General features: G+C 38.6%; 11 protein-coding genes across 19 annotated transcripts; 3 read left to right on the top strand and 8 right to left on the bottom strand.

The window, feature by feature from the left end:
• Positions 1-4,325: 4,325 nt before the first annotated feature.
• On the top strand, positions 4,326-26,215 carry LOC118437573. Its single transcript, XM_035856717.1, has 5 exons — positions 4,326-5,329; positions 18,160-19,166; positions 19,854-19,931; positions 20,002-20,097; positions 24,119-26,215. Exons 2-5 carry the CDS (start codon positions 19,104-19,106, stop codon positions 24,758-24,760), a joined length of 879 nt encoding a protein of 292 aa, XP_035712610.1. The 5' UTR covers positions 4,326-5,329; positions 18,160-19,103; the 3' UTR covers positions 24,761-26,215.
• A 5,333-nt stretch (positions 26,216-31,548) lies between these two features.
• LOC110856068 (cubilin) lies at positions 31,549-67,666 on the bottom strand. Its single transcript, XM_035856639.1, has 58 exons — positions 67,439-67,666; positions 67,311-67,364; positions 66,856-66,931; positions 66,676-66,777; positions 66,014-66,310; positions 65,631-65,734; positions 65,420-65,567; positions 65,209-65,350; positions 63,488-63,715; positions 62,875-63,093; positions 62,061-62,410; positions 60,973-61,144; positions 60,741-60,914; positions 60,186-60,359; positions 59,888-60,081; positions 59,667-59,823; positions 59,373-59,560; positions 58,661-59,061; positions 58,135-58,265; positions 57,862-58,057; positions 57,296-57,459; positions 57,054-57,235; positions 56,336-56,492; positions 56,064-56,257; positions 55,825-56,005; positions 54,817-55,358; positions 53,630-54,296; positions 53,008-53,232; positions 51,903-52,102; positions 51,631-51,826; positions 51,020-51,217; positions 49,590-49,745; positions 49,341-49,522; positions 48,578-48,712; positions 48,381-48,505; positions 48,222-48,308; positions 47,645-47,820; positions 46,928-47,200; positions 46,316-46,468; positions 46,058-46,254; positions 45,263-45,650; positions 44,395-44,619; positions 43,073-43,484; positions 42,630-42,665; positions 42,438-42,553; positions 42,200-42,367; positions 41,377-41,737; positions 40,354-40,751; positions 38,799-39,034; positions 38,029-38,191; positions 37,025-37,248; positions 36,870-36,956; positions 36,332-36,473; positions 36,069-36,262; positions 35,388-35,593; positions 32,813-32,907; positions 32,631-32,737; positions 31,549-31,802 (listed from the first exon to the last, which is right to left on the bottom strand). The coding sequence occupies exons 1-58, from the start codon at positions 67,552-67,554 to the stop codon at positions 31,659-31,661; spliced, it is 11,715 nt and encodes a 3,904-aa protein (XP_035712532.1). The 5' UTR covers positions 67,555-67,666; the 3' UTR covers positions 31,549-31,658.
• Positions 32,891-35,353, top strand: LOC118437544. 2 transcript variants are annotated; one of them, XM_035856641.1, is made up of 7 exons: positions 32,891-33,045; positions 33,140-33,303; positions 33,377-33,694; positions 33,769-34,092; positions 34,167-34,573; positions 34,651-34,993; positions 35,210-35,353. In XM_035856641.1, exons 3-7 carry the CDS (start codon positions 33,568-33,570, stop codon positions 35,296-35,298), a joined length of 1,290 nt encoding a protein of 429 aa, XP_035712534.1. In that variant the 5' UTR covers positions 32,891-33,045; positions 33,140-33,303; positions 33,377-33,567; the 3' UTR covers positions 35,299-35,353. The 2 variants fall into 2 exon arrangements, with proteins under 2 accessions (XP_035712534.1, XP_035712533.1); XM_035856640.1 differs by having other exon boundaries at positions 32,892-33,045; positions 34,651-35,353.
• Positions 67,667-67,974: 308 nt separating the features above from the next.
• On the bottom strand, positions 67,975-70,785 carry LOC110855947. Of its 2 annotated transcripts, XM_022104380.2 has the most exons (6): positions 70,627-70,785; positions 70,482-70,535; positions 69,916-70,397; positions 69,277-69,492; positions 68,747-69,151; positions 67,975-68,394 (listed from the first exon to the last, which is right to left on the bottom strand). In XM_022104380.2, the coding sequence occupies exons 3-6, from the start codon at positions 70,339-70,341 to the stop codon at positions 68,269-68,271; spliced, it is 1,173 nt and encodes a 390-aa protein (XP_021960072.1). In that variant the 5' UTR covers positions 70,342-70,397; positions 70,482-70,535; positions 70,627-70,785; the 3' UTR covers positions 67,975-68,268. The 2 variants fall into 2 exon arrangements, with proteins under 2 accessions (XP_021960072.1, XP_021960073.1); XM_022104381.2 differs by lacking the exon at positions 70,482-70,535 and having other exon boundaries at positions 70,627-70,771.
• A 188-nt stretch (positions 70,786-70,973) lies between these two features.
• Positions 70,974-71,695, bottom strand: LOC110855967 (acyl-CoA-binding domain-containing protein 4). The gene is made up of 2 exons (XM_022104406.2): positions 71,468-71,695; positions 70,974-71,404 (listed from the first exon to the last, which is right to left on the bottom strand). Exons 1-2 carry the CDS (start codon positions 71,538-71,540, stop codon positions 71,172-71,174), a joined length of 306 nt encoding a protein of 101 aa, XP_021960098.1. The 5' UTR covers positions 71,541-71,695; the 3' UTR covers positions 70,974-71,171.
• Positions 71,696-71,829: 134 nt separating this feature from the next.
• LOC110855875 (SWI/SNF-related matrix-associated actin-dependent regulator of chromatin subfamily A-like protein 1) lies at positions 71,830-76,899 on the bottom strand. Its single transcript, XM_022104270.2, has 13 exons — positions 76,607-76,899; positions 76,275-76,533; positions 76,086-76,201; positions 75,437-75,678; positions 74,794-74,965; positions 74,559-74,722; positions 74,405-74,478; positions 73,899-73,989; positions 73,657-73,827; positions 73,471-73,578; positions 73,301-73,393; positions 72,570-72,651; positions 71,830-72,502 (listed from the first exon to the last, which is right to left on the bottom strand). Exons 1-13 carry the CDS (start codon positions 76,754-76,756, stop codon positions 72,020-72,022), a joined length of 2,205 nt encoding a protein of 734 aa, XP_021959962.1. The 5' UTR covers positions 76,757-76,899; the 3' UTR covers positions 71,830-72,019.
• Positions 76,900-77,119: 220 nt separating this feature from the next.
• LOC110856065 lies at positions 77,120-88,851 on the bottom strand. Of its 3 annotated transcripts, none has more exons than XM_035856704.1 (9): positions 88,075-88,851; positions 85,869-86,272; positions 85,002-85,638; positions 84,157-84,314; positions 83,323-83,619; positions 81,613-82,023; positions 80,592-80,950; positions 79,525-79,660; positions 77,120-78,293 (listed from the first exon to the last, which is right to left on the bottom strand). In XM_035856704.1, exons 2-9 carry the CDS (start codon positions 86,095-86,097, stop codon positions 77,464-77,466), a joined length of 3,057 nt encoding a protein of 1,018 aa, XP_035712597.1. In that variant the 5' UTR covers positions 86,098-86,272; positions 88,075-88,851; the 3' UTR covers positions 77,120-77,463. The 3 variants fall into 3 exon arrangements, with proteins under 3 accessions (XP_035712597.1, XP_035712596.1, XP_021960199.2); XM_035856703.1 differs by lacking the exon at positions 88,075-88,851 and adding an exon at positions 86,503-87,445; XM_022104507.2 differs by lacking the exon at positions 88,075-88,851 and adding an exon at positions 86,503-87,445 and having other exon boundaries at positions 77,120-78,278.
• A 2,860-nt stretch (positions 88,852-91,711) lies between these two features.
• Positions 91,712-94,194, top strand: LOC118437547. Its single transcript, XM_035856668.1, has 4 exons — positions 91,712-92,108; positions 92,215-92,274; positions 92,489-92,581; positions 93,651-94,194. Exons 1-4 carry the CDS (start codon positions 92,040-92,042, stop codon positions 94,017-94,019), a joined length of 591 nt encoding a protein of 196 aa, XP_035712561.1. The 5' UTR covers positions 91,712-92,039; the 3' UTR covers positions 94,020-94,194.
• Positions 94,195-95,645: 1,451 nt separating this feature from the next.
• LOC110856105 lies at positions 95,646-99,428 on the bottom strand. Of its 2 annotated transcripts, none has more exons than XM_035856837.1 (3): positions 99,087-99,428; positions 97,623-97,842; positions 95,646-97,160 (listed from the first exon to the last, which is right to left on the bottom strand). In XM_035856837.1, the coding sequence occupies exons 1-3, from the start codon at positions 99,211-99,213 to the stop codon at positions 96,962-96,964; spliced, it is 546 nt and encodes a 181-aa protein (XP_035712730.1). In that variant the 5' UTR covers positions 99,214-99,428; the 3' UTR covers positions 95,646-96,961. The 2 variants fall into 2 exon arrangements, with proteins under 2 accessions (XP_035712730.1, XP_021960237.2); XM_022104545.2 differs by having other exon boundaries at positions 97,623-97,863; positions 99,087-99,424.
• Positions 99,429-100,371: 943 nt separating this feature from the next.
• On the bottom strand, positions 100,372-105,246 carry LOC110855995. Of its 3 annotated transcripts, none has more exons than XM_022104435.2 (6): positions 105,114-105,246; positions 104,891-104,987; positions 104,715-104,820; positions 104,225-104,575; positions 103,009-103,686; positions 100,372-102,015 (listed from the first exon to the last, which is right to left on the bottom strand). In XM_022104435.2, exons 3-6 carry the CDS (start codon positions 104,729-104,731, stop codon positions 101,532-101,534), a joined length of 1,530 nt encoding a protein of 509 aa, XP_021960127.1. In that variant the 5' UTR covers positions 104,732-104,820; positions 104,891-104,987; positions 105,114-105,246; the 3' UTR covers positions 100,372-101,531. The 3 variants fall into 3 exon arrangements, with proteins under 3 accessions (XP_021960127.1, XP_021960128.1, XP_035712548.1); XM_022104436.2 differs by having other exon boundaries at positions 105,118-105,246; XM_035856655.1 differs by having other exon boundaries at positions 105,091-105,243.
• A 4,873-nt stretch (positions 105,247-110,119) lies between these two features.
• LOC110856064 (vacuolar protein sorting-associated protein 4B) lies at positions 110,120-114,329 on the bottom strand. 2 transcript variants are annotated; one of them, XM_035856814.1, is made up of 9 exons: positions 113,664-114,329; positions 113,333-113,425; positions 112,830-113,081; positions 111,279-111,920; positions 111,058-111,208; positions 110,936-110,979; positions 110,692-110,869; positions 110,452-110,590; positions 110,120-110,378 (listed from the first exon to the last, which is right to left on the bottom strand). In XM_035856814.1, the coding sequence occupies exons 1-9, from the start codon at positions 113,788-113,790 to the stop codon at positions 110,181-110,183; spliced, it is 1,824 nt and encodes a 607-aa protein (XP_035712707.1). In that variant the 5' UTR covers positions 113,791-114,329; the 3' UTR covers positions 110,120-110,180. The 2 variants fall into 2 exon arrangements, with proteins under 2 accessions (XP_035712707.1, XP_035712708.1); XM_035856815.1 differs by lacking the exon at positions 113,333-113,425.
• Between the last annotated feature and the right edge of the window lie 11,688 nt (positions 114,330-126,017).

Below are 126,017 nucleotides of genomic sequence, written 5' to 3'. Positions count from 1 at the left end.
GTGCATCCCTGCAAAAGTGGGGTGGTCACAAGCCTTTTCCCGATCCAAGAAAATCACTTTTTTGCACGAGTGGCAAACTAATTTTTCCACCTACTCTACATTTTGTGCTGTCATTTTCTAACGAAAAGAGATAATGAAATTCTGTTTTCGGTTTTCGAAAGCTTATCCAATTTGCCAATTTTTATTATTTTTTCATATGCAAAATTAACTGCTAACTGGTTGAACCAATAGGGGGAACCTTGACACTTAACTTCACCGACCAGCCCATAAATCATGTCATGATTTCAACACGTGCATGAATGCATGCAAATAATATTTAATTACACATACAGTTCTGTTACGTGTAACGTAATATTAAACTCCATATAAATTTCTGTCTCATAATAAAATCTGTGATTTCCGAACTCTATTTCTACTAAAAAATGTATAGCACTCAGTTTTTATACAACTTGTAGTTGGTGAGTTGTATTTATTAAACAACTGAAAGTTGGTAGAGTAGAGATGAAAAATGTATGTATCTTTTCCAAAATTTAACTCGTGCCCTATATAAAAAACATATTTATGCAAATCATATCGTGCCTTCAACACGTACATGAATAATGTTTAATCACACATAAATTATTTCTGTCTCGTAATAAAATTCCATTCTAAATTAAAATCTGCTGGTGCAGGAGTCTCGGAATTATTGCATAATTCCACATACATAATACAATAACCTTCTCATTATTCTCTTCCCGCGAGGCGAAACCCACCTCCTGCGGTTTTATTGCAACATTCATTTCCTACTTTCACCACACCACGGACAGAGAAATTATACATATTTCACACCATTCCAATCCCCTGTCTTTTTACCAGATTCCCCATTAACGTAGGTATGTATGTAGGGCTCGATGAAATGGTCAAAATTTGCACGATTGCACTTCTCGCCTCTGGGAATTTATTTTAAAATTCTGGACGACAAATTTGAAGAGCAGGGAGTTGTCAATTTTTTAGAAATATACACTCCAGATTTTGACACTTTTTGAAGGAGGAGATCTCAAGTTTAAGAAGGCTTCAGAAAAATTGGAACTCATCGAAACTGGCTTAAAAAACTCACCTCATTCCATTAATCAACTCACTGACGGCAAATTTGTTGTCCAGAATTTTAAAATAAATTCCCAGAGGTAAAAAATTATTTAAAATGTGCTGATTTTGATTAATTGGATTAATGCCCTGCGATTTTTTAAGCAGGTTTCGACGAATTAAAATTTTTCGGAAGGTTTCTTAAACTTAAAATCTTCTCCTTCAAACGTGTCAAAATCTGGAGTCTATCATTTTAAAAAATTGGCGACTTACTGAACTGACTACAAATTCACCGTCCAGAATTTCAAAATAAGTTCCCAGAGCCGAGAAATGATTAAAAATGTAGGAACAATGTAAAACAAGGCAACTACTTATGACTAATTAATAAATACTCAAAACTCTGCTTAATTTTGTTCTTTCTTGTAAATCTCTAAATTCCTAGAAGCGGATTAAATTGCGCTCATTATTATCTTTTCTTGTGAGAGCTGCACCGACCGACCAGCATTTCCTTGTGATTACACCCTCGGGAAGAAGAACAGTGAGGCAGGCAAGGAAGAAGGTGGGAATGAGTGTCATTACATAATCATACCTGTTGAAAAATTTGGTTTTCACTCAAAAGTCAGTCATCCCGATTTCTGATTTTCATTCACATTCAGTCATTTTCTTTCAAATTCATTTCATTTCATTTAACTTCATCCGACTTCATTTCTTACTTCGCCTCATGTATTAATCATAGGATGAAAAATGAAATGAGTGAGAAATCTTTCATTCACAGTCATTCATCTGAAATGACAGAATCTTTCACTCATTTTCACTCAAATCAGGAAATTCATTTTCATAATTTTCAATCACTCAAATGAATGAAAATGAACAGGTATCCTTGTGCATGATCACACCCTCGGGAAGAACGAGCAAAGGAGGGAATGAGTGTCATTACATAATGGCAGACTTTCTCCTGCATATTTGCACACCTACTTTCACCCACTTGTCCATAATCTCTCTCTCTCCCTGGGTGTATGTACATGCAATATTTCCATGATTAAATATTTACGTTCCTTTCCGGCTCGTGGAGCAGTCTGACCTCGCAGCAAGAAGGAGGCAGCTTCTCCACAAATCTGCCATGATCCCGGGATCAAACCGCAGGAAGGAAGGAGGCAACGCATCGCATCGCATGCCTTTCCCCAAGGGTTTCGTGCCTTCCTGCTGGTTGGCTACATACATTTCTTGCAGGGGAAGGAAGAAATGGGAGAAATGCGGGGTGCAAGAAACTGTGAGAAAGTGCAAGAAATAAGCGCCATCTAGCCATGCACCATATGAATTAATAGCAGTGGGAAGGTGTTTCTTGCGCCTTGCATTTGCAGGTCAAAATTGTTGCAAAAAGCCATTTTTTAGCCGTTATTTATTGAACGTGGTTACTTCCCAGTGTTTCGTTTATTGCAGGTTTGCCAATTTTTTTTGCACTGTAAAGCATTCCACGCAATAAATGCGAGGTGCAAGAAACTGCAAAAAAAGTGCAAGAAATATGCGCCATCCAGCCGTATGAACTATTCCCCACGTGGCGTAGTTTCTTGCACCTTGCATTTCTTGCAGGTCAAAATATTTAAAAAATTCACTTTTTTCGAGTCAAACCACCTGCAAAAAAACCCCACTTTCTTCCCATTATTACTTCCAACTCGTTACTTTCACCCGAAACACTGCTTTCTCTCCGTTTTATGAGATTTTCATTTTTTCCCCACTCTCCCTCTCTCTCCAAAATATTATATTGAATTCGTCTCCATCCCATCACATCCCATCCTCTTGTTCCCTTTACCATTCTAATTTCTCATCCCGATAACCAAACCAAACCACGCAGGCATCACATCACATATCCTCGCCTCATTATATTTTCCCCTGTTTCACCCAACTTTCTCTTTCCCCTTTCATATTGATGATATGATGATGATGTGAACTTTTCTGGAGAGTGGTGAAAGTTGAAAGTGAAACTACTTTCTTGGGGTGGACGAGAGAAAGCTAATATTTATTGATGAGGAGAAAGCACTACACTCTCTGCCTCGCTCTCCTCTGCTCCTGCGTATCCCGTGTCGTCTCTCTGCCTCCCGAAGGACACCACCAACTCGACGACGACACTATTCTCCTCACACCAGCAGAAAAACGGATCATTACATCGACTTGAAATTCTAACCAAAAAAGGATGGATTTCCAACAGGATTTCCTCCAATTTGTAGGACATTCAATCGACAGAAGAAAAAAACATGACAAGATTTTCAGCTTTCTCTGTGCTCAATTATTTAAATCCTTTTCCGCTAAGTAATCATATTTAGTTGGGTTCGGTAGATACACATTTAGCTTCCGGTTATGCAGCACAGCAGCTTCAAAGGGAATGTAAGGCAGGGTTTGAATCATGTGTGGTTTGGGTGGCGTATGTATGTATACGTATGTTCCCTGCTGGATTGGAGTACATCTCAGGTCGGCGGTTAAGCATAGTACTCAGGATGTTTTTTTTTGCTTCGAATTAAATTACTCGGTCACTAGAAATTACTTGAATTTTAACGAAAACAATTTACATAACGCAAGTAAATCAAGTACAAAATTTTGCTTAAGTTTCTTTTTCGATAAATTTTTTTTTGATAAATTTTTGCACGGGTAAAATCCTTCCAAAGTACTAGGTTTTAAATAGATATGCATGTAAGTTCCCTCCTGCATGGCATCTTGGCATCTTATCTCATCCCGTCGTTTATTAAGCCTAGTACTCAGGACGATTTTTCAACAGAAATGGTACATTCTTTGCTTCATATTACATTACTCCTTCACTGCAATTAGTTAAATTTTTCTGCAAAATGTCCAAAATACGAGTATTTCCTCAAATCAAGTACAAAATATTTTTCACGTTTTTGCGTAATTTTCAGAGACTTGGTTGAATTTCACTATAAAATGTACCAAATCCGAGTGTTTCTTCAAATCAAGTGTAAAATCTTGATTTTTATTTTGAAATCTTGAAGTTCATTTTTTACGTTTTTGCTAATTTTTTTCCCCTGACAAAAAAATCCGTCCATCATACCAACCTTTACCTACATACGTATGCATGTACTTTCTCCTTTCTACATGGAGAAAGTAGTCAAAGAAGAAATGAATGAAACCTGCTGGGCTTTGTTGGCTCGCTCGGTTTGAGGAGAGGTTGCCTAGCCGTTCCCTTGGTCCTGCTCCTCTCGTCCTGGTCGTCGACTGGACGTGGAGAAAGCGGAGAAAGTGCAATGTTAGCAGTGTGGCTGCCAAACTCGGCTCGTTCGCTCTCTCTTTTCCTCATCTCTGGCAAGTCGTGGAGGGATAAATAGGCAAAAGTTTGGAGAAAGGAGGGTGCATTAAAAAAGGTGCGTCTTGTAAAAAAAACGGGTTCACTTTCTCCCAATTAATTTAATTAAGGGTGTTTAATTCCCCCCAGGGGAATTAAATAATTTAGATTTACCCCGTTCACAAACTGGTTGCGTACCCTCGCGTGTGTGTGTGTTTGAGCCTTGCACAAATTCAAAAGTGGCATTTACAGCTCCGGCAGGCAGTCGCCCCACTTTCTCCCCACTTTCTCTCAGCTCAAGTTGCACTCCAGTTCTTCCAGTAACAAAATACTTACTTCAATTCCATTTATTTCCTTGCTTAAGATAAGTCTCTCTCTCTCTCTCTCTCTCTCTCTTTCCGCATTTATTTATTTATCCTTACAGACAGACACGTTTTCTTATTAAATTTCTGAACAATAATAATTCTTAAATATTTACATAAATTCTAAATTCTCCTGTCCATATTCCTTAAAAAAGAAAGTGGTAACAGACGATTTTCTTCAAGGTATTGTTAACTCACTAATAACTAACCAAGTTTCAACTCATATGCTTCCATACTCGGTGCTATTTAATTAATAAATAAAGAAATAATTGTATTAAATACAGCAGCTCAATTAATTAATTACGTTTAAATTTACCCGTGTTACGAAATAACTGGTGAGAGGAACAGAGTGAAATTGATCAATAAATAAACAGGTTGTGACGACGAATTTTGTACGTATTTAGCTTCGAATTCTAATAATGGAGGACTTCAGAACTCGCAAGTGAAAGGTGCTCAATAATAATGCCATCAAATAATAAGTAACTAATTAATTCTTGGTACAAATAATACAGTATTTAATAATACGGATTTGTGTAATGTTGAACATCGGTTTGGGACATGAAGAAACGTGTCATATTTAATAAGAAGAAGGTTTGACGAGCAGCATAATAAAATGGTAAGCGAGACAATTTTCCCACTTTCACTAAATTCGGGATAGTTATGAAATTATGAGGTAAATTGGCAAATTTCGGGTCTTTCATTGCCATAAAAGTATAAAATTAGGAGGTCGACTTTCTCCTTAGTTATGAAATTACGAGGTCCACTTTCTCCTAACACTTTCTCCATATTTATGAAATTACAAGGTAAAAATGATAATCCAGCAAATTCCGGGGCTTTCACTGCCATAAAATTATGAAATTACAAGGTTGACTTTCTCCTCACACTTATCAAATTACAAGGAATTACAAGGTAAATTAGTAAACCAGCTAATTTCCGGACTTTAACAAATCAAAATTATGAAATTACAAGTTCCGCTTTCTCCACGCTTATCAAATTACAAGGAATTACAAGGTAAATTAGTAAGCCAGCCAATTTCCTGGCTTTAACTGCCACAAACAAAATCAAAATTATGAAATTACAAGGTCCACTTTCCCCTCACACTTTCTCTTCCCTACTTGTAAAATTACAAGGTCTACAAAATTATCGAATTACAAGGTCCACTTTCTCCTCATTAATCAACATTTTGCATACTTAAGTATTTCCTTTAATTGAATCATTTCCCGACTCTGAGCTGAGCTGCTTACAAGCTTACAAAGTTTTGAAAATGTGGAAATATACGCCTCATATTCCAATCCGCCTAATAATTGAGCCTGCTTTCAACTAACTAATAGTAAATACTTCCTCACTTGCTCACCGTCGTCGTTTGAAAAGTTTGTGTTTGTGGAGAAAGTTGGTTGGTGGGTTGTCAGAGATTGAGAAAGTGCTGGATGGATGCAGGCTAAAGGTCCCAAGTGCCTGTTACTGTCAACTCCAGACGCATTTGGCCATCTCCCTTATCTCACTCAGCCCTGCTTTCACCACTCTCTTATTATTCACCAACTCCAACATTATCCACAGAGCGCACTTATCTTCTCCCACTTTCTCCCAGCAGCCTTATCTATGACGACGAGGAGGAGAATGCATCAAAAAGTGGCGAATGAATGTAACAACTTTCTCCAAATTCAATTATTATCGAGCCAAGAATAAATAAAATTGAGAGATCGGGAAAGAGAAAGTGTGGCATTTTATTACACATACATGTTTTTGTGTGGAGTATCAATTAGGATTTTTTTTCGGGGAGGTGTAAGCAAAAAAATAAGGTGGTACTTTCTCCACTTTGATTTCCTCTCGAAAATCGAGAAAATGTGTTTATTTACACACTTTCAGTAAAATATTGTCGGCCGGGGGTACATATTTACCAAGGAAATATTATATTTCCTGTGGCACAATGAGATCCTTTTACCTACTCGGTAAGAATGAAATACGACTGTAGCATATCTATCTAGGTATTTGTAATACTTTGCACGTCACTGTGTAAATTTTGCGAATTAGATACGTGCCAATTTATTTTTGCCAGCCAACAAATAGCAGGATGAGCATCTTTTAAAGCTTGATATTGCTTTATTTACTGCGTAATAATTAAGGTTTTCACGTCACGTTATAAGTTTTGCGATTTAAATACGTGCAAATTTATTGGCAACAAATTGCTAGATGCATCTTTCCACTGTTAAAAATCTGGTATAGGTATTGATTTCAAGGTATTAATTAAAGTAGTTACCGCCTGGTAAATAAATATTAAAGTTATACCGGTACGTTAAGATTTGCTACCGACATGTTAAACTTTAATACCGAGCTATTACTACACGGTATTACTGCTTAATACCGCTTTGGTTAAGGTATATATACATAAATACCGCTTAGAATTATTGTAATACTGAATTTCTAAGAGTGAAAGTAAGTAAAACCTCGATATCAATTTACTTCTCTGCTCAATAATTAACGTTGCGAATCGCGATACAAGTGTTGCGAATTACAGAAACACGTGCCAATTTATTGCCAACAAATGAGCATCTTTTTATCGGAATTAGTGCAATCAATGTATATAGATATTTCTTCTGGGAACTATTATCTCCTCAATAATCAATTATTATCGTCATCGGGAGGAATGGTTCGGGCGGGGCGAAGGTGCAGAGATGAAATTGTTTCCTTTCTGCGACGTGGTGGGAAGGAGGCGAGCGAGGTCAGGTTTAGCATTCTGCCCAAGAAATTCCAATCATTCCTTCATGTCCCCCTTTGGACCAGTTCCACGACGCTCACCTATCTAACCCACCACCACACACATCGAACCACTATTGATGGCCTCCCTCTCCGCCTCTCTCTCCCTTAGCCAGGAAAAAGTCGTCGCAAATACACATTCGTAATAAGCAGAGGGCGGATATATATTGACGATAGTTTGCAGAAATGTGGATTTAGTGTTTATTTAAAAGGATCAAAATGTTTACGAAATACGTACGGAAAATAAGAATTTTCACAAAATTTTTATTCTTTAATATATGAAATTTCTCTGGATTTTGTCTGATTCAATTTCCTTGAGCAAAAAAAAATCGTCAAAATATATTGACAAAATTCGCATTTTACAAAAAAAAACTCAAAAAACTTTACGAAATACATGCGAAAACTATAAAGATAAGAATTTTGAGAAAATTTTTATTTTTAAACATTTCTCTGAGAAAAAAAATTCGTCTCGTATTGTAAAAATATTTACGAAATATATGTAAAAGATGTACGCATTTTTCAATTATGTAATAGCGGAAATATTTATGTCTGAAAACCTAGAAATATGTGACAATATGAAAAAATTTCTTGAAATTTTTGTGGTCTATGCGAGTTATGAAACACACCCAAAATGTTTGACCGTTGGTCAGAATCAAATGAAAAAGTTGAAAATGAACACCTATCCGCTTCCTGATCATAAATAATCTAACAACTGAATAAACTTCACTGTATGATACATAATTATCCCAAAATTTCAGTAGTTTCTAGTACCATTTATTGCAACAAATTTGAATTCCCTGCCCGCTAAGATATTATTCCCACCGTAAAACAAATCTCCCCAATTTGTCCCCACATTATTTAGCGTGTGCTTACCCAACCGAAGCAGACCTCGCGAACGTATAGATCCTGACGGTTTCCTTGAAGAATCCTGATCTCCATCCATCGCACATCTCATCTCATCTCATCTGAGTCACGAAGCAGAACATCCTCATTTTCATGACCTTGTCGCTCCATCAAAAAAACATACGTTACGCCACGCTCCACCCGAATTAGTATGCATTCAGGTTATCTACTAAACCGTACACGAATTTAGACGTGGCCTAAAAACGGACAAAAATAAAATATATACTACGAGCTACACAACCGACCGACTTATTTGAATAAAACGCCACAGACCACTTTACTTTCTCCAACCCTCTGAAGACTGGAATACGATCAGTCTTTCGTTTCTTGCTACATACATTTCTTGTAGTGTAAAGCAAGAAAGGCAAGAAATGCTGGGTGCACGAAACTGGGAGAAAGTGCAAGAAATATGCGTCATCTAGCCACGCGCCGTATGAAGTATTTACAGCGGCGGGACGTAGTTTCTTGTACCGTGCATTTCATTTGCAAGTCAAAATATTTACCTGCAAGAAACCACTTTCTTGCCCTTATTTTTTACACTGCACTCAAAGAAACGCGAGAAATGCAAGGTGCAAGAAACTCCGAGAAAGTGTCAGAAATATCTGTCCGCCATTTAGCGAAACACTGTATTAAGTATAGCGGCGGGACGTAGTTTCTTGCGCCTTGTACGTCAAAACAGCTGCAAGAAACCACTTTCTTGCCGTTATTTCTTATTTGTGATTTATTTCTTGCAGGTTTGGTGCATACATTTCTTCCACTGTAAAAAATAAACGCAAGAAATTCATGTGCAAGAAACTGGGAGAAAGTGCCAGAAATTTGCGCCGCCTAGCCACGTGTCTTACTAACTAATTGTGGCGTGGCGTAGTTTTTTGCACCTTGCATTTCTTGAAAGTCAAAATATTTTGCTGCAAGAAAACACTTTCTCCTCGTTATTTCTTGCAAGTGGTTACTTTCACCGGTAGCATTGAGTCCCCCACAAATTGGGACATGCCCTAAAGCCGGATAAAAATAAAATACAACTGACGCGTTACACAACCGACGGACTTATATATTTAAATAAAACGCCACATACTACTTTACTTTCTCCACTCTGGAATATGATCACACACGAATACGACGACTTCTTCGACTGACACGACACGACAGTCAAACCCACATCGTAGTAAATTACTCCCCAGACCCACAAACCATCAGACATTCACATTTTTCCCGTCTCTTCTCGCCAAAAGAGGAGATAAGGAATTATTATGCACCACTTTCTCAAGAAGATGGGAAGCTTAATAAATTATTTTATTCTGACTCCTGCCCCTTATCTCAATTCGAAATAGTTTCATAAGTCATCAAGTAGGAGGTTGGGGCACTCTTAGAAAATTTGGTGTTAAATCGTTACTGATTATGGTATTATTAAGGTATGTGACTCTACCGGCACTGGTAGTCTAGCGTTATAATCTAAATTATGATAAGATTGTTACCACGCGATTTTACCGCTTTGGTAATATTTTATGTATATGCAGAGGCTAAATACTCCTCAGTCCCTAATGTCAATGTTCTGGGAACGAAAATATTACCGACACTGGAAGCAATTACTTACCCTTAGTGTCATTATTACCATAGTGCTACCAACCACACGGTAGAATTTCATAGTACCTCCGCCGGTAGCAATCCTATCACAAAATTATTTAGTGTGTACCATTAGGTAAGGTTTTTGAAATGGAAAATTTACCACGGAGAAATCAATTACTACCAATCGGGTAGAAAGTTATTACCAAATCAGTACCAGTATGCTACTCTACCAATAACGGTCTAACACCCGTAGAAAAATCGTTAGAGATCGGATCAGAGTATAGCTGTGCTGGCAATAATGGGCATTACCGTTTAGTAAGGCAGTGGCAATCTAAAATTTACCACTACCATTCCGGTAGAAAACTTATTACCAAATCCATACCAGTACATCTGACTCTACCACATTTTTAACAGTGTACTCCTGGAGCGATTGTATAACGGCGGTTAGGTTGGTTGGTTCCTTTGGTGGTGTGGTTAGTGGAGTGAAAGGCGAAGTGACATTGGAGAAAGTTGTGCACTTACTTTCCCAGCGGAGGGATTAGTCCACTATTGATTCAGGAAATACTTACGGGCTCCACTCTCACCTCGCCGCCCTCCCTCCGCCAAAGGATCATCACTCCGCTGAGGACGACGATGCCGACGGGGTGGGCTGGCTGGTGGGAGAGATGCGGGTCCAGAATTGTCCTCTTAATGCCTCCACCACTTTCTTCTTCTCCAAAAGTGCTCAGTCCGCGAGAACAAAGAGAGAAAGTTGAATGGATGACCATTCCGTTGACCTAAACTGGGCCAACTCACCTCCAACTTCGCTTTGCCATCCAGGGTTTCGGTGCTGGCGGGTTTGCCACATTTCTTGCACTGGGAAGAAAGTAAAGCATAAAATGCCAGGTGCATGGGAGAAACTGGGAGAAAGTGCAAGAAATATGCGCCAGGCGTCGTATGAAATATTTATAGAGGCGCCGTGTCGTTTCTTGCAGGTCAAAATATTTACCTGCAAGAAACCACTTTCTCCTCTTTATTTCTTGCAAGCGGTTACTTTCACCCGAAACACGGGGTCAGCAGGGACTACTTTCACCCACTATTTCGTTTCTTGCGGGTTTGCTACATTATTTTGCACCGCAAAGCGAGTAGTACAAGGTGCAGAAAACTAGGAGAAAGTGCGAAAAACATGCACCGTACGAGGTACAGGGACGCTAAGTAGTTTCTTGCACCTTTCATTTCTTGCAGATCTAAATATTCACCTGCAAGAAACCACTTTCTCTCCGCTATTTCTTGCAAGTATTTACTTTCACCCGAAACACGTCCCCATCTTCTTCTCCATCTCATCTAATTTTTATCCCGATTGGGCCCAGTCACGCATACCGTGCATGAAACGATCCCAATTTTTTTTTCAGACTAGACACACTTCCACTTTATAATTCGCAAATAATCCAACAGTTCTTTTTTCCTGAATTTCCAGTTCCTTTTCCTTGTTGCCATTCCACTTTATCTCAAATCCCAAATCGTGTCCTTATTTTCCTTCTTGTCAACAATCTCCGATATTGATTTCATTCAGCAACAATCCAATTTGTTCTAGGGAGAAAGTACGACGAGCCAAAATAAATCGTCTAGCTGCCATCCATGTTTGTATTTAGATACGTATCTCTGTCCAGGGGCCGCGGAAGGTGTGTGGGGACATGTGGGGACGTTAACTTTGCAGGATGGGGGATGGACGGATGATCATACCTATTCAAAAAATTTAGTTTTCATTCAAAAGTCAGTCATTCCGATTTCTGACTGAAGATTTTCATTCACATTCAGTCATTTTCATTCAAATTCATTTCACTTCATCGGACTATTCATTTCATTTCACTCCATCGGATTATTCATTTCATTTCACTCCATCGGATTATTCATTTAATTTCACTTCATCTACCTTCATTTCTTACTTCGCCCCATGTACTAAACATATGGTGAAAAATGAAGGAGTTAAAAATCCTGTCATTCACAGTCATTCATCTGAAATGAAGGAATCCTTCAGTCATTTTCATTCAATACTATCATAATCAGTCGAATGAATGAAAGTGAACAGGTATGCGATATCAAATAACTCTAGGGGTTCCGTTGCCCCTCTGTCCCCACACCTTTCCGCGGCCACTGTCCCCGTCATATTTGGCCATGTCACGCCGACGTGACATCACCCATCACTTGACGTAAATCAAGTCGACTCTTTGACACAGGAGGAGCGGCGAGGAGACGTGACATTGATTTGGTATTTGTTCAGTGGCATGAGAAATTGGGAGAACGAGGAGGAAGGGATTAGAACTGTTTCCTTCTAATGCTTTCACTCTCTCCAAAGGAGGAGATCAATGTCATAAATCCCCGTCACACACGACGACGACCAGGGACTGCGGAAGGGTGTGGGAACATCGGGGGACAATGTTCCCCAGAGTTATTCGATGTCCGCATCATCTCGCCATGTTATGTACACTCAAAATACGGTAGTAATGAATCATTACCATGCGGAATGACTATGTGGCTCTACCACATTGTCGTAGAAATGGTAATAATAAGTTCAGGGAAATTCAAATTTAATACATAATGGTATTCACTTCCTTAATATGTGGTAATGAATTTGAATTTCCCTGAACTTATTGTTACCATTTCTACGACAAATCGTAACCGACGTGGTAGAGCCACATAGTCATTCCGCATGGTAATGATTCATTACTACCGTATTTTGAGTGTAAACCCTTCACTCCCCAAATCCTACAATGTTAATGTCCCCAGATGTCCCCTCACGGCTTCCGCGGCCACTGACGAAGACGCCGACGACGAAGGTGTCATTACATTTCCGCCAGGGCTACATACTCACACGAGAAAGAGAAAGGTGACATTTTTTCCGGAGACAGAAAGAAGGTGTGTGTGTGCTCGTTCTACCCGTTTTTTTTGGAAGGAGTGAAGAGAAAAATACCTCTAATTTTTGCATGCTTTCACTCCCATCATTATTTCCTGGTCCACTTTTCTTTCTTTGGTGAGGAAAGGAACCATAAAAAAGTTGGTATTCATGTAAAACCACTCGTTTTCACTTAACTTTCACCCGGTCCAATTAAATGGGGGAAAAGTTTTGGCCACTTTCACCCGCAAAATGTAAAGTGTTTCGTTTCTTGCGGGTTTGTTACATGTCTTGGGTTGGAAAGCAAGAAATGCAGGGTGCAAGAAACTGGGAGAAAATGGGAGAAATGCATATTGACTATCTCGCCAATCGGCGAATGGAGTTTAGCGACGGGGCATAATTTTTTGCATTTCAAGCAGGTCAAAATATCTGCAAAAATCCGCTTTCTTGCAGGTTTGCAACATTTCTTACATTGCAAAGCAAAAAAGGCAAGAAATATGAAATGCAAGAAATTGCAAAAAATTGTAGGAAACTGCAAGAACGTGCAAAAAATAAGCGCCATCTAGGCACGCGCCGTAACATTTATCCGTGGGGCGTCATTTCTGGCGCCTTGAATTTCCTGCAGGTCAAAATATCCGCAAAAAACCATTTTCTCCCCGTTATTTATGGCAAATGGTCACTTTCACCTGAATCATTTCAACCCCTCCTACCACTCATTTCTACTACTTTAATTCTATCCATAATAAATTTTAATACGACCAACAATCATTTTTTTACCGGTACTTACATACAAATCGTTACCGGAGCGCCATTTTGTGACCACACACTCATATCACTTGCGGGGCACGTAATAATAATAAAATAAATAATTTAGCGGCACCATTGAGCCAATAAATATCGATCGCGCAGATCCGATGATGACTTGACGCGCAATTTTATTCCTCCTGACAGTCCGTTATCATCGCGGGGAGAAGGCTCAGAGACGTTCCACCTGAATTATTTACTACAACGCGAGAAATTCCGGCGGTGCTGTACGTATTTTTCCCGGCTTTCTCCTTCTTCTTCTTCTGTCAGTGATGAGTTATTGACCACTTTCTGAGATCCACGGCTTTACAGTGGCACGTAAATATTACGTAATACTTACACCAGGCGCCGCGGAAGATAGTTTGGACGGTGGGGACAAGTCGAGAGTCGCTTTGAGAAGCTTTCCTTGAGGATTTTTACGCCGATAAATTTTTTCGATAAAAATCCAGTGCTGGGCAGGATAAAAGAGTAATCTCAAAGGTAACAATCTTGGATTAAGGACGTTTGAATTAAGGACTTTTAATTTTTAAGGATTAAGGATTTAGGATTTAGGATTAACAATTTTTGGACTCCCAGATAAATTTGAGGTGCGATCGTATAAACTCAAAATAAATATACACATTTTAACCTTTCTATTCTAAAACGAAACTGTTAGTTAGCCTGGAGCGGTTAACGAGTCAGAAGTCAGCGTAAATGAGTTTTAGATAAGCTAGCCCATAAATGATCAATTTATAATTTTGTATTTCTTTGAAACTAGTACGATGTTAACATCCTAAACTTATCTGAAAGTCCAAAAATGCTAAAAATTTCAAGTTTGCAAAAGTTAGTGACCACTTATACCGCATTTTAGGCAAACTTCTCATTTGCAACTCATCGGCATTAACAAATGCATTACATGTCCTAAAAGCAAAATTACCGGGGGAAAATTGCCCCTCTGTCCCCACTTTTCCGCGGCATTTAAGGCCAACTCATAGTTATGTCATTTTCGAGTACAGAAAATTCATTGCATATCCACACGCCAAAATTTCCGTGAGAACATTGCCCCTCTGTCCCCACATTTCCGCGGCCACTGACTTGTACACAGAGATAGCCAGAGATAGAAGAAGAAGACAGGCTCCTCTGCTTTCTTTTTCTCTGCCTTTGCAGTGGTGCAGGCGGAGGGAGAGAAGAGGAAGAAAAACATTTTATTTTTTTGTGGCTTTCTCTGATTTTTATTTTATTGCGAGTCTCCTCCCAATCCCAGCCCCACCAAGTCAGCGAGAACACAATGCAGACCAATTCCTCTTGTCCGTTGGGAAACTGCCAGAAAGAAAGCCAACAAGACTGACTGCGAATTGTTGCAGTCTCAAGCTCTCTGTGTCTGTATGAACATCATTAACGTTGCGATATTTCACTCATTCCGAGAAAAAATAGGGCATACATGGCTCTATTTAACGATACAAGGACAAGACATTTTTGGGCAAAAATATCAACAGAATGCAAAATCAATCATGTTTTTTATTATCTTGGGAACATAAAAATTTGTGGAAAAATGTTCCCAACCAGAAAACTTATCAACATTACAATATTTCACTCACTTTAATCCTCATAAAAATATTGTATGTAATATTGTATTCACGTGGGACTTGATGACTCATCATCAAAATCAGCACATTTTTAATCATTTCTCTCTTCTGGGAATTTATTTTAAAATTCTGGACGACAAATTTGTAGTCAGTGAGTTGATTAATGGAATGGCGGTGAGTTTTTCATGCCAGTTTTGACAAGTTCCAATTTTTCTGAAGGCTTCTTAAACTTGAGATCTCCTCTTTCAAAAAGGGTCAAAATCTGGAGTGTACATTTTCAAAACATTCGAAACTCCCTGCTCTACTAATTTGTCAGTCAGAAATTTAAAATAAATTTCCAGAACCGAGAAATGATTAAGAATACGCTGATTTTTACGACGATAGAGTCATCAAGTTCTACGTTAAAACAAAACAAGCCCAAAATTTTTCTACCCTAAAAATATGCACAGCATCCCAAAAATCAATCATTTCTCTTCTCTCTTTTCTCTTGAGAAAATAAATATCCGTGGAAAAATATTCCGTAAAAAAGCTGCGTAGCTTTATTATTATTTTTACTAGTTGGAGAAAGTTGAGATGAGTAAACCTCCGACACGAATGGATTAAACGGTCCGTTGGAGAAAGTCAAAAGAAAACTTTGTCTACGAAATAAGCAACCCAATTGCCAAATAACACTACCCAACAAGAACCAGTGGCCGCGGAAGGGTGTGGGGACACGGAGGGGCAATGTCCCCACGATGTCCCCATTATTTCCCCATGTTATATAAATAAACCCCTCCATCCCCTATGCGGCAATGTTAATGTCCCCCGATGTTCCCCACGGCTTCCGCGTCCACTGTTTGTCTCCTTGTGAAGTTGATATTAACGAACAGTAGCCGCGGAAGCGAGGGGACGGACGGAAGGACAATGTCCCCACGGTTGTTCGATGTCTCCATCATCTGTCCATATTATTCAATCTCCTATCTATAAAGTTATTGTCCCCCAATGTCCCCCGCGGCTTCCGCGGCCACTGACTACCCAACTACATAGGCGCCGGGGAAGAAGATGACGATAACTGAAATGGTCCAAGTCTTCCCGACTTTCTTTTCTCTTTTATTTAAAAAAGATGGGAAAAACAGGGTAAAAATTATAAACTTTTTTTCTCCCCTAGCGGACGACGACATTGCTCCGCATGTTATTACACTAATGGAAAGTTATGTGAGTGAATATAGTCGTGAAAAAAGTTGGTTGCATGCGTTAGAATGCAGAGGTGGGTAAATTACTTTGTGAAAATGAAGTATTTTGAGTTACGTTCTTCCCAGGGTTTAGCTTTCTGGGGGTGTTACACCCACAAAAAGATGAAAATCTGCATGACAAAGGTAACATTCAGTCGAAAATACAGGTTTTGTAAAGAAATTACAATTAAAATACATTTAGTTCACAATTTTTTTTTTAATGCAGAATTTTGACACCGAAAAAAATGTTATTTTTTTTTATGAATAGTGTTTTTTTTGTAAGATTTACTTTCTTCTTGTATCTGATTTTCGTATTTCGTGTAACAGCCCCCGAAATCCAAACCCGGGTTTGGTTGGATTTCCAAGTATTTTGCCCACTTCTGGAAATTTTCACTTCCCAAATTTACGATACGTTTTCTCATATTCGGATGCAAATAAATGTCCGATATGGAGAAAGCAATAATTACACAAAAAAAGACGTGTTTTGCTCAGAAATTCACTTTTTTTCGTGGTCAAAGTAAACTTTTTGACAATTTTTTTTAAGTACAGCATTTCCACACCCACAAAAATTTAATTTCTCCATAAACCCGCATTTTAGCAAAACTACTGCGTTACGAAAACACGTGTTGTGCGAAGAAATCCACATTTTACCAGTGTAAAAATGCATTATTTTAAAATATAGCATTTTTCCAGCGATAAAATATGTCAATTTCCTATAAACCAGTATTTAAACACGTATTTTCGTAAGAATTTTGTTAGATTTTCGTCTTTTTTTGTTGATGATCCAGCCCTAGAAATCCAAACCCTGGGAAAAACGGAGCTCAAAACGCTCTATTTTTCCAAAGTATGCATGCATTTTGCCCACCTCTGCGGCTTCCATGTGCATATTGCTCCTGGGGCGAGGTACAAAGGGAAAGTTGTGGAGAAAGTGGACGACCTCTCTCTCTTAAAAGTGAGAAAGTGGTTAAGCTCTGTCAGTGTAAATAACCCAACAACTTTGACACGGATAAATAAATATCGATTGATCGATTGATACCAAAATTCACTCCGACATGCTAAATCCTTATCTAACCCTGTCAAAATTAGCAAAGATTTATACAACCCTGGATAAATTTATTGGTCTTTGTGTCTTTTTTAAATGTATCGATTTAATGCCAAATTTTAATTAAAAAAAAATCATTCTAATAAAATATTTGTTAGATAAAAGTAAAGCTTGGCAAATTGGTTGGAATTATAATTATTTTTTAGTAAATTTATTGGCTGGTCCAATGTATCAATTTAGTACAAATTTCGATTTTTGTTTCCTAAATTCATTTCAACAAAATATTTTCTCAATAAAAAATAGCAAAATTTGACTTGGATTGTCAAATTGTCTTGGATTTGATAAATTTATTGTCCTGTCAATATGTCGATTTGCTGCCAAATTTTGATACACAAAATTCATTATTCTAACAAAATGCTTATCTAACCCTGTCAAAATTAGGAAAGATTTATACAACCCTGGATAAATTTATTGATCTTTGACTTGTTCAAAATGTATGTATCGATTTAATGCCAAATTTTAATTTTCGAAGAGAAATTAATGCTAACGACGTATGTCGAAGATTAACCGTTAGTACCACATAATTTTTGCAAAATTGTCTTGGATTATGATAAATTTATTGTCCTGCTAATATATCAATTTGTACAAAATTTTTGGTTCAAAAATTCATCATAAAAAAATATTTGCAAAATCAAAATTACTAAAAGATTTAATCATTTTCTTTTATTCTAGGCTTGTCCTCTGCAAAATTAACAATGGAACTATTATAATCCAGAATAGACAAGAAGACTGACCGTGCAGATGAAAAAAACTTTAAAAGATTAACTAGTTAATTATTAATTAATTAATTCACACAGTCAATGCAATGCAACAATGTGCTTCCGTTAAACTGCTACATAATTAAGTAATAATTACCAATTAGTTAAAAAACAAAAACAAGCATTCACACTCCTTATCCTACAACACATCGAAATTTTTACCAAATTCTCAATTCTTTCAAAAACAAAATTCTTTTTCCTAAACACGACTTTCTCCTCAGCAATAATATTTCTCGATACTTTCACCTGCATCACTTTTACTTTTCGACAACAACGGAATCCATCCATCCATCAAAAATGTGTGTAGGCGTCGTCAAACAAATGTGGTGACAAATAAAGAAAAAAGCAAAAAAAGTTGACAATTTTTTAAAGTGCTCGCACAAAAAAAAACTTATCGTCTAAATTCTGCCTCAAAAACTTGGAAACTTTCTCCCTCAAAAAATGGCAAATAATACGAAGATAACCGACGACAATGATAACTTACTACCGGAATAAAGCACACCTGCCGACGCCACGTTAACGTAACCCACGCAAAAAAAATTGTCAAACTTGCCCCGGTCGCGAATCCCTAAGTAACTTTTTTAACACGCAAACTTTCCCCCGGTAATAAATCCGTAATGAAATCATAACTCATCTGAGCAGCCACCTGGGAATGGAATGCGGTTGGTTCGAAGAAAAGTCGCTCCTCGGTGAAAGAAATGAAAAGAAATGATGTGCATTTTTAATGAAAACGATACGTATAACTCGGAGAGGAGCAGGCAGTGAGTGAGTGAGTGAGAGATGAACTTTATTGCCATAGGAGGACGTCGAGGTCAGTGTAAAGTGTGACAGAGAAAGAAGGACGTCACGTGAAGAAAAATGGGGTGTTGTTGCTTTAACACGTTGAGGGGGGCGGCTTTCTTCGTCGCGAGTGTGCAAATCGTGAGTACTTTTTTTGGGGGGAATTTGGTTACATTTTTGGGGAATGTTTGGGTAAATTTCTGCCGCATTTGTTGTTTTGCAAAGCGAAAAATGTGAGGTGCAAGAAATATGACAAATTTAGCGTGTGAATTATTTCTAGCGGCAGAAAGTAGCTTCTTGCGCCGTTTTTTCTGTCCGTATTTCTTGCACGTGGTTGTTTGTTCATATTTCGTTTCTTGCGGGTTTGTTGTATTGTACTTGCGATACAGAAAATAAATACAAGGTCCAAGAAATGTAAGAAAGTGCAAGAAATATGCGTCCAAATGTACCTTATGTAAATAATCCATCTGGAGATTGACTTGTAAACCTTCTTTAGAATTTCTTATTTGTACAACCATAATGCCTGTAAGCGATATTTCTCGTACGTTATGCTTGTTTAAAACAAAAGATAAAACATCAATCTCGTGACGTGCAAATTTGCTACATTTCTTGCACTGCAAAGTAAGAAACTGGAAGAAAGTGTAGCCACGCGCCGTATGAAATACATCGGCGGGCCGTCGTTTGCATTTCTTGCAGGTCAAAATATTTACCTACAAAAAAACACTTTCTTTTCCTGCTATTTTAAGCTACTGATTACTTTCACCCTGAAAACTTTAAAAAATTTCACCCTGAAAACTTTAAAAAATTTTGTGCTCCTTCTCTTTGCAGTACAACGGTTTGGAGTGCATGCTAAAGTTTATCGCGTTTCCGATGCTCTTTTCATCCATGCACGCCTCCAAAGATCCCGTAAGTTCGAACAGAATTTAATTTCCAGAATTATCAGGATTTCTTCTTGACCTAATTTTCTTCTGTGCAGGCGGAGGCAACGTCGTTCATCTCTTTCATGCCGGGAATGGTCTACTCCATCCTCTACTTTCTCCTGGGGTGCGCCATTTTCAGGGGAATTGAACAGGTGGGTGGTCAACATTTCGAGTGAAAAATCCCACCCAATAATCTCCCCTTGTAGATAAAAACAAAACAAATAATCTGTGTCAACGAACATAAAAAAGTGGCGTCATAGAACAAAATGTAAAACATACGCCATGAAAATTTTATGATTTGTGACCTTTGACCTCGTCCTCACGGTCAGGGATTGGTCGGAGGTCAAAAGGTTATTAACGGCGTTGATTTTGCAGTAATATTTCCTTTAAAATGACATGGACGGACGGACGGACAGACACATAGACAGACGGACAATTTGACACATGGACACAGACAGACAAAACGATCACAATAAGCGGCTATCCCTCCCTTAAAGCTGATTTTTCGGTAACGTTTCCATTAAAATGACACGAACACACGGACAGACGGATAAACTGATACACAGACCGACGGACAGACAAAACGATCCCCATAAGCGGCTGTCCCCCCTTTACAAAGTGAGCATCATCAATCCCCTGTAAAAAATTAGAGCTTGGGATTTGCACAGCTCAATCCAGTAGAACTTTGAGCTTAATAATATACAAGTAGTCCATCCTCAAATTGCGCCTCTTTTATTACGCCGAGGACTAGGATTGTGGTGTAATTGGGCCTCCGTCCATCCATGTTTTAGTGGAGAGGCGTCTTCTTATCCTTAGACGAGGCGTTAATATTTATGAGCTGGTTGCCCCCAAAGTGGAGGAGACCCAGCCAGCCAGGCAGCCGCAATTTCGTGTTCATGAATAACTAATCACTCTCTTGGCACCTTTCCCTCAACTTTCCAGGCAACCAACGACTCAATCCAAGCCACGCACGCTGATCTCTTCTTCCTCCGCTGATTAGGTCAGTCAGCCACGTACATGACTGAGTGAGTATTAGCGAACTCTTATGCAAGAACACGGGAGAAAGTGGGTTGTTCACTAAAAAATATGCAAGCAGTGTTTCGTATCTTACTGGTGGTTTGCTGTATTTCTTGCACTGCAAAGCGTGAAACTAAAGATTACGAGGTGCATAAAACTGCAAGAAAGCGCAAGAAATACGCTCCATCTAGCCGCGCGGGGTACAAATTATAGCGGCGGCGCGCAGTTTCTTGCGCCTTGCATTTCTTACAGATCATCGTAGCAGAAAGAACGGTTCAAACTAAGAAAGGCAAGAAATTTGAGGTGCAAGAAATATGCGGGTTGCAGATTTCTTGCACTGTAAAGAAACAAACGTGAGTAATGCGGAAACTGCAAGAAACACGCGCGGTACAAAATTATGGCGGCGTCGTGTAGATTCTTGCGCCTTGCATTTCTTTCCCGCGGGTCAAAATGGCTTGTCAAAAACACCTTATTATGATTATTTCTTGAAAGAAATGCTAAGTGTCGGAAAGGGCAAGAAACTGTAATCAGTCTGAAAATTGACCTATTTATAATTTGTTTTCCGCATTTGTACTTCAATAACGTCCATAAACAATATGTTTCGCAGGTTAAGATTCTTTTAAAAAGTTAAGATTAGTCATCTATTTCTTGGCTTGTATGCAGGTTTCTTTTCATTTCTTTCATTGTAAAGCAAGCCACACAAGGTCATTAAATTGCACTGATTAAGGAATAACATGTGAATAAATGACTACCACAACCAACCAAGAAATGCGAGGTGCAAGAAAGCGCAAGAAATATCTAGCCACGCGCCGTGTGTGAAGTATTCGCAGCAGGAAGTAGTTTCTAGAGCCTTGCATTTCTTGCAGGTCAAAATCCTCGTAAAAAACCCACTTTCTCCCCGCTATTTCGTGCAAGCCGTTAAAATACTTTCACTCGAAACACATACTCATTTTTGAGGATTCTTACTTGCCAAAAAGCAAGTATGTACTTGATCGTAACAAGTTATCTTATGTTATGTTATGAGAATGGGGATCTCATTTTCACCCATTTTACCCAGAATAACATGAAGTGGATACTTATCCTTGGGGAGAAAGAGAGATAAGCTGGCAGCTCGAAACATAACAAGCGTGCCCAATTCTCAAATATTATTCTGCGTGCTGATCCCACAAAGAGGTTTCTTTTCTTCTTCCACCTAATCCCCACTCGCGTTGGTTTAGCAGGATGTCCGTGTGTTCCTCATAAAGGAGGAAAAATGGGACAAAATAAGGTTCATTTGAGGAGAAAATGGTCTCTCTTTCGTGTGTATGCAATATATGCAAATTGGAACATTATGCTGATCACGACCCCGTTTTTGATGTGTGACAAAGTGACGTTCGCTTCGCTACATACGAGTGAGATGACTTTCACTTCGGGGAGAGAAAACAGTGGCCGCGGAAGCTGTGGGGGCATCTGGGGGACGTTAGCATTGTAAATACTAAATCTTGCACTAAATATTTGTTGGAAGTTTGGAAAAGATTCCATTTTGTGTCGTTTTTTTGGTCAATTTTTGTCCTCTCAAATTTTCAGTGGCCGCGGAAGCTGTGGGGACATGTGGGACATTAACATTGTAGGATAGGAGAGGGCGGGGCTTATATAACATGGGCAGATGATGTGAAAAGACGCCATTTTTGACGTGACAAAGTGACGTTGGCTACATTATAACATGACTTTCACTTCGGAGAAAGTAGTGGCCGCGGAAGCCGTGGGGACATTAACATTGTAGGATGGAGGGAAGGAGGGGTTTATATAAGATGGGGAGATGATGGGGACATGGAAAAACCTTGGGGGCATTGTCCCCAGATGTCCCCACACGGTTGCGCGGCCACTGGGAGAAAGTGTACTCGGGGTTAGGTTAGGTGAGCATGTTCTGCGTACTTGTAAGTCGGCAGGTGATTGCTTCCATTCCGGGCAATTAGGCCAAAATTAGGTTCCCGTGGTTCTATCCACGTACGTAGATCTACATCCGTGGATTGGACATGTTAACAAGCTCATCGTGCTCCCCGGCTCCTCGCGTGATTATGCATGTTGAGCACTAATTACTCTCCCTCCACGAGTTTGCCGCAAGTTTAGTTTTGTTAATTATGCTACTTTGGGCTGGGCGGATGATTAACAAATGTTTCGGGTGGTTCATCTCTCAGACTGACAATTTTGGAGGTCTCGCAGCGGGTGAGCATCCGATTTTGAGCAAATTAATGTCAATCGACTAAAAATTTAACCCTTTCCTTCGTAACGAATTAAGATTAAATTTGATTAATATTAAATTTTTAATTAAAAGATTAAATTTGCGAAAGTATGATCTTCGTTTGGCAGAGATATTTGCATCCAAAGAGGAGAAAACGTGCAGTAAAGTTGGAAAAGTGTGTAAAATTTGTCATCTTTAAGACGCTTTTCTCCTCGTTTATTTTGTGAAAGATTGAATTTGTATTGTGCAGCGCCGTTTAAATTTTTACATAAAGTTAGATAATTTTGATTTATTCTAAAGTTAGATCAAAAACAATCACCTTCGCACGCTTGCCTACTAACAAATTTTTTGGGCACAAATTCATATAATTTTTATAAAAATAATGCCTTGCTTATTCAATTTTTAATCAGTCTGTGTCCGGATTCATAAACAAGGTCAATTTTCCCTCGAATAGGAGAAAACGCGCAGTAAATTTGGAAAGTGTAAAATCTGTCGACTTTAAGTCGCGTTTTTTCCTCTTCGGATGCAAATACCTCTACCAAACGTGCCAATCGTGCATTTTGCAAATTTCATACTACTTAAATTTGTGATCGATTGACACTAATTAATTTGGCCAAAATAGGTTGACATATGCAAGTTTGGCAGACATATTTGCATGCATCTGAAGAGGAGAAGGGACAGAGTAAATTTGGAAAGTGCAAAATTTCTCGACTTTAGTGTGCGTTTTCTCCTCTTAGGATGCAAATACCTCTGCAAAATGTGCCAATTTGGAGATGGTATTGTTCGCAAATTTCATATAACTAAAATTTATGACCGATTCCACTAATTTGCTCAAAATCGTATCGCACCCGCTGGGAGACCTCCATTCCCAGGGCGTGTACTACCAACTGTATTTTGTAATATGCAAATTCTCATGCCTCCCTATTTTTTTACAGGAATGTGCCCGCACCATAAAATGGGGCGGGATCTGTTTCGCCATCACGGAAATCAGTTTCTTCATCCTGCGCCAAGGCTTCAAAGTGACCCCGACCCCGAAAGTGCCGCACCTCTCCACGGACGAGCAACCCTTCGAGATGAACATTTACAAAACGCTGTACTACTTCCTCTTCACCATCGTCGGCGGCCTGATCTACATCTGCATCCTCTTCCTCTACCTCCAACAGCTGTCCAAAGGGCAGGACGAGTTCTCCCAGTTCTTCAACATTACGGCCCGCGCCCCCTGGTCCACCCCGACCCCTACCACGACCACGCAGGCGCCACAACCGCCCCCCTCCGCGCAGCAGGACCCCCACCACTTGCCCCCCGTTACGACCTCCTCGGCGACAAATAACAACTCCTCCCTCCAGTCCAACCTGAACCCGGGGGGCAGCAGCAGCAGCAGGGCCCCCAAGGGCAGGGGCAGCGCTCATCAAAACATTCTCATTCCTCGTCCAAACATCATCATTCCAAAGGGGGTCCTGGGGATGACCCTTCCCTGCAGCAGCAGCAACACCTCCCCCACTCCCAGCACAATCACGCTTCTAATGTCACTCAGCAACATCGAAAACAGTCCCGGGGTCCGCCGTCCCATCAATTAAACTTGGTCGATCCTGGCCCCGGTTCGGGTGGGGGTCCCATCCTGTCCCCTCCGCCCCCTATGGATCCTGGGGTGGGTCCGATGGGGAAGGACCCTTGCGGTCCGGGGTCCCCTTCCTCCCCGATGTTCCCCTATTTCCTGATGCGTAGGGGAAGTAAACAGCCCCCACCGCCGCCTCCCCCGCATAACATGAACCATCTCCCGGTCGGGCGGTGTTTGATGGACGAGCCGCCTCCTCCCCTATCATCGTCAGGGTGGCACGGGCCCCCGCACGGGGGAGGTCGGGGCCCTCCCCCCATGCCCCCACTGCGCGGCGACTTTTCCTCCCTGGACCCCGGCGGTCCGAGGGGCTCTGAATCCTTGGGAGTCGGCCGGAACTTGTTGTCCCCGTCGAGACTCGTGGTGAATCATGGGGGTGGGGGGCACGGGGGTGGGGGCATGTGTCCCCCCCAATTCGCCCCCATAATCCCGCCCTTTTACCCCGACTCGGGGGAGGATGTGGGGCGCCGGGACAGCTTTCAGGGTTCAGGGTTCGGCAGTCCGCACTACCAGAGTCAGCCGCAGAGCGGGTACTCGTCTCGGGCGGGTGGGGGGCCGGAGAGCTTGTACCAGAAGATCCCCATGAGTCCGGGTTTCGACTACTGCCTCAGATAGGGAAAGGCCCCAAGCCACCCCCAACCGCAGTACCAACTGTGTTTAGATCTGGGGCGGCTTTATTACTGAGAAATATTGATCTCGTAATGAAAAATTTGATTAATTTGAGGAGTCCAGAAATGTCCCCAGGGAGGGGTAAAAATTTTCCTACCCCTACCCCTACCCCTCCCCCCCATCGATGACCCATCACAACTACCACAACACATTGATTAACTTTCAGACTTGTTTCCAGATCTTCCATTAGTTTTTAAGGCATATTTGTAACCATATTTGACAACAAAAACCCAATAACTATTTAATAATGGTAAAAATGACCCTTTTTGTTAAGGGAATCGTCATTGGTAGTTCCTTAAAAAAACGTGTTTTTATCATGATAAATGAATCGATGATGAGCAATAACAACAAAAGAATAAATACATAAACTGCAATAAAGTTAATATATGTACATCCTTTTTAAGCAGAATACTTTGCGTAAATTATTGTTGTAACGTCCCAATTAATTAATTAATTACTGTTAAAACCTGTTAGTTTATTGATTCTGTTTGTAAGAAAAATGGTAAATCAAGTACCTAAATAAGAAGAGAGTGATGAGGAGATAATGATGACGACGCGAGCAGGAAAAATACAAAAATGCGGTAACAAAGTTGTCACCGAGGTTAATAGTTTGGTTAGGATTATTAAGTTGCAAAAAATTGGCCATAGACTCAAAATTTGCAATCAATCTGCAATAGATAATTTTTGCATTAAATTGCAAATTATTAACATAACTTACGTAAATCCCCATTCTTTTGGCAAGATAAAATTAGCCATGAAATAAAAATTTGCAATCAATCTGTAATAAATTCTTGCATTAAATTGCTAATTATCTATTTAATCAAGCTCCCCATTCTTTTGCGAATTAATTGCCATACTCATTTTCTCAATAAATGGTTCCCAAATCCGCAAAATATGTTTCCACTCGGTCTCAACTTTGGTACCACATTATTTGCAAATTTGAGCAGCGACTTGTTGTGGCGTCATCTTTGTCATCATCATCATCGAAAAATCGTAACGTTCTCCGTTCCGATGAAAAAGTAGCCTTTTAGAGAAAAAAACTACATAAATATTTACTATAAAAAACGTTCAGGATAATACAAAAAATCGCTTTTTATTACTAAATACAAGTCCGAGTGATGCTTAATACGACGATGGAGTTAAAAAATATTTAGCAAAAACACGACGATGAAATGAAAATGGTGCAAAAAACTACTGTTGAAATAATAAAATTAGGTAAACTGTAGCCGTATTTGTAGCAGTATTATCTACTAAAAAATAACAAATATTTAGACTTTCACCACTTGTAAAATTTATAAAACAGCGCAAAAATTACATCTCGTTAATAGCAAGTTTATAATAAAAATTAATGTTAAATTATTTACCATTGCCGTGTAAAGTCTGAACAAAAACGTACTTGGTGAAGGATAAAAGTAGAGGAATAGTTTACTAAATATTTATAAAATTACGATTAAAGTTACGAATAAAGCTTTCTCCATAAGTTAAATGCATACATAATTAATTCTTACAATTAATTGTGTATTATCTATATTTAGCACAGAACAATTATGAGTTAGTAATTAATTTAGTTTAAATGTATGTAATTAATTATCATCAAAGTATTTAAATAAGTTGGTAATTTGATTATTCATACATATGTAAAGTTCAAATATATTTGTGAAAAACAAATATTGAACTTAGGACTCGATGACGCATCATGGTCAAAATCAGCACATTTTTTTTACTGATTTCTTGGGTTTGGGAATTTATTTTAAAATTCCGAAATTCGAAAAATTTGTAGTCAGTGAGTTAATTAAGGGAAGGTTTTAAGTCAGTTTCGATGAGTTCCAATTTTTCTGAAGGTTTCTTAAGGTTCCCATGGATGACGAGTTGGCGCGTAATCTCACTCTGCCTATATCCAATGTATTCAAATGCAATTTCTAAAATCGAATCAACTCCATGAGTTTTGAGATAAATGCAACTTTTGATATTTCAATCTAAAGCTAATTTTTGGTACTACAAACAAGTCGATTTGAAAAAAAAATTAAAAAATTAATTTTCGAGGAAATTTATTGTGAAAAATTGGCAAACGCATTTTTTATTTTAGATTTTAATTTTAGAAATTTTACACAACACAATTTTAGAAATTGCATTTGAATACATTGGATAGGGGCAGAGTGAGATTACGCGCCAACGCGTCATCCATGGGAACCTTAAACTTGAGATCTCCTTCTTCAAAGTGTCAAAATCTGGAGTGTATATATTTCTTAAAAAAATTGGGAACTTTCTTCTCTACAAATTTGTCGTCCAAAATTTTAAACTAAATTCCCAGAGGCGAGAAAGGATTAAAAATGTACTGCTTTTGACAAAATTTGACAATGAACCATCGCGTTCTAAGTCAAATTGAAGTTCTTTAATTAAGTTCCGAGTTAAGCAGCGTGGTTAAAGTTATACATAAAAAAATCTCCTTTAATTAATTATCTTACTTTACAACTGGACTATTTTAACGAAAAGTTCAAACTGCTCAAAAGTCAAAAAATTTATGCGATCCCATCTCAAAAAAACTTAAAACAAAAACGCGTTTCAATCAATAATCAATCAGTACTAAAGAAAAAAAATTCGATTGAATTCTTCTCTGCACTTCACTTCAAAAAATAATAAATGCACCATTTGACAAACTTTCACAAATCTTCACTAGTAAAAAAAATGAAAAAAGTGGTTTGACATTTTTGACAAATTCAGAAAAATTCGGTCAAAATCAATGAAAAATGAAGATGTCATCGTATCAGTGTCTGTAATATCATTAATTACTCGATAACCAGATGAAATGAATCGGTAGACGAATGTTGATAAGCAAGCGATAAGTTCAATACAACCATCTCCGAATGGACAGTATTCTAAATATTGTTATCATTATCATTATTATGTATTATTATTATGAGATACAATAAAGAAAGAGTTACAAAGAGAAAACATTCGAGAGCTATTATGGTTTTTGTATATTAATAACGCCGTTAAATAATTTTTTTGAATTGTGTTTTTTTAAAAATATTAATAACGCCGTTAAATAATTTTTTTGAATTGTGTTTTTTTAAAAATATTAATAACGCCGTTAAATAATTTTTTTGAATTGTGTTTTTTTTTAAAATATTAATAACGCCGTTAAATAATTTTTTTGAATTGTGTTTTTTTAAAAATATTAATAACGCCGTTAAATAATTTTTTTGAATTGTGTTTTTTTTAAAATATTAATAACGCCGTTAAATAATTTTTTTGAATTGTGTTTTTTTTAAAATATTAATAACGCCGTTAAATAATTTTTTTGAATTGTGTTTTTTTAAAATATTAATAACGCCGTTAAATAATTTTTTTGAATTGTGTTTTTTTTAAAATATTAATAACGCCGTTAAATAATTTTTTTGAATTGTGTTTTTTTTAAAATATTAATAACGCCGTTAAATAATTTTTTTGAATTGTGTTTTTTTTAAAATATTAATAACGCCGTTAAATAATTTTTTTGAATTGTGTTTTTTTTAAAATATTAATAACGCCGTTAAATAATTTTTTTGAATTGTGTTTTTTTTAAAAATATTAATAACGCCGTTAAATAATTTTTTTGAATTGTGTTTTTTTTAAAAATATTAATAACGCCGTTAAATAATTTTTTTTGAATTGTGTTTTTTTTTAAAAAAGATCAAACCTTATTTCGTGTCGTGCGGATTCATACCTGTTCAAAAATTTCGTATTCAATCAAAAGTTAGTCATTCCGATTTCTGATTGAAGTTTTTCATTCACATTCAGTCATTTCCGTTAAAACTCAGTTCATTTCACTTCATCCACAGTTATTAAGCATAGGGTGAAAAATGACATGAGTGAGAAATTTTCGATTCATAATTATTCATCTGAAATGACCGAATCTTTCGGTCATTTTCATTCAAATGACAGGAATTTCATTTTCATTCATTGTCATTTACCAACCATCATAATCACCCAAATGAATGAAAGTGAACAGGTATGTGCGGGTTTAATACATTTCTTGCACTCTAAAGTAAGAAATGCAAAAAATGCGAGGTGCAAGAAACTGGGAGAAATAAGCGCCATTTAGCTACGCGCTGTATGAAGTATTTACAGCGGCGGGGCGTCATTTCTTGCGCCGTGTATTTCTCCCAGGTCAAAATATTCACCTGCAAGAAGAAACCACTTTATTTCTTGCGAGTGGTTACATATTTCTTGAACGAAATTCGAAATGTCATAAAGTGTGCAAGAAACTGTAATCGTCTGAAGATTAACTGGTAAATTTGTTCCCTCTTATTTATTAATTGTACATCAATAACGTCGCTAAACAATATTTTTCGCATGTCAAGATTCTTTAAAAAAGACAAGATTTCCATACTTTCATCTCGTCTCTTGCAGGTTTCTTTTCATTTCTAACGAAGCAAAGCAAGCCACGCAAGAAATGCGAGGTGCAAGAAACTGGGAGAAAGTGCAAGAAATATCCAGCCACGCGCCGTATGAAGTATTTACAGCGGCAGGGCGTCGTTTCTTGCGCCTTGCATTTCTTGCAGGTCAAAATATATACATAGTTGCAAAAAACTACTTTCTTTCCGCTATTTATTGCAAGTGGTTAAGTACTTCCACTCGAAACACAAGATCATAATGTACATAAAATTTGGAATTAAATAAATCTCATAAATGTTCCTGCATGTATACGCCAGAAGATGAGTATTCAATCTAAAGCGATTCGTACATTCTTTAAATGCAAAATACAATGGTATAAAGTATGACAAGTTTCTCATCTTTTTTCATATTGCCTCGTATTTTTCTGTGAATGACGTAATTGATTTATACTCTACATAATTTACGGGAGGTCGACCTTCTGGAGTTCTGGAGTTGTTCTGGAAGGATATCCAGACAAAATTTGGTCAGGTCAGTTTTTGCAGGTTTCAAAAATATTTTCTAGCAATTTAGAAATCGACTGCCAACTTGAATCATATTCATTCAACTCAGATTTTCTTAGGATTACAGAGAGTAAAATTAGTGATATTATTGAGAAAATTCGGATCAAACGAGGCATAAATCGAATGAAGCTGTTTTTGAGCTATTGGTGAGGGGAATATTTCTCTCAAAAATAATCTAGCACAACAGAGGCAAAGAAATTAAGGGAGATTTTTTATAATTCTCAATTTTCAATATGATTACGCAACATTTAACATTGCATTGCATCTCACGCATGGAATAAGGTAGGATCGGATGAGACTTGGCGAAAAAGGATGCACTGACAACTGGCTGAGCGATGGGAGTTTACTGAAGAGCAGAGCAAGCAGCTCGAAAAATTGAGAATCTGCAAGGCAATCGGACTAGTAAAATTGCTTCCATCTCAGAATTTTCTAAGCGGTCAGGTCCAGCTCGTACTGCGACGGGAAGCGGTTTGACGAGTCCGATTGCCTTGCAGGTCGATCTCGCTCTTCAGCCAGGCCAGGCCATCGGCCAGCCAGCCAGCCAGCCAGGAATAGGAATCCTGATGTGACCGGTGTCACATCAATCAGTATGTTTTTGCCATAACTTTGCCAAGTCTGATCCATAATGATTTACATAATTTTTGCACACCATCTCGTCCATAGTGTTGTCGACATGTTGACGATTTACTGAGCTTATCGTTGACGACCGTAGTTGACTGCAAATCGGATAAGAAGTACTTAGGAAAATTATGAATAATTGCAGACTCGTCTTATCCCACCAGGTTCAGTTTTGGCGTGTTTTTTCGGATTTAGCGACAAAGTTACCTTCACGATATCGAACAAAAGATAAGCCATAATCTGCAGAATTTCAGAGTAAATCGGTATTGAATACGAAAGAAGTTTGCAGTCCATGGATTCTAGGAGCTTGATTTGGGGAATCAATGTCACTGAGGGCAAGGTGGTGACAAAAACGGCATAATTGAAAGACAGACAAGTATGACGGGTACATAAGCTTTGACACGGGTTAAAAAGTTAAACTCGCACATTCTATTATGAAATATGAAATTAATTAATCCCCCAAACACCCCCCCCCGTTAATAACCTTGTCATCCTTAATCCTGCAAGTACAGAAACAAAACGTTGATTGGTATTTATATGATAAAAAATCCGCCTTTATTATATATATTATCAGGTTACGAAATTCGACAATGAACAAATTGATATTGTATTTATTTAATAATATGTTTCTTGAAATTAATTTGTAACGCTTTGGGGAGGAAGTCGAATAGGTGTGACGCCTTTAAAGACGGCCCTCCATCCACCCCCGGTATTGTTAAGGCTCGTCTTGTACCGCACCTCGGCGGCGGATGTGGTTCCAGTGTAGGTCGAAATGGTGTCCTTAAATAAAAACGAGCGTAATTAAGTTGGCATGCATTTCTCCAACAATATTCTTAAAATGGAAAGTCTCACAACGTACATATGCTCACAGATTTTTGAGCAAATTAGTGTGAATCGATCACATATTTAATTAGGATGAAATTTGCGAAAGGGACGATCTCCCAATGGGCACGTTTGGCAGAGATATTTGCATCCCAAGAGAAGAAAACGCGCAGTAAATTTGGAAAGGATAAAATTTGACAACTTTTGAACGCGTTTCTTTATCTTTGGATGCAGATATCTCTGCCAAACGTACCCATTGGGAAATCGTGTATATTAGAAAAAGTGGAATTCGTTTATGAATTCGGATTTCGGACACAAACGGATTAAAAATTGAATAAGGAATTACTTTTATATAAAAGAAACGAATTTTTTGTCCAAAATTGTTTAACAAATGCATATCAAATTTCAACCTTCCAGTTCCACTGCGCACTGTCCATCTGAGGTACAAACTATACTATCAAATCTGCCTTAACTAATTTTAACGGCGTTAAACAAAACAGAATAAATGTAATCGTTCATATCAAATGAAGTAACGAAATGAAGTAACGAAATGAAGGAGAAAACGCGTCCCAAACTTTACACTTTCCAAATTTACTGGCCATTTTCTCCTATTGGGATGCAAATATCTCTGCCAAACGTGCCCATTGGGAGATCGCGTCTTTCGCAAATTTCATCCTAATTAAATTTGCGATCGATTCACACTCATTTGCTCAAAATTGGAGAGCATACGCTGCGAGACCTTTTTTGTTAATTAATTTGTAATACAAATTTTGTATGCAAACTCACCCCCGGACAAAATCTGGAGAAAAGCACGCCTGGCAAGGTCGGGTTGTGTGGATCTGTGGAAAGTATTTCGACAAACTCGGTAGAACAATCGCCTCCAATTAGGAAATCTGAAACAATTAATTAAGTAATTGCACACTTAATTTTTAGCTGCTTAACCATCTTAAGTTTCTGTCTCTTTTTACCCGTAAAGTTCATCTGGACCACGAGCCCAGCCGGGACACGGACTCTCCAACGACAATCCGAATCAAGAGAGTAATTTCCGGGATACATTGGACTGCTGTAAGTTTGAAACAAGAGGAGTCTCATTTTGGTCAAACTCTACCACCCGGTAATCAGTTCATTTTCTTTCTCCTCTTATAACCAACCTTTCGGAGAGGATATTTTTAATTGTGGTGATACGTCGTCATTAATTTTGGTAAGTATTACCAAATTAATTATTTATTAACTAATTAAATCGTGCAATACATCATATAATTCTATTAATTGTTTTTTTCTTTATTTTATTTCAGGACATGGAGATGGGGGATGATCCATGGTCGGACGAAAATTCGTTCGTCTCCACCCAGAGGACAACCAAGAGAAAACGATCAGAGGAGAAAGTTGCAGACGAGGAGGAAGAGAAAGTTCCCAAAGCAGGAACATCCATCCCTCTCGTACCTAATACATCGAATATGTATGTTTTTCTTCTCTCCTCCCACGTATTGTTATTATTCACTGTCAAATTTATTATTATTATTATGTTACAGTGAAAAGGGGAAGAAGAAGAAGTCTACTCCTGTCAGACTAGTCGTTGAGAAGAAGAAGCACCCCCTTGCTCCCATCGGGAAACTTAATCCCCCTGCTACGAAGGATAAAGAAAATCACGGAAATTAGTGAAGCGCGAGACGATGTAGATTTTCAACCTGTTGGATGGACATTTCTTCCTCAAGATGAAGATATGGATGTTGATGAAGAAGGTTATTTGAGGGATGGGAGGGGGGTGATTGTAAGAGAAGGCGAATTACCAGAGAAATTTCAAACGAAATACATTGGTTCTTCAGCGAAGAGCGGGACTAAAGTCAAAGGTATTTTGACAATTATTAAATTGATGTGTTTATAAATAAGGTCATCATTTAATAAATAATAAATCTTATATTAGGATCTACCGATAAAACAAAGGTGGAATTGGCCGAGAAGACGATTCTACATTTGATTGGGTTTGATCCTGACACCTCTCCTGCCAGTAACATATACGAAGATTCGCCCGACTGGGTCTTGACTCCTCAAGGAGTGAAATTGACGGACGAACAGAGGGAAATACTTTTCCAAAAGATTTTTGCCGCAGGTGGCCGTGTACCCCTCATTGGAAAACCCGAGCTGAGCATTATTATTCACAAATCGCCAACCAACAAAGTAATCCATTTATGTTTAGAGCTTGTAGAGGAAGGAATTTATAAGGCCAGAAGATTCTGCACCGAACCAGGTACATTTGCATTTTAGTGAATGGTTTCCGGTTTCCCCATTATTTCAAACTTGCATTAAATATTATTATTCTAGGATGTTACACCTACGACAGAACACTTGCTTCTGACATCCATCCGAAGTGTTCTATCCATAAAGATCGATCATTCCATGCGGTATTCAAAGTGACAGACTACACAAATAGGTCAACCCTAGTTCAGTTACATACAAGAATTTTCATCTCTGTCAACCACAATGCCACCGAATTAGAAAAATACCAGGAGGCGGAATTAGTTATGTGTCGCAGGATCATTGACAACAAACTATGGATGAAATATTGCAACCCCGATAAATTACTAACCGAGGATGATGAAGATGATGAGGACGTTGAACATGAAGAAAAAGACGATGAAACCACAAAATATCGTCATATTCCGAGATCCATTTCTAGGGACTACTTTGAGAATGAAGAGGACGCTCTCAAGAAGTTGGCACTCGAGTCGGTTAGTGAATTTGATTCGAAATTGTGCATTGTAAAGTAATAGTTGGAAATGAAGCATAATTTTTGTATATTATGTAGACGGTTGGTATGTTTATGAAGCTTGCCCCGGGGACACAACCTTTCAACAATCTTGATGATATCATCCCCTTCGTTTATGGGATGGAGGGCGAATTGGACGAGCGTTTAAAAGAGTTGGGGATGGAATTGAAGATTCGACGATCACTCCCACCAGATGAACAAAAGAAAGTTCCATATCCATTTCCTGGAGAATATTTATTTGGCTCGACAGTACCACAACAGGCCGAGAAAGGGAAATCGTTCCTCTACGTCATCATGTCAAGAGAGATGTGGTATTTTGGCTGGTCAGATACCCCCGGGTTTGAGAAACGTCTGAAGGTTGGGACTAAGACTGATGGTGCAAGTATGTACTATAATTTAACACGTTCAGAACCTCGTCCCCCCACTGTTACCTGTTACTTGATTGGAAAGTGTGATGATGCAGATAAGAAGATTATTGAGGCTAAATTAATTACTTCTGGTTATGTTGCTTATTTGCTTGGTCTACATAACCCTGTCCGCACTGTCCCTTCTCCACGAGGTTACTCTATAAACAAGTGTGTCTCTTTATATCTTCTAGATTCTAATTCCTGGAAGGAAATTTGTGCTTTTGTTGCCCTTTTCTGGGGTTATGAACCAATGCTGGCAAAATATGTAACTGTAGAATAATATGATTTGCAAATGAAATAAACTTATAAACTTATGCGAAAATACTTGATAAAAATTTAAATATTTGGAAATGTACAAACGTCATCCACCTGAAGCTGCCCCCGGTGTGGAAAAATGCGCCCCCACAGCCTCGACCGGATGTTGTCGTCGTGTACGAAATGTCGTACCCTCGACTTAACGCGATTCGGGTGAAGTAGCGAATCCAGAGGACATTGCTCAAAGAAAATATCGGGTTTGGTAGGGACGATCCGCAGAATTTTCCGAGACCGCGACCATTCGGCGATCCATCGCGGACCTAATTCAGCCATTTTAGTTAACGTAAATCTTTAAAATCAGTTTATCAGCTCTGGAAATTCATTTTAAAATTCTGGATTACAAAATCTGTCCACTAATTAAATTACCGATACGACAAAATAATTAAGATCGGATTTTTAAGACTACAAGTTTTTGAAATTACTTAATTAATTAATTTAGCAAGTCGTTGCTAATTAGAAAAATATACATTCCAGAGTTTGATCCTTTTTGAAGGAAATTTCAAGCTGAAAAAGCCTTCAGAAAAATTGGGACTCGTTCAAAGAACTGGCTTAAAAAACTCGACGCCATTCCATTAATCAAATCACTGACGGCAAATTTGTCGTCCAGAATTTTTTAAAAAAAGTTCCCAGAGCAGAGAAATTATTAAAAATGTGTTGATTTTGGGGATAAGCAGTCATCGAGTTTTGCGTTAAATATTTTTAGTATTGCTAATATTATTAATCAGTAATTAAGACCTCCATTGCGGCTTCGGAGCATTCCAGGGACGTCGCAGGTGTTCCAGGAAGTAGAAACTTGTTGAAATATAGCGAAATATAGGTTCCATTTCCGGCACGGATGGAAAACTGACAGTTTGACATGACCGGCGAATGGGAGGGGAATTCAGGGGAGAAGATTCGTCCCTGATGGTTCTCGTAGGTTCGGTTGCAGCCTGGAAAAAAATCAACAAATTTATTACAAGGTCACAATTTGTATGAGCATAAATTTAAATAAATCCCACCAGCCGCCTTGTACTCGAGTTTGAAACCTCTCCCAGAACCGGAAGAGTCCGTACGGAAGACCAATTCGATGGAGCGTCCCACAGAGAAAAAGTCGGGCGGAGTTTGACTCCCGCAGTAGCGGACGTCTTGCATGATCACGTCCTAGAAGAATTTCGGCATTACTTTTATTCTATACTTGGGCGAATATTTGATTAGGACTTGATGACTTATCACTAAAATCAGCACATTTTTAATCATTTCTCTGCTCTGGAACTTATTTTAAAATTCTGGACGACAAATTTGCCGTCAGTGAGTTGATTAATGGAATAGTTTTTGGAGCCAGTTTCGACGAGTTCCAATTTTTCTAAAGGTTTCTTAAACTTGAGATCTCCTCCTTCAAAAAGTGTCAAAATCTGGAGTGTATACTTTTTAAAAAATTGGGAACTCCCTGCTCTACAAATTTGTCGTCCAGAATTTTAAAATAAATTCCCGGAGGCGAAAAATTATTAAAAATGTGCTGATTTTAACGATGCGTCATCAAGTCCTACGTTAACCTACGTCAGCCTGGACATGTCTGTGTCTCCAGTCGACTGGTCCATTTCCAATGAAAAGAATAGGTCCGCTAATTCCCTCGGGAGAAGTGTACTAAAAACCAAACCGAGTTATTTTCTTACAACTTCATTAATAAGTTTGTTCCCTTTTAAATTCCGCACCGATGTGGAAACATCCTTAATTTCGAGCCAGTCATTGGAACAATCTGAACTTGGGGGAATGTCCATCTCGATGAACTTTACGTCGACCTCGTCGAAAAATGAGGCTCCATCAATAATCCATTTGCACCTCGTGTTGGGCGGATATTGGGACGGATATTGGGGCGAAGTTAGTACTTGTGACTCGGTGGTGGTCGCATTAAGGACGAAATTTCTGCCACAGGGGGCTGGAAATTTGTGAAAAAATAATGAGTAATAAAATTATTTAATGTAGGACTCGATGATTCTTCACTTTCACTTGAATCGTCAAAATCAGCACATTTTTAATCATTTCTTGGCTCATTTATTTCAAAATTCTGGGCGACGAATTTGTAGTCAGTGAGTTGAATAATGGAATGGCGATAATTTTTTTTAGGCCAGTTTCGGTGAGTTGAAATTTTCTGAAGGTTTCTTAAACTTGAGATTTCCTTCTTCAAAAAGTGGCAAAATCAGGAGTGTATATTTTACAAAATTGGGAATGGCCTGCTCTACAAATTTATCGTCCAGAATTTTAAAATAAATTCCCAGAGGAGAGAAATGATTAAAAATGTGCTGATTTTGACTGACAATGCGGTGACGCCAGCGGTCTCGCTCAGATTTTAATGAAATCACGATAATTATGTGCCCTTACATAAATAATTGAACACATGTTTCGGGATTTTTCATAATGCTCAGTTTAAACAAAGTTGTGATTGTATAAGTGGCCAAAAATTCGCATTTTTCTCCCTCAAAAACAAAAACAAAAAAAACTTTACGAGAAAAATGCGAATTTTTGGCCACTTATACAATCACAACTTTGTTTAAACTGAGCATTATGAAAAATCCCGAAACATGTGTTCAGTTATTTACCTAAGGCTACATAATTATCCAAGTTTCATCAAAATCGGAGCGAGACCGCTGGCGTCATCGCATTGTCAGTCATCGAGCCCAACGGTAATTAGTTAATCAATATTAATTATGCTACGCACATTCTCGGCTCGTAATTCTTGCCGTAAATCCGGGAAAGTTATATGAGCTATCGGTAACAAATCGAATCCAGATGTAATTATTCGATGAAGAGATTGCCGGTGGGGTTTGTGAGCCGCAGAATTTTCCCAATTTTTGAGAAAATGGTCCTGGACCGTCCCACATCTGGATCGGAAAGAGAAAAATTATTCGTTAAAAATTTGTAAATGGTGGAAGCCAATTTGTAAATGGTGGAAGCCAACAACATTTTTAAGCATAGTTTTATATTTATTTATATAGTACAAGGATAAGAAAACCAGGTTGAAACCATTTTAAATCAAAATGAGCTAAATTAAGCAATTTTTAATGTTTAAATAACACAATTTAGCAATATTGAATTAGATAATTTTTTTGAAAACTTTCGAAATATGGCATCCTGCTTATCCAACGGGTAAGTTAGACACGTTGGAGCGATGGTTTAAGGTGCAACATCTCGGATTTTGTCAAATTTTGGAATTATGAAGTTCAAGCTCTAAGTTTAAAAATGGACGATTTGATTTTCCCCTTCGAGAAGAATGGAATGCTTCCTCCGCTTGGTAAGAATCGCCCATTTTTTTTTTAATTGGACCTCAAATAATTTGACAAATCGTACAAACTTTCTCAAGAAACATTGGTTGTATTGACTTCAACTTCAACTTCATAATTCCGAAATTTCAATCGGAGTGTTACACTTCACACTGTCGCATTGTAGAAAGCAGCATAATAAAGCTTATGATTATTGTAAATGTTGAACCTCAATGTAATCGTATGGACACGGATTTCCGGTATCCGTCACACTTTTCCCCGGCGTGCGTCCACCCCCTTCGAGATTAAAAAATTGGAAGGTAACGTCCAAAGAGTGAAAGTCTGGTCCAGCAATGAGCCACTGGCAGTCCAACATGGGCTCGTAATTTCCATTCGAGGTCACACTTTGGATCGTGACGGGGCCCGAGGACACGTTCTTTTGCCCACCGCAGCCTTGACTTTCTCCTAAAAATTATATGAAATTTTCATGGAAATTCATCCATCACAGTAATTCGTTCGTGGTCAGATATGTCCTTATTTACGAAAAATACCTGAATGTATTTCATATTTATGAAACAACGCCAAAATATTTACGGAAAAAGCCATAAAAATTAGATTTTCTCAAAATTTGGATTTTTGAATTTACTGCTTTGGACTTTTTGTTGTTGAATTTTTAAAAATATCGTCTCACATCTTTGAAATATTTACAAAATATATGTATTCTTGAAAACCTACAGTGTGCAGTGTTTATATAGCCCGAGTCAGGGACAGAGTCCACTTCTAAATGTTTGTCAAGTGACCGGTACCAACTACTAATAGTTGGTACCGGTCATTATGGGAAAATTTTTGACGATTGCGAATTATTCTTAATCGTCGCTGCAAAATTGCAGCTTCTTTAACCAATTCGAAAAACCCCACTGGGTCCTCCTGGCAAAAAAATCTGAAATTTACTTCACATTTATTAAGCTGATCTAACTCTGCAGGATCAGGCCAACTTTTAGTCGTCTACGCCCGTTTTCTTAACCAGTGGGGGTGACCAGTGTGTGCAAAAAGTCAGCCTTTTTGCTATTTGTTCATGCCTTTTTGCGTTCCTTTTCAGCTTAATTTCAGCTCAATTAAATGATTTTCAAAAATCGGTATGGGTCACCCTCTCGAGTCCCTCCAGATAAAAAATTTGACCAATTTCATTTCATGTTCTTGCTTAAACCCCATACGCAACCTGTCTACCAAATTTCAACTCGATATGACGATTTTGACAAATCAGTATGGATCACACCCTCGGGTCTTTCAAAATTAAATTTTTTCCAACTTGAATTCATACTCTTTCATTAAACACCATTAGCAACCTCAGTGCCAAATTTCTGCCTTCTATGACAATTTTGAAATTTTGATGCATAATACCCCATCCACCTATATGACCCCCACTGGTCAACCACTTGACCGATTTCGCCCATCTTCGAACTTAACTCCTCATTTGACCCATACTACATGTGTACCAAATTTCAAGTCGATAAGATGAGTTTACCGAGAGTTATCGTAGGACGGACGGACGGACGGACATGATGGTTCCATAAGCCCTGACTCGGGCTAACAAATATGTGGAAGATTTCCGAATTTTTGAAATAATAGTGGAAATATTGATGTGTGAAAACCAGAAATATGTAAACCATTTCGAAATTTTGGTTAACGAACACAGCCACAAAGTTTGAGGGTCGGTCGTTATCAAATAAAAAACTTGAAAATATGTAAATACATATCCCCCCACTTATCATTTCATAACGCACCCGCCGTAAATTCCACCACGCCAGAAAATCCGCCATGCTGTATCGTCCAATCCGTGCTAAACTGTAGCGTCATGGAATTTCCTTTGGAGCTGAGAGGATGGAAATCTTTGGTCATATTTCCGCAGAAGGTTCCCAACAGTTTGTCGTCCCGGATTCCCTCCCCGTCGAACAGTTTGACAAAGTCGTACACGCATCTGGAGTGGAACTCGAGCTCGAGGGTTTCAAACCGGAAGCGAACGACGCGATTTGCTGGGGCGCGGATGACCCAGGTGCAATTCATGTGGGGCGCGGAGGTGAATGGGTGTCCCGGAGAGGAGACGAGACTCGGCTCTGTGATGAAACCCCCACACCGGAAAATTGAATAGCGGGCGAGGAAGCCTTCATTTTGGAATTGCGGTCTGGAAGAAAATATGGAAATTAGAACTTGTTGGATTGATTTTGTAAGAAAACAACGGATTTTGTGGAGTAACGAAAAAAATTGATGGGAAAATTTGGATTTCTAATAATTTCGATAAAGTTATGTTGAAAATTTAGATATTTTTATATAAATACAATTCAATGTAGTTCAATTAAAAAATTGATCTGAAAACAGGGAACTTTCATTAAAATCGAGATTTCTAGGAACGCCCTTGTAAAATCCGAGATATTTTTTTATGTAAGTGCTTTGTTCAGTAAAAAGATCGATACAAAAACCGAGAATTTTCATGAAAATCCGAATTTCTAAAACGCTAATTACTACAAAAACCGAAATATTTCTATATAAATGCTTTGCTCACTAAAAAAATCGATGCGATAAACTAGGAACTTTCACGAAAATCGGGATTTCTACTGTAAAGAACGAGAAATTTTTGTGCAAATGCTTTGCTCATTAAAAACCACATCCGAAAAACCGGACACTTTCAGGAAAATGTGGATTTCTATTAACGCAGAACGCTACTGTAAAGACTGAGATACACATTCACATTTAAAAATGATATTGTTTCATAAAAACGAGATTTTATCTTAAAAATCACGTCCACGCACCGATAATTATACGAAATCGTGACGGCACCCTTCCCCACAAAAGCGGGGGGAAGATTCGTCCCGCACACGACGCCGGGTTCGGTTTGCGGTCGACTTGAACTGTTGCCCTGCCACATGGTCAAGTTGACCTCGGGACACTCCTCCAGTACTTCGGATCTCTTGACCCCGTACGACGAGGGGACCGTGATGTCAAACGGGGACAAGAATTCGAGCACGACGTAGTCCTCCGTCCCCGCTTGGATGACATAGTCGCACCGTTTCGTTACCCAGTTTGACTCCCAGCCGACAAAGTTCCAGTAATTTTCTTGATTGAGGGAGGAAGAGTGGTTGAATCGGTCGAAATGAGCGGATCGGATGGTTCCTGAGGAGGGAGAATTTGCAAATGTGTGAATTTCAATTAGTTGCAAATACACATTTTTCCAGAGTAAAATACTTGTCCAAATAGTGTTTTGAGCTCCGTTCTTCTCAGGGTTTTGGATTTCCGGGGCTGTTACACCCACAAAAAGAAGACAATCCACGTGGAGAAGGCAGCAGTTACTCGAAAATGCAGGTTTTGTGAAAAATATAACTTTTTATCGCTATCAAAATAAGTCGTTTTCACATATTTAAAAAAAATGAAGTATTTTGACAGATAAAAAGTAACTTTTTTCAAGAAACATGTATTTTCGACTACCTTTACCATCTCCACATAGATTTTCGTATTTTTGTGGGTGTATCAACCCCGGAAATCCAAATCCTGGGAAAAACTGAGCTCAAAATAATTTAAATATTTTGACCCAGTATTCTGCCCACTTTAGATTTTCTCTCTGTTTAAAATTCTTACCCGAGGGTTCCTTGAAAAGCCCCCCGCACGGAGAATACCACACGAGAGAGAACCCATTCCCGTCAATGGCGGTGTTCGAGACGAATCTAACTTTTATCGAGGCAGTCGTCGTATTTATGGCGGGCGGGATTTGACGACCGCAAAATCGACCGAGAGGGTCCCATCCGTCTAACAAAAAGAGAGATATAAATATTGAATTGTTAAATAGAAATGTACAAAATTTTGCAATAAAAATTACCAGAATTTCCCTCCTTCTTGGCGAACAACTCGACATAATCGTTACTGCAATTGGTCGACTGCTCGATGTCAAATCGTCCATCGAACATGAGATTGATCACGTAGCCCGGAACGGACCTGGAAATTGAGAATTTGTGTCCGGCGTTTAAAAGATTTTGATGCTTCAATAATTGCATAAACTTTGATTACTTACTCGATGATCCATTCGCACTCCGTGTTTGGTGGATATCTGCAATCGCAAATTATTTAACGTAAGGCTCGATACCTCATCACCAAATTTCTAATCATTCCTCGCCTTTGGGAATTTATGTTAAAATTCTGGACGACAAATTTATAGAGCAGGGAGTCTCCAATTTTTGGAAAATATTCACTCCAGATTTTGACACTTTTTGAAGGAGGAGATCTCAAGTTTAAGAAACCTTTAGAAAAATTGGAACTCGTCGAAACTGGCTCCAAAAACTATTCCATTAATCAACTCACTGACGGCAAATTTGTCGTCCAGAATTTTAAAATAAATTCCCAGAGGCGAGAAATGATTAAAAATATGCTGATTTTGACGATTTTAATGTTAAGTCATCTAGTCCATCGTTAATTAACCGATTTCCCGACAATTATGTAAATTAATTAATTAATTGCCTTCTCCTACTGCCTCCTCCTCCTGGACCACTGATCGGTCCCACCGCCGGCACCTCGGGGGACGTCAATCGTCCATATTTTCTATGAATAATTCCCCCACATCCTCTCGCCACCTTTTCCGTTTGAACGCTGAAGCCACGCCGGCCCGGATCGGAATTTTCATCCGAGTGGAACTCGATCCAGACATGGGACGACATGGAGACGATGTCCGGGGGCGAATTCGATCCACAAAACTTGCCCAGCATAGGAGACGTTTGATACTTCCCGTTCCGCACGATGACATAGTCGCGGTCGCAACCTTCGTCCCCACCACCGCGGTGATCGTCAAGGTCAAGGTCGAGGAATCGGATGCGGATTTGAGAAGCGGGTGAGTACTCGAGAATCCAGATGCATTCGGTGGACAAGGGATAGGCTGGCAGAGAAGAGGCAGATTTAATTAGTGATTAAGGTCATAGATTAATTTGCGTAATTAAGTTGACATTTTAACTGCATTTAAAGCGAGCAAATTGGGTTTTGCAAAGCGCGTCACAAATTCATATTGCGTAATTAACTTGATAGTTTTACTGCATTAATTAAAATTTTTAATTCAAAACTTTACAAAATCTAGGACGTAAATTGGTTTTTAAAAACGCATGAGAATTTTTCAGAATGTTGCATAATTTTGGAGCGATTTTTCATCACAATTAAAAAAATATACACACTTTACGCGGTTACAAAGGCGTTAAAATTTAAAAATGTAGGTATTTCCTTACTCGCCGGCAGGGATGGTCAAAATATTTTGTGAAAATACAGTATTTTGATCTCCTTTCTTCCAAGGGTTTGGATTTCCGAGGATGTTACACCCACAAAAATACGACAATTTACATGGGGAATACAGCAGTCAGTTGAAAATACGGGTTTTATGAAGAGACTAACTTTTTATCGCAGTCAAAATACTTTATTTCTGGGAAATCGTGAAAACCAAGTATTTTGACAGCAATAAAATGTTAATTTTTTCATAAAACTTGTATTTTCGACCGACTGCTGTATTCCCCATGTAAATTGTCGTCTTTTTGTGGGTGTAACATCCTCGGAAATCCAAACCCTTGGAAGAAAGGAGATCAAAATACTGTATTTTCACAAAATATTTTGACCATCCCTGCCCGCCGGATAAGTGAGAGTCGTAATATTATAGTCATTTTACTCAAGGTTTACAAAAGTTACAAAATCCACGTCGTAAATTGGTTACTACAAAGCGCGTTCACAATATTTTGTAGAGATTTGTGAAAAACAAAATTTCAGAAAAATTACACACTTTACAAAGGCGTTAACACGTTTCTTACTCGACGGATAATTGAGACTCGTAATATTGTCCAGCGGACCGGCCAACCTTTCTCCGCACGAAGCCACGCGATACTCCAAACTGAACGTGGAATTGACCCAGGCCGCCTCGTAATCTACTTGAATTTTACTTCCGGGCAGGTACAGCTTCATCCCGGACACGGAACCGCACAGCTTTTTCCACGCCGCTTTGTACGTCACGTCTGACGGAGTGATGAGTAGCGACCCTAAATTTTAAATCGGTTTTGTAATCAGATATCTATTAACATTTGAATAAGGGTTTAATAATGGCACCCTTTTTCAAGCTACACCGGGATTTTCTAGCGAGTTATATCAAAAAATCGAGTAAAAAATTAGAAATCACGTGGCACTTATCATTTTGTTGAAGGGCCCCTTTTAAGAAAAATACTGGGGGGCAAAATACCCACGAGCGCCTTGGTTCTTGCTAGCAATCCATGTGCCTTGGTTTTATATAACTCGCTAACAGAGATCTGTGAATGATTAAGATTTGATAATCCTTAATGCCTAATTCAAACAAAATTGTAAGCAATTAATCATTAATCTCGAGGAAGCATGTCTAAATTATTAGGCCTTAATCATGATTAGAATTAAGTTAATTGCAATCATTAAACGTAGTAAAATAAAAATTATCTTAATCCTTAATCAGGATTAATTAAACCGCAATCCTGAATCCCGCAGTAAAAAGGATTGTGAATTAATCATTAATCGGTCCCAGCAAATCTAATATTGAATTAATCCCGGAATAATATTAATCCTTAATCTCACAAAAAAAACATTAATCGCGTATCTCAGCTCGCTAAAAAAGCTTGGTGTAGCTTGAAAAAAGGTGCCATTAAATCTAAAAAAAACCTTGAGGACAATTCGGATCGTTGGGACCACCCCAGGGTGGAATCCGTAACGAGTTTATGGTCACAATCGTCGTCCCGTTAGTTTCTCTGGTATACGAAGATGACGATCCTGTCGACCAGTAGCAGAGCGCGTTCGTCGTCGTGTCAGGCGTCCCGGTGGAAATATTGGGCGATAACAAGGTCCCATTTCCAGGAGGGAGCAGACCCCCACACGAACGAGGAAGGTCGGTGCTGTATCTCGCTTTGAAACCACGATGCGCCACGGAGTTATCCGAACCGAAGTAAATGGTCATTTCGTTCTGGGTAGTTTCCACGGGGGGAGGGAGATTTGGGCCGCAAAGGGTGCGATTGTAGAGGCGTGGTAAGTCACGCCAGCGACCTTGGAAGATCTGGGACCAGTTTACATAAAAGTTAAGGAAGGATTTATCGCCAAAATCGGCACATTTCTAATAATTTTTCAGCTCTGGCAACTTATTTTAAAATTATGGGCGACAAATTTGTATTCAGTGAGTTGATTAATGGAATGGAGGTGATTTTTTTTGAGCCAGTTCCGATAAGGTCCAATTTTTCTGAAGGCTTCTTAAACTTAAGATCTTTTCCTTCAAAAATGGTCAAAATTTGGAGTACATTAAAAAAAATGGAAACGTCATGTTCTACAAATTCGTCGTCCAAAATTTTAAAATAAATTCACAGAGCCGAGAAATGATTGAAAATGTGCTGATTTTAGCGATAAGTCATTGAATCCTATGTTAAAAATAAATAATTCATTTTTTTCTCAAGGAGAATAATTCCTTACAGAAACAGAGTCATAGCAAAACCTCCTCCCTCCCGATGTGTACGTTTCTTCCAAGTCGAAATCCAAGAACTCGAGGCGAACTCGTCGATCTTCTGGGGCAACGATGCGCCACGAGCAGTGTCGATAGTGTGGGTATGGGTTTGGATAGTTGGGCGTTTGAATGACCCCACTCGAAGCTCGGAATACTCCGCCGCATGCTAAAAAATGTGCATAATTAGTTTTCATAACTGTGTAAACAGTAAATTCGACGAAACTAACGTTCATTTCGTGCAAAAAATGCGACCCTGAATCCTTTCCGCGTCGTGTCTCGGGTATCATCGGAAATAAAACGGATCGAAATTTCGTTCGTGCTGGATTGAATGAGGAATCGTTGCGTGGTGCAGATCGTCCAATTCCGCGGATATTCGACATCTATCGATAATAAAAGAAACATATTTAGATAAAATTTTGCACAAAATTTGCATATTTTTTATGTTATAAACAGTTTCTTGCGGGGTTTTCCCCATTTTTTGCAATGAAACGGAAGAAATCCGAGGTGCAAGAAATGTATTTGTACATCAATAACGCCGGTAAAAAATATATTCCAAATTTCAGGTTTTCAGGTAAAAACATAAGATCACACTTGCATTTCATGGCTTGAGGGGTCTAAATTTTTGTACTGGAAACTTTCCAGAGGAAAACGAGGTGCCAGAAACTGTAAGAAAGTGCAAGAAATGTGCACAATCTAATCACGCGTCGTATGAAATAATATAACGCTACGGCGTAGTTTCTCGCACCGTGCATTTCTTGCAGGTCATAATATCTGCAAGAAACCACTTTCTTTCTCCCCGTTATTTCTTGCAAGTGGTTACGTGCACCCGAAATATTTACCAGCCATGCTTGGTTCCGTGACAAATATTCTGTCCTGATCCTGCCGACAGATCGGGTCTGTCCTAACCACAATGGAAGAATTGCTGCTTTCGTCAGCACCACCTCCCGTTTCGGGCGTCGCGCCCAGGTCGACTTCTTGAAAACGGAGCTGCACATAAGTCCCCGATGGAGAGCGGATTGTCCAGAGGCAGTCGAGATTGACATCGTACGGTGTTGGATATCCGGGAGATTGGATTCGGCCTATCCAACCCGTTAAGAGACCTCCACACGTGGCTGGATCGGAATAAAAAATATAAAGCTTGTTAACAGAGGGCGGATATGTATTTACGAAATAAAGAACGGAAAAACATAAAAATACGAATTTTCACAAAATTTGTATTTTTGAAATTAATCCTTGTAATCCAATTTCTTTGAGCAAAAAAATCGCCCCACATTGTTAAAATATTTACACAATATATACATTTTTGAAAAATATGTGAAAGATTTACGTATTTTTCAAATAATAGAGGAAATATTAATATTCCCGAAAATCTAGAAATATGTGAGAATATATAAAAATATTTTGAAATTTGTTTGATCTAATCGAGTTAGGGGACACACCGACAAAGTTTGACTATCGGTCGTCATCAAATGAAAAAATTGACAATAAATTCATGTCCGTCCTCTGCTTATTAATTCGCAGATAAAAAATTGTAATGTTAAAAGCAAACCACGCACCAATTTTGACTTCCGCCTTGAAGCCCTGCCTCGGTTCGGGAACGTCGGTATAATACCGGACGTACATAATGTTTCCAGTGCTTTTCTGTGTCCCTGGCATCGTTCGACAGTGTCTCCCAATCAGATTTGACATTGCGGTGCCTCCATCGTACAATTCTATCCCGGAACGTTGACAGCTGAGAATGATGGAAGATTAATGTAAATTTGACATAGGCGATAACTCATCGTCAAAATCAGCACATTTTTAATCACTTCTCGCCCCTGGGAATTTATTTCAAATTCTGGACGACTAATTTGTAGACAGTGAGTTGATTAATGAAATGGTGTTGAGTTTTTTAAGTCAGTTTCGATAAGTTTCAATTTTTCTGAAGGTTTCCTAAACTTGAGATCTCCTCCTTCAGAAAGAGTCAAAATCTGGAGGGTATATTTCTAAAAAATTGTCAACTCCCTCCTCTACAAATTTGTCGTTCAGAATTTTAAAATAAATTCCCAGAGAGGAGAAATGATTGAAAACGTGCTGATTTTAACGATGAACCTCCTACGTTAATTTCTTTGCTTTTGCGTAACAAAATCTCACTTCGGAGACGAGAGATCGAAGTCGAACTGGAGCAGAAACCTAAGTTGGACAGCTTCCCCTTGTGGAACGGAAATACGCCATTCGCACCTGTTAAACGATAATTGTTGATAATTTCTCAGTGGGTATCATGCAAAAATAGACAAGAATCTAACAACATACTCTGTAAATGGGGGCGGAATATTGGGGAAATTTGGCGATGAGATGATCGTCGAGGGAACTTGGTCTGTCAAGTAAATTTCTCCGCCACAACCGGCCCCCACTTCTTCGTAAACTAGGGAGAAACCCTATCCAAAAAAATTAAGTATCATTAACTCTGATATTCCAAAAGTTCCCAAGTTTTTAAAAATTTATTTTACCCTTCGATTACTCGTCCAAGACCGGAAAGAGACATGAAGTTGATTCCCACTCGTTTCCGGCAAGCTTGGTGCCGTTGAGCCGCAATATCTTCCGGCACCGAGAAATGGGGAATTTTCACTGCCACCGTTGCGAACCTGTGTGAAAGAAGAGGGGGAAACTTTGAGAAATTTATAGTAGGCATGCTTCACTTAGCTCGAGTCAGGGTTACACAAATTTTTGTCCGAATTGACTGGATGGTCGAATGTTTGTTAAATATTTTGCATTATTTTTTAGTAGGTACACAATTTTTTAAGGATTTACAATCTTTGGCCAGTGGCTCTATCGTTTCTTTCAAATCTTGACCTTCGAAAAGCTGTATTTGCTAGGCACAAGTATTTTTTAGCCTGCGTATTACCAAATTTCAGAAAATTTTAAGGAACTTTATAAGACAATTTTATGGGTCACCTTATTTCCAATTTCACCTCAGAAACTTTCATAGCAAGGCATTAGCAATCTATTATGTAGCAAATTTCAGTTTGACATTGCACTATTCTTAAATTTTTGCATAATTTCCCACCAACCTACTTATGTAAATGACTCTCATCGGTCAACCGTTTAACCGATTTAGCTTATTTTCGAACTCAAGTGTAACATACATGTTTGCAAAATTTGAACTCAATCGATTCAGCCGTTTTGGCTCTAAAAACGGATAGACGTGCATGGAGATTCCATAAGCACTGAATCAGGCTTAAAAATAATACTAAAATTTGATTTTAGGTTTACAATCAATTCATCCGACACACATCCAGAAGAATCTCCGTAAATATCCAGAAATTCGAAACGCGTGGAAATAGTTCTGCCCGGACGGACGATAATGCTCCAGTCGCAGAGGGAGGGAAAGTACATTCCAGGATAGCCAGGAGACGTTATTTTTCCACGAGGCTCGCGCGAGTAGCCGCCGCAAACTGGAAATTAAAATTAGGCATTTTTAAAATTGGGTTTTGAAATGATCTTTTTCGAAATATTTTGTACCAGCCGACAGCGACAGATTGAACCCAGGTCTCGCATCGGAGGAATCCGTGATCATCACGATCTGTAAAAATCTCCCGGACGAGAGAAGCGTTCCGTTGATCTGGGTTCGATGGCAGAGCGTCTTATTCAAGACGTAGTTGGGAAGGCCAAGTTGACCTGGGGAAAAGTCAAAGGTCAAATTTACTATTGAATTGAAATAATTCCTTCAATTTGCTGCGATACGGAAAATACTTTGCCAAAATGTACAGTATTTTGAGCTCCTCTCTTCAAGCGTTTGGATTTCTAGGGCTGGAACACCCACAAAAAGATGAAAATCTACATCGAGAAAGCAGGGCTTTCTAATTATCCACTTTTCTAATTAATTAGCAATTAGTAATTAGTTCCGAAAATTTTGATCTAATTAATTGTTTAATTAGTAATTACTTCTGAACAAGCAAATCTAATTAATTTTTAATTAGCTAATTAATTACTTCTAATTACTGAATAATTAACTTTACTATATTTTTTATGAATTAATTTTACAACATTTAAACATGGCTAATGCCTCGAATTAGTCGTCTTTCAGCGAATGTAAAATGTTGAATTATTTTGAAATTTAAAACAAATTATGAACTACTTTGAGATGGCTGGGGAAATGAGAGCTGACCTTAGTTGTGCCGGTAATCGCTTTATTTGGACAAAATTTACAAGCAGTCATTACGTTGTCGCTGTCAACCCTTTTAAAAGTATACCATCCATTCACATGATCAAAGTTCTTAAGGTTCTGTACAAGGGAGTCCATTACATTCAATATATGTCAAAAATATATTGCTATCTGGTTGTTTTTATACAAAGGTTTAAAGTTGCAACTACAAGTATAAAAAAAGCTTTGAAGTTGATAAAACACGCATGGTATATTTGCTGCCGACAAGAAAATTTTTTAAGGGCAAAACGAGAAATATGCATTAAAAAATTAATTTTGTTTAGAAAAACAAATTAATTAGTAATTGGTTTCTCAATCATTCTAATTAATTAGTAATTTTAATTAGGTAGTAATCTACTAATTAACTTTAATTAGTAATTGGTAATTAGACAGACATTGCTATTTAATTAGCTAATTAATTAGATTTACTAATTAATTAGAAAGCCCTGCGAGAAAGCAACAGTAACACGAAAATCTGGGTGGAGAAACACTAGTCAGTCGAAAATGCAGGTTTTGTGAAGAAATTGACTTCTCAAAACGGATTATTTTCGTGATTTTTTAAAAATGAAGTATTTTTACAGCCATCAAAAGTTAATTTCTTTACAAAATCCGTATTTTCGCCTGATACTTGTCTTCTCTACGTAGATTTTCGTCTTCCAGAAATCCAAACCCTTGTAAGAACACAGCTTAAAATCCTGTACATTTTGAGAAAGTATTTTGCCCATCTCTTCCAATTTGACTCACTCACCATCGTAAATCTCAACCTTATCGAATAAGCAGTTTACATTGGACTCCATGTCGAAATCCTCCACTTGAATTTGAATCCTGGTGTGCGGAGGGGAATTGATAAACCACACGCAGCGAATATTGTGTGGGTAGACGAAGGGATAATTCGGACTTAGCAGCGTGGTCACGTTTCCATCGATGGAATAGTTGCCTCCACAGCCTGACAAAATTTGGGCATTAATTTTTACCCGTTAACGTATGTAGGACTCGACGACTCAAAATCGTAAAAATCAACACATTTTTTAAGTATTTCTCGCCTCTGGGAATTTATTTTAGAATTCTGGATGACAAATTTGTAGAGGAATTCGTTACCAATTTTTTAAAAATATACACTCCAGATTTTGACCCTTTTTGAAGGAAGAGATCTCAAGTTTAAGAAGCCTTCAGAAAAATTGGAACTCGTGGAAACTGGCTTAAAAAACTCAACGTCATTCCACTGACTACAAATTAGTCGTCCAGAATTTTAAAATAAATTCCCAGAGCCGGAAAAATGATTAAAAATGTGCGGATTTTAACAACTTTTTGACGATGAGTCCTACGTCAAAATTTATAAGTAAAATTCAGTCCATGTACCCGTGATGTTGGACAAGTGAGCCAATTCAGAGCTTGCTGGTTGAACTTGATTCCACACGAGGCGGAACTTTCCACTCCAGTAGGGTCTCACGTACTGGACGTAGACGATATTTCCGGTCGAAGTTACGGGAGAGAGAGACGTCCCAGAACATGATTTAAGCAGAATTGGGGCTTGTTCATCGTACCCGTCGTAAATCTAGTTTCAGTTTTTTAAGTAAAATTAATTAAATCATTATTTGATTTTTAATTAATATAACTTTAATTGCACCCACAATTATCCGTACGAACCCGGCATCACAGTCGCCTGGTTGGTCGACATAATTGACTAGATCGACATCAGTAAACGCGACTTGAATGGCGTACGACTCGTTGACGGAAACGCGCCAGGAGTACGTTCCCGTGATCGTGTTGACTTGTGGATATCCGGGAGACTCGATGACTCCGTAGGCTCCAGAGAGTTCGTTCCCATGTTCTAAAATTGTGAATTGATTAGTTAAAATGGAGGTCTCCCAACGTATTAGATCAGATTTTGAGCTAGTGTCGATCGATTACAAATTTAAGTAGTACGAAATTTGCAAATGACACGATCTCCCAAACGATTGGCAGAGATATTTGCATCCGAAGAGGAGAAAACGATCAGGAAAGCTTAAAATTTGCCAATATTAGGACGCGTTTTCTACTTGATTTGTTGTGAACGATTAAATTGTTATTGTTTAACGCCGTTTAAATAATTTTAGGTAAATTTTATATATTAATATGCAATTTAGATTGAAGTGGAACGCTTGGAAAAGAATTTTGGACAAAAAATTCAGGTCATTTTTATAAAAGTAATAGCTCCTTACTCATTCAATTTTTAATCCGAAATCCGAATTCATAAACAAAATCCAGTTTTGCAAAAGCCGCGATCTCACAATAGGCAAATTTTTCAAAACGTTAGAAAAATTTTACCCGATTTTTGTTTCACAAAATTTTACACATATTCTCAAAATTGTGAGTTTAAAGTTTAATTACTAACTAAAAATTGAGGTCTCCCAGCGTATGCGATCCGATTTTCGGCAAATTGGTGGAAATCGATGGCAGATTTAATTAGGATGAAATTTTCAAAAGACACGATCTCCCAATCGGCATGTTTGACAAAGATATTTGTATCCCAAGAGGAGAAAATGCGTAGAAAATTTAGAAAGTGGAAAATGTGTTGACTTTAAGACGCATTTTCTCCAAAAGTGCTAATTGGGAGTCTTTTGCAAATTTCATAATAATTAAAGTTCTGATCGATTGCCGCTAATTTGCTCAAAATCGCTGGGAGAGACCTCTATAGTTAATTAATTAATTAATTAATTACCCGTAAATATTTGTACTAATTTTGATTGCAAATACCTAAATTGTAATCGGCCCAAAACCCGACCGCCTGTCCTTCTCCGTCCGTTCGAAACATGACCCACAAACTGGTCGCGGCCGTTAAATTGGCGGGGATATCGTTTCCACAAAAATGACCTAAAAGTCTTCCCTCCGAGTCGGATTCGTGAATTTCGACAAAATCAGTGTTACAATGGTCGCTCGACTCAACTTCAAAACGGCGGAAGGAGAGTTGAATCTTATTTCCTAAAAAAAAATATATAATTATTTTCAGAAAACAATTTCTTACTTTTAAAAATTTACTTAGGATTCGATGATTCATCATCAAAATCAGCACATTTTTAATCATTTCTCGCCTCTGGGAATTTATTTTAAAATTCTGGACGACAAATTTTTGTACAACAGGGCTTTCCCAATTAAAAAAAATATACACTCCAGATTTGGACACTTTTTGAAGGAGATCTCAAGTTTAGGAAGCCTTCAGAAAAATGAGAACGTATCGAAACTGGATCAAAAACCTCATCGCCATTCCATTAATCAACTCATTAACTACAAATTTATCGTCCAGAATTTTAAAATAAGTTCCCAGATTTGGTAAATGATCAAAATTGCACTGATTTTAGTGACTCCTACGATAACTTACCCGCAGAAACCTGTATATTCCAAATACACTCAATATTAGGTGGATACCCATTCGGATAATTAGGACTCGTAAATGAACCATTCATCGACGTCAACAGCGTCGTCGACCCGCATGCCGAACTCGCAAAATCATAAACCCCCCGAAACCCGAACCCTCCCCCATTTTCGCCAATCTGCAGTCGAACCAGGAGCGAATTTCCACGACTCGTGAACGATGGCGGGATCTGGGTCGAGCAAAATTTCCCGAGCGAGGGAGCCTCGACGTCTTCGCCGTCCAAAATTTCGACAAAGTTTATGGCGCAGGATCCCGTCGACGATGGTGACGCCGGGGTCTGCGGCGGGTCGGAGTGGATGGCGAGATTGGTCACGGTGAAGGTCACGTGCTCATCGGGTTCGGGCGTGGACAGGATCCAACTGCAGTTCGTGTTGGGGAGAAGGGGGCTCGGATAATGGGGCGAGGTGAGGGAACGCGACCAACCCGAGGGAGTGATCCGGGCGCCACAGCCGGTCGTGAAATTGGCCTTGAATCCGCGGGATGATGCGGATCCATCCGTTTTGAGTCGGAGGTACATTTTGTTTCCGGAGGAGCGGATGAGTGGAGGGTAGGGTAAGGAGGAGCCGCAGTGCATTAAGAGGAGGGGGTCGTAGGTGGAGACACCGTCGTAAATCTGGGGGTAAAAAAAAGTGTGAAAATTTTGTAAATGTTCTTGGTTTTGGCAATGTTTCGGGAAGGAGTAAGCATTTGCAAGAAATAACGGGGAGTAAGTGGTTTCTTGCAGGTAAATATTTTGACCTGCAAGAAATGCAAGGCGCATGAAACTACGCCGTTATATTTCATACGGCTAGACGCATATTTCTTGCAATTTTTTGCCCTTTGCATTTTTTACGTCTCGTTTTGCAGTGCAAGAAATGCAGGAAACCTGTAAGAAACTAAACAATCTCGCGTGTTTCAGGTAAAGTGTAACCACGTGCAAGAAATTACCGCACGAAAGTGGTTTCTTGCAGCTAGTTGGACCTGCAAGAAATACATGGCGCAAGAAAAGGCTTCCCGCCACATAATTTATACGGCGCGTCGCTAAATTGCGCGTGTTTCTTGCACCTCCCATTTCTTGCGTTTCTCGCTTTGTGGTACAAGAAATGTAGCAAACGAAACACTGCATTTTTCTAATTTGTTGTCTAAACTCTTACCGCCACATGGTCATAACTGCAGTTGATATGTCGTTCCACACTAAAATCCATGAATCTCAGCTCCACCACGTGATTCTGGTCGACTTCAATCAACCAGCCGCAGTCGTCGTTATGATCATAATTTCCCGGATAATTAGGCGACTGTACGAAGCCGTTGAGGGTCCTGAACCTTCCCCCACAACCGCCCGCCACGGCGCGGACGGAGCCATAGAATCCCTTCGAGGGGACGGAACCGTCCGAGTAGAACTTGATGTACATGTTGTTTCCGTGCGACGTGACGATGACGGGGGAGCCGATGGAGCCGGAACTGTGGCACAGCGAGGTCAACTGGGGCGACGTGGCGTCCGATCCGCCGTACACGGTCAGCCCGTCATATCGACAGTCTTCGGATCGTTCGATTTCCAACTCGTAGATTTGAAGCTCCACTTTCGTGCCGAGTTCGGTCGTCACGTGCCACAAGCAGACGACGTTGTTTCCATATTTGTTGGGGTAGTTGGGAGATCGGAGGTAGTTGTAGGAGCCGATGAGGCGTCCGCCGCAGCCTGGAAAAAAGGCAAAAATAATTAGGGAAACGATAATATTTGCGAACAATGAGAACGTGCAACTTGCAGATTTCGATTGGTCGAATTTTAATTTATTCGGGGACAAAAATAAGTAGATCTGTACTTTTCATTTTTCTTAATTTTGTTTTCGAATTTGAAGAATTGCATTTTTTAAGTGAGTTTCAGAAATGCATTTTCAGAATTTTTTGAATTTGATTTTTTTGTGGTTTCTAAATTTTGAAGAAGCAGCATAATTTTGAATTTTCAAAAAAATGTGAAACCGGTTACCGTATGATGTGGATTGGATCAATTCTACTTTGATCAGGGACAAAAATTTCTCTTATTTTGTGTTTTCGAATTTTAAGAATTGCGTTTTTGCACTTTTAAAAATGCATTTTCAAAATTTGTAGTTTCTAAATTACAAAAAAAGAAGAAAATTTTGAATTTTCAAAAATTTGTCTTTCACCATTAACTTTCCACTCTAATCGAAACCCATTCATGGCGTAGGAATAGTCGGACACGAAATTGATGGAGAGCGTGTCCTTGGTCGAGGAGATGAGTGGGGGTCGCGTCGAACCGCAGAATTTTCCGAGATCCGTCACACTAACCGCGTCCGTCGTGTGGGTGGGACGCTTCCATTCTTTGAGCTAACCAGATAATTAGCATTTTATGTAACTGTCACATTTTTCTGGGGATGTTCCTTACGTTGACAAAGTCGTAGACGCATCGCTCTCCGCCGCGAGGAGGACCCTCAATGTCAAAGTGAGAGAAGGAGACGTTCAACTTATTTCCGAGGGGGGCTTGCAACTCCCACGTGCAGTTTCGATTGTGTGGGTACGGATTTGGAAAATTGGGGGATTCAATGACCCCATGAAATCCGGTGATTACTCGGTTGCATGCTAAATAAAATAAGTTGATTAATTATTTAATGAGTTGGAAATTAATTAATACACTGGTTTAAATTAATTTCTTCTCACTTGCTCTATAATTCATCTGAAATCCTCTCCCCGTTCCACCATATCCGCTCAAGAACTTGATCCAGACCAGATTTCCGGTCGTATTAAGGCTGAGGACGGAGTCGGAGTGACAATACTTGCCAAGCAGGGGAGCCCTGTGGTCACGCCCGTCGCGGATCTATAAATAAATTTATTTATTTTAAGTTATAGTAAATATTTGTTAGTCTCATTCAGTATTTTGCTTTGGACGAACAATACTACTTTTTGACTGGACGGACACTGTCTAAAAGCGTCCTACATTTGAAAATAGGGCACAATGTTACAAGTTACTTATTGACAACTTTTTTGCAAATCTACGTATGCAAATCTACAGATGTGAAATTTCCCGTAAATTTTGAGCATTTTAGTGTATGTAATACCACAAAATTTTGAACCACTTTGATTTCACCATGTTTTCGTAAAATTTTGGGAATTTTTTTGTTTTACCATGAGAAATTTTCTAAACCATGTCATATTACATATCAAAATGCTCAAAATTCAGGGGAGTACACATACGTGAACAGATTGTCGAAAAATTCAGTAATGAAGAACTTATAACATTTTGCTTCATTTTGGACATTTAGGACGTTATAAATTCGATGTCCAAACCCGATTAAAACCATTTGTGGATGCTCTATTTTGGACATTGGTTAAAACTTAAAACCACCGCAAAACCCTGGTCTTATTTTTTACCACGCACCTCGATATACTCGCCCCAACAGGAGGAAGAGTGTTGAATGTCCAAGTCGACAAAGACGAGTTGCAACGCGCTGCCTTGATTGATACTGATCGTCCAAATGCATTCTGTCCGAGAGCCGTAGTTTTGCGGATAGTTTGGCGACACGATCGATCCCGTGGGGGAAGTTAGGGCGCCACCACAGCCTAAAATATGAGATAATTGTACAATTAAGTTTTAAATGGTTGGATTTAATTAGTGTTAACCTGTCGTAGTTCCGTCCCACGTGATCATGAATCCTCTCCCGGCATGTGACATGTCACTCACGAATTTGAGGTGGAGTGAGTTACTGAAGGACGGGATCATTGGGGGTGGTTGCACATTTCCGCAGAACCGACCGATCAGTGGGGATGTCGTGTAGGCTCCATTTCTACGAAAAATTAGCGTACAATTAGGCTCAGGACCAATTAACCAAGGACTCACCATCTAAATCGTCAAGATTTTTAACAAGTTTTCAGTTCTAGGAATTTATTTTAAAATTTTGAATGACAAATTTGTAGAGCAAGTCTTTCCCAATTTTTAGAAAATATACACTCCAGATTTTGACACTTTTTGAAGGAGGAGATCTCAAGTCTAAGAAACCTTCAGAAAAATTGGAACTCGTCGAAACTGGCTCAAAAAACCAACCGCCATTCCATTAATCAACTCACTGACTAGAATTTGTCGTTCAGAATTTTAAAATAAATTCCCAGAGGCGAGAAATGATGTAAAATGTGCTGATTTTGGTGATTCGTCACCCAGTTATACGTTAATTTATTAGATTGTGTTGCACCTAATCTCCAAGAAATCATAATTGCACTGCCGACTAGATCCTCCCGCTTCGAGGTCGAAATCAGAAATATTGAGTCGAATTTGTCTCCCCGTTGGAACTTTGATCGTCCACGTGCAGCTTTTGCGATTCGGGTAGAATTGTGGGTAACGAGGAGAGCGGATGATACCATATTCCGAGAAGAACTCGCCCCCACAGACTAAAAAAAATAATGAAGTCATTAATAAAATGGGGACAAAGTCCAATACATAATTTATATCTATCATGTTTTCAAACCTGTCGAAGTATTTAAGAGGACAAAATTTGCCATGAAACCGTCATGCGCCACGCTATGGTCAGACTGGAAAACGACCGTCATGGTGTTGTCGGAGGATGTGAGGACAGGAGGAGTATCGTGGCCACAAAATCTTCATGAAACCAATACGAGATAGATAATTAATCAGTTTTTAGTGACAATCGAGATCTCCCTGTCCGATTTTGACCGAATTAGTGCCAAACGATGACAAATTTAATTAGTATGACATTTGTAAGAGACACGATCTTGTAATTCGCACGTTTGGCAAAGATATTTGTACCCGAAGAGGAGAAAATGCGCCCTAAAGTCGATAAATTTTGCGTTTTCCAAATTTACTGCGGATTTTCTCCTCGTCGGATGCAAATATTTCTGCCAAACGTGCCCATTGAGAGATCGTGTCTTTCGCAAATTTCATGCTTGCTAATTATATCTGTGATCGATTGACGCTAATTTGCTCAAAAGTCGGAGAGCATACGATGGGAGATCTCCATTGAGAATTTTACCCACCTTCCGATCGAACTCCCATTCGTGAGTAGACTAGAATTATCGAAAACTTGGACGAAATCGTATCTACAACCGGTCGCAGCTTCGAGCGAGAATGAGATCCACGTGAGTCGCACTGCTTGCCCGGGTAAGCCACGCAGAACCCAGGTGCAGGAGACGCCATGCGGGTAAATTTCTGGATGTCCAGGGGAACTTATTACGCCATGCGAGTCACGAATTATCCCTCCACAACCGGTATCGTAGGTGGAATAGTTTGCCAAAAAACCACGATTTTGCACGCTCGAATCCGTCTTAAACTTGAGCCAGATGTAGTTGTGGGTGGACACGATTCTGTCCGGGGCGGAGGTCGGGGGACCGCAAAAGTGGCCGAGAAGGGTGGAGTTTTCCGTGTCACCGTCACGAATCTGGTAAAAAAACGAGTGTTTAAGACGAATATGCAAATTGGATGACTATTTATACACTTCAGCATTTCTTTTCTTGCGGGTTTGCTACATTTCTTGCCCTCCAAAGTTAAGAAACTGTAAGAAAGTGCCAGAAATAAGCGCTATCAAGCCACGCCCCGTATAAAGTGTTTACAGCGGCGGGGCGTAGTTTCTTGCGCCTTGCATGTCTTACAGGTCAAATTATTTAGATGCAAGAAAGCGCTTTCTTCCTGGTATTTCTTGCAAGTGGTTACGTTACTTGCACCCGAAACACGGATACATTTATTATTTACCTCCAAATAATCAAAGTAGCATCGCACGTCGGACACGGATTCGATATCAAAGTCCATAAAATCGAGCAGAATTCCTTTCCCGGGAGGGGCAGAGATTAGGTAGACGCAGTCTCTATTTTTCGGGTAAGGGTTGGGATAGTAGGGCGACCGGATGAGGCCTTCCGCTTCAGAGAAGACTCCGCCACAAACTAGGCAAAAATTAGGAAATTAGTTGACTGCGAGGGTTCGATTGATGTCAACATTGAAGTTAACATTGTCACTTTCGAATTGAAATAATCGTCAGGGTCCACTCACCGGCTTCATACTTTGCAGAAAATCCACCATACGCGACAGACTCGTCGGATTTGAACTTGACGAACAAAGTGGATCCTGACGATTGGAAATCGGGTGGAATGCTAGAGCCACAAAAGCGACCGACCATCGCACTGTTTGGCGTAGGCCCGTCGTGAACCTGGCGATTAAATTATGACATAAAATTTTAAAAAAATGCAGGTAAAATGGTTTTGTGACTGTACTTCAACATAATCGTATCGGCAATTTGAGGACCCTTCTAGTTGGAAAGTATTAAAGTGCAGAGTTATCCGATCCCCGGGGGATGGGAGGCGAATCAACCAGTCGCACTCCAATCCATGCGCGTACGGTTCGGGATGTTCGGGAGACGAGAAGACGCCGTTCGGTTGGGTGAGGACTCCTCCACAGCCGGGAATTCCTTAAAAGAAATGCATGTTTCAATTCTTGAAATCGATTTTTGTATCACAATTTTTGATTTTATTTTGTGGGATAAATGTCACAGGATAAGACTTGAGGGCTCACCCGGCACTTCGGCAAAAGTGATGTGAAACCCGGCATCCGTAGAAGAACCATCGGAATGAAAGCGGATTGAGAGAAACGCACCGGACGAGACAATCGGCGGTGGGAGGATCGTATTACAGTAATATGCGAGACTGGGTGCGTTCTCTTCGAGGCCGTCTCGAACTTGGAAATAGTCTAAAAATATAGGGAAATTAGTTTTATATTTTTTTTACAAAATTTTTAAAGTAGGACTCGATCAGTTATCACCAAAATCATCACATTTTTAATCATTTATCGACTCTGGGAATTTATTTTAAAATTCTGGCAGTAAGATTTGTAGTCAGTAAGTTAATAAATAGAATTGTGGTGATTTTTTTTAATCCAGTTCAAGTCGAAACTTTCGACGAGTTCTTATTTTTCTGAAGGCTTATTAAACTTGAGATTTCCTAACTCTCTGCTCTATGAATTTGTCGTTAAGAATTAAAAAAAAATTAGTTCCTAGACCCGAAAAATTATTTAAAATGTGGTGATTTTGACGAGAGTGAGAGTCATTATCGACTCAGTTTTTATCCCTACCGAACGTGCAATTAGGATGAGATTCTATTCGAAATGTGGCAAACACGAGTTGAATCCGTTTTCCGGGATTGACCGCAATCTGCCATTCGCAGTCCCGATTGTGCGGATAATTTCCAGGATAACCGGGCGAATTGATGGAACCGTGCGTCTTATTTGTGATATAGCCACCACACACTGCAATTAATTATAATTATTAATAGTTACTTAATTAATTGGTTAATTAATTCCGCACCGGGGCTGGTCGTATTCCACGTGAACTCAAACCCCAATCCGACAATGCTATGGTCCGAGGAAAATTTGATGTAGAGAGATTCATGCGTTGATATGACGGAGCCCCCGTTGGGCAGCACGTCGCCACAATAGCGACCCAAAAGTGGGGCAGATTGGTCAGCTCCGTCCAAAATCTGGGGACAAAATGAGAAATTATTGTATGTCAAAGTCAAAAGAGTAATTAATTATCTGTTAATCTTGAAAAATATTTAAATTTTCTTCAAAATACACAAACTGACTTCCAACTTGTTCTAACATTAAATTTGTTCACCTTCGTCCACACAATTTTTTATTACGTGAAACTATTCACTTAAAACATAACAAATACGTAATGCACTCAAACTGGAGGTATCCCAGCGTATGCGATCCGATTTTGGGCAAATTAGTGTCAATCGAGAACAAATTTAATTGGTATGAAATTTGCGACAGACACGATCTCCCAATGGGAGAAATATTTGCAGGAGAAAATGTGCAGTAAATTTAGAAATTATAACATTTATCGACTTTAAGACACGTTTTCTCCTGCATTTTGTAAAGGTATTGTTTAACGCCGTTTAAATTATTTTAGGTAGTCGTGATAAATTAGTTTGCAAGTTAGATGAATTGTACAAGTTTGTAATTTGGTACACTAGGTAAAAAACTTTGGATGACAGTGCAGGCCATTGTAGCCCCTTACTCAATTTTCAATTTTTAATCCGTCTGGGTCCGAAGTTCGGACTCCGAAGTACTCCGAACTCATGAACAAAATCCAGTTTTACAAAAGACACGATACCTTTGGAGCAAATATTTGCATACGAAGAAGAGAAATCGACATTTAAAGTTGCCAAATTTTACACTTTCCAAATTTCCTAATTTGTAATCGATTGACTCTAAGTGCTCAAAATCGGATCGCATCCGCTGGGAGACCTCGATCCATTATTATTGCAAATTTCATCCTAATTAAATTTGTCATCGATTCGAACTAGTTTCGTCAAAATAGGAGAGCAAACGCTGGGAGACCTCCATTCTTAACTTGACAACAATTAATAACTAGATTATGTATTTACGCACGGTGAGCGAATCATGTGGACACGCCCCGTCTGGATATCCCTCCAAGTGAAACCGGCTGAACGTGAGGTTGAAAACTTTGCCAATTTCCGTCCTCATGGTCCACACGCAGTTCATATTGTCCATGTAGAGATCAGGGTTCGTGTCATGCGGAAAGCTAAGCCGACCTTGATCCGTGGCCAAAACTCCGCCACAAGATTGGACCTGATCTTGACAAAATTCCCCGGTAAAATCGGATCCGCATGTGCAGGTGAAGCCCGAAGTTGTGAGAGGGTTGGGGGAACAGACGCCGTTGTTTTGACACGGTGAGGGTTGCACGAGGCAAGGATTTTGTCGGGTGGAGCATGTTGGACCTAAATAATGAATAAAACACGGGTAGAATTTTGCAGGGGTCAAATTAATTAGTCATCAATTATTATCAGAGGGCGGTTATGTATTTATTTTCATCTGATGACGACCGATGGTCAAACTTTGTGGATGCATTCTCTAACTCGCATAGATCGCAAAAATTTCAAAATATTTTCACATATTGCTAAATATTTCTAGGTTTTCAGGCGTATAAATATTTCCGCTATTATTTAGGAAATACGTAGATATTTTACATATTTTTTTTCAAAAATTCATACATTTTGTAAATATTTCAACGATGCGAGACAAATTTTTTGTGCTCAAAGAAATTGGACCGCAAAAAATCCAGGTCCTTATATTGAGAAATACAAATTTTGTGGAAATTCTTTTTGTCCTACATATTTCGTAACTTTTTCAGCGATTTTTCGTAAATATATAACCGCCCTCTGATTATTATCACATTACTCACCAGAAAACCCGTTGAAACAAATGCACGTAAAAGCGTTCCCGTGTGGTTGACATATTCCCGAATTTGCACAGGGACTTGGAGGCCCGCATGGATTTGGAGGGCCAACTGCAGAACCACCCCCACCACCGGTCCCACCATGCGGAAAACATCCATGAAGTCCCATCCCAGTCCCCGTGTATCCCGCGGGACACAAACATTGCACGAAACTCTGGCCGATCACTAAATCATAAAAAATTATGATGACAACATTTGCAAAATTAAAATAAGAATGGATATCTCCCAGCGTATGCTCTCCGATTTTGAGCAAATTAGTGCGAATCAATGAAAAATTTAATTAGTACGAAAGACACGATCTTCCAATGGGAAAGTTTGGCCGAGATATTTGCATCCGAAGAGGAGAAAACGCGCAGTATATTTGTAAAGTGCAAAATTTATCGACTTTACAGCACGTTTTCTCCTCTTCGGGTGCAAATATCTGTGCCAAACGTGTCCATTGGTAGGTCGTGTCTTTTACTAATTGCATCCTAATTAAATTTGCAATCGATTGACGTTAAGTAATTTGCTCAAAATCGGAGAGCATACGCTGGGAGACCTCCATTTGCATAAATTTTACCCGGATTTTCTGCACATCTCGCCATCGGATGACACCCTCCATTATTGACGGCGCAGAGACCAACGTACTGACAAACGATGCCATTTCCCATGTAGCCCGGAGGACATTCTCCACACGTTCGAGATCCAGGTGTGTTGATGCATTGCACCATCGGGTTCATGCTGCAGCCTCCGTTACCCACAAGGCACTCGTTGACGTCCATGCAACGGTGACCATTTCCGGTGAAGCCTGCATTAGAAATGAATTATTATAAACATACCTGTTCAAAAATTTAGTTTTCATTCAAAAGTCAGTCATCTCAATTTCTGATTGATGATTTTCATTCACATTCAGTCATTTTCTTTCAAATTCATTTCATTTCACTTCATCTGACTTCATTTCTTACTTCGCCCCATGTACTAAGCATAGGGTGAAAAATGAAATGAGTGAGAAATCTTTCATTCACAGTCACTCATCAGAAATGACGGAATCCTTGAGTCATTCACAGTCACTCATCAGAAATGACGGAATCCTTGAGTCATTTTCATTCACATGAGAGGAAATTCATTTTCATTCACCATCATAATCAATCAAATGAATGAAAGTGAACAGGTATGATTATAAATACTTATGTAGTGTTTTAGGTGCAAGTGCAGAATCACTTTCAAGAAATAACTGAGAGAAAGTGTTTTTTTTGCAGGTATTTTGACCTGCAAGAAATGCTCGGCGCAAGAAATGACGCTAAATTTGTGTGGCTGAATGGCCCACATTTCTTGCACTTTCTCACAGTTTCTTGCACCCTGAATTTCTTACACTTTCGCAGTGCAAGAAATGTAAGTTGTAAACCCGCAAAAAAAGAAACGCTGTGTGTTATAGAAATAGATAATAAATTTCATGAATTTTAGAAATTTCGGGAATTTCATTAATGTTGTAAATTTCGAAATGAAATTTCTTAATTTCCTAAATGTTCTTAATTGGTTATGAAGACTCATACTCTTTCATCTATCATAAAAATATATAAATGTTTGTTCTCGCAAATAACATAATCGTCGTTGTCGTCTTACAAATCTGATTTTGTTGTAAATTTCATGAATTTTGTGGTTAGTTTCAAAGATTTTATGAATTTTTTGAGTTTTCTGAATTTTGTAAAGTTCTTAAATTTTGTGAATATTATAGATTTTGTTAATTTTGAACATTTACGAATCACTTACAATGGAACCTTTTTTCAAGCGACGCTAGGATTGTTTAACAAGTTATATAAAAAAAATCAGGCCAAAAATTACGGATCACATGCGGCGCTTATCATTCCGTTGAATGGCTCCTTTGAAGAAAAATATTGGTTCAAAAAAAGTTCAATTTTTTAGTAAATTTTATCTCCCTTTTCCCCTCGAGGCGAAAACCAAGGCGATCGGGGGGACTTTGACCCCGATATTTTTCTTCAAAAGGGATATTCAACGAAATGATAAGCGCCATGTGATTCCTAATTTTTGGCTTGATTTCTTGATATAACTCGTTAAACAATCCTCGCGTAGCTTGAAAAAAGGTTCCATTGTTGATGAATTTTGTGGACAAGCTTTGAGCTCATGTAGCGCATCTTTCTTGGAGTTTCTTGTACCTCGAATTTCTTGCGTGGCTTGTTTCGCAGTGCAAGAAATGTTGCAAAACCGCAATAAACTGATCATAAATAACCAGGTTTCTGGTAAAATATGTGATGATCTCTGGTAAAATATTTGTGTATGTACCTGCTGGACAAGGCCCGCACATGTAGGATCCCGGCGTATTGATACAGTTCACGGGAGGATTGGTTGAGCATAAAGCGTGACCCGTGTCACATTCGTTCACGTCAACGTTACACGCTGGACTGGATCCGTCTGTTTTCCAACCCTGCAAAATAATTAGTAAGTCAATCAAAGTGCGTTATATTGCAAAAATAAAATGCATAACTTCTCTTACTTGGTCACACATGCAGATAAACGGTCTGGCTCCGGAGGCTTGATTTATACAAATTCCATGCCCGCAAAGCTCCCACGCTGGACCAGAGGAACAATCGCCTTGACGTTTCGTGCAGTGAATCCCCATCCATCCGGGGCGACATTGACAACTGAAATTTAATTTGAGTTTCGTTAATAAAAATAAGTAATTCATTGATAAGCGATTAACTCACTCATATCCGCCCGGCTTATTGAGGCACGTGGCTTGATTCTGACATCCTAAATCTGTCCCAGCAAAGTTGGCGCATTCGTTGGTGTCTTGTTCGCAGGTGGGGCCCTGCAAAAAATAATAATTTGCACATATGTATCTTTCGCGAATTAATAAATAGGCAGTTGGCAAACACACGTTTTTAAAATTTCCGTAACTCTCTTTATCTCTTGAGTAAGCCCAAAATGTTCGGAATTTTGATCTTGAATTTTTCTTTAGTGATCTTGATCTCTGAACATTTTTCAAACTGTGTCCGGAAATTTTTAACGCAACTCAAGAGATAGCGAGAAAATTATGGAAATTTTAAAAAGGTAGGTTTTCGAAATGCTTAATAACCAAATCTCGCACCTCCCAACCGTCCCGACACCAGCAAAAGGGTCCGAACGCTGTGGGGATGCATGATCCCCCGTGACTGCAAGGATTACTGGAGCAAGGATTCCTCCCTCCGCCACCACCTCCACCCCGAGCAAGGCGATTTTCCAACACTTCCACACGTGAGGTCAAACGGCGGAGGCGATTATTCACAGAATTTCGACGAGATCCGTCCTCCGTTTGTTGCGTTTGGGTCGAATTGAACAAAATTTGTCGCTCCACATTGGTCAATCGTGTATCCAAAGTTTCCACTAGATTGAGACGGTACATTGTCTATTTCAAAAAATTCGATAAAAAAATAAAATAAAAAAAATTCATATAAATGCCACAATTGTATAATTTTGTTTTTTAAATTTTTAAGCAGGTAGCAAACCCATCTTTTTTAAATTTCCGTAACCTTTCCTATTTTCTCAGTCGGGTCAAAATTTCCGGAGACAATCTTTAAAAAATCTTGCAAATAAATTATACATCAAGCAAAATGTCCTTTGATACCGATATAAATTTATCAAAAATATTTAAAATGTTCAGAGGACCCTGAAGAGTAATTTCAAAATCGGTTTGTGGAAATTTTAACCCAACTCAAGAGATAGGGAAAGTTAGGGAAATTTTTGAAATTTTTGGTAAGCAAAGATTTCGACCTGTTCTAACGACGCGATTCGCTGCGACAAACCAGCCGAAGAGTTTGACGGTGAGCCAAAGATTTGTTTGAAACTGTCCAAATCTCTGGTGCTATTTCGGACCTGAATACAAAAATTGAGATGAAATTTGCGTAAGATTTTGAAAAAGTGGTATCAAATTTTAGAAAAAAAACGACTCACCGAAGATACCAAACTTCGCATTTCGATCTCGTCAAACAGTATTTTTCCGTCACCGTTCGACGCCAATACGAGATTCCTAATATAAATATAATAACCGTGGACAAAAATAGGTTAAATGAAAATGGCCAAAATCTGCACATTTTTAGTCATTCTGAGCGACAAATTTGTAATTCGTAAGTTGATTAATGGAATGGCAGCAAGTTTTTGAAGCCAGTTTCGACGAGCTCCAATTTTTCTGAAGGCTTCTTAAGCCTGAGATTTCCTCCTTCGAAAAGTGTCAAAATCTGGAGTGTATATTTTTTTAATTGGCAACTCTCCTTGCTCTACCAATTTGTCGTCCAGAATTTTAAAATAAATTTTCAGAGGCGAGAAACGATTAAAAATGTCCTGATTTTGACGATTTTAGCGATGAGTCATTAAATCTGTTAATAATAGATTAATTATTTAAAGCTAACCTTCCTTGTGCCGGAACAATGTAAATGTTCCCATCTTCAATGTAGATTTGTGGTCTGAAAAAAAAATAAATAGATAATGGGTTATCTTTTACTTAAGATAACTCTACACGATTTAAATATTTACATACTGTGAGAGTTGATAATTAATCTGCACTCCGCCACAAGTTGGCAACGCCCTAAAGAAGAGGAAAATACCCACGAAAAGAGGTACCGAAGAAGAAGATGCTGCTGCAGAACCACCCATTTTTATTTTGTATCCCTTAATTAAACCATTATTTAAAAAATCCAACAATGACTCAATTTCTGATAAGGTGGAATCCAGATAAGAAAAAAAAACTGGTGATGATATTATGTGATCAAGTTCAATAATGCAAAAGTGTTAATGAACAACTAAACTAAACTAAATTTCATTCATTATATTGTTGAACTGGAATCTTGCTGGTTTTTACTAATAATCCATCAATCCTGTCAAAAAATGGTCGGTTCAGTGATATCGGATCTGTTTTTAGGGGAAAATCTATGGTGCAATTCCACCCAAAAGCAGACGAGCCGAAAGAGTGAAGAGAAGAATTACGCCCAGATTTAAGTATCCGATTTCTTCACTCAGAGTACATAAGTACGTGAATGGAATCTGTGTAAAAATGAGTAGTTTTTAAAAACTCTATTGTTAATATTCTGCATTATTTCGCCATTTATTTACTTATTTTGTCATATTTTTTTGTACGTATGAATATAGTTGATTGGTAGAAAAATGCTTAATATTTAAATGAGACAAGGTGCGCTACATATTTATCTATATGTACAATGCACGTCTAAAGAATTGTTTTGTAGTCACGTGACGAGATTAATTGCGCTATAAACTAGCATTGGTCAAAAATACGCACGTATCGTTAATTTAAACTAATTTAAATATATGTGTATGTATAAGATCTAAAAGAGGTTTTAGCTTATCTTATCACTATTTACTATCGTCATCCCTGAGAAAGTCGACCGCTTCTAAGGCCAAGAGTAAATCTTCGTCGTCTTCGTCGCCAAACATGGAGGAGAAATCGTCATCTTGAGTCGCCGGCGGGGTGGGGAGGACCTTTAAATGTGTCATTCAAACAGAACAATTAGAATTTGGTTTTGAACGGACACTTAAGAGCGTGGGTTCGATTTGTGTTGCAATCGTATTTCTGGGAAAGTGAAAAGAAATCTTTAAAAGGAGATGTTGAAACTTCAAGGAATTTTCGAACATTTTCCAGAAAGTTTGAACGTTTCCGGGAATTTTCGAGTATTTTTAGGGTAGCTTTTTTTACGGGATGTGGGAATTTTACGGGATTTTCTGCCCCCATTTTCCGGGAATAAAGCAGAAATCGAACCCACGCTTTAAACTACAAACTTCATGTAAAAATTAGAATTGATTAGGACAATATTTTCATGAAAGTCAGTCATACCGAGTTTGCAGAAAACGGGCGTGAAAGTGGAGTGGGAGGAGTGAATCTGGGCAAATTTGTGGAATTCTGTGCCCCAAAGAGTAGTGAAGGTTGTTGCGTATTTTTCTTGGTTGCTGCTATCATTTGAATATTTTCGAACTCTTGGAGAGCAGTTTGACTACAAAAATCGGAAAACACCAAGAGTCTGATGCCATCCTTGTTTTCCGTGATTTTTGGCGTATTTTCGTCCCCACTTCCGGGTGAGTGATCATTCGTCCTGCTGATCGGGGTTGATTTACGACTCACAAATTTGATCTTTTTTTCGCAAGGGACAACTTTTTCCGGTTTTTTGAGAGATGTGACACAAATTATGTTGCTCTTGTTCACGACGAGAATTACTTGGGCTCTGAGAGGGATGAAACGTGCCTAAAAAATGGGATTGAATTAATTATTAGTCAAATTTTCCAGTTAAAAAAAGCATTGGAAAAATGGAATTGAAATTTTGAAATTAAAATTTTTAAAGATTAAAAAATAAGATGTGTTTTTGTCACATTTTTCACGGCGATTCCCGTCCCTGCCGATAATTCGGAGGCATATTCTTCCACAAAAGCGGAGTCCAAGGCCGCCACGATACTTCCGGAACAATCCATGAGTCGAAGGCTGGGATTTTTCTGTTTGCCGGAAAGTGCTTGTTTTTCTGCTAATACTTCCGGTTCTTCTTTTACGACGAGGGCAAGAAATGGGATTTTTGTCTCGATTGTTAATGACTGATGGGAAAAAAGAACAATTATTTATTAGCGTATGGCCGGCCAAAATCGTAAAAGTCAGCACATTTTTTTAAATCATTTCTCGGCTCTGGGAATTTATTTCAAAATTCTGGATGAAAAATTTATAGAGCAGGACGTTCCCAATGTTTAAAAAATATAAACCCCAGATTTTGAAAGTTTTAACGAAGGAGATCTCAAGTTTAAGACACCTTTAGAAAAATTTGTACTCGTCGAAACTGCCTCAAAAAACTCACGCCATTCTATTAACCAACTCACTCACCACAAATTTGTAGTTCAGAATTTTAAAATAAATTCCCAGAGGCCAGAAATTATTAAAAACATGCTAATTTTGACCATTTGGGTTGGGGGTAGGTCATCGACATTAATTAATCAATCAATCATGCAAAATTACAATTAACTCACCGCATTTTTGAGCCAGTCGACATTCATCTTATTAAGTATTCCGTCCGGGTCGTTCGGATTTAAGTGGAGATGTTTCACCAACTCTCGCCAAGGTCGTTTGTCCATCTTGTAAACTTCTTGATTTCGTCCAGGTGGCGATAAATTTCTGGTTTTTTTACCTCCCAAAGTGGACTCTGACACGGTGTCAGACCATTTCGAAGGGGACGAATTGTTCTTTGATAACCGCACCCCGGCGGAAATTATGTTTGAGATTTGTTTCCTCAAGTCGGACGAGGGATTTTGTAAGAGGGGGGCTTCATCCGGGCGAAGAACCGGAAGTAGACCGGCTGGACCGGGGAAGCGTTGATTGACCGGTTTAAACATTTCTTCCAAAGTGGAACAATCCTTGTCCCAAGTGTTGAAAAATGCTCGTCGTGCGGATGTCATGGTGTAAATCGGTTTAGTTAAGTGGGTGTGGTTGTGGGGTGATTAATTAATTCAACCTGAATTATAATTTGTAATTAATTATTATTGATGGTTGAATTGCGAGAAAAAGTGAAAAACGTCAAGAGAAGAGAAAAAGGAACCTTTTTAAAACCACTTTAGGTGGGTGTGGTTGTCGGGTACTTAATTAATTTGACCTAAATTGTAAATTAAAATTTTTAATTAATTATTAGTGATGATTTAACTGCGAAAAAAGTGAAAAGCGTCAGGTAAAAGAGAAAAAGTAACCTTTTTAAAACCACTTTAGGTGGGTGTGGTTGTCGGGTACTTAATTAATTTGACCTTAATTGTAAAATTGTAATTAATTTTGACGGTTGAATTTTGGAGAAAAACGTGACAAGAGAAAAAGTAACGTGCGAGAGCGAGTTTCCGCCTGGATTTTTGATCACAAAATATCGTCTCAAGTTTGACTCTGTCGCTCATCATTTGTTTATGGCTTATCAAACCTTGATAATGAAATGATAAGACTGATTTAGTCACAAAATTTATATTTATTTATGGAAAAATACAGAAGAAGACATAATAATTTAAAATAACTGGAATTAAATCACTTACTAAAATACCTGGATATGATCTTTTTGGTTAAAAATATTTCCTTTTATTCAAAATTTTCATTATTGGAATTTAACATAAGCAAAACAAAACACGAATTTGATTTTCAACTTATCTACATGCAATCGTGTCGTTTCGATGAAAAATATTTCTTATTGAAATTTATCAAACAAGACATGAATTTGATTTCCTGATTTATTTATCTTCTTAATTTTTAATTATTATTGGGTGTGTCCCAAGTCTTTCATTTTTTGCTCCATTTTTGCAAAAGCTTCGATGTACTTTCGTTTCGCGTCGGTTTTGGACATGTCGCCGAGTTCGTTCCACGCGTCCCATTTTGCTTTTCCGGTGAGGTCGAAAAATCCTGGGCGTGAGGTGTCACAAGGTCCCACCGTCGCTTGTTTGTAGAGGCTGTAAAATCTCAGTTTTTCTCCATTCGAGGGTTGATATGGACCTGGAAAAAGGTTACAAAAAAGTTCAAAATTGAAGTTCAAAATTTTATAAATTTTTTAATTACCTTCTTTCGGCAAATTCTGCACGAGCTGAACAACTCGTTCGAATTCAGCGTCTAATTCGGCGTCCTCACTCATGATGAGATAATAATATATTGAATTTAATTTAATTGAATTTAATTATAATTTGAGAAAAAGTTAATGAAAATAATTAAGGATTTGACGATGAGAATAAATAAATAACCCTGCGTGTTGGATGGATAGTAAAGTTTAAATGCATTAATTAATCCTGTAATCATGCCACCCTTGAACTTGACCTCTTTCTTTTTTTACATTCTCACAAATATACAAGTCAGGAATGGCACATTAAGATAAGGAAATTATTATGAATGGTTAATAAAATCTCGTTGATATCACACGAAATAAATAAATATAAGAAATCCTTTGTGTATTATTGTCACTTAAATATCTCTCAATTGCATTTTTATAAAACTGTGACAATCATATATAGGAACGATTAACGCTTTAATAAATTTATGTTCGTCAGACACGTTTGTCATCAATTATATTAGGAAACGCATAAAATATTTTGCATTTCGAAATAAATATCATATTCTTCACCAGCCTGCCATCATTTGCATTAAGATGGCATCATCCTCGGCAGAAACGTCAAAAGCGTCGTCATTATTTTCAGTATTTTTTGAAGTGGATGCGGTAAAATAGTCTTTAATTTGTTTCTGTTGACCGGTTTGGCTCAAGTTTGATGATGATGACGAGGTGTCCATCACATTATTTTCAGTACTTTTTGAAGTGGAGCTTTCCATTTTGGTGAAATAGTCTTGAATTTGCTTCTGTTGAGAGGTCTGGCTTAAGTTTGATGATGATGAGGTGTTCATCATCGCAGCGGATGAGAAGTAACCGGTTGCTGTAGCGTCGTGGAAGTTATCTTTGCTGAGACCGGCTTCATTCAGTGTGTTGAGCTTGACTTGCACCATGGGCCAGAGAACGTCGTCAGCGGTTCCCTTAGCGAGCAGGTATTCTACCACGACGCTGCCTTCTTGGCCGATACGGTGGGCGCGGTCTTCGGCTTGGGTGAGAATCTGGAAAAGAAAGAAAGGATTTTATTTATATAATTTTTTGATAAATGTTTGTTCATATTTTACGCACGCCAGGGTTCCAATATAGTTCAGCGAATACGACGAGGCCTGCGGCGGTGAGGGTGAGTCCAGAATTAGCAGCCATGATTGATCTAATTTCATAGGTTGAGTATCATTAATTAGTAAATTATCGTAAGATTTGGCTAATAATGGAGGTCTCTTCGCGTATGCTCTCAGATTTTGAGCAAATTGGTGTCAATCGATTGCAAAAATTAGTATGAAATTTGCAAAGGACACGATCTCCTAAATTGTGAGATCGTGGAAGACCAAAAATCGCATTTTTTTCTCACTTTTTGCGCATATTTTGATTCTTCCTGAAAATTTTTGAGTGTGAAAGTTGGGATTTTTTTATGTAAAAATGATTTACTCATTAATACCTACAATTTGGTATATGAGTCGACCCTAGGTCATTTACATTAAAAACAGGGAATTATGGTACCATACGGTAGGTAGGTGGTTACAGGTAGCGGTACACCCCTGCTCCCAATGGACACGTTTGGCAGAGATATTTGCATCCGAAAAGGGAAAACGCCCAGTAAATTTGGAAAGTGGAAAATTTGTCAACTTTCGGGTGCGTTTTCTCCTCTTCGGATGCAAACATTTCCGCTAAACATGACCATTGGGGGATTGTGTCCTTTGCAAATTTCATCGTAATTCAATGTGTGGTCGGTTAACACGAATTTGCTCAAAATCGGATCGCATATACGCTGGGAGATTTCCATTCTAAATAAGTGCACGTACAATACAGCGACACGAATATCATCCCGAGATTGAAACTGATCCGCGCAATATTGACGATCTTCAGAACTACTATTTCCATCAATTCTAATATATCTAAACGAAAATCAAATTACAAATAAAAATCAAATTTAATTTTACAATTTGGCACTAAATCCTTATTCTCAACTCACTTGCATTTTACACTCTCTAAATACTCACAAATTCCATCAATTAATGTTCTGTGATGGGCGAAACATATGAACTTTTTCCCAGCTTCGACTAAATCGCTGATGTAAGAACTGTAAATTAATTAATTAATTATAATTAATTAGTGAAAATTTACATAATTATGATGCGTAATTTATTTAAATAAGTACCTGACTGCGGGCAGCTTAACTTTGGCCGACTCACTGTAATACTCGAGTAATCTTTTTCTCTTCTCAGCTTCACCAATTTTTAAGTGCTTCCCGTCATTGAAGGCTTGTGCTTTTGCTTGGAGCTCTCTACTCGTCAACTTGATGTGAATAGAGTCCAAAGATACAAGTTTTCTGAAAACAAAATAAAAACATTATGAGCAATTTTGAAACTTAAAATTCGACAGTGAATTTGAAATATTTACCTAAATTTTGGAGGTAATTCTTTTAATACTTCAGATTTTAGGCGACGAATCATAATTGTCTCTGCCAGCACTATGTTCAGTTCTTGCATATCTATTAATGATAATTAGTTAATTGAAACAGATTATAAATAATGACAAATAATGACTAACAATGGAGAGCTCGCAGTGTATACTCTCAGATTTCGAGTAAATTAGTGTCAATCGATCACAAATTTGATTAGTACGGCATCTTCAAATGACGCGATCTCCCAATGGTCAAGTTTAGTAAGGATATTTGCATCCAAGGAGGAGAAAACGTGCCATAAATGCAAAATTTGTCAACCTTCGGGGGTGTTTTCTCCTCTTCGGATGCAAATATCTCTGGCAAACCTGAGCACTGGCGGATGCAAATATCATGTTAATTTTTGTGATTGATTGACACTAGTTTGTTCAAAATTTGAGATAACACGCTGGGAGACCTGGATTGTAAAAATTTGCAAATCTTTCATTGTTATGCAAAAACATACTCGATGATCCCGAATAATCCCAACCATACGAACTCTTCTTCCCATTACAATAGCGAATCCCAAAGTCATTCATTCTAAACGCATATAATACAAAATTATGATAAAAATTAGGAAAACCTTCCCCAGAAAAATTAAGTGCCTTGATTTGCCTTACGAAAACATGTATTTACTAATGGCCGTAATTTGAGGGAAAAGTTCTATCGGTCTGGACAAGGCTGGCGTTCCGCTGAGGAGCATGACGCGTTTAGCATTTTGTAAAATTGGTAAGGCAGCTTTGGTTCGGGCAGTTTTGAAGTTTTTTAAATGGTGGGATTCGTCCTACGGAACAAAAATATGTGATAAGTCTAAATTAGATAAGTGAAAAAAGCTAAGTATTAATTTTTCCATACAATTATGACGACTTTAAACCCAGAAAATTCCTCGTGTCTCCGTTGTAACAGATCGTAACTGACAATGACAACTTTGGACGACTTGAAGGTATCCTTCCCCGTTTCTAGGATGGTAATTGAACCGCCAGGGATGGTGGGGAGCCATTGGAAAATAGATTCTCTCCATTTGTACCTAAAATTATAAATGCATTGTACATTAATTAAATATTCAAATTCGACAGGAAATACTGCAGGGATGGGAAAAGGACTTTGCCAAAATGCAATATTTTGAGCTCCGTTTCTTCCTAGGGTTTAGATTTCCTTCCATGGCTGTTACGCCCACAAAAAGACGAAAATCTACGTGGAGAAGACAACAATAGTTCGAAAATTCAGGCTTTGTGAAGAAATTAACTTTCCATCGCTGTCAAAATGCATCGTTTTCACGATTTTTTTAAAAATAAAGTATTTTGACAGCGATAAAACGAAAATTTCTCCAGAAACATGTATTTTTGCATGACTGTTGTATTCCCCACGTGAAGTCTCTTCTTTTTGTGGGTGTAACAGCTCCGGAAATCCAAACCCTGACAAGAACGGAGCTCAAAATACACTATATTTTGGCAAAGGTTTTTGTCCACTTCTGGGAGATGTTTAATTGACAAATTACCTCATCGACGACGGCGCCACGATTAAGAGGGGCCAATCTTCCAGATAATAGTGTGCAATTCCCAACGCTTGAATTGTCTTGCCCAGTCCCATATCATCCGCGATGAGGACGCGACCATTTCTTTTTATCCCGAAAATAACGCCTTCCTTCTGAAACGGAATAAGGGCCCGGACGAGAATCGGGTCGATGGAGGACAGGTCGACGTCATCATTGTTACTTTGAGGCGATGAAGTTCGGCACATCTTTAAATACCAAAAATAATATTAATTAAACAACTTTATTAACGTACGACTCGATGACATATCACCAAAATTGTCAAAATCAGCACATTTAAAATAATTTCTCAACGCTGAGAATTTATTTAAAAATTCTAGACGACAAATTCATAGTCAGTGAGTTGATTAATGGAATGTCGGTGAGTTTTTTGAGCCAGTTTCGACAAGTTCCAATTTTTCTGAAGGCTTATTAAATTTGAGATCTCCTCTTTCAAAAAGTGTTAAAATCTACTCTACAAATTGTCGTCCAGAATTGTAAAATAAATTCTCAGAGACGAGAAATGATTAAAAATGTGCTGATTTTGACGATTTTGAGGATGAGTTATCCAGCTCTGCGATAATTAGAATAAATAAATTCTGTAAAAATGACCAACTTTCAAAACGGTTGACGGTAACCATCCCACAGCCACCGAAGGTTTCAAACATTCCATCGAGGAGACGAGTTTGGCATGTTCGGATACCGGAAAGTTCCACGTTTTACTTTGCGGACCTGCAAAATACGAAACTTCTTTTTAGTCATAATTAGTTAATTACATTGCTAATTAAATCGTGGATAAACTCACTGTACTGTGCGCCACTTATACTCTTAAATATTGCAATGGCTTGCTGATGAAAGGTCATGTCCACTTTAAATCGATCCCTTGTAATTAACGAAGCCACCCCGGAAATAGGTTTCGTCCCGAACGGTGGCGGCGGAACTTTTGGCGTTGGTCGGGATGACGTCGAGGGCGTTGGGGCACCATCGGTTTTTGGAGGGACATTATTAGTTGTACGATAAAAATTTTGTGCAGGTGTCGTCGTCGTCGAAAGGTTACTTCGATTCTGTGAAATAATTAATTAAATAAATTACGGTTTAATTAAATTGTACAAACAATTGGTCAGGTGTTTAACTTGCCTCGAAAGGTGCCTTAGGGGTTGGGGGTGGTTGTTGACCTATCGACCTTATCGTAGCGTTATTATTTTCGCTTTTCGCCGCTCGCAATTCTAACGCTCTGCGACGATTCTCCTCAATCCGGCGACGTTGTTCTTCCGTTAATGAACTCATGATTGTGTTAATTTAACATTTAATTGTTACAAAATATAGTTAACTAATGAGTTAAATATTTTAACTGTTCTCAAACAAAACAAGGAGAACAGAACAAGAACAGAGAACACAAAAACTGTGCCGAGAAATTGGAAACTGGTGTTTTCGTGCCATCGTCTCCCGCAATATCGGAAGTCTCATCACAAAGTAGGAACGTTTGCTTTGTTCATGTTTTTTGATGAATTGTTTATGATAATTGCAAATTAATTAGTTCCAAATTTTATGAAATTTTGAAATTATGTACAATAAATAAAATAATTTTATGAGTGATTGCTCCATTTGCAATTAACGGGTCCAAATAATTTTTCGACATATGTAATTGCGTCCATACCCATATTACTAATTTTCGTTTTATTAGATAATTTGCAATTTATCACATCTTTCTATTTATCGCCTACAATAAAGCGTGCAAAATGCAAATACATTTAGTTTTCGAAATTGCATGCAAATCTGATGAGAAATTGGGAAATTATTACATAGCGATTTTAATTTGTTCCAAATTGTGCAAATCTTGTATTTTACTAATTTGCGAACTAAATTAACTCACACAACTTTCAATTCAGAATGCAAATTAATCCCCCAAGCAGCCTCGATGAATAATACTTAAGAGCCTCCTCAGAACATCAATTTATTCGCCAAAAGTAATAAATTACAATTAAAATTTACAATTAAACTGGCAACATTCGCGAAATACTTTCCCTCTTATTATTCTTAATAATAACTCCAACTCCACCACTCGTCGTGCTTGTGGTCGTCTCCCTCCGCCAATTCGACGTGGCCTCCGCTCCATCCCCAATGGTCGATCGGCGTCCCCCCTTCGTCCCTCCCCCCGCAGAAGTTCCGCCCCCATGACCTTGACCTTGCCGTCCCCCTTTCTTCCCACAAGTGACCCGCTCCACCAACATATTCCAAACTTTCAGCTTAGCATCAAACCCGAAAAAAATGAACGTTCCTTGCAACCCGTTCACCAAAACGAACGGATACCACAACCATTCCCATTCAGAAATCCCGCTGAGAAAGCCCAGGATCCACGTGACCCCCATTATCACGCCGAGCTTCATGTACAACTTCATCCGCTGGACTTCCGCTTCCGAAGAGGAGGAAGTCCGTCGACTGCAGGGGTCAGGGCTGTTTTTAGTCTCTTGACCGCCATTGTTCCTCTTGTTCTTGTCCTCCTTGTCACCGTTAAAAACCCGCTGCGCGTCCCGACTCTGGCGCAGGATGGCTTGCGCGGTCCAGCCGAAAAGGAGGATATTCAGCGCGATCAGGATGACGGCGGGGAGCGCGAAAAACAGGAAGAGCGCGACCCCCTGACCAATCCAGCAGAGGTTGTTGTGCCCGTAAAGAGGCCGGATTAGTCGGAGGGAGGATTCTGAAGAGTCCAATTCGGCGAAGAGGAAGTCGATGGAGGTGGAAATGGAGAGGATGAGGAGGGGCGCGCCCCAGGCGTAGAGAGAGTATTTTAGGAAGAGGCCGGAATTTCCTGTAATGAGGGGTTCTGGTTCATATTAAAATTTTATAAAAATGAACACTGTTGAGGGAGGAGAGATGGCACGGTGGGGTCGATTCGGAGATAAGCGTGAGGATAAGAGAGGGGTTATCGGTTTAGGAAATGTGTCGGTTCGAGAGTATTGGTTAAAACTTAAACGACACAAAATTTGGGATTATTTTAAAATTAAAATTAACTCGATAGTTCGGTACCCGTTCAAAAGTTGGTGAAGCTAAAAGTTTCCGAAATCCTAATTTTTTATACGATTTACTATCTGAATTGTAGAGACTTATTCGGAGATAAGCGTTGATAACACGGGTTATCGGGTTGGGATTTTTGGATAAAATATAACCACCCAAAATTTGAGGCTATTTTAAAATTGAAATTAACTCGATATATCGGTAGCCTTTCAAATCTCAAAGTTTCCGAAATCCTGAGATAAGATGGGTTATCGGTTTGGGAAATGTGTCGGGAGAGATTTTTGGTTAAAATTTAACCCCCAAAATTTGGGATTATTTCAAAATTAAAATTAACTCGATAGATAGTTCAGTTTTAAAAGTTAGTGAAGCTCAAAATTTCCGAAATCCCAATTTTTTATATCGATTTACTCTCTGAATTATAAGGACTTCGATGTTTGAAATATGTCTATAAAATTCATTCAATGATTACGAAACTTTCAAAATTTATAGCATTCACAAAATTTGAAAGAGACACAAAATCAGATTTGTAAGATGACAACGACGATTTAGTTATTTAAGAGCATAAATTTGCATGGCAGATATGTAGATATATATTGTTTGAGTTGAATTCAAATAATTGTTACATTTAAGAAATTAACAAATATGCAAAATTCTTGAAATTCCCTCAATGATTACTAAATATTCAAAATTTATATAAATTTATATAAATTTATAGCATTCACAAAATTTGAAAGAGACAAAATTCATAAAATTAACCAAAAAATCAGATTTGCAAGATGACAACGACGATTTAGTTATTTAAGAGCATTAAGGTTAATAAATTTTCATGATAGATTATGTATACGCCATGATCTAATTCAGATAATTATGACATGATGACATTTAAGAAATTAACAAATATGCAAAATTCCCGAAATTTACGAGATTAATGAAATTCACAAAATTCTTGAAATTGATCAAATTCCCGACACCGACAAAATTCATTTTCGATAACACATGTCTACACTCATCGACCCCACCACGTGCCCCTCGTGACCTACCTGAGGAGGAATGTCGGGTCATAAACTGTGCCGAAAAGGTTCGCCAAATGTCGAAACTCATGACATTCATCCAGAAGAAGGAGGCCAGAAAGAAGTAGTGCATCAGAACGGACGCCGCGACGCAGATCGCCTCCACCTTGAATTAGAAACCAGTTTGTATTAGCTTATATTTGTTGCATACCTGTTCACTTTCATTCATGCGACTGATTATGATGAAGAATGAATGATAGTGAATGAAAATGAAACTACTGTCATTGGAATGATAATGACTGAAGGATTCCGTCGTTTCATATGAATGACTGTGAATGAAAGGATTTTTCACTCATTTAATTTTTCACCCTATGCTTAACGTGGCATTGTATCACGTGGTTTTTTGTTTGAATTGTTGTGTCTCAACTTTCCCTTCCTCCATGTATTCAAATGGCGATTTTGACAAATGTTCACCGCCTTTCGTTTTTAACAATATGAAGATATTAATGCACCTAAAAATCGGTAATTTTTAGGCTTACTAGTTAGGAGATAAAAATTTTGATTTTTTTCTTCAATGAGGAAATATTTAAATTTTATTGATTATTTTTCATGCATTTTATATTTATCTTCTTGTTGAAGAAAAAAATCAAAATTTTTATCTCCTAACTATGTAAGCCTAAAAATTACCGATTTTTAGGTGCATTAATATCTTCATATTGTTAAAAACGAAAGGCGGTGAACATTTTTCAAAATCGCCATTTGAATACATGGAGGAAGGGAAAGTTGAGACACAACAATTCAAACAAAAAACCCCGCATCAGCCAGCATGCTATTCCGCCTTAATACATGGGGCGAAGTAAGAAATGAAGTCAGATGAAGTAAAGTGAAATGAATTTGAAAGAAAATGACTGAACGTGAATGAAAATCTTCAGTGAGAAATCACGATGACTGAACTTTGAATGAAAAAAAGTTTATTTGAACAGGTATGCTTTGAATGAAGAGTGAATTTTTGAACAGGTATGGTCGTGACCTTATAACCTCTACAAGGCCCATCTTCGAACTCATCCGTACTTAGAAAAAAATTAGAAACATGTTACCTTTGCGGTGATGAAGGCGAGGAACAAGAACTGCGAGATGAGGAGGGACAACGTCAAGCAGAACAAGTTCTTTCCGGGCAGGTTCCGTAGTTTGGGGAGGATCACGAAGAGGAGGATGTGCAGGAGGGAGAAGACCACGGAACAGCCCAGCGCCGAGAGGGACAAGTAGTTGAGGACGGGGGAAAAACGGGGGCGGAAGGAGGTCTCGAGGTCTCTGGCGCAGATGGAGATGGACGACTCGTTCCAAACCTCGTACTCCCCGGGGTGGAAGATCAGCGGGGGTGGGGGTGATGACTTCGTGGCGGTTTTGTTCGGGGTGACGAGGACCGAGTTGTTGGGGAGGAGGGTGTACTCAGAATCTGGGGAGGAAGATTGATTAATTAGTGGCTAAAATGGGAAGGAATTGAAATTTTGATTTTTGATATTTCTGAGAATGAAAGTCTCCCAGCGTGTATGCGATCCGATTTTGACCAATTTTTTTGTGGATAGATTAAAAATTTAATTAGTTTGAAATTTGTAGAAGAAACGATCTCCCAATGGGCAAGTTTGGCAGAGGTGTTTGCATCCGAAAAAATTTATCAACTTGGGTCATTTATCACAAAGGTGTTTTTCTCCTCTTTGGATGCAAATATCTCTGCTAAACGTGCTCATTGTGAGATCGTGTCTTTTGCAAATTTCATACTAATTAAATTTGTCATCAATTGACATTAATTTGCTCAAAATCGGGTCGCACATGCTGCGAGACCTCCATCATTAGCTCAGCAAATTCTCGTAAAATCGGTTTTAAACTAGTTTTGTCCAATTTTTGTATGTACAGTCTAGTAAAATTAGAATTTGGCATAATTTTGTGAAAAAAAATATAACGATAAAAATACAACGATTAATTCTTACTTATACATACATCAAATACTCTCATACATCGAATACAATAAATCGTTTCCCCGAAAGCATTTTTATTATGCAAGATCGGAAACCGTATTTTTTCGAAAAAGTTAGGATTAAAGAATTGGGATTTTCATACCGTGCACGATTAGAACGTAACAAGACGAATTTGCATTGTTCTCATTGTCCTGATTATCCAGAGAAGAAGTCGAGTTACTTCCGTCCGTCGGCATCGTATCATTATCCCCCGCGGAAGAACTGGTTTCGTCCGGACCTTGAGGATCTGGGTCCTCCTTTGGTTTGCACTTGCCATCCCCGTGATCCAACTCGTACTCCTTTCCGCACATCGTGGCCGTGCATTTTTGCCGTAAAAAGTCCCACATCGTGTCCCCCGGGCAGGTCGACTCGTACCCCACATAATTCCCCCCGGAGACAAGGTCAAAGTCGAAAAGGAGGCTGAGCCCGGTCGAGTCCAAGCTGGCCCCGGCCGCGCCAGGGGTAATTTTTCCTTGTTGGTGCGTCGTGTTGGGGGACGTTTTCATGCCAGAACCTGGAAAATTTCAGTTAACGTAACGTAGGACTCATTACCAAAATCGTCAAAATCCACCCATTTTCAGTCATTTCTTGGCTTGAAGAATTTGCATAATGTACATATGTAAGTAGCATAATTTACATAATTTATTTATATATTTTCAAATTCCGAACGTTAAATTTGTAGTTACTCACTGACTGCAAATTTATCGTCCAGAATTTTAAAGAATGGTCAAAATCAACGCATTTTTAGTCATTTCTCCGCATCAGGAATTTATTTTAAAATTCTGGACGACAAATGTTCAGTCAGTGATTTGATTAATGGAATGGCGTTGAGTTTTTTGAGCCAGTTTCGACGAGTTCCAATTTTTTCTGAAGGCGTCTTAAACCTGAGATCTCCTCCGGCAAAAAGTGTCAAAATCTGGAGTGTACATGTTTAAAAAATTTGCAACTCCCTGCTCTACAAATTTGTTGTCCAGAATTTTAAAATAAATTTCCAGAGGCGAGAAATGATCAAAAATATGCTGATTTTGATCAGTCATCCGGTCCTACATTAAATTTAACTCTATAAAAGCTTTAACGATATGTATGCATAAAAAATTATGTGCAAGAAGATGCAAAAAATTTTAACATTTAAAATATTTGAATTGAGACATTCATTTTTTGGATAATGATGTAAAAAATGTGGAGGAACAACGCCAATGACAAAATTTGAGACAGTTGACTGTTAACGTTTACCAAGTACAAGATTACCATTCAGACTCATAATACAAAATAAAAATATTAATTGGATGTGCAATTTATGCAAAATTGTGGTCAAAAATCGCGAAAATCTGACTGACCTTCCTTCAAACATCGCAAATCCCACTTTGCATCAATTTTAAGAAGCCTTCAGAAAAATGGGAACTCGTCGAAACTGGCTCAGAAAACTCGACGCCATTCCATTAATCAACTTTCACTGACTGCAAATTTGTCGCTCAGAATTTTAAAATAAATTTCCAGACCCGAGAAATTATTAAAAATATGTTGATTTTGATGATTTTGGTGATGTTGAAATACGTTGAAACATGTATACAAAATTATGTCAAAGAAGATGTAAAACATTGTCAAATCTCAAAAATATTTTCACTATTTGAAAATGTGTGTGTAATTGTGTAAAAATGTGAAGTCTCAACGTCACTGATACAATTTCAGACATTTGCTTCATTTTATTTGAGTTTAGATAATAAGTTCGAAAACAAGGAAGTCAGACTTTATGTAAAATATCTGTAATTTAAGCCAAATTAAGCTTAAAAAAATCGCGAAAATCTGAACTGACCTTCCTTCAAACACCGTAAATCCCACTTGGCATCCAGCCCGTAGCATTCGGCACAATGTGGATTTTTGAACACGTAGCCCGGCCTGCTTTCGACGAGCTGCGTGTAACTGTTACAGAGCGCCGCGACGGTGGGGTTATTCTTGGCGTAGTCTTTGGGACACTTGTCAATCACCTGGCGTCGGCAGTACCGGATCCCAAGGACGGTCTGGTAGAGGAGGCGGGGGTCCAAATCGGGCGACCAAATACCGCATGCGACCGCCTCGGAAGAAGAATTTGCAGTGGAATTTGTTCCTTCATCTAAAAGGATAGATTTATTCAGTGTTTTGTTTCTTGCGGGTGTGCTACGTTTCTTGGACTGGAAAGCAAGAGTGCAAGAAATGCGAGGTGCAAGAAACTGTGAGAAAGTGCGAGAAATATGCGCCATCTAGCCGTGTGAAATATCGCGCGGGACGTCCTTTCTTGAGCCTTGCATTTCTTGCAGGTCAAAATATTTAGTTGCAAGAAACCACTTTCTCCCCCCGTTATTTTTTGCAAGTAGTGTTTCGTTTGTTGCTGTTTTTTGTTACATTTCTTGCACTGCAAAGTAAGAAAGTGCAAGAAATGTGGCATGCAAGAAACTGCGAGAAATGCGCCATCCTGCCACGCGCCGTATGTATGAAGTATTTATAGCGGCGAGGCATAGTTTCTAGCGCCTTGAATTTCTTGCAGGTGAAAATATTTCCCTGCAGGAAACCACTTTCTCCCCGCTATTTCTTGCAAGCGATTACTTCCACCCGAAACGTTGCAATTGTTTTTAAGGGATTTTTTCAGATGTAGGTAAAATTATTGTATTACCTAGAACCCAGACTCTCTTCCCCCTCACGTACTTCGCCCGTCCGACAAACTCCTCCCGTTCGGCGGAAGAATTAAACTTTTTCGAGCAGCGGAGAAAGAGACGCAGTTTGACGAGGTCCTGCGCCCCCAATCCGTTACACTGGGCGCAAAAGATGTTCCTGTAATTAAATAGGGATGTGCCGTCATTGATAATATTATAACATAAAGTACGATCTTTCAGTATATTTTTTATCTCCAAAATCGAAAAGTTTGCATCAATTAGTTTTCATGAAGTTTTCATTAGTGCATGAAGTAGTTCAGCTGTCAACAATCGTCACAGATTTGCATCTACCGTTATCGAATAAATTACGGATTTTGCCAAAATTCTCAAACTGGCATGAAATTATGGCATAGATATTTACGTAATGCTTTTTAAAATTTCATCCACCCAGAAATGCTGCGGTTTTACATTATTGATATAAATTTCAGGAAATATTCAACACTTCCTTAAAAAGACGTTCGAAATTATTTATCATTTCGACTAATTATTTTTTTTTCACATTGATATATTGACATGTCAAATTTCAAATTTGTGACAAATATGACAAGTTGCGAATCATATTTGTCATAAATGTCCAATTTATCCGTCAAGTTAGTCATAAATCTCATATTTGTCATAAATGTCAGTCACACTGGAATTGTGACAAATTGGATGGTCAAATTGACAATTATGACGCACAAATTGGACATTTATAAGAATTTTACGGACAAATTGGTCATTCGTTTATGACAAATATGGCGGTCAAATTGACATTTATGACAAATTGGTCACATATCGGTGACCTTATCACTGACAAGCTCTTTACCTGTAAAGATTGTTCGTCACATTCGACACGACGGGAATATCATGCAAATGAGTATACGCCTCCCCCGGGGTCATCGTCATCGGCGACTCACACGACTTAACGACCCCCCTCTCCACCACCCCCACGGAACTTTTATACTCTTCCGAACACTTGCTGATCATCAGCGCCCACGAATTCTCATGCTGGACGCGGTGACACTTCCACGGATTTCGGTACAACAGGGTCACCGCGATGGTCCAGCAGCAGTCTCCGAACGTGTCGCAGGTCCCCTTGTCGCACCGGCAGTAGTGCGGCTTTTGCGCGAACGAGATAAAATCCGGGCGTCCACTGTCGCAGTTTTCCATGGAGTCGCCGCACGTCCGCCGGAAGTGGGCGGATGTGGCGATGCGGCCACGTGTTTTTCGGGGGGAGGAGGAGGAGTTAGTTTCGGAGGAGGAATAAGGCGGGAGGGATTCGGAGGAGGAGGAGACCACGTTGTCGCCTAGCTCGGTGACGATGTCCATTTCGGAGGGGATTATGATGGGGAATTTGGTCACGTGGGGGGGATTAGTGACGTGGGGGGTGGGGGGCAGCCCGATGTAGGATTTTCGGGTGGTTCGTTCCTCCAGGATTTCGTCTTCGACGGTTTCAAAGTCTTCTGAAATGGAGAAAATAATTAAATTAATGGCGTTCCAGAAGATTATCTTAGCAAAAATGTCTTAATTTGCCTAGAATTTTGGAAAAGATAAGCTTCTGATGTGTTAATGAGACATGAGTTAATTTACATTTTTTAAGTTATCTATATATACATAAATATGTAAATTAAGATAAGGCTAATTAAGACATTTTTACTGGAATATAAGAATCTCAGGGAATATTAAATTTTACCGGGAGATGAATTAGTTTCAGAGCTGCTTTCAGACTTTTTGTAAGTTTTGAGAAAGTTGGGGCCGAAGACTTGTTCCAGTTTTTGCTGGAGGGGGATTTCCTGGGGGGATTGGGAAGTGAGATCTTCGAGAGGGGGGATTTCCGTACAGATGGAAAATGGGGGAAGGAGGAGAAGGATTTTTTGGAGGAGTAGCAACCTGAAGATCAAGTGAGACGAGGAGGTGCACATGGTGAAATGAAAGGTGGTTTTGTTTTGTGAGGTTAAGAAATAGCTGGAAAGCACTCCATTTTTTGAAGTGTTTGCTTATCGGGACTCGTTTGAGTGTGTTTACACGGGGGCTTTTAATGGGAAGCACTTTACTCGTTATACTTGATACACGGTTAAGTTGAAGATGAGTAAAAACCTGTAAAAATAAACAGACTGTCAGAAAAAGTGGAATTTACAGAAGAGCTGAGAACAGACATAAAATCGTCCGAAAGTCTTTATTGCAATTACATAAGACAAGCCAGTGAATTATTTTAGAGGTTTTTTTACGAACTTGTATGAAGCTACATAGATACGTTGCAAAAATTGAAGATTTTTTTCGCGAACTTGTAGTTGCAAAAGTTTGTATTTATGAAGCCATGCACTTACTTTTTAGTTCAGTGTGTGGTCTCTAAACGATGACTACGCGGAGTCATAACTTTTGTTTATGTGATGTGATGTGATTCCCGAAAAATGCTGGGTCGGGTATGATTAGGACCTAACGGAGCGTGAGATTGACATGGGCTCCAGTCTAATGAATGTATGTACATACGACGGAAAGGAAGGAGGAGGATGCAAAAGTCTGTTTGTTTGTGTAAAGAGGAAATGTGTGGAGATCAAAAAGAGAAGGTCACCACGATTATTAGCCTCATCATCATCAGTCACCTAAATATATGCCGTAAAAAAAGGGGAGATGTGATGTGATTGCGGAATGACGGAAAGTGTACGAGCAGCGAAGTAGATACGTAGTGAAGTTATCTTCTGCTCTGTTCTTCTCTGAGAGAGTCGTAAAAGTGAAAGCCGTAAAAAGTGTCTCAATTTCCCCGCTAGACTGTAGACTAACAGGAAATTGCTCTTTGCCAACCAAGCTTCTCCTGATTAATCAATTTGTCTGGTAAGAACTGCAGGGTTTTCTGCTGTTTGGAGGTTTTTTGGTAGTGGTGATAAACATGTTTGGTAATTCGTGTATGTACTTATGGGAGGATAATTTGGAGTAAAATTTGTCAAGGGCAGGGTAGGTTTTGGTAGTTGTAATTCGTGTATTTGCTTGTGTCTGTAGGAGTCTCGTTTCACTTATCGAATCAAAATGTGAGACTAATTCAGGCTAACTTGTTGAGGGGAGCACTGGTAATTCGTGTGCTACCGTCTGTATGGGTCTAACTTAGCAAGAGGACAATTGAGACTAAAACTTGTCAAGGGCAGAGTAGGGTTTGGTACTTGAAAAATCGCGTCCTTGTGTCTGTATATAAGTCTTGTCTCACTTATCAAATCGAATGTGAGGATAATTCGGACTAACTTGTTGATGGGAGCGTAGTTGAAGCACGACAAGACCACGTCTCACGGAATCCGAGCTCTTTTATAATGTCGACCAAACAGTGTGGCGTCGTCGTGGTGGTGGTGGTCGAGGGGGTATTATTAATCATGCCCGCATTCACTTATCTACTTTCTCCTCTTGTTTTTGTCTGTATCTTCCACCTCCACACTCCGCAGGCAAGTGACAATTTGTCAGAAAAATAATAACAACATTTTCCAGACCCTTGACTAAAAGCGAACCCGTATTACGCGTGAGATATTTCTCCGAATTTCTCAGCCTGTTTCTGGTTGGTTTCGCAGTAAAATTAAATGAAATGGTGTTGTGACACTTTTTGTGGAGTGATGAGTTAGTCAAACAGACAAAAGTGGCAATGTCACCACATCAGTTTGTCTACCCTGACCTGACCAGCATGACAATGACGACGACCTCCAACTCTCAGCGAGACTATTGTTTAGCTCAAGTTGTGAGCTAAGCTAAATGCGAAATTAAGTGCTTTCTCTCAAGGTGTGTGTTTGTGAAGCAATTTGGTTCACAGCGGAAAAACCAATTACTGCATGAAATTACGAGGTGTAAATCAATCAATCTTTATGTATTGTGTAAAACACGGCAAGGATTCCGGTGTAATTAGCACATGGCAAAGTTCTCACCGTTAAAAAGAGTAGATCCCAATTTGTTGAGTCGTTTTTTATCAGGGTAAAAGTTTCCAAATTTCTGGTCAATAAGGATTTCTCACCGTATCTTGAGTCGTTTTTATCCGGGGAAATGTGTAAAAGTTTCCGAATTTCCGGTGTTTTTTTATCAGGGTAAATTAATAGATTTTTAAAAGTTTCCGAACTTCTGGTCAATTTCTTGATAAGGATTTTGTCGTGGTGAAAGTAGAATTTTTCTCTTGCGTCACGTTACGTTTTTTTTCTTCTCAAGTTATTGAATTTCTGGTCAGGATTTTTTTTCTCTGGTGAAAGTTCAAGGGCATAAGTGTCACTTATTTTTAATGAAGATACGATCCATGCTGCTGCTGGGATTGGTTTACTCTGTTATTGGAGAAGTTTACGAAGAAATGTTGGTTTTTGAGGAGCTCTTTTTTTCGATCTACCAAGTGACAAGTTGATGCCACATGGTTGCTGACTGATGAATGGAGTCGTGGTGTCAAATTGTGTCAACTTTACGTATATATTTATGAACTTCTGAGAATTTTGTTGTGTGGGAGTTGATATTTTGAGAGCAAAGTGGAGTTGGGTAAGGACGTGGACGTGAATGGATGGGGACCAAGTGTCAATGTTGACTTTCCACTCGGCGTGTTAATGACGATGATAAATGTTGACTTTGCTTTAGATTTTAGAAGCCATGGCCACTTTTATATATGTACATGAGTCAAGTGGTCGTGTAGTCGTGAGCAGTGAGTCGTGATACATATTGTTAATGTGAGGCTGGCTGTGTGTAATTAGCAGAATTTCATAATTTCATGGATGAGATGAATAACATGTACCAACGAAAAACAAATATTGGATGGGTTCACTTGTACTTTGATAACACTGGTCAAGATCACTTTCACTTTGACACTTTAAATTCAGGATCAGGGTTTCGCCCTGGTTTTATTTAACCACTGTCCAAAACCAGTTTTGGATACAGAATTTTGGGCGTCGAACTCGAAAATGTGCGAAAAAAAACGATGTAGTTCTTCAGTATTAAAGCTTTTATCGATAGTGCGTGTACGTATATGACAAATCTCCCATTAATTTTGAGCATTTTGTTGCTTAATAATACGATTTGGCATGGTATGGTTGAGAGAAGTTCTTAATTTCTCATACAAAATGTGAAAACCAAAGTTTTCCCAAATTTCGTGGTATTACATACGTACAAAAAGAACAAAATACTCTAAATTAATTACATAATTATGTGTGTATAGATTTGATTTGTACTTACTGGACGCCCAAAATAATTTTGAATACTTTTGGATGCTGTCTTTTGTTAAGTCCAAAATTAGGTTGGACATCCAAAACGAAACACTGTTAAACTTTTGAGCATCTAAAATTTGCCTTGGGTCGTATGTACCTATACTACCCACTGTGTTACTATATATCTTATCGTTGCAGATAAGCCGGATTTTGAAGGTTAATTACCTCTCCGGTAAGAAAAAGAGTGGATGGCAATTAGCGTAAAAGAATTGTATCTGAATTTTTAAAATGATGCAAAAAGTTAATGGCTTTTTTTGGGTTGGAACTTGCAAGATTTTGTGTTTTGTTTGCGAAATAAAGTTTGGTTTTGCACATAACAAACGCACTTTTCGAGATAAACAGTAAATACTGAGAAATCTTTGACTTATTGTTTACAGTACAAGTGATAAGTAAGCAAGTTTTTGCCATTATTATTTAAATACCTACACCGCATTTGGCACTTTTAGGACGTGCTAAACAAATTGTTGGTTAACAGAAAACTTTACACTTGGTTGGAGTCGGGTTGTTTACTGAAATTGAGACTCTCAATTTGAGACGATGTATGTATGTATGTAAATCCAGGAAAATTCTCTGAATGGATCTTGTTTTTTTAGCAAAATTTAGCCAATTACAGATGTCATTCTGGAGACAAATATTTTCTGAAAGGCTGAATTCCATCGGATTAAACGATCTCAAATAATCCATGGTGAATTGGACAAGCTTAAATTAATCCGACCTTAATAAATAAGTCGCATACATGGGTTGACCTGTCATCTTAAATGAGTGGATGGATGGATGGACGAATTTACTTTCTTGGTGCCTGGCTGCGTTTCCTGTCCGAAAAAGGCTTGTCTATGCACATAGGTGAGAAAAGTATGTAAAGCACGTCACGTCTTTCCCGTAATCCGTCGGGAGTTCGACCCTGTCACATCGCATGAATACGTTACTGCATTTATTGATCATTCCCCACTTGGCTTACCAATCTCGTTAGACACATATGGATTTAAGTATGGGATGCAATTTAACGACCTTTTTACGACGTATAATTAAACCGGGATCAAAATCGGAAACCTTGGCGTGCATAATGCAATGCGACAGCGACAAGTCTGCGGGGGAAATTATAGGACAACTTACATATGTCACAGCATGTGATGCACAAGCTGGAGAACATGATGGCGATAAATAAAATGTGAGATCTTATTTATTGCCTCGTATAATTTCTGGGTCGTCTGCTGCTCTTCAATCATAATTAATAAGCATCATTCCGTCAGAATAAATATGAGGATGAATATAAATATAGAGGTTCGGGGTCCGCACCCACCTGCATTTCTCCAGCAGGGTTTCCATCATCATCATCATAAAACTTTTGCATGACTTTGGGAAATTAAATATCCGCTTAACCCAACCCAACTCATATAACACGGATCCGTACCGTCTGGTTGACAGATAGTACATGTGGCGAAAGACGATTCGAATTTTCGCCAAATTAGTAAAAAAATATGTACCAGGTGGCGAAATTATTGCTAAATTTGGCGAAAATGGAAGACTCCTAAGTGCATAAAAACACACTTGGCGAAATATAAATTTAGAATAAATATAAATCGCAATTTTGCAAAAGTCTCATTTTTATTGAATTTTCATTTTTTACCAATGGATTTTGTTAATTTCTGACACAAACGGATTAAAAATTGAATGAGTAAGGAGCTACTTTTGCAAAAATGAGCTGAATTTATGTCCAAAATCCATTTTATAATCATGTCAAATACTCTATTTATAGCCGGGGCTAAAATCCAAAATTGAGTGTCACAGACCCGGCTATAATTGGAGACCGGCTATAAATAGAGACCCGGCTAAATTTTGCTTTGCTTATAATTTGGATTTCAAATATTTCAAATTTTGAAACAATATAAGTTCAGCTTACACAATTTGAGTAATGATTTTCCAGTTTAAGCAATTAAAAAAAGATCCTATAACTACACCGGTAGATTTTCTAATGCTGAGACGCTGGGAATACAGAGACGTTGTACCAAGCCATAATTTTAGACCCGGCCATAATTAGAGACCCGGCTAAAATTTTGAAATCTTGGTCCCTAGACCCGGCTATATTTGGAGACCGGCTATAATTAGAATAGGGCTATAAATAGAGGTTTTACGGTAAGTATTTTTGGCGAATTTTTCGCCGAAAGGGGTTTCGCCAAAGTGTCCGGTGAGTTAGATCTCTCATCCTCAGTCTCACTCAGCCCATTCAATTCAATAGCACGGATACGTATGTATAAATGTGTTGCCTACCTGCATATCGTGTTAGAGAGAGAGAGATGCCATATTTTTCTGCACACCTGTCTCACCTCGTCTCAAAATCTCATCTCTCGCTCTCTCTCTCTCTCGCCACTGACTTGACTTACTTCTTTATTACTATATTTTGGCTTTCTATGTGGTATTCTAGCTTTAGTCCAGCTCCATATTTTCGTTGCGTTGCGAGTGAAAGTATTGATTTTTGCTAAATATTACACATTGCCAATTGCTGCATGGCATGACATACCTACGAAAATGGTATCACACCACCGCATCATCATTCTTCTCTCCGCTAGGCACACACAAGGTGTTATTACTTTTCACCTGGAGCCACTTTTTTTGCAATGTGCAGATTTCCGTAATTTTTTTGCGAATTTAGACTTAAAATGTGTTCAGTACTGTATTGGTGCTTCCCTCCGCATCTTCCAGGCTTTGTGGAGGCTGGACTGCACTGTGTAAGGGGGAAATTGCATGCAAAAATAAAAAGAATTTGTGGTGGAAGTGTGAATTTGTATTGCGAAAATAATCTGAAATTGCAAAATTTATTTTTGCATTTTGCAGATTTACACGGGATTCTTCATCATTGAAGCGGCCACGTATGGGCTTCACTTGGAGCAGAAGGTGAGCATTTTTTGGGACATGATTATGAATTGGATCCCATTTTCAAATTATCCTAGTCAATTTTTACAGCTTTTTTTCCACGTAGTTTAACAAAGTAATGAATTTATAGTAATTTTTTATGAATTATATCTCGTTTTTACAGTTGCAAATTTCCCTACGCGAAACAAGCATGTTTTGTAACATGGTTTATGAATTTTTCAATTTTTGTTTTCAGTTTCACGGCGTTTTGCAAATACTCCTCGTAAACTTTTACATCGTTCTGCTATGCATCCTCTTCATCCGGTGGCACATCAGTAGGAGGAGTTTGGTAAGTCGAAATTTAGTCAAAATTGAGGATTGCATAAATGGAGTTAAAATAATTCCACATGTAGAGCAAGTTGAACGCCAGGTTGTGTATTTTGAAGAAAAAAATTAAAATCCAAGTATTTGAAAGATACGATAGACCCGTACCGGTAACATATTAAATTTGTTATCGATTGACACAAGTGTACCCAAAATCGGATAGCATACGTTGGGAGACCTCCATTTTGAGTGCATTTCGTGTTTTTTATATTTATTTAAAGTGATAACTTAAGGTAGAAAAAAAATGGCATAAATCGAGCTGAATCAATTCCACTCGTGGAACAAGTTGGACGCCAGTTTGTATATTTTTTTAGATTTCCATTAAAGTCAAATTATTTAAGGTGACTGACAAATTTGGGTAAATTTGGGGATCCTAATTTCGATTGAGATGTGGGAGATCATGTATTTAGCAAATATCATGCTAATCAAATTTGTGATCGATTGACACCAACCGATTAAGCGTGATGGAATAAAACCTTGATTAGCATTGCGAGCGGGCTGAAATTCAGATCAAACACGGTACGCTTAATCATTTTCCAATCAATAGTTTGGGCGTCAAAATCAGAGAGCATACTCTGGGAGACCCCCTTCGTCAAATTTTCGCAAAATTTTCGGCTTTAAACTAGTTTTAGTCCAATTTTTGTAGATACAGTCTAGTAAAATTGCAAATGCGACAAAAGTTTGACATTATTTTGTGAAAAAAACCTACTCTAAGCAACTTTGCGGGGCCTTTTAAGATGGCATTAATGTCATCTTGGTAGTTAATGGCAACACATTTGGGTGGAAAAGACCCCCACCGGCCAACCACTTGACCAATCATGCTCATCTCCGAACTCATCCTTACTTTTGACCCGAAGATCAAGTGTAGAAAATTTCAAGTCGATAGAATGTGTTTAAAGAGAGTTATCGTGCCTACAGACGGACGGACAGACAGACAGACATCTTGACAAATCTATAAGGCCATCTTAAAAGGCCTAAAACGGCGCGATAACTGCTCACAATAAAAAATGCCATAAAAATACTTGTCCCTGCAGGGCTGTCACCTCTTCATCTCGCTGGCTTCCTGTACCCTGACGGTGTTCATTGGTCAGATGATTCTCATGTACTTGGACCACATGGAGAAGGGCGGGGGCGGAAATCCGCAGCCTCCCGATCCCCTCAAGATGGACTTCATCGTGCTGATTTTGGACATTTGTTTCTACGCGATGATCACCTCGTCGTACATCATTCTCCTCGTGCAGATCTCAATCCAGGTGAATCGGTCGGTGAGGCAGGTGCTGTATGGGGAGCAGAGGTCGGGTGAAGAGTGGAGCGAGGAGGACCCCGAGCTTACCGGGACGACGACCACGACGACAAGCGTGGTCACTTTTGAAGACGAGGCAGGATATTTGACAAGATTTTAAGAAAGCGGGGAGAAATGAAGAGTACAATTTTTGAAGACATGAATTCGTTCTTGATGATTTTTTAGACTTGATAACCCATCGTCAAAATTGACACATTTTTATTAATTTCTCAGCTCTGGGAATTTATTTTAAAATTCTGGACGACAAATTTGCAGCCAGTGAGTTAATTAATGGAATGGCGTTGAGTTTTTTGAACTAGTTTCGAAGAGTTCCAATTTTTCTGAAGGCTTCTTAACCTTTAGATCCCCTCCTTCAAAAAGTGTCAAAATCTCTGCATATTTTTCAAAATTGGCAACTCTCTGTGTTGTCCAGAATTTTAAAATAAATTCCTGGGGGAAGGGAGAAATAATTAAAAATGTGCTGATTTTGACGATTTTGGTCATGCGAGGCATCTAGTCTTGCGTTAAACTCTGACAAATTGTGCGTAACAAAGTGACCCCGAGCTTACTGTGACAACTAGCGTGGTCATTTTTTGGGGAGAAGATAATCTTGTATTTATTAATTAATGAAATATCTATGTACTTAATAAGTACAATTTGAGGGTAATGAATGGTAGCATTTTCTTTTTGAGAGGGAGGAATTTACGATTTAGACTTTAAATTAAGAACAAATGTGTATAATTGAGTGCCCAGCGAGCGAGTACAAGGAAACAAGTGTCTTTTTTCACTCATTCCAGAACTTTTAATATGATCGAGACCTGATAAAGTAGTAAGAAGTATATTTAGATAAGTATGTGGGGCAGATTCATATTTATGAGATTATTATGTCATAATAATGCTTAATTAAAGTGTATCTAAAAATTTGGAGAAGGAAATAAAATGGTCAGTTTGAGACAGAAATAAATAAGTATGAAATTTTTAATGTTTTTTTTGTCGTAGCAAAAATTCATTTAGTAAAATTTTGCCTTTATCGGTTTATTACTGGACAAAAGATTCACATGATCATCGAATGCAAATTGGCTGTTGTTTTACGAGATGATGTAAAATTTTTGGTACATAAATATGAAGTTTTCGATATTTTTGTATCGTAGCAAAAAATTTAGCAAAAGATGTAGTAAATTTTTGCTTTTATCCATTTATTAAGAGTTTTATTACAAATATTTATTTATTCGTATTCGTAAGATTCCTCATTTTCCACGATTGGGTTTGGTTTTTCGAAAAATGAAGCAAATTTGGGCGTCCGTTTGGCCCGTGGTTCGGCAGCGTTGATGAGCGGAATGTCAAAAAGGTCTTCCTCTCCGACGAAAGATTCCAACATTGTTTCGCCATCGTCGTCCGCGTCATGCGAAAAAGTTGCTGCGGTTTAAGTTATTTATAAAATTGCAAATTTTATTGCAAATTTGTGTGCTAACTTTCCAATTTTTTTAAGCCATACTTACCTGCCCCACAAATAATCAAAGTAGTGATGATGATGATAAGGATGGAGAAAGGTGGGAGAAAGTTGACCCGTGAACGTGAAACAGTTGCCATAATGGGTGAAACTCGGGTTAAATGTTTTTAAAATCGGGTTAATTGTTTTTCAAGAAGGGTTAATTGTTTTTAAACTCGGGTTAATTATTGTTAAAATCGGGTTAATTGTTTTTAAAATCGGATTAATTAATTTTTAAATCGTGTAAAGCGTTAAGAATACGTTGGTCAAGTTTATTATTTATTTATTGCGACTGATAAAATGGCAGGGTTTTATTTTTGAGAATAATTCCTAGAAGGTAAACATCAACATTTCCTAGTGACATTGTTAATTTGTTTGTTAAGGGGCCGTACGTAAAGGGTGGTATCGATTTAGAGGGGATAATTTTGACCCCTGGTGTGACTTAAATACGTATGTGTAACCCATTTTATAATTAAGATGGGTAAATTTTAACATTACACGAAAAACAGACATTAAAATTAGTAAAATAAAATTAATTAGCGATAACCATTAGTACTTAATTTGCATATTTGTATTGTCACGATTATGAAATGTGTACACTGTTCGACCAAATTGGTAAAAATTGCATGAAATAGAATTGGAAATTTCTATTTGGAATTACATAGAATTGGAATATTGCAAAATTAAATTGGAAAATTAAATAGCCAACATACTTTTCTAGACTTGAGGTATTTATGTATTTATAATGGGATTTTTGGAAAATTTTATGAAAATTTTATGAAAATTTTTGAACTTGAATTTCTGAAATTCCACGATAAAGTTAAAATTAGTCAGGTCGAGTATGATTTCCACGACACAAATGGAATATTATAAAATTAAATAGTTAAGTCTCCTTTTGTAGGTTGATGCTCGTGTTCCCAATAATTCTAAAGTTTCCGAATTTATGAAATTTCACCATACGATTATAAGGTTAAAAATATAGTGTTGATTTCATCTCATTTTTATTTAAGTATAGGAATTAATTAATAATCGTTTACGTTCCACGACGTAAATGGAATATTGGAAAATTAAATAACCAATTATATTTTTCGTAGATTTTAGCGATTTTATCGATGGATGACGGATGCGCTGCACTTTACAATTTATAAAAATTATAAAATTTCTAAAAACTTGCGAATTTCGGATTTCTGAACTTCCACCAATGCATAAAAATAGCATGATTTCCACGCCACAAATGCAATATTGCAAATTAAGTAAATATCGACGTTTTTTTGAAGATGTTGGCGACGGTGTTGGCGTTTTACAATTCTTAAATTTCTAAAAATTTCTGGATTTTGAATTTCTCGAAGTCCACTATAAAGTTAAAATAAGTGTTTATTTCATCTCATATCGGTTTAAGTATAAGAAATTGATAAGTAAAAAAACTACAATGACAAGATAACCCCTAAATGACCCCGACCCGCTCAAATTGACCACGTGATTTTTACAGAGTCCTTAATTAAGGATTTATTTAATTAATTACTTACCTAATTAATTACCTAATTAATTAAATATTTAATTAATTGATTAATTAACTATAAATCTCTGAGGTCGATGCGAGGGTTGGCCGCTCTGGTGACGGCGTGCAGGAGGGATAACGTTTTCACGCCACGGTTCAAATATTGTAACGGACTGCAGTCGAAGCCACACTTTTGGTCGCCACGGATTGATTTTGATGACCCCATTTTCAACCGGTCGGCCAAATCTCCGCGGAATGGGAGATCCTGCAGAAATCTGGGAGAAATTCAAAATATTGAATTTTAAAACGGTAGAATTTGTGACTGGGATTAACGTAGGACTCGATGGGTCATCGTTGAACTCGCCAAAATCTGCACTTTTTTAATCATTTTTTGCCTCTGGGAATTTATTTTAAAATTCTGAACAAATTTGTAGAGCAGGTTGTTGTCAATTGTTTGGAAATCCAGATTTTGACACTTTTTGAAGGAGGAGATTTCAAGTTGAAGAAGCCTCCAGAAAAATTGGAACTAGTCGAAACTGGCTCAAAAAACTCAACACCATTCCATTAATCAACTCACTGACTGCAAATTTGTCATCCAGAATTTTAAAATAGGTTCTCAGAGGCGAGAAATTTTTAAAAATGTGTTGATTGTGACGATTTTAATGGTGCGTTATCGAGTCTTGCGTCAACTTGCGCTAGTTTTAAACTATGGTGCAAGTTATTATGAATGTACGTACGTATGCATAAATTGGAGTGGCGAATGCATCCTGGACAATCGCGACACTTGGCAGGAGACATACTCTGCGCATTCCTGGCTCTCAAAGACGTCCCGGGAGAGTCTTGCCATGGGGGAGAGGGACGACCCGGACAGCATCAAGGACCCCACATCCGCCCAGAAACCGAGGTCCGGAAGGTAACTGTCCGCACTGGCGACGGCGGCGGTGGCAATTTCCGCGGCTGGAGTTAAAATTGGCACGACTAAATACGTGTGTAAGAAATAGTGAGAAATTTTGTGGTCATATGTTAAAAATTTACGAATTTGTTATGGTAAATCATTGTGTAAAAGGTGTATTCGCAGAAAAATGTATCACAAAAGTATCGTAAAATCTGACTACGCTGGAGTTAGATGGTCATATGTTACATTTACGATGGAAATTTCCCAGCGCATTCCCTCCGATTTTGAGCAAACTAGTGTCAATCGATGAAAAATTTGATTAGGATGAAATTTTCGAAAGACGCGATCTCCCAATGGGCACGTTTGGCCGAGATATTAGCATCCGAAGAGGAGAAAACGCGCAGTAAGTTTGCAAAGTGTAAAATTTGTGAACTTTAAAGAGCATTGTCTCCTCTTCGGATGCAAATATCTCGGCCAAACGTGCCCATTGGGAGATCGCGTCTTTCGAAAATTTCATCCTAATCAAATTTTTCATCGATTGACACTAGTTTGCTCAAAATCGGAGAGCATACGCTCGGATACCTCAATTCTGAGGTCAATTTTAACCTTTTTTTACCAGTCAATCGATGACAAATTTGATTAGGATGAAATTTGCGAAAGACGCGATCTCCCAATGGGCACGTTTGGCAAAGATATTTGCATCCGAAGAGGAGAAAACGCACAATAAATTTGGAAAGTGCAAAATTCGACAAGTTTTCTACTTCATTTTGTGAACGATAATTTTGTATTGTTTAACGCCGTTTAAATTATTTTTAGTAGATTGGATATTTTACTTTCAAGTTAGATGTTTGAAAACGCGCCCTAAAAAGTCGACAAATTTTACCCTTTCCAAATTTACTGTGCGGTTTTTTCTCCTCTTTGGATGCAAATATCTCTGCCAAACCAAAGGGGATACTCTTATAAAAATGATGTGAACTTTTCTCCGAAATTGATTAAAACTTGTCCTATTTCACACATCTATCTACCTTGAAAGTAAAATATCCAATCTACTAAAAATAATTTAAACGGCGTTGAACAATACAAAATTATCGTTCACAAAATGAAGTAGAAAACTTTTGCACTTTGCAAATTTACTGGGCGTTTTCTCCTCTTCGGATGCAAATATCTGGGCCAAACGTGCCCATTGGGAGATCGCGTCTGTCGCAAATTTAATCATAATTAAATTTGTCATCAATTGACACTAGTTTGCTCAAAATCGGACAGCATACGCTGGGAGACCTTCATTTTTAGTTAGTTACATATTTACCTTGTCCCAAATCCTGTCTTGAATCCGAATTGGTGATGCTTCTGCAATCCACCCCGTTGAATAAATTAACACCCAGAAATAATAACCAATTTAAATTTATCACTATTATTCTCAAATTTCGCCGCATTTTTATCTGTATTTCGTTTTATAATCAAACGATCTCTGCAAGATTGACGAGCCAACTGAAACTGATGCGACATTTTTGTGCATCTTTGTGACCCCGGGATCTTATTTTGCATATGTACGACTTAATTTACTTGGTATATATTCAAATGCATGAAAAACCATGAGATCGGAAGGTGCAAAAATAAATGTGTTTGATTCGATTAACAATGCCACCTTAAGAAAAAAATGCCAATATTGCTCACGTCTGTATGTATGACAGGACCGTTACTGAATTGTGTACTCATGATCATGTACTCACGATCATGTAATCATGATCATATTTCACTGGTAAGAGAAATGAATAATTAATGAGATTTGTATCTGTGTACGCATGCGATTACAGATACATTGTTGTCCACCCTTGCAGTGGCTGCGGAAGCTGTGGGGACCATACCTGTTCACTTTCATTCATTTGACTGATGAGGATGTTGAATGATGGTGAATGAAAATGAAATTCTTGTGATTTTAATGAAAATGAGGGAAAGATTCCGTCATTTCAGATGAATGTCTGTGAATGAAAGATTTCTCACTCATTTCATTTTTCATCCTATGCTTAATACATGGAGCGAAGTAAGAAATGAAGTCAGATGAAGTGAAATGAAATGAATTTGAAGGAAAATGACTGAATGTGAATGAAAATCTTCCGCCAAAAAACGGGATGACTGACTTTTGAATGAAAACTAAATTTTTGAACAGGTATGATTGGAACATCGGGGACATTAACATTGCAGAATAGGGAGTGCGGGGTTTATATACAATGGGGACATTGTCCCACTGTCCCCACGCTTCCGCGGCCACTGCATCCTTGCAGAATTATTCTCGATCACTTAATACTAATCCGATTGGCGAAATATATGTGTGTCAGGTTTGCAAATATTTGGCATGCTTTAATCTCAATCACGGGAAGAAAAGGTGAGGTCATGAATCATTCGGGTCGATGTCATCGTCATTTGCCGAATGAGGAAAACGGACTAAAATTATTTATAACTTATAAATAATTTGGCAAGCTTATAAATTGCAGATATAAGCTTGCCAAATTTTTGCTATATGATTACGAAAGAAAATTCATTAAGTATTCAAAACAGCGTGCAAAAAAATTGGGACAAGAATGTACAACCAAGTTTAAATTCACTCATTTATTCATTATTTAATTTGTCAGGGATGCGCGACTCTATAATCATGCCTATCTTTTTCTTAACTTATCTATTTATTACGGGAACTTGTAAAAATATGGGTCGTTTTAAAATATATTGTTAAACATTATTGGTTAAATGGCTTACACGTTAACTTGCAAGAAATTTATAACAAGAAGTGGATTATAAAATGGTGGTTGGTAAAATTAACAGTAAAATTAAGAAATTCGTAAAATTATAAAGGGGCAAAACTCACAAAGAATTATGTATTAGCTATAAAATTGCATAGTTAATTAGTATCACTTAAAGATTGCATATAGTTAAAAATAAGGGCACCATAATTTGCATAATACGTCTTTATGTATGTATCTACTCCTCCAACGAATATGTAATGATTGCTTTTTACGAGGTAAAAATAAAATATTTAAATTGTTTTCATACAATTTCGAGGTAATAATTAGATGATTCGAGTATCATTATAATTTTAAGGATCACTTCTTAATTACTGCTAAAAATCTCATTCTACAATTACTAATTAATTAATTACATACTTGGCCAGTGTACACTAGATGATGATACATAATTCGGTAAATGATAATCAGTCACGTAAAATATACATGTAAATATTTATATTTATGTTGTCGGAAAATATTGCACAATGTTTTTTTTTGGAGAAACAGGTTGGGTTCAAATTGTCCAGCAATTCAACACATTGCATAAATTACTTCAGTCGCAGGGCAACTTTGCTGACCACTTGGATTCCGATAAATTGGTAATGTCGAATTGTTTGGGGTTCTTCTTTTTAACAATTTATGTATAAATATGTTATCGGAAAATTGCACAATGATTTTTTGCGGAAACTGGTTCGTCGTCGGTGGGTTGAAATTGTTCAGCAATTCTGTCGCGATTATTATTCAATGGCAGGCGAGTTCTGCATTTTATTAATCGTAACGAAACTTCTGTTGACCACTCGGATAACGATGATCGGCGTGTAAATTGGTAATTTTGAGGTTTCTCTTCCTAAAATTATGTACATATTTTGTGTAAATATTGCACAATGATTTTTTTGGAGAAATGGGGTTATCCGTGGGTCCTAATTGTCCAGCAATTTTTTCCTGGTTTTTATTCATGGCATGAAGTCTGCATTTCAGTCATAACGAAACTTTTGCTGTCCACTCGGACAACGATAATCGGCGTGTAAATCGGTAATGTCGAATTGTCTGAGGCCTTCTTCCGTGACCCAGGGCGGTAATCGGGCCGGAGGCGGAGTTGGGGACGACCCTTCCAAATTATTTCGACTCGGCGAAGAGAAAGTATTGTTCTGGTTTTGATCATGGTCACGATTTCGTGGAAATTCCAAAGGGTTGACGAGTCCTAATTTTTCCAGGAGATTTTTCGGTTCCGTTTCCTCCTCGCTGGTCGTGGGAATTTGGATGAATGTACTGGAAGAAAAGTCCTGCTCGGGATAAAAGGAGGTCAACCATTCTTGGAAATTTTGTGATCGGGGGTCCTCAGAATCGTAAATGTCGGGTTGTGGTGGTGGGACAACAGGTTTGTTCGGGTCGAAATCTGGTTTTCGGATGATTTTGCGTTTTCGTTTCTTGGGATGAAACGCGTAAGCGAGGTGAGCTCTGGAAATTAATTAAATTGTTTTAATTAAGGGGGAAATTAAGGAAATTATTTCATTAATTGGTTTAATTTCATTACATAATTCATTATATAATTGTGAGGAAATTAGTTAATTAATGTAGGACTCGATAACTCAAATCAGCACATTTTTAATAAAATTAGGAATCTTTAAAATTTTCAGAATTGTTTTTAAATATTTTTAAAAGTTAAAAGAGTAAAGTTTTTTTAACTGCATGATTTTGAAGCTAATTAGAAAAAATTAATTCTGTTATTTAAACCCATCACGTAAGATAATGTTTGTTTCTTTGTAGATAAAATATAAAAACAATATTCAAAATAAAGCCTAATAAAGTTTTCAGAATTTTGCAAAGTCACAAAAAATTGTACGATTAAAGCCAAATACAAAAATAAGTATTTTCTAAAATTTGATCTAGATAGTAGATATATAAATCGAATTTGAGGACATTTTTACAAACAAGAAAAGAAGGGTCAATTTTTTATTTTTGAAATGATGCTAGTTTTTGGGCTGATTTTTTCCAAAAACCTCGACGGGACTTGGACTCGACGGGACGCAAAATTGGTAACACGTGTTAAAAGCGACAAATGGGTGGCTTTTAAGGTAGGGCTCGTCATCAAAATCGTCAAAATCAGCATATTTTAAATCATTTCTCGCCTCTGGGAACTTATTTTAAAATTCTGGACGACAAATTTGTAGTCGGTGAGTTGATTAATGGAATAGCGATGAGTTTTTTGAGCCAGTTTCGACGAGGTCCAATTTTTCTGAAGGCTTCTTAAACTTGAGATCTCCTTCAAAAACGGTAAAAATCTGGAGTGTACATTTTTTTACGATTGGAAAATTGGGAACGTCGCTCTACAAATTTGTCGTCCAGAATTTTAAAATAAATTCCCAGAGGCGAGGAGAAATGACTAAAAAATGTCCTGATTTTGACAATAAGTCAATTCTCACATTATAAAAATTGCAATTTTCTACATACCGATCCCACCAGCGTTGTGATTCAATATCGATAAACGTTAAGCTTTTCCTATCCCCGATATACACAGGGCGTCGCTTATTACTGGCCTCGTTGGGTTTTGTCGGGGGGAGTGAAAATCGTTGTTGGTGCAGTGTCGACATGATTGGGATGACGGGTGTCCCGTTCAGATAAATTGTGGTGGCACTACTGCAACTGTTTGAGTTGGATAAGGTCGTCTCGCTGGGAAGTAGTGGTGGGGGGATTATTGTTCCGCTTGTCGTGGACGAGGGCAATTGTTCTGGGGGATTGTTCTTCACGGTAGAACATTGACTAGTGACTTCCTGGCACGTGACCCCGGAGAAAGTCATTGGCGTCGTCGTCGCCGTGGCAGAACTTCTGGAGGACGATGCTAGAGACAGTTCCTGCTGTTCTTGCATCATGATTTGGCGTAGTCGTCGTTTCTTTATGGGGAGGAGATCATAGTCGGTGGTAATAAGACGTTTATCGTCGTCGTCGGTGGTGGTTATCGTGCCATTGCTGCAGGTGGGTTCGGGTTCAACTTTGCTGATAAGATCAGGGACCATTTCGAGTGGTGGTGGTGGGGGCTGTGATTCTTCATCTTGCTCCATTTTTACAAAATTTGAATTGATTTCGTAAAATGGTGATTTGCGAGGGATAAAATCTTCATGTTTTTGTACCCTATGGATAAAAAGTACAAAATTAAGAAAATTTGAATTGGCGTAGGACTCGATGGCCATTCATTGTTAAAATGAGCACATTTTTAATCATTTCTCGTATCAGGGAATCTACTTTAAAATTTTGTAGAGTAAGTCGTTCCCAATTAAAACAAATCAAACTGGTCAAAATCAGCACATTTTTACTCATTTCCCCGGTCAGGGAAATTATTTTAAATTTCTGGACGACAAATTTGCAGTTTGTGAGTTAATTAATGGAATGGCACTGAGTTTTTTGGGCCAGTATTGATAAGATTCAATTTTTCTGAAGGCTTCTTAAACTTCTGCTTCAAAAAGTGTCAAAATTTGGAGTGTATATTTACAAAAAATTGGCAACACCTACACCTACAACTCTACAAATTTGTCGTCCAGAATTTTAAAATAAATTCCCATCACAGAAAAATGATTAAAAACGTGCTGATTTTGACAACGAGTCATCGAGTCCTACATCAAATTGTTATAAAATGTTAGAAATTATATATACATATATATTTAATTTTCACCTGTTCGAAGCTAACATTAACAGCAACCCATTTCTGGTATCGGTTTCGTCCCCATTTTCATTTCTGTCTGCCAGCCCCCCACATCGATTAATTGACATTGGGATAATTGCCCTCCTCGAAGTGTGAGGAAGTATAAAAATATTAAGTTTTTCAAGACATCGTGGTTTACAATCTGCTCCAGATTTCAACCCGGCCTTGTTTCTCGTCGTATTTGCATTGGCTTTAACATTTTTGACGTTGAACCGATTACTGAAAAGGGCAAAGGGTGACGGCGTCTGGGTGAAGGGGGATAACCCTGCGTCGACAGGAAATTGTCCGTCTGTTTGAGAAAAACTGGGATGACCACGAATTCTGGGAGGAGATAAGACACATATTAGCGAAATAAAGGTAAGATAAGACACATAGTAGCGAAATATTGATAACTGATAAGGTAAGACATATACTAACGAAATACGGATAAGATCAGAATAAATATCTGCCAAGTTCTTACAATTGACGACATGGCATATTCTTTTAAATTGGAAAAAGAAACGATCTCGGCGGCGGAAGATTTTGATGTTTGCATTGATCTGTTTGACCGATAAGCTAGTAAATTTCTGAAAAAAAATCAGAAACGTTAATCAATTAATTATTTTCGTAGAATATTTGTATTTTTAAATTGCATACGAATTAACTAATCAAATAGCAGCGATAAGATGACGACACGACCATATTCTTCGTAAGACCCACCCCCACTTATTTTTGACGGCGATGGTTTTATTTTCTGGAAATTATAATTTATAAAAATGTGAAATGGAAACTTTCAACTTTTTTATCATTAATTTCATTTCCTCTTATTTAATTATATAATTGTTTGTACTACTAACTCAAATTAAGCAATTTCACTCACTCACTCTCTCAAGGATTTCAGGATGAATCTAGTTACTAACATTTAACTAATTTTTAACGGCAATTAACAAAATGAATGAAACTAAATTGGGAGAAGGAAAAGAGATTAATAACAAGTTGAAGGTTAGGGAAGTAGTAAAGACTGAGACATAAAACACACTCTGCCAAGTTCAAAAATATGAACAAAGTGTTTTCATGAATTTGTCATGCAATGTTTTTCATGAAAAAGTGGAACATTTATTTTCAGTCTATTTTAATTGGCGTGATAAAATAATATCGTACGTAATATTTTTCATAATATTTATTTATTTTTACACTATTTTAATTCCGTAATCAAATAATTATTAGGTTGGAGTCTAGGAAAGGGGACCCCCGATTTTTTGTTTTTCTGTGAAATTTTTTTTGCACTGGCCAAAAAATTTTTATTGCATATTTGCATCGATCATGATGTGTAGATTCCAAAAAACATGTTTTCAAAATTTCGAAATTTTGGGAAAAAATTTCTAAGTTTTTAACATTGGGTCCCCCTATACCAAAAAACGACTAAGTTTTTTTGTGTAACATGTTGGGACAATGTGATAAAACAACGGGGCAACGTGAGATCAACCTGGGGGAATGTCAGATATGACTACGTCTGTGAAGTTAGAACCGGTTATGAGCAAAATTGAGACTCGGAACAATACAGTATGCACACACATTATTAGCACCCCTCAAAATCGGCTAATATCTGCTGCCGTAAATTAAGTAATAAAGGTCGCCATGCCTCCAGTGACCTAAAAATGACCTAAATCTGTCGCCATGCCTCCAATGACCTTAAAATGACCTAAATCTGTCGCCATGCCTCCAGTCACCTTAAAATGACCTAAATCTGTCGCCATGCCTCCAGTGACCTTAAAATGACCTATATCTGTCGCCATGCCTCCAATGACCTTAAAATTGCCTAAATCTGTCAACATGCCTCCAGTGACCTTAAAATCACCTATATCTGTCGCCATGCCTCCAATGACCTTAAAATGACCTAAATCTGTCGCCATGCCTCCAATGACCTTAAAATTGCCTAAATCTGTCAACATGGCTCCACTTGTCAATTTCTAGTCAATTTATGTCATGATTGGATTTTGACTTCCCCAGCGCGGCATTTCACTTACGGCATTCCTTGAAATCGAAAATAATGCACAATTTCATACTCCATAAGACTTCGCCGACCCGCATCCTGACAAAAAATTTCCCGCCCCGCACTTGTCAATTTCTAGTCAATTTATGTCATGATTGGATTTTGATTTCCCCAGCGCGGCATTTCACTTACGGCATTCTTTGAAATTTAAAATAATGCACAATTACATGCTCCATAAGGCCCCGCCGACCCGCATCCTGACAAAAAATTTCCCGCCCCGCACTTGTCAATTTCTAGTCAATTCATGTCAAAATTGGATTTTGACTTCCCCAGCGCGGCATTTCACTTACGGCATTCCTTGGAATCGAAAATAATGCACAATTTCATACTCCATAAGACTTCGCCGACCCGCATCCTGACAAAAAATTTCCCGCCCCGCACTTGTCAATTTCTAGTCAATTTATGTCATGATTGGATTTTGACTTCCCCAGCGCGGCATTTCACTTACGGCATTCCTTGAAATCGAAAATAATGCACAATTACATGCTCCATAAGGCCCCGCCGACCCGCATCCTGACAAAAAATTTCCCGCCCCGCACTTGTCAATTTCTAGTCAATTCATGTCAAAATTGGATTTTGACTTCCCCAGCGCGGCATTTCACTTACGGCATTCCTTGGAATCGAAAATAATGCACAATTACATACTCCATAAGACTTCGCCGACCCGCATCCTGACAAAAAATTTCCCGCCCCGCACTTGTCAATTTCTAGTCAATTTATGTCATGATTGGATTTTGACTTCCCCAGCGCGGCATTTCACTTACGGCATTCTTTGAAATTTAAAATAATGCACAATTACATGCTCCATAAGGCCCCGCCGACCCGCATCCTGACAAGAAATTTCCCGCCCCGCACTTGTCAATTTCTAGTCAATTTATGTCATGATTGGATTTTGATTTCCCCAGCGCGGCATTTCACTTACGGCATTCTTTGAAATTTAAAATAATGCACAATTACATGCCCCATAAGGCCCCGCCGACCCGCATCCTGACAAAAAATTTCCCGCCCCGCACTTGTCAATTTCTAGTCAATTCATGTCAAAATTGGATTTTGACTTCCCCAGCGCGGCATTTCACTTACGGCATTCCTTGGAATCGAAAATAATGCACAATTTCATACTCCATAAGACTTCGCCGACCCGCATCCTGACAAAAAATTTCCCGCCCCGCACTTGTCAATTTCTAGTCAATTTATGTCATGATTGGATTTTGACTTCCCCAGCGCGGCATTTGACTTACGGCATTCTTTGAAATTTAAAATAATGCACAATTACATGCCCCATAAGGCCCCGCCGACCCGCATCCTGACAAAAAATTTCCCGCCCCGCACTTGTCAATTTCTAGTCAATTCATGTCAAAATTGGATTTTGACTTCCCCAGCGCGGCATTTCACTTACGGCATTCCTTGGAATCGAAAATAATGCACAATTTCATACTCCATAAGACTTCGCCGACCCGCATCCTGACAAAAAATTTCCCGCCCCGCACTTGTCAATTTCTAGTCAATTTATGTCATGATTGGATTTTGACTTCCCCAGCGCGGCATTTCACTTACGGCATTCCTTGAAATCGAAAATAATGCATAATTTCATACTCCATAAGACTTCGCCGACCCGCATCCTGACAAAAAATTTCCCGCCCCGCACTTGTCAATTTCTAGTCAATTTATGTCATGATTGGATTTTGATTTCCCCAGCGCGGCATTTCACTTACGGCATTCTTTGAAATTTAAAATAATGCACAATTACATGCTCCATAAGGCCCCGCCGACCCGCATCCTGACAAAAAATTTCCCGCCCCGCACTTGTCAATTTCTAGTCAATTCATGTCAAAATTGGATTTTGACTTCCCCAGCGCGGCATTTCACTTACGGCATTCCTTGGAATCGAAAATAATGCACAATTTCATACTCCATAAGACTTCGCCGACCCGCATCCTGACAAAAAATTTCCCGCCCCGCACTTGTCAATTTCTAGTCAATTTATGTCATGATTGGATTTTGACTTCCCCAGCGCGGCATTTCACTTACGGCATTCCTTGAAATCGAAAATAATGCACAATTTCATACTCCATAAGACTTCGCCGACCCGCATCCTGACAAAAAATTTCCCGCCCCGCACTTGTCAATTTCTAGTCAATTTATGTCATGATTGGATTTTGACTTCCCCAGCGCGGCATTTCACTTACGGCATTCCTTGAAATCGAAAATAATGCACAATTTCATACTCCATAAGACTTCGCCGACCCGCATCCTGACAAAAAATTTCCCGCCCCGCACTTGTCAATTTCTAGTCAATTTATGTCATGATTGGATTTTGACTTCCCCAGCGCGGCATTTGACTTACGGCATTCTTTGAAATTTAAAATAATGCACAATTACATGCTCCATAAGGCCCCGCCGACCCGCATCCTGACAAAAAATTTCCCGCCCCGCACTTGTCAATTTCTAGTCAATTCATGTCAAAATTGGATTTTGACTTCCCCAGCGCGGCATTTCACTTACGGCATTCCTTGGAATCGAAAATAATGCACAATTTCATACTCCATAAGACTTCGCCGACCCGCATCCTGACAAAAAATTTCCCGCCCCGCACTTGTCAATTTCTAGTCAATTTATGTCATGATTGGATTTTGACTTCCCCAGCGCGGCATTTCACTTACGGCATTCTTTGAAATTTAAAATAATGCACAATTACATGCTCCATAAGGCCCCGCCGACCCGCATCCTGACAAAAAATTTCCCGCCCCGCACTTGTCAATTTCTAGTCAATTTATGTCATGATTGGATTTTGACTTCCCCAGCGCGGCATTTCACTTACGGCATTCCTTGAAATCGAAAATAATGCACAATTTCATACTCCATAAGACTTCGCCGACCCGCATCCTGACAAAAAATTTCCCGCCCCGCACTTGTCAATTTCTAGTCAATTTATGTCATGATTGGATTTTGACTTCCCCAGCGCGGCATTTGACTTACGGCATTCTTTGAAATTTAAAATAATGCACAATTACATGCTCCATAAGGCCCCGCCGACCCGCATCCTGACAAAAAATTTCCCGCCCCGCACTTGTCAATTTCTAGTCAATTCATGTCAAAATTGGATTTTGACTTCCCCAGCGCGGCATTTCACTTACGGCATTCCTTGGAATCGAAAATAATGCACAATTTCATATTCCATAAGACTTCGCCGACCCGCATCCTGACAAAAAATTTCCCGCCCCGCACTTGTCAATTTCTAGTCAATTTATGTCATGATTGGATTTTGACTTCCCCAGCGCGGCATTTCACTTACGGCATTCTTTGAAATTTAAAATAATGCACAATTACATGCTCCATAAGGCCCCGCCGACCCGCATCCTGACAAAAAATTTCCCGCCCCGCACTTGTCAATTTCTAGTCAATTCATGTCAAAATTGGATTTTGACTTCCCGAGCGCGGCATTTCACTTACGGCATTCCTTGAAATCGAAAATAATGCACAATTTCATACTCCATAAGACTTCGCCGACCCGCATCCTGACAAAAAATTTCCCGCCCCGCACTTGTATATTTACAATGACAATTTATACTCAGATTATAAATATTTATTTGAACTGAAGTTACACAAGATTTGACTAAGAATTTGATATCGGCATCGGTTTTAACTCGCTCCGATTTTGATGGAACTATTATAATTATCAGTGCCTGGATAAATAATAGAACAGGATTTTTCATAATGCACAGTGTGAGCGAAGATATGATGGAATACGTAATGCATTTTTTCCACAACGAGAAAAATTGCAAGAGAAAGGCAAACGCTCGGTTGCGGATTTCACCATAGTTTCGTTTAATATGTAAGTTGATAATAGATGTGCATTTATTGAATTTAAATAATATTTATCGAGTAAGATCATGTTTAGTAAAACAGGCAGCAAAACATTTCAAATAGGCACGAGCTGAGCGTTGGCTCATACTCTCCTTCATAATAAACCGGTTGAGTCATACCCTCTGCTCCGAATTCTCGTCCCCACCTTTTAAGCTCATCAACGGTTTTCTCATCGTTCGTGGCCCCATTGGTTGATCCATCAGTCCGAATTAATCCTTCAAACATTTCCTAGTAGAAATTCAAAATTAATTAGTAATAGCGACACGGGCCAAGTATTTCAAGCATGGCGAATAAGACATACCTGGGTTATCAATGTTGTTGGCTTGCAGCCCACCTTCATAAGTTGGACAATATCGTTCACACCGTCGGAGGAAAAGTTACTAGTGTACTGAAGTGCTTGTAGTTTTGAAATGGCAACAGCAAGGTCGTGGGCAGAGAAACTAATGCGAAATAAATCGGTAATGTGAAATTAATTTGGTGAGAAGTGAAGAAACTATACATATATGTAATACAACATATGAAATATACATATATATAATACCCCTCAGTCATTGAAGATATTTTGCCAAGATCGAATGATTCCGTTAAAAGATTTGTTTTCTTTAAATAGTGTGCTAGTATTCGCTCCCTTGCAAAGGAATCGGGTAATCCAATATAAATTCTTTTCGAAAACCTTCGCCTGAATGCATAATCCAAATGCTGCGGAAAATTTGTCAATCCTGGGAAAATTTAGTTAACTTAAGCAACTTGAAACTATGTAATGGTCTGTGCCACCAAAGACTAACCCACGACCACAATTCCAGAATAATTATTTAGGCCATCCATGCACCTGTAATTAATTGCATAATAGCAAGATGCATAAATGCGTACTACAAGGATGCGTAATACAAAAAATGAAAATACTTACGAAAGAAATCCCGTCTTGAGCCGTCGAATGTGTTCAGGATCGTCCTCTTTTCGCTGACATAATAGAGAGTCGATCTCGTCAATAATTATTATCGACGGGCGCTTCTCATGAGCCAACTCGAAAATCCGACTGAGGTACTTGTCTGAGTCACCTGCAAAATATTGACAGGATAAATTTTAAGCTGGCATAAACAGTAAAAATTAACGACACAGTTAGCATACCTATCCACTTATGCAAGATGTCTTTTGGCTCTACCTTCCAGATGCTTATCGTTGGGAAGGTTTTGCACTTTTCCTCTTTTATATAGTTAAGCTCCCCCACAAGACAGCTTAAGATATGGGTTTTTCCAACCCCAGAAGGTCCAAAAAGCAGCACGCCTTGAAGGTCACTGCCAAATTCTTTCTCCGCCACCAATGGTAGGAAAATGGTTTTCTTCATACTCACGATAGCGTGGTCCAAACCAATCACGTCCGACAGCCTCCCACTTCCTGTTTTCACGAGACACTGTAAAATAATGTCATCAGTTATGGCAACTGCTTTTTCCTTTAATTTAACTGCTTCCTTATTAGTCGATTTTCCCTTTGTGGCATTTTCGTTGTTTTCAGTAAGATCTTGCATAGAAATGGTTTGTGTTCCGCTGTTGGCTGAGGGATTTACATATGAGAAATGGATTTCTGAATCCATACCCATTAGAGAAACTAACGGATTTGTTACTGGATTGAACGTCTCAGCCAAGCCACAGCTAACAGGCATAGTCAGTCTGACCGCTGTAGGTAAGTTGTTTGTGGTTGGCAGAACCTCAGGCTGTTTATGGTCCCCCGTTGCTGTCGAAGGTTTGTCGTTTTCCTCAGTGTGGCAAATACCTAACAACGAAAAAAAATAATAAGTTTTAATTTAGCCCACCAAAAAGTGGCATAATTCGACATTTTCTGAGCCGATTTTGATAAAGTGTTGCACCGATCATTTTTACGGGATTTCGAAACTATGCACAAGTCGAGTTCGAGAATTTTTTTATCTTTACCCAGGTGATATGCACCAAAATGTGCAAAACTTTTCCCTTCAAGACATTGCTTTCCATGCCTCGTAGGTAGTGTAACTCAGTACTGCAAACATTGTAGGAAAAGACATTCTGAACATTTTAAGTGCAAAATTACCTAAATCGGTTAAGAAATGGAGGAGTTATATAGATTGGAAAATCCAAAAAAAATATTCAGGATGGACAAATAATAGCGGTGTTGCGGTGCATATATTATTAATAACAACCAATTATTAGCTTTAAATACACAAGGTCCCAAAAAATTGGAAATCTTAGTGAGGCCGTGCAATATTAACTAATAAATTCAATTAGATTGAAGCATTTGTTTTTTATCGCTCTGGGTATCATTTTTGCTGGAACCATTCTGAATTTTGCTTTTCATACGCATGGATTCTTAATTTTTTAAAAAACGAGAAGTAATTTCAAGTTTCACACTAGAAGTTTGAAAATTAAATTAACTGAGATCAAATATGAAGGTTTAATAATTGTGAAGTACATACATATTTGTTTTAAAAAGTTACAAATCTAAAATTTTGAGATACTAATTTGGATATTCCGTATTTTTATTCTGATAAAATCATCAGACCGATTGAGGGGGACCAGTGTATTCTACTTAAGTGATTAATTCTTCCAGTAAAAAAGTGGTATGGAGAGCGGTGATACAACAATTCTACAGTGTAATTTAATTTATTAGTTGTTCTTGCACGGTCTCGCTAAGATTTCCAATTTTTTGGACCTTGTTTATTATCAGAGTTGCCCTTAATTCCGCTTATGTTTTCTTCCTCGGTAATTTTCCTTTCCTGGTCAAGTTTCCCGTCATTGCAGCTTTCCTCCTCCTCGTCGCGTACACCCGTCTCTAATTCTGAGATAAGCACTTGTGGTTCCTCGTCGTCGTCGCTTTCAAATTGTGAAGATTTTCCGTCGTCGTCACTCTCCTCCTCTTCCATGGACTCCACATTGTCAGGGTGTACTCCAGCGATACACTTTTCTACAATTATTACACAAAAATTATAAAACAACTGCATAATACTTGAGAATGCGTGCAAAAATAAAGGGACGTGCATAAAATAAGTAACGATTTGGATGGACAGGGAGAGTATTTGGCCGAAGTTGCAATTAAACTTGCGCCACATGTTGAAACCAGGGCGCAACTGGTAACGCACGGGAAGGGAGGATTTTTAAAAAATCCCAGGTCTGCGTCATATATTTTATGACCGTTCCTTAACGTAGAAACTGTACCTTTTTCCAGTTCATGCAAGCAGACTATTGCTAAGTCCTCATTGACACCGATTAAATCTGTCAAGACTTGAAGTTGAAAAGTTGAGTCACGATCTAATATAACAAAACGCTTTTTAAGATATTTGTAATTACTGTAAAGAGTATTGGATCATATTTACATGCAGAAAATGTACATTATGCAAAATTTGAGGGAATGTACTTATGAATTTCTGACTACCCAAGTCGAGCAAATTGATCTAATCATTTGTGTATATTACCAATGGGCTTAGGAACTAAAGGCGAATACATGGTTGCATATCAGATTGGTAAAAAATTATAAATGAAAATTAACCTTTTGAAAATCTTTTGAGGCACTTGTTGGCTTCGGTGAGGACCTCCAAAGCTTGCCGATACTGCCTCGTCCTGTGGTAATAAATTCCCATTTGAGATAAACTTTGACTTTTCTCAAAGTCGTCCATTTTTCAGTGAATTAATTAATTTATTTTCTAAGGATGCTTTGTGGGCAAAAGTGAATCTTAAAACTAAGAAGAAACCAAGATCAGATTGAGAAACTGGGACTGTGGATGAGAGTGAGAAATTTGATCTACTCTAACCCTGATCTTTAGGATTGTTTACTCAAGATTAATGGTAATTGCATCCGTTCAGTATTTTGTCATACTCTTGTCTCCGTAGTAAGTCATGTAGTTGCAGCTCTGACTAACAAAGTGAATCACTTAATTTTGCCAAATTTTGAAATTGATTAAATTAAAAAATGATGTACGAGGAGGTGTCGGAATCGGAAACAGAGGGAGAAAGTGCTTCTGAAACCGAAAGTGTGACTCATTCCGAACAACTTGTTGACAATTCAGAAAAAGTGACGGACCAGACGCAGGAGTTACTAAATGAATCTGAAGAGGAACCTGCCAAGGAATCACGAGAAGAAATTCATGAAAGACAGGCAGAAGAAATTCCAGAGCAAATACGGTTAGTTGTTCGTGATTTCAATTCGTAGTTTGTGTGCAAAATTTTGGCTTCATTCATATATATGCATGCATGGCATCATTTTGTGTGTGGCGAGAGAGAGAGAGAAAGATCATCGGGTAAACTTTACTGATAAATCGAGCAGGTTTGACTTTTTCCCCTCGTCCAATGTACACCACATATACAAAACCATAGATCTATACATACAAAGATGCCGTCCAGTTTAGTGATCCTTATTTACTTGTCCATGATACGGAACTCACTTTTACGCATTTCAGAACTTATTCGTTGAGTTCCAACCCATTGGTAAAAACCCTTCTCTTTCGACTTTTATGCATAAGTCTCAAGCTGCCTCTGACTTTATTATTCAACCATGTTTGCATGTACATACGTCTGCTCCCATTTCTCTAAACACGATTTCAGAAAGCTTGCTGTAATTTAATTTTAGTATCCAAATTGGATTTGAAAAATTGCTTATAATTAAGGAAAAATTTATTACACAGGAATGAGCAGAGGAATGAATATCTTCCACAATGTCCTGAATTTGACTATGATAAGGATGTGAAGAGGATCAGAAAGGAGGAGAGAGAAAATATGGCAAAAGAACAAGAAATGCGAAAAAAGCAGGGAGGAACTAATTCAACCCTGCTCCCATTTTCGAGTGACGAAATGGGACTGCTTGTAAGTCGATTTTAAGCTGTTTGATGAATAATACGTTAGTATTACATTCGCTTAACCGATGGAAATTAATCTTGCAGCGCTGTGGTCCACCAGGCGGCTGGACAGTGTCTAACCCGCCCTTACAACCCTCAAAGCCATTAAAACAACCATTTGCCGAATACAATGCGAATTATGCTCCGTATTCGAAGCCAAACAAATCAAGGCTAAAGGCCACTAATCCGAAATCGGATGATAATTCTTCCAGCGGACCTTCTCTGCACCATCGAACACCAGTGCTTAAACCCAAAATTACGCATAACCTTCTCCACGAATTAGGGAAGGTTCTTCACGAGAAGTTGATCGCCTGTAATACAGGATGAAGTAAACATAGCTATGCAAGATGTTTGTACTTTGTTTGGTATGGAAAGAATGACATCCGAGGAAATTAATAATACAGTGGGAAGGATTAGCTCCATGGCTCTCGATGGTTGCGTTGAGCCAGATGACGGAAATTCCCCCAATTTTGAAGAGGAGGATGAGGTCGCCACCAAGCTTCTACGTGAAAAGTCGCCCTACTACCATTTATTTCGAAAAATACGTAAGAACTTGGTACAAGATGTGGAAGTCGACGCCGCAAGCAATCCATATTACTCGCCATCCGTGCTCAACATTTATGAAAATACATACGTTCCATTTATTGGAATTTTTGCACGGGGAGTGGTTCAGAAAACAAAGTACCCAAACTTTGTGCGCGTTACAAATGGTGGCACCGAATCCGAGTTCAGATTAATCAAGAACAATCTAATAGCAAATCCAGAGAACGTGGCGGATTTTATTCGTAATAGATTTACTATTACGAATGGGAAAAATAAGAGATTCGTCCTCGAAAACCTACCAAAATCTAAAACAAGAAAAGAGCCCCCAACTTCATCAGCAAATCTTCAAAATGATGTTACCTGTTATGCAGAAGAGAGGAATGCTGAATTTTCACAACAAGAGGTTGAAGAATGTGCTGAGACTTGGAATAAGAGGGGGAAGCGTGGGCGGACTAACAAATATATGCATAACAGACGAGATATTCGCCTCAAAGATCTTCAAAGGGGGAAGAGCGACGCAGAGGGAAGAACATTGCAACCTACCCAAACAATTTCACCGATTGCTGGAAGTGAGGTAACACAATTTCCAGACACTACAGTTTTCTTCCGGACGGAAAGCTTTCCTCCAATTCCGAAAAAAGAATTCCACCACTTTTTTCACTCTGACAGGTACGTATCAATTTCATTACTTTTCGGACCTATATTTACAATACAAACAAGTAAAATTTAACAAGCGGTCATAAGTTATACAATTTTGGATTCATTTTATTCAACTGTTAGATACAGTATGTAATTTATTTAATGCTACGATTTTTAATTTAAAATTCAAATTCAATTTTCCCAACAACCTTTATTTTATTGTCCGCGAGTCATTTTAAAACAATTCTTATATTTATATAATACACGCCAAATGGGAAGATGAATGCTAGACCACAGTTCGCTTTTGTTCCAAATTGACCAAGATTCGTTTTTAACAAATCGAGATAAACCTCCTTGGCCATGCTGGCATCGACATACATAAGTGCTACTACCCTGCAGAATTTTGAAAGCTTTACACAAGACGCTATTGGGGGACATAGACATAAAATATTTTATTTAAGCAGTTTTATCATAATTCCTTTGAAAATTGGTCACAATGCCGTCTAATATATTGTCACTAAATGGCATTGAAATACCTACCTACCTTTCTTATGAAAATTGAGTTTTAATTTGAAATTAAAAATCGTAGCATTAAATAAGTTACATACCGTAAAATTTATTTAATTGTTGTGCCATCCTCTCATTTACTCATTACTCAATCGCACCTCGCTCTAATGTAATTAGGAAGCTGTCCGACACCATAATAAATGGACGTCTCCACAAACTGATGGACGACGCCGAAGGAGAACAGAAGAAAATATTTGTGAGTCATTCCGGCACGATGTATCACCATCCGGAACTATTCTTTGGTGGCCGAAGCGTGGAGGCAGCTGGATGGCAGTCCACAATGGCCACGTTAGAGGATTTAAGTTCAGTGCATACCCACATTATGCACCCACTACGTCATGGGGACCACTGGCTGCTGACCACGGTCGAAATAAAGACCAGGACACTTCAACTGTACGATCCCCTGGATCACGACAACAATTATCTCAAGAATATAACAGATAATTTAACCCACTTTTTTGATGAAGTTTTCACCCAGAAAAGGGTTGGCGAACCCCAAACAAAAAAACATTGGACGGTGGAGTTCCCAGGCTGTCCTAAACAGAGGGATTCTTCATCTTGTGGAATTTACATAATAAAATATGCCCTCCAATACTATCAAGCTTTCCCACATATCAAGCACATTGAAATCAACCAAAATGAAACAGAGGATCAACTCAGAATGGATATTGCACAGGAAATGATCAATTCTGAGGAAGGAAAACCGTTTTTGGCAAAATTTGGAGAAGATGCAGAATTATTCATAAAAAATCTAAAGTTGCAAGACCCCAACATAATAAAATCTTTGCAGAGCAAGTAAGTAAATTATTTTGCTGTGACGAAAATATAATATTACCTACTAGTCATCCAGTATTATTAGCCGCAAAGGTCCGACAATTTTCCTGAGAAGTTTTTTGGCCATATATTACTCAAATAAGTTTAGTGATTGGCAGCAATAGCGAAACTGTTGCAAAATAAGTAAAACGACGACGATGGTGTACAAATTTTTATTCCTAAAGTTTATTTTACCTGCATGGTAACCTTTCAGAATTTTTTGCGACTAATAATATTGGATAAACAGTTAATTTTAAAACTTATTTAGCACGATTAATTGACACCGTTTCTATGGGGTGGTGCCCCATACGGTTGCGACAAATGGATTATTTTTTAGAAAATTTTCATTTTTTAAATCGTTGGGGCAAAAGTCCTTTGGTTTGCCCCAACGACTTTAACCTTGAATAACTTTTGAATAGGCAGACAAAGAGACTAAATTCCTGAGGATGAAATCATCCTAATTTTTAGCTTGATTTTTTAAGCTGAAAATCTCGAGTGTACTACTTCGAAAATTAAAATGTTTATTTTGAAGAATATCTCCAAAATATAAGTTTTTCAGGAATTTCGAAGCCAATTCTTATCTCACAAAATTTTATAATATACCAAACTGATCGTATTATCTAGACCGATCGATTGACACCCCACTGGAGGGTGTGAGATCACTTGGTCCGGATTTGACCTAGGGGGTCATCTCAATCCTCCAACTTAGCAACGGTCCACTCACACCATTTTGTCAGTACATAATAATTCAAATTTAATTTCTTCAAAAATGAAAATTTGTGTTGGAAACAATTCATTTGTCGCAACATGTATAGAATGATAAAGTGTCAAATAATATTGCTTATTTAGTAACCTGAAAAACACGAAGAAACCGAGCATGCAAAGCGAGAATGCCCAACCAACCAACAGAAGGTATACCAGTATAAAAGACAATTACATTTTCATGATACAATATTTTATTATAAAATTACAATAATTAAATTACAAGCAAATCCATCAAACTAATTTTTTGTAGTCCCCAACTGCTGAATTTGTCCGGCGATGAAATTACGACATCCAATTTGGAGAGAAAATTTAGAAAAATAGTTGAGGATGTGTTAACTGACCAACATGGAAATTTGGGTAACATTACATATAGACATTTAGAATTTACAAATAATCAAGTATCAAGAATTCGTATAATAAATTTCGGAAATACTTTTAGAAAAGCAGAAGACAAGGGTCAAAACTCTAGGGAAGGACCACGTAGCTAAGGAGAAGGATAAATACAAGCGATATAAGTACACATACTTTATAATTTAATCCATAAACGGGAAAAAAATTGAAATCACTTTTTCTTTAACTACTCAGGTTAATTGAAGCTCTTAGTGAAGAGTCAATCATGAAAGCTTATCACGAGATTAAGTTAGACGTGCTGCAAATTTATGTCCCCAAACCGGAAACATTTTCAGGGGAGTATAAATGCCCTCGTCAAAAGGTGTTATGGTTATACTTATATATTCTAAAACAATGTTTAAACTAATTTTCGTGATTGAAAGATCTGGGTCGAACGGAAGCCAAACTTTTGTGCAAATTTACAACAAATGGTCGTCTCGTATCCCTTTTCTGCAAAATCTTTCCAAATCATTTCCACCCAACTTTCTTCTGATCTGAGGAAAGCAGAGAACCTGGAAACCCTTGCATTCAATGTCAGTATAACAGGTTACATGCACCAAGTTATTCCGCACTTAAAAATATTATTGATTTTGCAGGATATTCTACAAGTATCCAACGTGCTCGTACCCGAAGCTTTTGAACGGATTTACTCCAAAATTATGCAAATGCCTCTCGAACACGCTCAGAGGGAACTGGAAAACAATTTTCCAACTTAACAAACGCGCAACAAAAATTCCATTCAGGAGCGTACAAAATTATTTTACTCTTTTAACTAATCTTTTCACAAATAACTAATTAAACAAACTCCAACAAATTTTAACCTATTTTAATTTTTTCAATCGTGTAAATAAATTTATTTATATACATTCCATCAATTTAGTCTGCATGAAAATGTATTGACTCAGCGACGCGGGACCAATTTTTATCCACGGCAGCAACCCTTACGCACATCGTGTAATTGCGCATTATTATTTGAAGTGATTCCGTAACTTCTGCTTATATAAATATTTATAATGTGATGAGTACAAATTGTCATTGTAAAAATACAAGTCCTGGGCAGGAAATTTTTTGTCCGGATGCGGGTCGGCGGAGTCTTATGGAGCATGTAATTGTGCATTATTTTCGATTTCAAGGAATGCCGTAAGTGAAATGCCGCGCTGGGGAAGTCAAAATCCAATCATGACATAAATTGACTAGAAATTGACAAGTGCGGGGCGGGAAATTTTTTGTCAGGATGCGGGTCGGCGGAGTCTTATGGAGCATGTAATTGTGCATTATTTTCGATTTCAAAGAATGTCGTAAGTGAAATGCCGCGCTGGGGAAGTCAAAATCCAATCATGACATAAATTGACTAGAAATTGACAAGTGCGGGGCGGGAAATTTTTTGTCAGGATGCGGGTCGGCGGAGTCTTATGGAGCATGTAATTGTGCATTATTTTCGATTTCAAAGAATGCCGTAAGTCAAATGCCGCGCTGGGGAAGTCAAAATCCAATCATGACATAAATTGACTAGAAATTGACAAGTGCGGGGCGGGAAATTTTTTGTCAGGATGCGGGTCGGCGGAGTCTTATGGAGCATGTAATTGTGCATTATTTTCGATTTCAAAGAATGCCGTAAGTGAAATGCCGCGCTGGGGAAGTCAAAATCCAATCATGACATAAATTGACTAGAAATTGACAAGTGCGGGGCGGGAAATTTTTTGTCAGGATGCGGGTCGGCGAAGTCTTATGGAGTATGAATTGTGCATTATTTTCGATTCCAAGGAATGCCGTAAGTGAAATGCCGCGCTGGGGAAGTCAAAATCCAATTTTGACATGAATTGACTAGAAATTGACAAGTGCGGGGCGGGAAATTTTTTGTCAGGATGCGGGTCGGCGGGCTTATGGAGCATGTAATTGTGCATTATTTTAAATTTCAAAGAATGCCGTAAGTCAAATGCCGCGCTGGGGAAGTCAAAATCCAATCATGACATAAATTGACTAGAAATTGACAAGTGCGGGGCGGGAAATTTTTTGTCAGGATGCGGGTCGGCGAAGTCTTATGGAGTATGAAATTGTGCATTATTTTCGATTTCAAGGAATGCCGTAAGTGAAATGCCGCGCTGGGGAAGTCAAAATCCAATCATGACATAAATTGACTAGAAATTGACAAGTGCGGGGCGGGAAATTTTTTGTCAGGATGCGGGTCGGCGAAGTCTTATGGAGTATGAAATTGTGCATTATTTTCGATTCCAAGGAATGCCGTAAGTGAAATGCCGCGCTGGGGAAGTCAAAATCCAATTTGACATGAATTGACTAGAAATTGACAAGTGCGGGGCGGGAAATTTTTTGTCAGGATGCGGGTCGGCGGGCTTATGGAGCATGTAATTGTGCATTATTTTAATTTCAAAGAATGCCGTAAGTCAAATGCCGCGCTGGGGAAGTCAAAATCCAATCATGACATAAATTGACTAGAAATTGACAAGTGCGGGGCGGGAAATTTTTTGTCAGGATGCGGGTCGGCGAAGTCTTATGGAGTATGAATTGTGCATTATTTTCGATTTCAAGGAATGCCGTAAGTGAAATGCCGCGCTGGGGAAGTCAAAATCCAATCATGACATAAATTGACTAGAAATTGACAAGTGCGGGGCGGGAAATTTTTTGTCAGGATGCGGGTCGGCGGAGTCTTATGGAGCATGTAATTGTGCATTATTTTCGATTTCAAAGAATGCCGTAAGTGAAATGCCGCGCTGGGGAAGTCAAAATCCAATCATGACATAAATTGACTAGAAATTGACAAGTGCGGGGCGGGAAATTTTTTGTCAGGATGCGGGTCGGCGGAGTCTTATGGAGCATGTAATTGTGCATTATTTTCGATTTCAAAGAATGCCGTAAGTGAAATGCCGCGCTGGGGAAGTCAAAATCCAATCATGACATAAATTGACTAGAAATTGACAAGTGCGGGGCGGGAAATTTTTTGTCAGGATGCGGGTCGGCGAAGTCTTATGGAGTATGAAATTGTGCATTATTTTCGATTTCAAGGAATGCCGTAAGTGAAATGCCGCGCTGGGGAAGTCAAAATCCAATCATGACATAAATTGACTAGAAATTGACAAGTGCGGGGCGGGAAATTTTTTGTCAGGATGCGGGTCGGCGGAGTCTTATGGAGCATGTAATTGTGCATTATTTTCGATTTCAAAGAATGCCGTAAGTGAAATGCCGCGCTGGGGAAGTCAAAATCCAATCATGACATAAATTGACTAGAAATTGACAAGTGCGGGGCGGGAAATTTTTTGTCAGGATGCGGGTCGGCGGAGTCTTATGGAGCATGTAATTGTGCATTATTTTCGATTTCAAAGAATGCCGTAAGTGAAATGCCGCGCTGGGGAAGTCAAAATCCAATCATGACATAAATTGACTAGAAATTGACAAGTGCGGGGCGGGAAATTTTTTGTCAGGATGCGGGTCGGCGAAGTCTTATGGAGTATGAAATTGTGCATTATTTTCGATTCCAAGGAATGCCGTAAGTGAAATGCCGCGCTGGGGAAGTCAAAATCCAATTTTGACATGAATTGACTAGAAATTGACAAGTGCGGGGCGGGAAATTTTTTGTCAGGATGCGGGTCGGCGGAGTCTTATGGAGCATGTAATTGTGCATTATTTTCGATTTCAAAGAATGCCGTAAGTGAAATGCCGCGCTGGGGAAGTCAAAATCCAATCATGACATAAATTGACTAGAAATTGACAAGTGCGGGGCGGGAAATTTTTTGTCAGGATGCGGGTCGGCGGAGTCTTATGGAGCATGTAATTGTGCATTATTTTCGATTTCAAAGAATGCCGTAAGTGAAATGCCGCGCTGGGGAAGTCAAAATCCAATCATGACATAAATTGACTAGAAATTGACAAGTGCGGGGCGGGAAATTTTTTGTCAGGATGCGGGTCGGCGGAGTCTTATGGAGCATGTAATTGTGCATTATTTTCGATTTCAAAGAATGCCGTAAGTGAAATGCCGCGCTGGGGAAGTCAAAATCCAATCATGACATAAATTGACTAGAAATTGACAAGTGCGGGGCGGGAAATTTTTTGTCAGGATGCGGGTCGGCGGAGTCTTATGGAGCATGTAATTGTGCATTATTTTCGATTTCAAAGAATGCCGTAAGTGAAATGCCGCGCTGGGGAAGTCAAAATCCAATCATGACATAAATTGACTAGAAATTGACAAGTGCGGGGCGGGAAATTTTTTGTCAGGATGCGGGTCGGCGGAGTCTTATGGAGCATGTAATTGTGCATTATTTTCGATTTCAAGAATGCCGTAAGTGAAATGCCGCGCTGGGGAAGTCAAAATCCAATCATGACATAAATTGACTAGAAATTGACAAGTGCGGGGCGGGAAATTTTTTGTCAGGATGCGGGTCGGCGGAGTCTTATGGAGCATGTAATTGTGCATTATTTTCGATTTCAAAGAATGCCGTAAGTGAAATGCCGCGCTGGGGAAGTCAAAATCCAATCATGACATAAATTGACTAGAAATTGACAAGTGCGGGGCGGGAAATTTTTTGTCAGGATGCGGGTCGGCGGAGTCTTATGGAGCATGTAATTGTGCATTATTTTCGATTTCAAGGAATGCCGTAAGTGAAATGCCGCGCTGGGGAAGTCAAAATCCAATCATGACATAAATTGACTAGAAATTGACAAGTGCGGGGCGGGAAATTTTTTGTCAGGATGCGGGTCGGCGGAGTCTTATGGAGCATGTAATTGTGCATTATTTTCGATTTCAAAGAATGCCGTAAGTGAAATGCCGCGCTGGGGAAGTCAAAATCCAATCATGACATAATTGACTAGAAATTGACAAGTGCGGGGCGGGAAATTTTTTGTCAGGATGCGGGTCGGCGGAGTCTTATGGAGCATGTAATTGTGCATTATTTTCGATTTCAAAGAATGCCGTAAGTGAAATGCCGCGCTGGGGAAGTCAAAATCCAATCATGACATAAATTGACTAGAAATTGACAAGTGCGGGGCGGGAAATTTTTTGTCAGGATGCGGGTCGGCGAAGTCTTATGGAGTATGAATTGTGCATTATTTTCGATTTCAAAGAATGCCGTAAGTGAAATGCCGCGCTGGGGAAGTCAAAATCCAATATGACATAAATTGACTAGAAATTGACAAGTGCGGGGCGGGAAATTTTTTGTCAGGATGCGGGTCGGCGAAGTCTTATGGAGTATGAAATTGTGCATTATTTTCGATTTCAAGGAATGCCGTAAGTGAAATGCCGCGCTGGGGAAGTCAAAATCCAATCATGACATAAATTGACTAGAAATTGACAAGTGCGGGGCGGGAAATTTTTTGTCAGGATGCGGGTCGGCGGAGTCTTATGGAGCATGTAATTGTGCATTATTTTCGATTTCAAAGAATGCCGTAAGTGAAATGCCGCGCTGGGGAAGTCAAAATCCAATCATGACATGAATTGACTAGAAATTGACAAGTGCGGGGCGGGAAATTTTTTGTCAGGATGCGGGTCGGCGGAGTCTTATGGAGCATGTAATTGTGCATTATTTTCGATTTCAAAGAATGCCGTAAGTGAAATGCCGCGCTGGGGAAGTCAAAATCCAATCATGACATAAATTGACTAGAAATTGACAAGTGCGGGGCGGGAAATTTTTTGTCAGGATGCGGGTCGGCGAGTCTTATGGAGCATGTAATTGTGCATTATTTTCGATTTCAAGGAATGCCGTAAGTCAAATGCCGCGCTGGGGAAGTCAAAATCCAATTATGACATGAATTGACTAGAAATTGACAAGTGCGGGGCGGGAAATTTTTTGTCAGGATGCGGGTCGGCGGGTCTTATGGAGCATGTAATTGTGCATTATTTTAAATTTCAAAGAATGCCGTAAGTGAAATGCCGCGCTGGGGAAGTCAAAATCCAATCATGACATGAATTGACTAGAAATTGACAAGTGCGGGGCGGGAAATTTTTTGTCAGGATGCGGGTCGGCGGAGTCTTATGGAGCATGTAATTGTGCATTATTTTCGATTTCAAAGAATGCCGTAAGTCAAATGCCGCGCTGGGGAAGTCAAAATCCAATCATGACATGAATTGACTAGAAATTGACAAGTGCGGGGCGGGAAATTTTTTGTCAGGATGCGGGTCGGCGAAGTCTTATGGAGTATGAAATTGTGCATTATTTTCGATTTCAAGGAATGCCGTAAGTGAAATGCCGCGCTGGGGAAGTCAAAATCCAATCATGACATAAATTGACTAGAAATTGACAAGTGCGGGGCGGGAAATTTTTTGTCAGGATGCGGGTCGGCGGAGTCTTATGGAGCATGTAATTGTGCATTATTTTCGATTTCAAAGAATGCCGTAAGTGAAATGCCGCGCTGGGGAAGTCAAAATCCAATCATGACATGAATTGACTAGAAATTGACAAGTGCGGGGCGGGAAATTTTTTGTCAGGATGCGGGTCGGCGGAGTCTTATGGAGCATGTAATTGTGCATTATTTTCGATTTCAAAGAATGCCGTAAGTCAAATGCCGCGCTGGGGAAGTCAAAATCCAATCATGACATGAATTGACTAGAAATTGACAAGTGCGGGGCGGGAAATTTTTTGTCAGGATGCGGGTCGGCGAGTCTTATGGAGCATGTAATTGTGCATTATTTTCGATTTCAAGAATGCCGTAAGTGAAATGCCGCGCTGGGGAAGTCAAAATCCAATCATGACATGAATTGACTAGAAATTGACAAGTGCGGGGCGGGAAATTTTTTGTCAGGATGCGGGTCGGCGGAGTCTTATGGAGCATGTAATTGTGCATTATTTTAAATTTCAAAGAATGCCGTAAGTCAAATGCCGCGCTGGGGAAGTCAAAATCCAATCATGACATGAATTGACTAGAAATTGACAAGTGCGGGGCGGGAAATTTTTTGTCAGGATGCGGGTCGGCGGAGTCTTATGGAGCATGTAATTGTGCATTATTTTCGATTTCAAAGAATGCCGTAAGTCAAATGCCGCGCTGGGGAAGTCAAAATCCAATCATGACATGAATTGACTAGAAATTGACAAGTGCGGGGCGGGAAATTTTTTGTCAGGATGCGGGTCGGCGAGTCTTATGGAGCATGTAATTGTGCATTATTTTCGATTTCAAAGAATGCCGTAAGTCAAATGCCGCGCTGGGGAAGTCAAAATCCAATCATGACATGAATTGACTAGAAATTGACAAGTGCGGGGCGGGAAATTTTTTGTCAGGATGCGGGTCGGCGGAGTCTTATGGAGCATGTAATTGTGCATTATTTTCGATTTCAAAGAATGCCGTAAGTGAAA

Source organism: Folsomia candida, unplaced genomic scaffold (genome assembly GCF_002217175.1).
Source record: "Folsomia candida strain VU population unplaced genomic scaffold, ASM221717v1 Fcan01_Sc014, whole genome shotgun sequence".
Classification (NCBI taxonomy): Eukaryota; Metazoa; Arthropoda; class Collembola; order Entomobryomorpha; family Isotomidae; genus Folsomia; species Folsomia candida.
This window is presented reverse-complemented; position numbering and strand designations above follow the sequence as displayed.

Bases quoted from the DNA above. Each gene is read 5' to 3' on its own strand.
- LOC110855967 (XM_022104406.2), bottom strand. From the start codon at position 71,540: ATGAGTGAGGACGCCGAATTAGACGCTGAATTCGAACGAGTTGTTCAG. The intron at 71,405-71,467 runs GTAATTAAAAAA...ACCTTTTTCCAG, and splicing joins GCAGAATTTGCCGAAAGAAG to GTCCATATCAACCCTCGAAT.
- LOC110856065 (XM_035856704.1), bottom strand. From the start codon at position 86,097: ATGTGCACCTCCTCGTCTCACTTGATCTTCAGGTTGCTACTCCTCCAA. The intron at 85,639-85,868 runs GTAAAATTTAAT...TCTCCATTTCAG, and splicing joins TGAAACTAATTCATCTCCCG to AAGACTTTGAAACCGTCGAA. The intron at 84,315-85,001 runs GTAAAGAGCTTG...ATTTAATTACAG, and splicing joins GTGACGAACAATCTTTACAG to GAACATCTTTTGCGCCCAGT.
- LOC110855995 (XM_022104435.2), bottom strand. The intron at 103,687-104,224 runs GTGAAAATTAAA...TTTTATCCATAG, and splicing joins TTAATGTTAGCTTCGAACAG to GGTACAAAAACATGAAGATT. The intron at 102,016-103,008 runs GTATGTAGAAAA...ATTAATTTCCAG, and splicing joins TCACAACGCTGGTGGGATCG to AGCTCACCTCGCTTACGCGT.
- LOC110856064 (XM_035856814.1), bottom strand. From the start codon at position 113,790: ATGGACGACTTTGAGAAAAGTCAAAGTTTATCTCAAATGGGAATTTAT. The intron at 113,426-113,663 runs GTTAATTTTCAT...TTGTTATATTAG, and splicing joins CCTCAAAAGATTTTCAAAAG to ATCGTGACTCAACTTTTCAA. The intron at 110,379-110,451 runs GTATGTCTTATT...AATTTCTACTAG, and splicing joins CAACAACATTGATAACCCAG to GAAATGTTTGAAGGATTAAT.
- LOC118437547 (XM_035856668.1), top strand. From the start codon at position 92,040: ATGTGTTCAGTACTGTATTGGTGCTTCCCTCCGCATCTTCCAGGCTTT. The intron at 92,275-92,488 runs GTGAGCATTTTT...TTTTGTTTTCAG, and splicing joins GGCTTCACTTGGAGCAGAAG to TTTCACGGCGTTTTGCAAAT. The intron at 92,582-93,650 runs GTAAGTCGAAAT...TTGTCCCTGCAG, and splicing joins ACATCAGTAGGAGGAGTTTG to GGCTGTCACCTCTTCATCTC.
- LOC110855875 (XM_022104270.2), bottom strand. From the start codon at position 76,756: ATGAGTTCATTAACGGAAGAACAACGTCGCCGGATTGAGGAGAATCGT. The intron at 76,202-76,274 runs GTGAGTTTATCC...CGTATTTTGCAG, and splicing joins TATAAGTGGCGCACAGTACA to GTCCGCAAAGTAAAACGTGG. The intron at 74,966-75,436 runs GTAATTTGTCAA...TTATAATTTTAG, and splicing joins GTGGCGCCGTCGTCGATGAG to GTACAAATGGAGAGAATCTA.
- LOC110856068 (XM_035856639.1), bottom strand. From the start codon at position 67,554: ATGGGTGGTTCTGCAGCAGCATCTTCTTCTTCGGTACCTCTTTTCGTG. The intron at 61,145-62,060 runs GTGCGTAAATAC...TTTTGTCCCCAG, and splicing joins GTCCACATGATTCGCTCACC to ATTTTGGACGGAGCTGACCA. The intron at 42,666-43,072 runs GCAATTAATTAA...TTGCGATTGCAG, and splicing joins GGAGGAGGCAGTAGGAGAAG to ATATCCACCAAACACGGAGT.
- LOC118437573 (XM_035856717.1), top strand. From the start codon at position 19,104: ATGGGGTGTTGTTGCTTTAACACGTTGAGGGGGGCGGCTTTCTTCGTC. The intron at 19,167-19,853 runs GTGAGTACTTTT...TTCTCTTTGCAG, and splicing joins TCGTCGCGAGTGTGCAAATC to TACAACGGTTTGGAGTGCAT. The intron at 19,932-20,001 runs GTAAGTTCGAAC...TCTTCTGTGCAG, and splicing joins TGCACGCCTCCAAAGATCCC to GCGGAGGCAACGTCGTTCAT.
- LOC118437544 (XM_035856640.1), top strand. From the start codon at position 33,568: ATGGATGTTGATGAAGAAGGTTATTTGAGGGATGGGAGGGGGGTGATT. The intron at 34,093-34,166 runs GTACATTTGCAT...TTATTATTCTAG, and splicing joins AAGATTCTGCACCGAACCAG to GATGTTACACCTACGACAGA. The intron at 34,574-34,650 runs GTTAGTGAATTT...TATATTATGTAG, and splicing joins AGAAGTTGGCACTCGAGTCG to ACGGTTGGTATGTTTATGAA.
- LOC110856105 (XM_022104545.2), bottom strand. From the start codon at position 99,213: ATGCGGCGAAATTTGAGAATAATAGTGATAAATTTAAATTGGTTATTA. The intron at 97,864-99,086 runs GTAAATATGTAA...ACACGTATTTAG, and splicing joins AAGACAGGATTTGGGACAAG to TCGTGCCAATTTTAACTCCA. The intron at 97,161-97,622 runs GTACGTACATTC...AATTTCTCCCAG, and splicing joins CCACTCCAATTTATGCATAC to ATTTCTGCAGGATCTCCCAT.
- LOC110855947 (XM_022104380.2), bottom strand. From the start codon at position 70,341: ATGACATCCGCACGACGAGCATTTTTCAACACTTGGGACAAGGATTGT. The intron at 69,493-69,915 runs GTGAGTTAATTG...TTTTCCCATCAG, and splicing joins TCGACTGGCTCAAAAATGCG to TCATTAACAATCGAGACAAA. The intron at 68,395-68,746 runs GTATGACTGACT...ACACATTTAAAG, and splicing joins GCCCGTTTTCTGCAAACTCG to GTCCTCCCCACCCCGCCGGC.